Consider the following 144,179-nt stretch of genomic DNA (forward strand, 5'->3'; position numbering starts at 1 on the left):
CTTCTCTTCTTCTAAGAACATGGCTATAAGGCCTGGAAATGAAATCAAGATAAAACAATTTACCAAAAATTGTGGAGCAGAACACCAGAATGAACTTGGATCCAGGATCATTTCGTGTCCTGACCTGCCAACCTCAGACTTCTTTTATGAGATAAAGTCGTAGTTGTTAAGCTAATGTTAGATTTTCAGTTTTATAATTTGATACCATGTCTTTTTATTAAGAGAAGTCATATCATAAAATATACCTGTCCTTCAGATTTTAATTTTATTCATAGGATCCAAAATAAAGGCAGTAGGGCGCCTGGGTGCTTCAGTTGGTTAAGCGACTGCCTTCGGCTCAGGTCATGATCCTGGAGTCCCAGGATCGAGTCCCGCATCGGGCTCCCTGCTCGCCAGGGAATCTGCTTCTCCCTCTGACCCTCCCCCTCTCATGTGCTCTCTCTCTCTCTCAAATAAATAAATAAAATCTTTAAAAAAAAAAAAACAAAGACAATAAATGCTCGTGAGTGAGCAAAACTGCTCTATTTGTTAAATTTCTCTTCCAGGGAATGTATAGCATTGCATACACTTGGTTTTTACGAGGTATCACTGCTAATAGTGCTGTGGTGAGTTGTGTCGAAGCTTCTGACATAATATTAGGTTTATTTATTTATTAAATCTGTTTATTTGTTTTTTTAAACGATTTATTTATTTATTTTAGAGAAAGACTGCGCAAGCAGGGGGAGGGGCAGAGACGGAGAAAGAGGGAGAGAAGCAGACTCCCCGCTGAGCACAGAGCCTTACACAGGACCAGGGCTCGATCTCCCTACCAGAGATCAAGAGTCCCATGCTTTTCCAACCGAGCCAGCCAAGCACCCCATAATTTTAGATTTAAAAAACTGAGAGTAGGCTAATTAGAGCCCCAAAGGCCCACATGATGAGGCAAGATTCCTCCAGGAAAAGCTCTGTAGCTAGTCATATGCAAACTACTTATATCAAACTATAGACTCTGTCTTAATTTTCACATTAATTGAGCTATTATGCACTGTTGAGATCTTAAATTGAGCTTTAATATCATTTTCTTGTTTTAAGACCTAAAAGATGATGAAAAAGAATCCTTCTAAATTTTCTACACTTTGGGCTTCTGTTACTTATTGCATGAGAATCACCAGCTAAATGCTTGTTTATTTAGCAACAAGGACCTTGGCTTATTCATTCCAGTGTCACCTGCAGGAAGTGGCACAATAGCCTCACTGAGGCAGGAATGAATAAGTATTCACTGAGTCACAATAGCAGCAATAAACAATAACAATAATAATAGCTAATATTTCCCTCAGCTAACTATGTACCAAAACCAGCGTGGGTGCCTTCAATGCCTGGTTTTATTTCACCCCCACCAAATCCCTGTGAAATAAATCATTTCCCTCTTTCAAATGTGGAAGGTGGGCCATAGAGAGGTTAAGTCACTTGCTCAAACTTATTCAGCTATGAAAGCACAGTCTCAATTCCAGAGCCTTGGATTCCTTATGAAATATCTACGTTTTACAGCTGAGGAAACAGAGGCTCAGGGAAGTTAAGTAACTTGCTCAGGGCCACACAGCTAATAAGTGGTAGTACCTGGATTTGAACCCAGGCAGTCTGTTCTCTTAACTATGCACTACACTGATTCACAAAAGGATAAACTTTGGGCATACCTCAGATTTGTGATACAATTACATAAAGTTGACTATATGAAATTGAAGGCTAGTTGACCACTAAATGTAATGAAGAAGTTTAAATGTCAGCTCTCAAGCCTTTTTTAAATTATGATTTTAGTAGTAAGATATCTTTCCAAGATAGAACTTACTTCAAATCCATAGTGATAACTCGTTCACCACTCTGGAAAATCATAATACAGAAACTGCACATTCATTTCTAACTTATAAAGAATTTACATTTAGGCCTTAGGTTTCCTAACTCCTCTCCTCTTTCCCACACTCTCCCTGTGCCCCCCCTGGGCACCGAATCTCCCTCTATTGTTTCTAAGGTAGTTTCCAAAACAGTGGTTCTCAGCCTTGCCTGTGCACTGGAATAACTTGAGGAGTTTAAAAAACAAAAACAAACAAAACAAAACAAAACCCCTCTCATTTGGGGCAAGAATATGCAATTGGAAAAAGACAAGTCTCTTCAACAAATGGTGTTGGGAAAAATGGACAGCTACACGCAGAGAATGAAACTGTACCACTTTCTTACACCATACACAAAAATAAATTCAGAAGGGATGAAGGACCTAAATGTGAGACAGGAAACATCAAAATCCTAAGGGAGAACACAGGCAGAAACCTCTTTGACCTCAACCGTAGCAACTTCTTGCTAGACACGTCTCCAGAGGCAACGGAAACAAAAGCTACAATGAACTATTGGGACTTCATCAAGATAAAAAGTTTCTGCACAACAAAGGAAACAATCAACAAAATTAAAAGCAAGCTACAGAATGGGAGAAGATATCTGCAAATACCATATCAGATAAAGGGTTAGTATCCAAAGTATATAAAGAACTTACCAAACTCAACACCGAAAAAATTAATCTAGTTAAGAAATGGGCAGAAGACATGAAACAGACATTTTTCACAGAAGATGTCCAGACGGCTAACAGACACATGAAAAGATGCTCAGCATCACTCATCAGCAGGGAAACTACAATGAGGTATTACCTCACACCTGTCAGAATGGAGAAAATCAAAAACACAAGAAACAACAGGTGTTGGTGAGTATGTGGAGAAAAAGGAACCCTTATGCACAGCTGGTGGGAATGTAAGCTGGTGAAACAACTGTGGAAAGCAGTACGGAGGTTCCTCAAAAAGTTAAAAATAGAACTACCCTATGAGGTGCCTGGGTGGCTCAGTTGTTAAGCGTCTGCCTTTGGCTCAGGTCAAGATCCCAGGGTCCTGGGATCAAGCCCTGAATCGGGCTTCCTGCTCAGCGGGAAGCCTGCTTCTCCCTCTCTCATTCCCCCTGCTTGTGTCCCCTCTCTTGATGTCTCTCTCTCTCTCTGTCAAATAAATAAATAAAATCTTAAAAAAAATAGAACAACACTATGATCTAGTAATTGCACTACTGGGTATTTACCCAAAGAATATGAAAACACTAATTTGAAAGGATACATGCACCCCTATGTTTACAGCAGCATTATTTACAACAGCCAAGATATGGGAGCAACCCAAGTGTCCATTCATAGATGAATGGATAAAGAAGAGGGAAATTAGCCTTAAGAAAGAACAAAGTCTGGCCATTTGTGACGATGTGGCGGGAGCTAGAGCGTATAATGCTAAGTGAAATAAATCAGTCAGAGAAAGACAAATGCCATGTGATTTCACACCTTTATGGAATTCAAGAAACATAACAAGTGAACAAATGGGGGGAAAAAAAGCACAAACCAAAAAACAGACTCTTAACTACAGAGAACATCAGAGGGTTACCTGAGGGAAGGTGGATGGGGGATGGGTGAAACAGGTGAAGGGGATTAAAGAGTACACTTATCATGATGAGCCCTGGAGTAATGCACAGAATTGCTGAATCACTTTATTGTGCACCTGAAACTAAGACAACACTGTATGTTAACTATATCGGAATTAAAATAAAAAACTTTAAAAAAAAAGAACTTAAAATTCATTTGGGCTCTATTCCCAGCATTTCTAATTCAGTTGATCTGAGGCATACCCCAGACACTTGGAGTTTTGGAAGCCAGGAGATGGAAGGTACGGCTGAAGTTGAGAACCACTGTGGTTGCAGCAGCATTTCTCAACCTTGGCTCTATTGACATCCAGTGTTGGCTAATTCTTTGCTGTGGGAGACTGCCCTGTGTGCTATAGAATGCTTAAGAGGGTCCCTGACCTTTATCTGCTAGATGCCAGTAGCAACTTTCCCAGCTGTGACAACCAAAAATGTCTCTAGACTTGATCAGATGTCTCGGGGGAGGCACAAAATCGCCCCTATTGAGAACCATTGCTCTAGAGCCATTGCTACTGTCCAAGCTGTGAGAGAAGTCTCTCAAAGAGAAAAAGGAGAAGGGTGGCTTCTATTGCACCCTCTCAGACAGGAAAATATGTAATGATGCCAAGGGGATCTGCTAGAAAACCCTCTTGTCATTGGAGGAAACCTAATCAGGGTGCCTTTCTTTCTTTCTTTCTTTTTTTTTTTTTAAGAATTTTTATTTCTCAGGAAAGAGATGGTATATCTCTTCAGGAGCATGGTAGAGGAAGGTATCTTCGAGAATAGGGAATTAAGGAAAGGGTACAGATCTTTCTTGCTGATCTGAAGCACAATGGAAGGAAACTAAATCTTTTTTTTAATTAGCGTGAACAGCCTGGCTGGATGAAATATTGTCTCTTGCTGAGGAGCTGCTGCCAACAAGATAAAGTGGAGGAAATAAAGCAAGGACTGGGAGTGAATGGATGTAAATGCTGAATGTTTCCTCAGCTCCGGGAAGGCTTGGTCACCAAACTGATGATGGAGTGAACAGAAATGGATGAGAATCTAGGTACGTGGGTAAGAGCAGAGTTAGAGGAGGTTGTTCTGGAAAGGTTGGAGTTTGGCAATAAACTATTTGAGTGGTCGTCTTAGTTTGGGTCATCTGAGAGAAGAGCCCAGAAAGCACTACAGGAGAGTGGGGAAGGGAGGGAAGTTAATCATAAGTGCATTATTGGACATCGCCACCAGGGGCTGTGGAGCTTCATCCTTCTGGAAGTTGCAGGGGGCCAGGGCCAAACACAAGCCCCAGAGGTGTGGGGCCAGAGGGCTGGCGTGTTTATCCAGGAATTCCTGTGAGTCACTGGCTGAGGGCTATGTCCAGGGCTATTCAATCCCAGCACTTTCGCTGGCTTCTGGTTTGGGCCTTGGGCAGGCTTGCGGGTGTGGTGCAGGCAACTGGATTTGGCTGGTCAGCATCGGATGGTGCTTGCTGGTGGGAGATGGGCGGGCCACTAGCAATTTCCTGTTATACTGGCCAGTTTCAACATTTGTTTAAAGGTGTTGACTGCTTTGCTAGTTAACAATGTTCCATTTTTAATAAAGATTTCTTTATATTAAGGAACATTAGGAAGGCACACCAGCCTCTGTCACCACCTGTTCGAGACCATGAAATACCACCACCAGAAGCCTACCAGTCATCTTGGCCCTGTCCTCAACTCCTCCTCCCCTCACCCCTTGCATACAGATCACTAACAAGGGCTTTCAGGTCTACTCCAAAACTGTCAGGAATTTACCCACTTCTGTCTCTGCTGCCACCTCATTAGTCCAGGGCAATGCAGGCTTTTGCCAGGACTATGGCAATGGCCTGTTCCTGGCTCCTGGGCTCCACACACTCGGTTTTCTTCCAGTTCCTTGAACCTACAAAGCTGTTTTGTTTTGTTGTAATACTCCTCCTTTGCACTATATCCCAGCCCAACCCTACCCTTCCGATGACGTGCTTCTTCTTGTCTTTTAGGTCTGGCCATCACTTCTTCATTGAAGATCTTCTTCTCTAAAGAATGATCTCCCCTTCTCATATGCTATTCCCCTCTCAGTCCCTGTTTGTTTTGTGTTGGCATGTTTCACAATTTGTGATTATTTTGTTTGTTTATTTCATCAGTCTCCCTCTTCAGAATGTAACCTCCATAAGGGTGAGAACTGTATCTATCTCCTGGACCACCATACCCCACACAGGGTTGCCAGTTTTAGCGAATAAAACTACAGGCTTCTGTGTCCGTACTTGTACTAAATTATTCAGGGTTTATCTGAAATTCAAATTTACCTGGGCATCTTGTGTTTTATTTGGCGACCCTAGTTCCTAGGCCCTGATACATAGTTGACTCTCATTACATGTTGTTAAATAAAAACTTGATAGCGACATATCAAAATTGCTCCTAAGGCAACAAAGTGGGGGTGTGTGTGCTAAATCTACAGAACTAGAGTAGTGAAAAACACACTTACCATTCTTTTCTGTTCTGATTTGCCTGTCTACTCTCTCCAAGAGAACCTAATCAGCTGACCCCCGAAATCTTGGACAGCCCAGTCGGCTGGGAGGGATGCCGGCCACGGGAGGGGAGCTGTTAGGAACAGCGTTTATGCACCGTGTGCTGCCTCAGTTTTGCTTGGCTCTGTGCTGTGCTGGGACATTAATCTTCTTTGGCCCTGATCTCCCCAGACTGTGAGCTTGATAAGGGAGGGGAGAGATGACTTCTTCCTTCTCAATCATTCACCCCCAGCGTCTCACTCTGTAGACAGCACATAGCAAGGACTCACTGAATGTTTGCCGAATGGACTGATAAATGAGTGAAGAGTAGGGGGGCTAACTACTCTGGTTTGACCAGGCCTGAGGGTTTCCTGAGATGTGGGGCTTTCAGTAGGGAAATCAGGGCAGTTGGTCCCCTCAGTGAATGATGCTCACTCTTAGTGGCTGGACTTCTTGTCCATAATCATCTATATTGGCTGCTACATGACTATCACGATCAGACGGCCTGCTGGCCTGGCTGCCCATCTATTTTAGGATGATGCTGGATGTTTGGAGCTCTGCTGAACCGTTGTGATTCCCTATGCCTAGGACCTTGGCCTTGGCTTCAACCTCAGTTCATGGTCCTTCCTTGTGGCTTGGTCTTGTGGTCTGTGGTAAACACCCTGGATTCGCACTCCTAGAATAAAAGCATGCAGGCTAAAGTCATGTGAAGGGCTCTTGATCTTGAGCTAATTTCATGGACCCCCAGTCCTGGCCACTATAGGTATTCTTCATCAAGACCTGATTATGACCAATTGCTACTTCCACAGAACACCAGTCAAGTGTTTATTGAGTAATTAAGCTGACATAGAACTTTTCAAATACATTTCTACAAATGTCTGAGTTACTTGCCTGTGAAAAAAATGAGTTCTCACTTTAACCAACCCCTCCGTCACACTGCCAGAGGGCAGGATTCTAAACAAAACCACACAAATCCATTTTCAATTATGGCAGCAATGCTCCAGTCTCAGTTAGGTCCTGCTGGTTTTCTGGAATTGGGGGTGAAGTGGCTCTTGAGAGGTTCCCAGCACTTATAGTAGTTCTCATCCAAACAATTAGAGGTCTTGAGCCCCCACTTGGTGACGGCCATACTTAGAGAGGACTCAAACATAAATGCCTGTAGGAGATGAGGAGGGGGACAAGAAAGAATAAGTGAAGTGGATAATAAAACATATCTAATTCGATGTCAAGAGAAAAGATGTAGGTAGGCAGAATCTTTGAATAAGAAGTTATGTGTGCTAACACGGTGAGGACAGCAGGCTCACACCTCAGGTTCTGGCTCTGGCCCCACCACGTAGAAGCAAGTGAGACTCGGTGCAAGGCTCTTAACTTCTCTGAGCTCCACGTTTCATTCTATAAAATGGAATTGGGCACGTAAGCCTCACATTGCCCTTATCGTTATGGAGCTAAATTTGCTACATCCAAAGGCAGAAGCAGGAGAGTTCTAGGAATATTCATCTTCTTAGGGACCATCACTCACTGTGGCTATGTCCTCATGGGGAGGCCATACTCCCCATTTTTGTAGTGGAGGAAACTATGGCTCAAAGCTGAGAAATGGCTTGTCTTAGGTGATGGTAGCAAGAAGTGGAAGAGCTGGGATTTGAATTTTCTTTTTCGGGACTTTGATCAAGAGATGGGCTGGAAAAAGGTGAAGGAGCAAAAGAAAGAGTAAGGAGGAGGAGGAAGAGGAGGGAAGGAGGAAGCAGAAAAGGCCATAGCACTTTTAAAAACCCTATCCCAGAAGACTCTGAATGGTGGCTGTCCCACTGTGCTCAGGAGGTTTCTGTCTCCAACAGAAAGAATATGCAAGTGCTTGGTGCAGCTTAAACATTCCAGCTTCACCAATTGCTGTGGCTTTTAAAAATAAAATAAAATAAAATAAAATAAAATAAAATAAAATAAAATAAAATATAAAATAAAATAAAAGGAATAAAACCCTACAATCCGTATGTGTTCACATTACTGGAAATTTTAAACATATAGATTGGCAAAAGGAAGTTAAAGTTCTCCTGTGTCACAGCCCTGAGAACCCATGTTAATATTTGGTGTCTAATATACGTTAGCTTCTTTATGCCTAGAACAATGGAGATGATTGTCTTTGCCTGACTTCCCATAACAGGTTTGATGTGAGGACCAGAGGAGATCCTGTGGAAGTGCTGTGCACATTATAAAGCACTATTCAGATATAAGGGTTATTACTATGGCTGTTCTTGTTGTTGTGGCTTGGAGGACTCCTTCTTCAGAGCCTTGCTGTCTGACTGGAGTGACAAAACCCCATTCCAGCTAAGCCGTGAAGATAGTATTGTACAAAGTTTGTTTATTCCAAACTGGAATAAGGATAAGGTGTATAGCTGGGTCTGGGTCCAAATTATATAATGGGAAATGGTGATGGAGACCCAGAGTTAGGTCTAGGTAAAGTGCCAGACACTGCCCTGCCAGGTAGTCTGGGCTCTCTGGCTACCCAGGGCATCCCCTGCCCTTAATCCCTTACATAGGGGAGCTCTTTCTGCCCTAGTGCTCTAGGCCCTAGGCATTTCCCAAAGTCTTGCTCCTCATATAAACAGCCCATGTACCTCAGAGAGCCTTTGGAGGCAATAGCCTAATTGAGACTGTCAAGCCACATCTCACAGAGATGTAGGTCTCCACAGAAATTCTGCAAAGGCCCTTGGAAAGGGAAAGAGAGTCAAGGTCAAGCAGATGGGACTCTGTACCCTCCCCCTGCAGATCAGCTCCATCAACTCTGGTCCTGGAGTTGGGACTGAAAACAAACTGCATTGGATGGAGAGACAGGTAATGCTGTCTGTTTGCAAGCTGGGCATGGAGTCAGGCAGTTCTGTGCTATTGATTTTAAAGTCAAGTAGCATTGAAGGCATTTGTTGAAAAATGTAAAGCAAATTTGCATATGATTTAGCACAAAATTACTCCTTGTGGTCCATAAACTCCACCTCCAAGAATGCAAAAATAAAATAAAAATCAAGTACCGCAGCCAACTGCAATTGTGTTCAGCCTCAATGTGTATAGCCTGATACAGGAAGAATACAAAACAGGTTTTCAATCCCATCAATTTCATCCCATGCCAAAAGAGAGCAAAAGAAAATGAGAAAACAGCTGAGAACTGCTGCTCACAAGCCCTGACTATAGTGAGGCAAAGGCTTCCTGATCCTCCTTGGCTTGAGAACTCCACTGAAGGTGACATCCTGCATCTCTGGGTGCTGTGGCCCTGGAGGATTACCTCAAAAAGCAGATGATTCTGAGACATAGCATATATACTCTGGGCTGCATACAGATAGTATTAACAATATTCCCTTGTATTTGAACAGTGCTGGACAGTCTATAAGGTTGAATATAGCCACCTACTAGGGTGGCTACCACACCCATTCTACAGATGGGGACAGCGAAGCTCAGAGAAGTTAAGTGACTTGTTCAAGGTCATGCAGGAACTAAGAGCTAGGATTTGATCTCAGGTCTGACTCAAGTCCAAAGCTCTTTCTAGGGCACCTGGGTGGCTCAGTCGTTAAGCGTCTGCCTTTGGCTCAGGTCGTGATCCCAGGGTCCTGGGATGGAGTCCCATATTGGGCTCCCTGCTCAGCGGGAAGCCTTCTTCTCCCTCTCCGACTCCCCCTGCTTGTGTTCCTGCTCTCACTGTCTCTCTCTGTCAAATAAATAAATAAAATCTTTAAAAAAAAAAAAAAAAAAAGCTCTTTCTACCCCACCACATCAGGAGTCTGGTATACACATAGGGGTGTGTCCCTACACACATGGAAATAAATACACACACAGACACACACTCTCCTCTCCTGACACATCTGTGTCTTTGAAGAAATAAAAAAAATAGCCATTCCTCTCGAGAAGGTTGGGAAGCCCAGAGGCTGCCAGAGCCTGGCATTTGATTTACTTACCATAGTGCCATCAGCAATCCTCTCAGGTGCCAGCTTGGCTTTGCTGGCCTTCTCAAAGCAGTCGGCATCAGGCCCATGAGGGGTCATTGAGCTGTGCAGGCTGCCTCCCCCTGGCAGGAAGCCACCTTGCTTTGCCTCATAATGACCTTTGATAAGTCCCATGAATTCACTCATGCAGTTCCCTGGGAAGGTTGAAAGAGTATTAGTTTTATTATCCAAGGCAAGACCTGTAAAGTACCAAGACCTCTCAAGCATTATTTCTGTGGAATGCGAAGAAGATAGGAGAATCTGATAAATTTTTTAGGATTACTAATGAATACAGATAGATAGGGGGGAAAAAAACCCCACAAAATATTCATTAGTGTGAAACTCTTGGTAGGCAAAGCTCTACTTGATGGACATGTGGATTATTAGAGGTCTTAAACTCCACTGTCTGAAAGAAATAATGTTGGGGCCCAAAACAAAATCATGGCCCAGACAAGAATTTTAATAATAATTAAAATGAAAGTTATAATAAAGAGTAGATGTGCTCTATCATCCAGGCTTATAAGTCCTCTATTAAAATCATCTTCTTTCCCAGATCTGATCTGCTCCTCCCCCAAATAGCCCCACAGTAGTACATGGTATCACCATATTTCTGGTTCCCAATCCAGAAAACTGAGATGGGGTGTGTGTGTGTGTGTGAGTGTGTGTGTGTGTGTGTGTGTGTGTGTGTGTGTGTGAATGTGTTGATGGAAGAGTCATGTAATGGAAAGAACCCTGGACTTGGAGTCTATTATCAAATGATAATCTGTGTGAAAAGATCTTAGTAGCTATAAAAACCAGTCCATAAATGCTATATAGCTTAACAAACATTATCTTCTGTATCTGAATCTATCATCTTATTTTCTACCCTCCAAAATGCTTCTTAGATTCATTCTTTTCTTTCTATTCCCACTGATATTCTCTTCATAGAATCCTAAAATTTTAAAATTGGAAAGGATCACTGCTTCTACTCAATACAGAAGAATTTCTATATCATTCCTGACAGATTAATTCCTGGGATCCGCCTGCATGCCTCCTGTGAATGGAAGCTCTCTACTCAACAAAGCAACCTACCATACTATTGAAAAGCTCTGGGTGTTAGAAAGTTCTCTCTATTAAATGGAAATTTGCTTTAATCTAAGTTAAGTACATTGGTCTTAGTTGTGCTTTCTGGAGTCAGCAAAATTTGACAAAAATCACCACGTTCCTACTCTTTCAATCATATGTTTCTATTGAAATAAAGCTCTTTACTAGAACAGCAACACACTTAGGGCAAGAATTAAAGAACTACAATACCTGAGAAAATTTAAGTGCCTTTCCATTCATTCACCCATCTACCCATCTGTCCACTTGCCACCCCATCTGTCTGCCTATCCATCCATCCATCCACATACGTAATTGGATACTGTGCTAAATGCTATGATAGAGATGAGTAAGAAATAGCCCATCTAAACTTACTCTCATAGTCTGTCCCATGAGAGGGCTAAGAGTGCAGACCATGAACAGAGCAGAGAGCTACGGCATTGGCAACCCTTGCGAATCTGGACATTTGGCATGATAGATGCCCCAGCCTTCTTCCTTACATGTGAAGTATAATCAAGTGCCAAAATATTTCTGTCATTGACTAGGCAGCCGTATTCATCCTGCCTAGGAAACAAAATGCTGCTGCAGGCCCCTGTAGAAAAAGTAAGACCCAGATCATAGCTCTACTCGTTTCTCCATGAAGCAGAAATAGAGGAAAAGAAGCAACTGTAAGCATAAGGTTTCTATATTTTAAAAGCAGTTCTGCTCATGACTGAAATATGTTGTCACACTCCTCAATCTAGGATGTGTCCTCAGGGTCACCTTCATGGCTTAATTTTAAGAAGAGAGCAATACAGAATTCAGCTTTGATCTGAATACGAATTTAGGTAGCAATGACTTTGGTGATGACATTTCTGTATCATTTTCTATATTTCAAAGGACATGTGGAGGGTAGACCTTGCCTCTCTGATTAATGCTGAATCCACTTGACTCAAGTACATTAAGATGACTGGAGACAGTGTTTCTACAGAGATAATTCTCCACTTCTCCTATAAAGTTACATCAAAGTAGCAAAGATTTTGATTATCGCTAATGCAATAGTTTTAATAACTCTGGAAAAAAATAATTTTAACTTGGGGTTCTGTGGTTTTTCCAACTAACTCAGGCAACCATACCTTTCTGATATCTATCTCTCCTGGGCCAAAGGTACTTGAGAGTCTTTTAAAAAAATTATAAGAGGCATTTCACAAGGTCATTTGTTTCAGGCGACTGAACTACAAACCAAAGTGGCTTGAGAGGTGTAGCACAGTAGCAGACTTGTCTGAGTTAGATGGCTCTGTTAGCCTTCTCCCTGAGCAGGGAGACGAGCTGCAGGCCAGCGCCTCTCAATATGTGGCCTGTAGACTCCAACTTGCTAACTCAAAATGCAGATTCTGAGGTTCCACCTCAGAACCAACTAATTATACTCTCTGAGAGTGGGCGCTGGGAAGACTTTTTTTTTAAGGAGGCATTCTAAGTGATTTTTAGATTCCTACTGTTCTCAAAGTGTGGTTCCTGGAACAGCAGCTTCAGCAGAGCGTGGGAGCTTGCTACAAAGGCCATTCTCAGGCCCCACCCTAGACCTACTGGAGCAGAAATTCTGAGGGTGGGGCCCAAGAATCTGTGTTTTAACAAGTCCTCCAGTGACATTGGCACATATGAAAATGTGAGAACCTCCACCTCAGGTTCATAAAGCAGCCTCAACACAAGAACTAGGTGAAATAATGAGTTACCAAGGACTAGCATGTGAGGTACAGGCTAAGCTAAAGCAATTCTCTCTCCTGGACAGCAGGTCCTCTTGGGGACAAACTTCCAGGAGAACACTCTTCAGAAAAGATGGTAGTTTGTTTTTATTCTATTTACAAAGTATCTGGTGTCTGAAATGCACCTCAGAGTCTTTCCAGAACTGTAGGTACAAAAATGCAATCTTCAGGAAGTGGAATTGCACATTGACCTTTAGGTTGGATTTATGGCCAGCTATTGGACTGTTAAAAATGCCAACTTCATTAAGTGCAGCCGTGAAATACCTTATTCATTCTTGGTGATGCATTTACTAATTAAATAAATGTTTATTAGATGCCTATTGTGTATCGGGCACTGTGCTAGGCACATCGCTTAGTGGCTGTGAGTGTGTGTGTGTTCTGGCATCAGATTGCCTTCAATTAAATCCTGACTCCACCACTTAACTAGTTGTGAGGCCTTGAGCAAGTTATTCGATCTTTCCAAATTACTTAATCCCTCATGCCTCAGTTTTACCTTCTGAAAAAAAGGGGATAATGATACTACCTCCCTCTTATAACTGTGTTGAAGATTAAGTGGTTTAATAGTTTTAAAGAACTTATAACAGAGCCAAAGAAAATGGTCAATAATTGTTAGCTGCTAGTAATAAGAAATAAAATAAAAATAATAGATTTAGTAAGTTCTGTTCTAGGCAACAAATGCTCCATAGAAACTGCATCCAGAATGGGGTCCATTCCCTAGTATGGGCTGCAGTCTGTTTTATCCCACCAAAATAATTGGAGTAGGCACATTTTACTGGCTCTTGAACCAGGCTTAGGTAAAGAGCTTTCCCAAAACAACAAACTAACCAACAACATCCCACCATTCCCTCTCCCCCAAAAGAAGCAACTGAAATGTAAAGAAACGTGCTTCACACTTTATCGGCCTTTCTGCCTCTCCTCAGGGCCAGAGGAACTGGGCTGTAGGCATTACTTCCTTCTCAGAGTCAACACATCACTGCCATCTCCAAGGAAGGCATGGTGTTTCAGCAACTACAAGTCTGGGGAGCAGCACTAGGGCCTCTGGAGGCAGGATCCTGAAAGCCAGCACAGTATGGTGTCCAGGGACACCTCAGTGGTATTCCCAATGGCAAATGTTCAACACTTTGTGGTCTCTCTGGCTTCCAATGTGGCTTGGTAAAATAGAGACTTACTGTGGTAATAAGGAGGCCTGAAGGTCTTGTCAGCAACCCCCCATCGAGGCGGGAAGATGACAAAATCAGCGATAGCCACTCCGGGGCGGACAGACTTGGCTGTCAATACAGTGAAGATGGATGGGTCCTGTGAAAGCACAAGGAGACACCGAGCCCACGATGGAAGGGAGGTGACTGGACAATGGTACACATATCACCCACACTGGAAGGGGTTTCCAAGTTGACTCTAGGTTTTTTTTTTTTTTTTTTTTAAGTAGGCTGCATACCTATCGCGGGGCCTATCGCGGAGCCCATCATGGAGCCCAACCTGGGGCCCAACCTGGGGCTTGACTTCACAACCCAAGATCAAGACCTGATCTGAGATCAAGAGTCCGAGGTTTAACGGACTGAGCCACCCAGGCGCCCCGACACTGTAATTTCTATTCAAGCCACACAGGCCAAAGCTAAGAAGTCTGGGCTTGTCGTTGAGGGGCAGAAATCACTCATCTGACTTTCCCCTCTTGCTTGAAGCAAAATGAATTAACACCAGCTAAGAGGATTTGGAGCTGCTCTCTCACCCTGCTGAGCCCCCATTTCATGCAAGTGTTACCCTGTGGGTCTGAGAACCAGTCATGCCTGCCTCCCAACCTCAGGTCAGGGTGACAAGAGCTGGGATGTGCTGCAGGGAGTTCTCAGCAGAAGGAATGCTCAGAGTGAGGTGGAAATAGAAATAAAATAGTATCCAACTCTTGGTATAGATGTAGGATATGCTTCTCTTTGAGGGCATCACAGAGATTCCAGATGGTATCCTCCTGGCTTTCCTTACCCTTGTTTCCTTACCCTTATATCATTAGTTTGGATGGTGGTAATGTAGAGGGCATAGGCTGGGGCACAATATTATGATTTTAAAAGAACTTTAGAATCCTTCAGTGGAAAGATTGAGATTCAATTTCATTGAAATCACTGATCATGTTTGCTTTCACATGCCATGCTAGGGTCTGGGATTCAAAGATGGTTGAGAACTATTCCTTGCCCCTTTAGCATTGTTAGTGACGGGAGTGTGGGGGTGCTGGAGGAGTCATAAAACAGGTGTGTGAACAACTGACGACAGCAAGGTGCCAAGGGCAATCTAGCTTTGTAAATAGAAATCCAAGGGAGTACAGAGGATGCCTACCTACCTGAGAGGATCAGGGAAGGCTTCAAAGAGGGGGTTGACACAGGTCTTGAAAAATGAAAGGAGAAAGAAAGAAAAAGGAGGGAGGGGGGAAGGAAAAAGAAGGAAGGAAGGAGAGAAAGGAAAAGGCATTTTAAGCACAGAAAACAGGAAGGACATCAAAATGCACAGAGATTTTGTTAAGAGGCAGGAAAGCTAAAGCCCAGAATGCACTGGCAGAAGGCAGAGGGGCTAAGACTTGGTACTGGTACTGGAAAAATGAGTCCAGGGCCAGATGGTGGAGAGCATCAGATACCACGCTTCAGAGCTCAGACTATCCTAAACCATGGGGAGGCTGCACAGATTTTCTAATGCAGCGGTAGAATGATCGGACCTGGATTTTGGAAGAATAACCGTAGCAGCAGTACAAAGATTGGCCCCGAGCAAAGGCAAGCCAGAACCCCAACCCTATCGCTGTGAGATTTTACACTTCTTCCTCTGTCTTGAGAAATGATCTGAAACTGTTAAAGAAAAGGTAGTGAGGCTCAAATAAAGCTCTATCCGTGTCTCTGGATCCTTTTTCATGCTGTTTTGGGCTTGATGCCTCATTTTCTTTTCCCTTTTGGTTTTGTTACGAGTTGTTGCTCTTCAGAAAGGTAGTTTTGTCCCCCTAGAGATAAGCTGAACTGACTCAGAGTAATCTTTCTGTCTCTGGTTCTCTGGCTTCTGCTCTAATTATCCCTTCAGCTTTTGGGTTAAGTTAATCTATTATGAACTAGGCTGCAAAATGAACTTTCCCCCAGGATCTCAGAATGGAGCACTTTATCACGAATGTGGGGCCTTGGGGGCTTGCCCTGTAGACCAGGGACCTATTTGTGGCCCTCTAATTGAGTGAAAAATATCACCGAATTCACACTTTAGAACTTCTTTGTTTTAAATTCAGGCCCTGAACATTCTGAGGAACTTTAGAAGAGGGCTGTCTGCTCCATCACGGCTAAAAATAGCTAGGAGTGGCAGCCGGACTGAGCAGACTCAGCATTCGTAAGCAGGACAGAGAACTTTCCAAATCCAGAGCTGTCTCTTTCTCATCACTTTATCACCAACATTAGCAGTTGGTTTCTTTGGGGGATACATTTGCTAAGAAGAAACTAAGTTTTTGGCCATCTATGGGAATTACTGAGATACTCGGTGTGAGAACTAATCTGTGTTCAAAGCTGAGTGTTGCATGTCAGGCTTGGCTCCCCCAGTAGCTTGTTATTTACTCTGTTCCCCAAAGCCTGGCTGCAGGGGATTCAAATTCCTGTCACCGCAATGATGAATGACTATATCTTGGGCTTCCAAGGGTGACACCGGAAATGTTAAATCTGTGAATATCGGGGACCTACTATGGACCCCTCCCACCTAAGGGCTGCCCTATCCCCAGGGCCCCTCCATGGTCCAGACTTACTGCATGGTCAAAGGCCACCGAGTTAATGACCATGAAGTTCTCCAAGTTGTACTTGTAGGGGGTGTAGTTCCCGTGCCAGGCCACAACATTGAATGGGGAGACGTCCTAATCGCAAAAACAAACAAACAAACAAACAGGAAAGGGTAATCTTAGCGCTTAATGCTTTTGTAGCTGTGTTTCCACAGTTTGTACTTGGTATCACTGTCTCTCTTTTTGATTTGATTTTGTTCTCATAATTTAGTAATGGTGTCCCTTGGGAGAAGTATGACCCTGAATCATTTTGTGGTTGCTTCCCGTGCCTTCAAACTGTCCCTTGCTAAGCCACCAACCCTATTTTTCCAGTTCACAAGTTGCAGCTGCCTCTGATCACAGTGCAGCAGAAGCACAACACATTCTCCAGGTAGTGCCTTTTCAACAATTTTCAACACAGTTGTGAGAATCTGTAGATGTCAGCAACTCTCAGACCATCTGGGCCGGGGTTCCTGGTGCAGAGGGCAGGCACTTGCTGGGACGGCTTTCCAGGTAACTGCTGCCTAGAGGAGCTTCTGGTACACTCAGTTCCTAGGTTGCTGAGTGCAGGAAGGTGAGATGGTACCTAAGAGTTCCAGGCCCAAGGACTTGAGTTTTCAGAGCAATCCCGAGGTGATGCTCTTTGGGCCTGCTCTGGGGTAGAAGAGGACCGGTGCTCTGTGACAGGAAGGTAGTCCCCACTGTAGCCATGCATCTGTTCTGGAAACAGCATCTAACTCAGAATATTCTAAAGACTTTACAGAAGGGAACACTCACAAAGGTGTGATTAGGGTTAGGTGAACTGACCAGAGATGCTGAGGTTTCTGAGCCTAGCAACAGTGGGAAGCCATTGCCATTCCTAAGCCTGTGGGATATGGGAAGACACTGTTGTTATAGGATTCCAGCAAGAGCTAGAACCATGAAGAAGGGGCTGCTCAATTGTATGTTGGTAAATATTTAACAACTAGCAACTATCTCTCTGGGGAAAAATGCTCTGTTTTATAGCATTTGTTAATTTTGTGGGTATAAATATTCCACCCTGATCACTTTTGAGCTACTAATGTAATGTTACTGAACACAAAGTTGGGAAGAATGTGTCTATCAGTTCTCGCATGCCAGTATGAACTGGCTCCAGGATGCCACTGGGGGTACCCAGCAGGAACTGAGCTCATGGAGGGATGCAGTCCCAAATAGGGAAGAAACAGGAGAAAAAAAACCTCAACTTGTCTTTCCTCCTGCCTTCCAACTTCCTGTGCGTACCTCCCATTGGTTGAACCCAACCCAAAACCAGCTGGCTAGGGAGCCCATACAGGTGATTTCCCAGGACACAGATCATGGCAGAGAAGGGATAATGGATCAGTGTGGGCACTCACACAGAGAATAACCAGCACAGAGTCCACTTAGAAAGTGGAAACCCACAGAGCTGCTGGCTACCTCTAGAATAGTGGTTCTCTATCAAATGTATGTCAAAAATAATATGGGGAGCATGCTTAAAATGAATGTAGGTTTCCACACCCCATGCCCAGAAGTTATCATCTTTGCCAGGCTGGAATAACATCGAAGGATCTGCATTTTAAACAAGCTTCCCTTAGGATTTCTGGTGCAAATGGTCTCTAAACCACATTTTGAGAAATCCTGAACCAGACAATATGAAGGTGACAATATGTCAGTGAGGCTGGCAATTAACTCTCAGGGGTTAATTTTAAGTGCCAAACTAGTTGGCCTCTGCTGGTTAGCATACCATCTACCTTGGATGCTGTCCAAGGAAAATAATATGGCTTGAAAAATATAAGCTATATGTCAAATGGGCAAAAATAATTGTAATAAATAAAGGTAAACAAAAGAAATCTTTGGATTACTTTGGTTATATAATTACATTCTGCTAATATATATTCAGTACATTGAGCAATAATATAATATATGCTAATATATTATAGATCACATATTACATTATTATTTATTATTATTATCTATGCCTTTGTTTATCTCCTGAGTTTACAAGGCTGGTGGTATAAACTAAGTCAAGCTAATTAACTGAGTTCTACTTTTTTTGTATCAGTCATAGCTTCTATTTGAAATATGGTGGCCATTGGTAATAAAAATCTTAGATGATCTGCTTGTTTACTCATTTCCCTTTTCATAACATATTACCTGCCTGTATAGTATATTTTACATACCATTTATAGAGACCTACATATTGCCAGGATTTTTATTGCTTGGTGAGTGGAAAGAGCATGACCTTTGGAGTCAAACAGATAAAGGGTCTAATGCTAGTTCTGCCATTTACTATGACATTTGGTAAATTACTTGTCACTACCTTTTTGTGACTACAAATGAGGCAAACAGTACTTTATTTGTAATATCTTAGTGGTATGGTAAAAATGAAAGGATATGTAAAGTACTTAACACTGGCCTTAGCAATCAGTAGGTGCTTAATAACTATTTATTCCATTCCTGTCCATCGACCCTCTTACTTTACCTGTTTGGCAGCAAATAGCTTGCCCTGGTATTTATTAATCACAGTGTAGCCACCTGGCACTTGGCGATCTTCATACCAGGCAACGGGTATCAAAAAGTCTCGAGGATTGGCCAAGCCATTGGCTCCTAGAACACAGCGACCCAAAAGTCTTTTAGATACTTCTGAAATCACACTGGAAAGATGCCCACAGTTGCACAAAGAGAAAGGGCCATGTCAAGAGCCATTCCACAATTTGTTTTCATTGTCCAGAGGCTCATTGGAATCCCAGTCTGGTACCCTTTTAGGAGGACCCAAGGAATTTGATTAGGAAAAAGAATCATGAAAATCATCATCATCATCACCAGCATCACCTCCTAAAGTTGTAGAGTAAATATGGTTTATTGACCATATTACATGCACTATTGCATCACTGCAGTTGAGGGGAGAGGATGAGACTAGAAAAGAGGCCAAGGGAAGGTCTGGTAGAATACTAGAACTTTTCCCCAAGAAAACCATGATGGTTCTAGAACTCATCTATAGTCCTTGATCTCAGAAAGGAAGGGTTACATACTGTTGCCCCCAGGCATGCCTCTGCTTCTCAGACAGAAGTCGGAATCCATCCAAGTCTGCAAAACTGCTCTCTAGCCCGACAGATCTGTCTGCCACTCAGGAAAAAATACTCAGGACTTGCCTGCTTACCTTTGCTTAGGAGTGAGTGTTCCCTCCAGAGAAAGAAAATAAATCAAAAGACCAAAAATAAAAAGTATAAGTGCAAAAACATAATTTAACTCTGAGAGGAGAGACCTGGGGAGTGTTTTATCATTTCTGGCTCCTGGGGTTAAAAAATATAAGCCCCCAGCAGCTGGTTAGTAAATTATATATATTTTCCAGAGGGTACGTGTTCCACGGAACCTGGAGGCTATGCTGACTGTAGAGCAGCAGGAAGCCAGACTGAAGTGGGAAGAACGGGTGGTGAGCAGGACGACAGACGGCCCGCCATGGCTCCAGCTGCCTCTCTGCTGCCTCCCACCTTCCTCTGACTATTTGGATCTCTCCAGGGGAGTGACCAGAAGGCACATGCTGGCCTGTCCTGTTTGGCTCTCAAAAAGCTGTTGACAAGGAAAAGAAGAACTGGGAGGTGTGGCCACCACCTTTAGCAAACATGTCAAAGATGACACCAAGGGCCAATTTTCCCAACCCCTCCTTTCACTCCAAGAGATGTTTTGAGAACAACTCCTCCTACCACCTTCACTTCTCTCCTGCATCTCCTGCCTCCAGTTTGCCAGAAGAATCGGGGGTGGGGGGGACCTTGATTCACTTTTGAAAGTTTTCGTCTTGCCTCATGGAGGAGGTTTCTAGCTCCTTCATGGCCCCAGTTAACTGTGTACATTTTGTGGAATGTGCTGAGTTGGAATGTGAGGTTTGTAGACCATGCATTTTTCAGTCCAAGTCCCCTTTCCATAGGAGTACAGCCCCTGCCGTTTTTATGGCTTTCCCCTGCTTTATTGTCTACACACAACTTATTGACTTGAGAAAATGATCTCCCTCCTATTCACAAAGTTCATTCCCACATGTATGGTTTTGCTTAAGCGGTTCCCTTTCCTTTTTATTTGTCCTCAGCTTTTCATCAAGAATTAGTCAAATCTCATCTGTTCTGTAAAGCTATTCCTGGTGACTTGGCCCCTAAGTAACCCAAACTTCTACATCCTTTAGGGTGTACACTGTATAACCAGAAATCTATTATATACTGTCTGCTCTCCAATCATCTATATACTATTCTAGAGAGAAATTTATAATGGGTTGGCTTCAGTTGTTTACTTTTATGTATGTATTTTATGGGAAGAGGCCTGTGTTACCCTTAATGAGATTCCATAATACCCTCAGCACAACACAGAGCCAAGACTAGCTGATGGATTGATACACTGATGAGCTAATTAATGATTTCATTTCATCAGTTGGGTCAGAACCTCTGAACCTAGAGGTCTGAAAAAAAAAATGTCTGGGGTTGTTTAGAGAGTTCTAATAGGCTTCTGAAATTCCCAACTACATTTGATCTAAAGAAGTTGTCTAGAGAGGAAAGTTGAAATGTGAGTGAGATCATGAGGGGAGAAGGATGTTTAACGCTCATGCAATTATCCGTCCTATATCTCAAGGGAAATTAAAAGCTTGTAGTGAAGATTTACCAATTGGTCCCAGGTCAGGCAACTCAAAGTGGACACCGTAGACCTCCAGGACGTAGCCCCTTGTCTCCTCGAAGACATCAATGCTGAACCGCATTCCTCTCTGGAACGGGAAGCAGACAGTGGTGTGCACTCCCAAATCATACCTGTAGCTATAAAGAAGCTGCCCTAGAGCCACAGCTAGCCCCAGATGCAAAAATAAAGCTATAGTCTGCTGAGTATGTTTGAGAGGTGACCAGCTCAAAGATGAGTTAAAATGAAAAATTTAACTCCTAATCACATCTGTGACCCAAACCAATTCTACTCTAATCTCTCATTGGGTTCAGAGATACAGCCGAATTTTCAAGAAATTAGTCTTCACTGCACCCCAGTCCCCACACCAATCCATGGAAACAGAGCCTTATCCAAAGTGTGTAGGAGTATTTAGGAAAGCAAATTGATAATGCTCTTTGCTTTGTGATTGCGTCATATTTTAAAACAAATCAGGCTCCCAAACCTGCTTCCCCTTCAGCACAGGGAGCCTCCTGCATGACTAAAACTCCCTCCCCTTCTCAGGCATGATCCACCAAGAAATTTTAAAGTTGGAAATGACAGCAGCTGCAACATCTGATTGCTCCCAAATTAGGGAGCGGCAGGGGAAGAAGGGGACACATCACCAACCTGAATGACGCAGATTTCATTGGGCTGCACAAGCATCCTGCCAAACTCAGTGTAAATGTGAAGTTTCCCTTTCTGGGGAACTAACAAAAAAGACAGGGCAGTAGTGAACAAACAACTCTTTTCACATGAGGACCACTTCATGAAGAGTAAAAGGCTCAAAGGCTGCATTTGATTTTTCATTCCAAAAGAAAGGGCTTTATTGAGTCTCATGGATGTAAATGAATATTCTGACAAGTTAGGTTAACAATTTTACTACCTGGAAGAAAGTGAATGAAAAAATCGATTCTGCTTTTTTTTGTTTGCGAGGTAGAGAGCTTGTATATGCCCAGTTCTGTGGATTGACCAAAAAGGGCAACAGAAATCAGATGGAAAACCACTCACTTCTGATAGTTCCAGCTAGTCTGGCATTTGCATATCTAATGTCTACACCAAAATGGTGGCTACAAAATATCAATATTGAAACCATCAAATAGAGTGGGTAGACCAGAGAAATCTCTAAGAGACATTCTGTTTTAGATACCATCATGAAAATTTCTATCTCAATGGCAGATATCAATGACAGGTAGTCTTTTCTTGGGCAGATTTGAAGGCAAATAGAATTATGTTAATAAGTTAATCACATGTTGGTATTACTCTTTATTTCTTTTCAGCTTTCCAGATCTCCCATATTAGAAAGGCCCAGCAGAGATGGGCAAAGACAGAGAGACCAGGAAATAGACCAGGGGCTTTGAGGTATACCAGGAATCTTTTTCAGACCACCAATGGCCTCTAGACCTCAGTCTGTAGATTGCTCTACATAAGACAGATTGAAGGATAAAGGAAAATAATACGTATAAAATTGAAAAGCAGCTTGTGACTGGGGATCAACTCACAGTGAAATCTTCAGAACTTACCAATCAAGAAGTCCCCATCTGAATTGTAAAAACATCTGAGACATAAAGAATAATTCCTGTGATTTTCAGTTTTAACATTGTCCAGACAAATTAATTCACTCCACATGTTGTTTACCACCCACCATGTGCCAGGTTCAGTGCTGGATATAAACTGGTGAGGAAAATGACCCAATCTCTGCCCTCATGCAGCTTAGAGCCTAGTAGGAAGTCAGATGGCAATCAAATAATTACGGAACTGTATCATTGTAGAAAGTCAAGTTCAGGGGAATGAAGGAATAATGAACCTGATCTAATGTGAGGAGTCAGCAAAGGCTTCCCTGAAGAAGGAACATTTGAGCTGAGATCTGAAGGAATTATCTAGGCAAGAGTTTGGGGAGTGGGAAGAACATTTCAGGCAGAAAGAACAGCACATGCAAATGCTCTGAGGCAGGCTGAAAGAACTGAGTGAAGGCTAGTGTGGCTCAGGGGAAAAGAGAGGAGGTGGTATGATATGACGTTGGACCCAAAGAGACATCTTCAGTGCCTTGTCATGGCTCAGAGAAGTTAAATGACTTGCTCAGATTACTCAGCCAGGAGGAATGGAATGGGGCTTTGGATGTAACAGTCTGGTTCCAGAGGTAGTGTGCAAAATGGGTCTGAGATTCTGCTTCTCCAAGAAGAGGCAGAATGCCATTTACATATTTTTTCTGATTAAAAAAAAATCCAATATGTAAGCTCCTCTACCGAGGAATGTTAAGCTTACACAGTTAATAGCTAAATCCAAAGTCTGTCAGCTCGACCTGCCACCAACTGGTGGCTTTTAATGGCTGCTCATGCAGTATGACTTTGGACTCAAGAACAACCCTGGGGAACTTTAAGAAATTAGAGATACTCTGACCCAAACCTGGTTAAAGTCAAAATACCTCTTGGACTATTCTAGCTTCCCAATGCCCATTGTCTCTTTTCTATTTGCATTGTTATGTGAAATTCTTATTTATGTTACAGGGATCAGTCAAGATTGAAATGCTCACTTATTAATAAATGTATATCAATGTTGCTCTGGGAGGAAAAAAACAATAAAAAAACAACAACCTGGCTTTCACTCTCTGGCCAACAGCTCTTGGGGAATAGGGATGTTCTGCCCAAGCACTGAGCCTCTTACCTGTTCCCCATGGAGGTGTTACAGAGAAAAATATGGATGGCAAGTCCATTGTTAGACTTTATGTCTCCAGCTCCACACAAGGTATGCAGGCCCTGGAAGGAACAGCAGGAGAAGGAAGGGTGTATGCAAGTCTTGTCTGAGAGGCCAGCCCTCCTCCTGGTCCCTGAGAGCCAGGAGGCAAGGTTCTATAGGGTCTGCTCCATGGGACGAGTGGGACATTCGGGGTCCAGCCTGCTTCTGGGGAACTCAAGATTTATGGGTTTTATGTTTGGTAGGTGGTGGCTCACCCTAGTTGCCAGCCACGGCCCTAGATCTGGATTGTCTCAATGGCTAAAATGACCTTACTCGGCATTTTATCAGTTTGGTGCTTAAGATCAGCCTGGGGGAGAATTTCTTTCAGAGGTGAAACCAGATACCTAGGAGGCCTAGGGAGGAAGCTTGCCACATTAGGGACCAATTAATGCCTCTCAAATGCACCTCACCAGGTAGGCAGCCTTGAGCTTATATGTCGGATCAGCCCTAAGTTTTCCACAACAGGGAAGTGGAAGCATTCTGACCAACTGTAATCCTCTCTGCTGATAATCCACAGTCCAAGAAGCCTTAACACATGGGTCTTCTCAAAATTCTTCAGCCCCAAACCTGCAGATGGAAAGGAGGGAGCTCTGCTCCTTCAGATATCCATAATTCACCCAGAGTGGGGGGATTTCTTTTTGTATTTTAATTCAGTTTGTCAGTTTGGAGTCTATTTAGATGAACTTACACAGAGTTTGGAGCACTTAATATAGCTAAGGAATTCTGCATGATCCAAACAAGTTGGCCCATGGCTGGGCACCTGGACTCTCCCTAAGTAAGCCATGGGCTGACGTTGGTCTGCAAAACCTTCCACTGCCTTCTTTGAGCCCCTCTGCCTTAAAGTTCCCTTCCCTTTCCCCTACATGTGGTTTGCTCTGAGCACAAGTGTTCTAATACTCCCAACACCTGTTAACTATACCAAGCAGAACTTCTGATCAGCATTGCATTAACTAGAGTTGTCACCCTGAGTTGATGCTATTCTAGGTCCATTTCAGAAAGTTCATGAACTTGGATGGGGATGAAATTATATATTTATTTTCAAATAATCTCTGAAATGTATCATTTCCTTCGATTAATGTGAATGTAAGCAACAAACTATAGAAGTATTAAAAGTACCTGTACCCTGGTCACTGATAGAAATCATGGATATTCTTAGATAGCATTACAGTCATTACAACTATTCCAGAACATCGTTTATGCTCATACTTCTAACAACTATAGCTGTTAGATCTTTCCATAGATCTTGTGATTTAGTGCATTTATAAGGAAGCATATATGTTACTTACTATAAAAGCAAATTTGTTATTTTAATATTTTTATCATTGTATTTCAATATGATCAACTTCTCTGTAATTTTATGTAATTTATTTTATGCATTTAAAAGCACAAGCTTTACCAGACTACTAAAGGAGTCCACGGAGAGGGAAACAAGCTATAAATGACTCTTAACTGTAGGGAACAAACTGAGGGTTGATGGAGGGAGGTGGGTGGGGAATGGGCTAGGTGGGTGATGGGGATTAAGGAGGGCACTTGTCATGAGCACTGGGTGTTGTATGTAATCGATGAATCACCGAACTCTACTCCAGAAACCAATATTGCACTGTATGGTAGCTAACAAAAAAAAAAAAAAAAGGAGTCCATGGGGGAAAAAAGCTAAGAACCCCTGTTGTAACCCAAAACAAAGAACCTGAGTCAGGTAAATGCTCAGTTTCCATTGGTCATTCAGAGATATTGTAAATAGCTCACCAGTGCCCTTTGGTGTCAGCGGCCATTTGGTGCCTGTAAGTAAGACATCCCTTGGCCAGCCCTGGAAGCAGGGGCCGGCAGTGCTGTCTCTGCTGCGTGCCTCTAAGTCTGCTGCCGCCTGGCATTCAGCCTGCAAATGGCTGGATCGCTCACCAGGGAGGAAAGCAGAGCAGAGAGAAGTATTGGTATTGACTTACGCTCACGAAGTCCACCTTCTTCTGAGATGCTTTTGGGATCTCAAATGGTTTCCATCGAAGCTGGGAAAAAAAATACATGTAATAGGAAAATTATTTTAGAAGGGGAAACCATAGGCTTTCTAAATAAATAGCATCGATCACACAGAAGAAGGATGGCTGTTCCTTCTGTGTGGCTCCGACTACTTGTAATTTGTTATTTTAAAATTAATAATTACCCATTACTTCCTCAAGGGTCTCAGTTGGGTTCTGTGTATGTATGTATGTATGTATGTATGTATGTATGTATGTATGTATGTAGTGTGGGTGTGGTTGTGTGTGTGTTTGATATAGATAGAGATATAGTTTTCATTCCTTAGCACTTTAAATTAAAAAAAAAAGATCATTGCTTCTTATTTCAGAAGCTGTTTGTTTCCTTTAACATTTTGTTCAGGCACATCAGTGAGTTTTGACTGATGCTGCTTTTTATGCTATTTATAATCGGCTCCCTTTCCTGGCATGCCAGCCTCTCTGTGTGGGCTCCTGACACTGCAGGAGAAGGTTCTACTTCTACTTCTAGCCTTGGGAGTTATGAATTATTTCTTTAAGAGAAAGAAAAGAACACCCAACTGAGGTTGGATTTAGTAAATGCTGTACTGGGTTCCATTTCTTCACCAAACCCCACGTTTGTCCCCAGGCTGCCTGACAGTTCAGTTTAAATCACAACAATCTTTAATTTAATAATGAAATGATCTAAGGAAGTGGGGAGAAAAATCAGCAGGTCTAGGACCTACTAGAAGTGTGTCAGTCCAGCACTTATTAATCAGCCTGGCAGGAGGTCTGCTCCAGCCAGCCTGGCAGCAGATAAACCTCGGGACATCTCACACAATGACCTGTGCCCCCATGGCCAGTTCCACCAGCTGTGGTGCCTGGTCAGTGAAGGCGAGGCAGGCCTCCCCTAGGTCATGGGGCTTGGCTCATTTCGTATTTCGGAGAGACAGCTGAGTGGGAGAGAAAGCAGCAAGTGGGAAAGGTGGCACTAGGATTATTCTGCCTCTCTGACATACACAGTCAGGTGGCGGTCTTTATTTTTTTTAAAGCAAAGCAGGATGATCTCATCTTGGGATGACTTAAAAAGGATAGAAAAATGTCGATTTGGAAAACGTTGTTGAAATCGTGCCTTAGAAAGAAGGAAAAGGTTTAGGGGCGCCTGGATGGCTCGGTTGGTTAAGCGTCTGAGTCTTGATCTCAGCTCAGGTCTTGATCTCAGGGTCATGAGTTCAAGCCCCAGGGGGGAAAAAAAAGGGAAAGGATTAGGACTAATTCCATTAAAGATGGTATTTCCTGGGAGGAAGGAGAACCTGAGAGCAAGGATCTGGGAAAGGTTTCTTAACTTCAGCACTATTGACATTTTGCTTTGGATAATTCCTTGTTGTGGGGCTATCCTGTGCATTGTAGGATGTTTAGCAGCATCCCCTGACCACTACTCACTAGATGCCGGTAGCACTCCCCCAAGTTGTAATAACCAAAAATGTCTCCAGACATCATCACGTGTCATCTGGGGGACAAATTTTCCCTGGTTGAAAACAACTGACCTAGGAGGATAGTCCCCTGACATCAGGAAGGGCCACAGCTAAGCACTTCTAGCTTTTTGAAAGGAAGTTCTAGTCTAGTGCTAATCACTACATGCTGCTTCCCTTTACATTACATTAGCAGTGTGCAGAGTTTGTATACTCAGGAAGATTGTCTGGAAGACTAGACTACCTAGCGTCTTGGTCCTAAGAAGAGTCATCCTTCTAGTTTCCCAATGGAAGGGATTTAAGCATCACATCAATAGTTGCCTGGGCAGGGCGCCTAGGTGGCTCACTTGGTTAAGCGACGGCCTTCGGCTCAGGTCATGATCCTGGAGTCCCGGGATCGAGTCCCACATCGGACTCCCTGCTCAGCAGGGAGTCTGCTTCTCCCTCTGACCCTCCTCCCTCTCATGCTCTCTCTATCTCATTCTGTCTCTCAAATAAATAAAATAAAATAAAAAATAGTTGCCTGGGCAAACTTTAGACCTATCCAGAGGTTCTGAACCTGGTTACCCATGAGAGTCACCCAGAAGGACTTTGAGACTCAAGACTCAATTAAATCAGAATATGTTCTGTATTTTATAAAATCTTTATTTTATAAAAGGTCTACTAATGGGGCAGCTACAGTTTAAGAATCAGCACATCCAGACAGAGATTCTGTGATTCTTATATTACTGAACCAAGCATCATACTCAGAAAAGTCCACCCTATCAACCAATCAATAAATTAATCAGTCAACTAAATTGTGGTGTCTTTGGCCAGATGTGGCAATGACATGCTAGCTACTAAATAGCAAGAATGTTTAAATAGCACAAGTGTAAATATTTACAAACCTAAGAAAAAAAAGGAGAGCAAGAAAAGAGAAGGGGTACCTGGATGGCGCAGTCAGTTGTGTCTGTCTCTTGGTTTCCCTCAGGTCATGATCTCAGGGTCATGAGATCCAGCCCCTGTAGGGCTTTGTGCTCAGCGGGGAGTCTGCTTCGCCTCTCCCTTTCCCTCTGTCCCTCCCCAGCTTGTGTGCGCGCGCACACACACACACACAGTCTCTCAAATAAATAAATCTCTAAAAAAGAAGATAAGAGAAAGAAATAAGAAAGAAAAAAGAGAAAGAAAGAAAGGAAAAAAGAGAAAGAAAGAATGGAAGGAAGGAAGGAAGAGAGAAAAGAAAGCAAAGAAAGAAAGAGAAGAAATTCCAGTAATAGGAGAAGCACTTCCTGATTTGTTGTAGTGAGACAACACCTTTATAAATCTTCCTGAAATTGAAATACCTGTTGGGGTTAGAAATAAAGTCCTAAACCCCAAAGAAGAGGTTTGTCTTCTGTGAGTGGGAAAAACTAAGCCAGAGGGGCTGAGAGGTTGGTTTGGTTGTTTTCTTCTGGTCAGTTTTTCAGTCTTCTGTAGCATATCAACCCTCAAGTCATGAGGAGAGAGCCAGGGGTGTCGAGAGGACAGGCACCTACATGATGATGTAGGGAGCATGCCTTCAACAGGGCCCACACACTAGATGAGGCAGTGGTCTTGAAGAATCTTCTCTAATGCAAAAATGATACCCTTCAAATGATGGAGATGGTATAGGGAAAGAAGTAATTTATCAGCTGGGTCTGATAGCAGCAGATTGTACAGGATCTATATTCAGTGTATTCTGAAGGGTAATAAAAAACCCAAGCTGGTTCTGATAAATCCAGTACTCACAAGAAGAAGCCAGCTTTTGATATTTGGGCAAGAGATTTGTGTCAGGAGCTTTGGTGTGATATGTTGTTGAATGTGAGGAGGGAGATTTGGGAGATGATAAACAGGAAGAACCCATGAGGTGGAGGGGAGAAATGGCTCCTGCTAAAGCCAGATGTTCAGCTTAATTGCATGCTGTGGAGCAGTAACCCTCTGATCCAAGGCCAGCCCAAGGGGGTTGTGCATTGGGCTGAGCCAGAAAGGAGATCTGGTTCCTGCTACTGCCTCTGTTTCCATTTATTCTGTGACCTCAGGCAAGTCAAGTCATTTTCTCTCTCTGGATTGTATTTTTTCTCACATGTAACAATGGACTGCTGGAGGAAACTACAATTCCAGAATTCTCTTCAGAGAAGAGCTTTTGAAAGTGATAAAGGATGCCTGTTAGTTGATTTAGTTCTATAACTTTTTAAAGAGTTTTTAAAGTTCATACTATATATTATTGCTAAATAACCCTTCACACAGAATTTAATAAACATTTCAAAAACAATGAAATCAACTGTAGTACTCAAAGCAATGTCTTGACTATAGAGGATATTAAAATTCTATTGAATGATTGAATGAATGAATAAATGTGAGGCACTAAGAACATTGCTAACATCTCAAAGAATAAGACTAAAGCAAATCTGTGAGATTATTTGTGGTCAAGTGACTTTCAGGCGATAGTAAATTGGCAAATGTTTCTAAAAATCCAAAGATTTTTTCTAGAATGTAAGTCTTTATGAATGTGAAAAACCCTCAGTTCTTCCATATCCTGATTTTCTGTCTGGTTCTATCAACTGTTGAGAGAGAGATGTTGAAGTTTCTAACTATAATTGTGGATTTATCTATTTCTCCTTTCAGTTCTAAGATTGCTTCACACATTTTGCTGCTGTAGCCTACAAATGCTATTGGAAAATAAACTTTTACTTACCAGAAATGGGGCGGTGAGAAATAATTTGAAAAGCATCTTCAAGGGAATCCAAAGTTAGAATTAAATTTTTTTAAGGTTACCAAAGGAGAAAAACAGAGATCAGTGGCAACATTTAAGGATCAAGATTTAAAATGCATGCTCAGGAATGAAAAAGAAATTAGAGATTTGGCCTCAGTATTTCCAGAGGCAGAAGATCAAGAGTTGGACTGGATGACCTGAAGATCCATTTCAACATGAAGATTCTTTGATTTACTGAAATTCCCTCCAGTAAGTAAGATGAGTAAGATACTCTCAACAATAACGGCTGACTAGAGGTAGACATATCATTAGAAGCCGATACCATCTAACTAAGAATTTGGAAGTAACTTGTAGATACAGAGTGACCACACTATGTTAGCAATTATTAGCAGTAGCTATGGCTAGGGGAGGCCCAGGGTAATCCCAAACTACCCTGAGTTTGTACTAAAACTCAGGAAGATGTGGGTATATGTGTGTGGCATGAATAAAATAAAACAGTGGCTCACTGAATTCTTCAGCAAATCTAGTAATTTAAAAGAAAAGCCAACATGATTTATGTGGAGAGAAATCAGGCTTTGAGTGACCCATTGGAGTTCTTTGAGGTAATAGGCGAGAACACAGGTAAGGAGGATGCAAGTGACTATACTTTATTCAGACTTTCAAAAGTCTTTCATGAAAAGAAAAGAGATGAACATATGGGAAGGAGGAAGAAAAAGAGAGAGGGAAACAAACCATAAAAGACTCTTAACCAATAGAGAAAAAAACTAAGGGTTGATGGAGGGAGGCTGGTGGGTGATGGGCTAGACGGGTGATGGGTATTCAAGAGGGTATGTGTTGTGATGAGCACTGGGTGTTGTATGTAAGTGATGAATCACTGAACTCTACTCCAGAAACCAATATTGCACTGTATGTTAACTAACTAAAATTTAAATTTAAAAAAGTCTTCCATGAAGCTACAAAAAAGATAACTCTTCATGGGATTTGAATGACATTTTTTCATAAATAGAAACCTGGATTCACATTTGGCCTTGCATTTGAATATAAAACACTGAGAGTATTACATCCATTAGTTAGCACATAGCATAGAGCATGAAACGTAGTAGTCACTCAGTATATATTTGTTGGATGACATTTAATACTCACGACAACCTTCTGAGATGCCTATGATTATCATCTCTATTTTAGAAGTGAAAGGACTGATGGTTTAGAGAAGTTTTCTCTACTAAGAACAGACACCAAGATTCTCCCAGTCTCTCTCAGTAACCTACAGCCTGAGCGCTTATATACAGCCTATCTTCATCTGCTTCCCAAACTATTCATGATCTGCATAGCTTCTAAACCCAGGCTTTGCCTCCCTTTAATGGTCTTGTACGTGGGCTTCCAATCTTATTTACTTATTTACTAAGTATTTACTACTTATTTACTACTTATTACTTATTTACTACTCCTCCAGTGCTAAGTTTCCCTGGCCCAGTCTGACTCCTGGGACCTGAACCTTGCTAAGGTCCTTTGGCGTCAGCATTCTTATTCAAGCCCCTTATATTAATTCATTCAAATGATTTATTGGACCTCTCTGTGTGCCAGGTTTAATGCCAGGTGCTGGCAGTAAACATGACAGTCTCTGCCCTCAGGGAAACTATTACAAGACCTTGGAAGTATGGGCATTTTCTGATAGGAAAACAAGGAAATAGGTAAGCAGAAATGATTTGGAAGAGAAATGTTACCTCAGGAATAAGTCCTGGCATAGAGCCTATTTAACATTCTTATACATGGAAAATAAGAGATATACACAGTGAAATAATCTGGTTTTCAGAAAGTGCCAACATCTTACCAAGGAGTGAAATGCAAGTTGATGGAGATTTATTGTAAAAAGAGCCAGCAAGCTATCCAAAAGGGCTGAAGAGAGAGCAACGTGCACTCTAATACTTTTGGCAAACACCAGTGAATGCATTTAGGAACATGCAATCTAGTCTGTTTATAGGATGATGGGATCTGAGCTATCGGGGAGTCAATTCAACAAACACTTGTGGCTCTACTCTTTGGAAGAAGACATGTGCTGAACACCGCAGGTCATATGAAGATGATGGAGACACAGATCCTATTCTCAAATACCCTGAGAATTATGGATAGGGCTCAAGGAAGAAAGTGGTATTTAAGATGAGTCTTAAATTATGAGTGGGATTTGGATGGGTGAATATTTGTGAGGGGAAAAAAAGAAAATTCCAGGTAGGTGAAAGAGCATAAAGCAATGATGCAGGAAAACTTAGGGTATTGCCCTGAAATGGTAAAATTTCCAGTATGGTTGGTGGGTAGGGCACATGGTAGAGAGTGGAGGGTTTGAAAGACATGATAGTAGATTAGGGCTCTTGACTGCCTATCTTGGGAGCCTGCATGGGAAGAAGAGAGGGAAATCAACTGATGTAGGCTTTGGGATGTTGAGGAGAAACATGTATGTATTTAGCCATAGATGATTTATGATAGTAAAAATGGAAACACTCTAAATATTTAACAATAGAGGACTTACCTTATAAACATATATTGGATTACAAAGCCACATTAAAAATCACCTATACTCCAGGAGTTTAAAAAGACATGAGAAAAGGCACAAAATATGATGTTTAAATAAAAAAAACCCACAATGTAAAACTGTATTACAGCACGACTTTCATTAGAGTAAATCTATATATAACTGATTTTTTTTAAAATTGAACTATAGTTGACACACAATGTGACATTAGTTTCAGGTGTACAACTTGGTGATTTGACAAGTCTATACATGATGCTATGCCCACCACAAGTGTAGCTACCATCTGTCACCATACAATGCTATTATAATAGTATGGACTGTATTCCCCAGGCTGTGCCTTTTATCCCTGTGACGTATTCATTCCATAACTGGGAGCCTGTACCTCCCCCTCCCGTTCCCATTTTGCCCATCTCCACACCGCCCCCCATCCCCTCTGGCAACCATCAGTTTGTTCTCTGTATCTATGGGTCTGTTTCTACTTTTTGTTTGTTTGTATAACTGATTTCTAAAACAGCATTAATATATGATTATTCACAGCCTTTCCTCTGCCCTTCTCTGCTTCTTTGGAAAATTGTGATTTGCCCATCCTCACTCCTCTCAATCTTGTGAACTCCAGCCTCACCACGCAGATCCATGTTTCATGTGTGAGTCTCTTAAGAAAGGGGATGGGGATCTACACTGTAAGTTCATTCTCCAGGGGCAGAAAGAGGAGGGGGAGGAGGAGGAGGCAGCGGCATGCTCTGAACCAGAGGCGGGGCTGAGGAGCTTGGGGAAGTGAGCGGTGAAAGGAGAGAGGACTTAGGGTGTGAGAGGGCTACCGTCTGGAAGAACTAGAGAAAGGGGAGTTTACCAAGTGTTCTTGTAGGTTATATATTGGGTATTCTTTAATGTTCTCAGGAGAAACAAATGAAGACTGGTTTCTGGCTGCATGGGACCCCAGATCTTATTTACATATATGTACCAAAAAAAAAAAAAAGACTGGAAAGAAAGAAACTAAAAAATTAGAAGTAGTTAGCTCTGCATTGATGGGATTATTGGGCATTGACACTCTTATGTAAGTTTTGAATAAAAACATGTATTAATAGTGGGGAGTGCATTATTGTTTAAAGAAGATATAGTTTCAACAGGGTAGTCTGGGCAGGCTGAACTGTAAAGGGTTCAGAGATGAGTGGGGGTGATAAAATGGGTTTAGATATCTTTCTCAAGAAGTCTGTGTGAATAGGAGAGACTTGGTCAAAAGCTTAAAGAAGTGGGAAATCCAGGATATTTTTTGAGAGAGGGGGCTTTTAGGGATGGCAGAGCTAAAGAGTTTGACAAATTAGACAGCAAATACCCAGGGAGGGTGTATTTTCTGGAAACACTTTTGGTAATTTGCATGTCCTAGAGGCAAAGGGAATTTTATGGCTTGGTCTTTAATTACCTGTGAGGTGTTTATCACTTGATCCAAATTATACTGGTTGAGAACTAAGAGGTAATTTCTCAGCTGAGGCTTAACTGGCTCCAGTCTGACTTTCCAAAGGTCAAAAGGTTAGGGATGTAGTAATAAGAAAGATAAACTTTAAAGCACTCTGATCTTTAAAGAGGAATGCTGATTCAGGAATGTTAATTGAAATCTGCAAAATCACAGTTAAACTAGATGCAGATTTGTTTGTTAAATACTGAGATTCCAGAAGTTAGAGGAAGGTATATGATGAACTAAATTCAGTATATTTCTTATGTGAGATTTTAATGGATTGAACTTGTTATGTCCACAGGCTGAATCTAAATATACTCAAAAAGAGTTTGCATTAATTCTTAGACAATTGTTTTGGGAACATTGTCCTCAATCTTCCTGGGAAGGTATCAAAGATGACAGTGATGATAGCATATCCCATGATGCTTTCTTGGAGGAAATACTAAGTAATTTTCAAGTCTTCAAATTCCCAGAGATGACTAATGTGGGGAGTTGGTGAAACTGATGAATTATTTATTTTGGTCTGTGACAGGTGAAGACACACCTACAACACAGGCTTCAACAGAGAAGGACTGTCAGACGGGTACCTAAATATAATTTTCTGAGACTTTCTCGATGAGAGTCTGGTGTCCATATTTGGAAGAGGTTATGAGAAGGGAGAAGTGATGAATGCAGATTGTGTGGTTATTAATGAAGCATAAAAATGGAAAGAGATATTAACTTGTCAAGAAGGTGTAAATGAAAAGACAAGAGGATCGACATAGCACGAACAGCCAGGATTTGTGTAGCAGGGCAAAGGATGCAGGATGGCAGGGAGGTAAGCCACAGAGCAAGATGATAAACTGCTACCTTGGTGGAGCTTTTGCCCACAGAGGCACTATTGAGTTCTGGGGCACAGCTGTCTCAAAGCATGTGAGCACAAGGTCATAAATGGAAACAAGGGAAATAATGGAGAAGAAATTCATTTGGTGGCCATCATACAGACTGTGTTTGAAGGAATTCAAAACAGGAGAAATGTAACAAGTTCAAGGAGAAGTGCAAAGGGAGGCTAGAATGGGTAACACAGGGAAGGAGAGGAAACAAACATATAATTAGTATCTACTAGAAAGCAAGCAGAAACTGTTGGTCCAGCTCTTTTGATGCCTCTACATTAACTCAGGCTTTTTAATGCAGTTGCCTCAAACTTCCTTCTCAAAATGTATGTTAACTAGTTATGAAACAATAAAATAATGTGCAAAAATGGCGTACTTGACTCTCGCCTATGATGAGAGACTTCCATTTTCTCCTTTGTTAATTTCTACATCATTTGAGTTTTTATTAAGTATGTATTACTTTTATAACAAGACAAACCAGAAAAATTCTATCAGAGGGAGGTTAGCTTCCCTGGATAAGCCACCTGTACTACAAAATAATCACTATAAAGGGGTGTATTCATGTTAAATAAAATGTATCAATAATAGTCATAAAAGTAATAATGTGTAATAAAAACATGAGCATGTTACTTATTACACTCACAGTAGACTCATATCACACTCATATTTTCCTTAAAGTTTAGGCTTAAAACCTGACCCCTATCCCAAATAAATTATATAAAAATAAGTGTGGCTCCACTGTTGGCCACACAACCATAAACAAATCTATGAAAATGTATTAAGTTTATAGAGGCTTTGATGATTGGTGTGGGTGATATGAGTAGGCAGGGGCACTGAAATTTCCCACTCTGCCTTATTGACCACTAGTTACTTAATAGCTATCCTAAAGGCCCCATGAGGAGTACCTGGGTGGGTCAGTTGGTTAAGCATCTGCCTTTGGCTCAGGTCATGATCCCAGGGTCGTGGGATCAAGTCTCTCATTGAGCCCCTCATCAAGCCCCGCATCTGGCTCCTTGCTCAGCAGGGAGCCTGCTTCTCCCTTTCCCTCTGTTTGCTGTTCACTCTGCTTGTGCTCTCTCTCTGTCAAATGAATGAATAAAATCTTTAAAAAGAAAAATAAAGGCCCCATGATTTGAATTCCCAAACATTTGCGTATGGCCTTTCCCTGTAATCTTTCTTTTAGTCTAGCTCAATTCAGTGTAGTTGTTCTCAAAATCAGTGTACATAAGAATTACCATACAGGGTGGCATACACAAAACCATGTATCCTATAATTTGTGGGTGATTCAAGGGATTTTTCAGAGATAATTTTGTTTGTACTTAATTTTTGTCTTACTTGATGATTCTACAACCACCCTGTTCCTTTGTATAATATGAGATTTGGCTCCACTTGAGAGAACTATCAGAAATTTAATTGGGTATTACCTTATGCTGCCTGAAGAAAAGAATAGGGAAAATTCTTGTGGCTCAAATACCCTCTCAACCTTCCAAAATTAGTATTTATTAAATGCTTAATTTATTTAGCCTGACCAGGAATTCTGTCAAAGTAAAGGCATCCATCCTTTATATTTTCTAATAGAAGATAGAGTCTCATTATTAAGCCGTCAGGTCTCTTTATTGGTCAAAAACAAACAAGCACGACCATTGTAACTCTAAGAGAGAAATTAGCAAATTTGAGATATAACCCATTGAGGAATCCAGCAGATTCCCAGAGAATGAGCAATGACTTTGGCTAGAATGATTTATGGCCCTTTAGGAGCTGAGTGGGGAACTAGGTGGTTAAATGAGGATGGTCTGCCAGATGCATTCTTAACCTAAGGGTGGGGGAGAAAGTGGTCAGATGGGCCTGGTTTAGGGAACCAGGTGAGACTCAAGGATGAGGTGAAGACAGGGTCCCCAGGTTGGTTGTGCAAATTGTGATCTGCACAAGAGCTCTGACTGGAGGAAGTGGAAAGGGGCAGGACCTGGTTTTGGGTCTTGGTAGGGCATGGTGCCTGCAGGTTTGGGGGCTGGAGCAGGAATTGACCTGTGCTGAGAGGCAAAAATAGGCCAGTGGTGAATGGGGAGGATGTTTGCTTCATGCATTAAACTTCACATAAGTTTAAGGGGCAGTCATTTAGATGATATATCCTGTTTTCAAAATGGCTGTGAGATGGCTAACATTTTAAGTTGTTAACTCAAATTTTGTTTTTCACTCTGAAGCCCTCCCTTCTGTCCCTGCTGGAGTGGGGTTAAGTAGCATTTAAGCAGGTAATCCGTTCTCTGAGATTTCTGTAATTAGAAGAGATGGAGCAGAGCAGGAAACCAAAAGTGACTATGATTATTCTGGCTTTTGTTCTGCAAAAAATCTAAGCATTTAGGGGAAGGGGAGTTGTAGGTATAGACATAATGTCTTGGTAAACGAAGGAGAGACATCAGATTTCCTTGGGCTGTGGGAAGGAGAGAATGAGAGAGAGAGAGAGAGATGAATTGGCTGATGGATCTGTGTGGACTTTAAATACAAAGAAGACTCTTGAACTTACACCCAGCAACTCCGAGAAGGAGGGAAGAGTTGTGTGGCATACCCAGGACAACGAAACCAGAAGTGGACTGACAGATGATTCCCTGCCCAAGCCTCTGCACGATGGTAGCAGAACAGTGGGCATCTCAACATTACCCAGTGAGGGAGGACCAAGCAGCATGGCCCAACCCCTACTCCTACTTTGGCATTGTTTAAAGCCAGCGATTCCCAGGGAAGACTGAAATGAAGTTGTTTTCTGTCAATTTGGCAGATAGGGACCTCAGAATAAAAAAAAATAATATAAAACAAAAAAACACATTGATCTGAATATAAAATTCAAGATTTTATACTTGATATTAGACTGTTGCCTTAAGTGAGTATATCAACATGGCTGTATCAGGGTCCTGGGTCTTGCCTCCCATGTGCCAGACACTGTGAAGCATGTTCACACCTGTTCTTCCGTGTACTCTTCACAACAGCACTGCATGGCAGATGTTGTGATTACCCCAGGGTACAGGTGAAACACCATGGCTCAAAGACCCAGTGGGTAAGTGGAGGAGCAGGGATGCAGACCCAGGTCTGTTTTACTTCCTGCATTATATCTGTTATCCGTGGCATGTACCTAAGCTAAGAGACAAAGGGAATACACTGGAGTTCTCAAAGGTAAGGAACAAAAACAGAGCTCTGTCCACTATAGTATTGGATCTGTCTCATTACTGAAAGCAGAGTATATGAATACACACACACTCACTCGTGTGCGTGAACAGTCAATTCCAAAACTCCCACCCCAGGATGAGCAAAATAACAGACATACTTTAGCATTTATTTTTTAAAAAATGTCTAATTTCCCAAAGACTCAGGTTTGACTTAAATATTTAGAGTCAAGGCTTTGGATACATGGTGTGCTCCAATGCACAAGACCAGTTTACCTGGTTAGGGTCGGGGTCAACTTCATCCCAGCTGTGAGTGACATGGCCTTGGTCGATGGATTCAAAGGGCTTATGAGAAACTGAAGGTAGAATCCTATAAAGCCAACTGGGGGAAAACAAGGACACATAAGCCTTAGGGTGGTGTTATGAGGGATATGCAGACTGCTCAGGAAGTACCATCAGGAAGATGCTCAAGTCAACAACGATCTGTGAGCTTTAATGTGAGAAACAATGACACAGCATCACTTCTTAATAGCCACCGCTACCCATGGCCCTGGCCTTTTCCCACCTTTCCACTCTATCCATCACTCTTCAAATTGAGGCTCTGGCTCTTGGTGGTTCCCATACTGACAAAAAATGAAGACTTTTCATTCCCAGTGACAACTATAAAGGAAGGGGAAAAGTACCTTGAGGGATAGCTGTACAGGAAAATCCATAGAAAAACATTAATGTGTATATGTCATCGGATACTAATTCTTACTCTGGAAGGTGAGGACAATGAATCTTACATAGATTGAGAGAACATGGGTAGTTACTTTGTTATTTTTGAAATACATTTTTTAAAAAAATTATAAAAGTAATATATGCTATTGGTAGCAATAATTTAAGTAATTCAAAAGTCCCTAAGGGTAAATGGGTCCTCCAATTTGTCTTCCAATTTCTTCAGGGCCAAGTACCAGAAGCATCAGAGCTTAACAATGTTCTTGTGTATTCTCTCAGATATCACCAGTGCCTATATAAACAAAATTGCCAAATCATTGTACCACTTTATTCTCACAACAATAAGGAGTGAGCGTGACTGATGGCTCATGTCTTCACAAATATGGGGTATTATTAAAAATAATTTTGACCTTATAGGTAAAAAATAGTATCTCATTTTTATTTTGTATTTCCTTTATTATGAGTAAGGTCGAGGATCTGTATGGTTGTTGGTCCTTTGTAATTTTGCTATGAATTACTTGTATAAATCCTTTACCATTTTTCTACTGGGTTATTTATTTTTTTGAGATTAATTTGTAAGAGGTTTAGGAAATTAACACTCTGTACTCCAACATTGTAAAATCGGTCCATATATTCTTATAGTAAGTACATTTGTAACTTTGTTTTCTTTTTTTCCCCTCCCATCCTTCCTTTCTCCCTCCTTCCCTCCCTCCCTCCCTCCCTCCCTCCTTCCCTCCCTCCCTCTCTCCCCCCTCCCTTCCTTCCTTCCTTCCTTCCTTCCTTCCTTCCTTTCTTCCTTTTCAAGTTTTATTATCTGCATATGTCAAGGCCTGAGACAAAGATCTGCCTGCCAGAACCCAGACCTCAGGCTTCAGGAAGAGAAGAAGACTCTGATGCAGAAGTCCTGAAGGACACCAGGAGAACTGTCTGGAAGTTGAGAGGGACTCTGAAACTCGCTAAGTGGGACCCATGTCCTTTTAGAGGTCATCACTCTGGGAGGGTACAGAATGACAAGGAGTACTACCTCTGACAATAGAAGACCAGACCTGCTTGAACAGGCTATGGCCCCTTAAGCCCTAGGTCAGTCTACTTTAAGGGGTGGAGTGTGCCTGGCCCCACACTGAACCATTTGGGAGATAAGAGGGCTAGATTTATCCAGTGTCCATTTGATTCCTCTACTTCTAAATGATATGACCTCAGACCCTGGGCTCCAGGCTATGAATAAACTAAGCCTCTGCAGCTTCCAGTAGTGTCTGGCGTTAAGGGCACCTATGGGTATCTTAGAAGAAACTGTGTGATCCTGGGCAAGTTACAAAAATTACCTGATCCTGTTTCTCATCCTTATCTCCTAGGATTGTTGCAAAGATTCAGCTTATGTATCTAGAATGTCTCACACACAGTAGGTGCTCACTTCCTAGATATGAGTTGGATTGTCTGTCTATCCCTAATCGTCTGGGTTTTCATGATGGTCCAAATTTTCCACATTCTCTGTCTTGCTTTTCCCCCTCTCAGTACCAAAGGGATCAGCTAACTAATCTGATAAAAATTAACACTTAGCAGGTATAATCTCTGATAGTTTTGTGAGAGCCCTCCACTCTGTGGTTTAAAGGAGCAGTGACTCACTCTAAGAATCCCAGGCTTGCTCACCTATGGATGGAGCTGGTTCTTTCTTTCCACTTGGGATTTGGAACATTTTCACAAAATTATTGTGGATACCTTTGGAGAGTTCTAAACAGATGGGTGAGCCATGCCTAGTGTCCCTTATTTTTTAGCTGTTTATAAAACTCCCCAGGCAGCACTACATTGCCCTGGTCAGAGATTTAATTCTGATTCAAGGAATCATGCCAACTTCTTAATGAAATGCCAACAGCTCCTTTTCAGCCTCCTGGAACAGAGCTAAGCTCCTGCTGGCTGAAGATATCACTGAATAATGGGGGTAGGCAGCAGAATCTGGAGTCAAGGTGTCCCATTAGCGAATGGGCCATAAAGTCAAGAACATAGTCATGGAGGCTAGGTTGTCATAAATTAGAATGGACAGGAATTGTCAGTGTGCTTACCTTACCTTGACTGTTTGGGATAGCAAAGAGAGGTGATTAAATAGCAATAGAATTAACCCCTGATTTTGGCAAGTATGAGAAACTATCTCTTCTCTCCATGCACAGAGCTATCAAGAGAGAAGCACTATTGATATGGACATGGTTGCATAGCAGTTGCCATAGCTCACACTCAGCTCTCTGACAGCCTCCTAGGCATACCTGGTACTGGAAGGAGAAACTCTGCTATGGTGACAGGAATGATGGTTGGAAAAATTAATGTTCATTGAGCACTCACCGTGTGCCAGGCAATGTGCTAAGTACTTTATAGGCATTCTTTCCTTTAATCCTCACCACAACTATGAAATAGGTACTATCATTATCTCTTTTACAAATGAGGAACCAGAGGCTCTGAGAGGGTAGAGACTTGCCCGAGGTCACACAGCTAAAAAGAGAAAGAGGCAGGATTTAAACTCAGGGGACCTCACTCCAGAGTGGGCCTAATTAACCACCAAAGAGAACAACCTGTCATTTGTGTGGTCCATTGTGCTGTTGTACTTGCTATTTCATTTGCTTCTCAGGAGGAGTCTGTGGAGGTAAACCCAGTCCCTCCCACTACGCAGTACCAAACCAACTGCCCTCCTCCCAGATTTCCAATATCAGAAGCAGCCCTCCTCACAGAGGCCCTAGCCTGATATTGCTATAATTTGACACTACTCGATTAAGCCACAGCACTTACTGTCTCCCCAAACCACACATCTATTGCGTTCAACTTGCCCCATGGGAGTCAATCAAGGGAGTGAGTTCATTGACCTGGCTTGTGGGATTAGAGCAAACATGGAACATGACCCATTGTGCTAATGAATGTGCTTGGTTTCCAGCAAAGGCAAATTCCAAAGAGTAAAACCTTATTAATTCAAACCACGAGGGGCCATGATACATGACCTTTCAACTGCCCAAGCTTAGTTATCCAATATCCAAGAACATAATACTTCATGATACTTCTATCTTCTAAATAAGAGATACTGAATCATCTGTAATTCTGAGTTAATCATTATTTAGAAAAAAAAACAAGTAAACCAAAATTGAAAACTCAACTGGACAACCCTTAGGGGAAGGCCAGTTTATTGGGAACATTTCCTTCTGAATACAAGTAAGAATTTTTAAATGGAGCTGGACATGTGTGTTTTCTGGACGTTGTGCAGCCGCTCTCTCACTTTCTTCTATCAGTCACTTGATCTTAGGTGGAGATGAAGCCCATCCCCTGATATCACCCAGAGCACAGCCTGTGAAAAGCAGAATCTTGGGCAGCTGTGGAAGGCTATGGCCCAGTGTATGAGCCAGCACTAAGTACTAGTCATAAATCCTACAGTCTGCAGGTCAGAATTAATCTAATCCAGTACCTTCTTTTATTTGTGCTCCGTGGACAAGTGAATGCTGATCCTGAGAGCTGCTCAGCATACAGGTTGTAAGGGCAGACTTGAGGATTGTTCTAAAACAAAGGAGGCAATAAACAACATCACTTCAATCCAAAAACCATCCCAACCTTCCCAACAAGCAATTCAGTGGAGGAATTCTGTCCTGGTTGGGGATGCTCTGGGACAGTGCACATGACCATCCCCTACCCATACATACTTTTTGCAGCAACTGTTTAGGTGACTTTCCCCCTGATTAGAAAAGCAATACATGCATAATGTAGAACATTTATAAAATATAACCCATTATCTCACCATCCAGAAATAATCCAGTGTTGACATACTGGTGTATTTCCTTCCATTCTTATCCTTCAAAATGGGGATACAGTGATGGATGATATGTGTAGTCCTATAATGGTCACGATTTTTTTTTTTTTAGAGGAAACACTATATCCTGAGCATTTTTTCATGCCATAAAATATTCTTCAAAATTTTTGAAAAAAATTTTTGTTTGCCATATTTTTGCTGTTGTAACCAACACTAGTATAAATATCTTTGTGGATACATTTTTAGGACTGGTTATTTTCTTTTCACTGTCATATCTTAGGCTGTTCAAGGGGACTACAAGGAAGTCCTCTTAACCTTGAGCCTAGGGGATCCTCCTGAAAGTCCTATAGTTAGTCTTACTATTTCAGATTGGGTGCTTTCCCATAGGTAAATACCATCCCACTTTAATCTTTGTATTGTCATTTTTCTGTAACCTAATTGTCTTAAAGATTTGTGAAACTCCTAGACAATTCCCAGGAACAATGTTGGATAGGGGCATTTTGGCCTGAGGGCTGCTTATTCATTCCTACAATTCAGAGCTCTCTGAGCTAATATTCTATTCATTCATACCTGTCCTTCTGGCAGGGCACCCGGGCAGCGAGGGTCTTCTGAGGCACATTCGTTCCCAAATCCAGGAATGTACTGCCAGTGACAAAGACACAAAGACTATCATTAACAAGGTTAAAAGAACATTTCACAACATTGATAGTCTAATGAAAGTAAGAATTTCTATATGGACATGTGTTTGTGTATGATGTTCCATATATAATATGTTTGCTTTGTCTCAGCATATGGGCCATTCAGGAAAGGAAATATGCTCTGTGTGAATTTTAAAGACTACCAATTAATTGCAAGAAGACTGATGGATATTGCATAGACTCTCCACCCTTAGCTGTGCTTAGTTGATTTATGGGCTTGTTCTTAATGATCCCACTCCAAGAACAGGTTCTTTAATTCTTTTTTCCACCAGGGAGTTCTGGAGAAGGGAGATAACTCAGGTATCCCCTCCACTCCAGATTGTGGGATCTTGCTGGGCCTGGATGGCAACCTCCCTGAGTATGGAGCTCCATTCCCCTTCATACTCTGATACAAGCAGCCATAAAGAGGCATGTGGATCCAATCTACAGCAAACCTTTATTATCTGGTTCACCTATGGAAGACTTGTGTATATGTTTCTATTTTGTGGATACATGAAAATGAAGTTTGAAGATATGAGAGGCTTTCAGCAGAAGTGCCAGACCAGAGTCTGTCCACAATGGTACAATGGCGTCTACTTGATGGTCAGCTTTTTTACTCTATACCCGGTGGGAAAAAAGTTAGGGACTTTCTCAACAAAGCAAAGTATGGGAGCCCCTGAATTTACTCTTACGACACTTAACACATCTATGAGTTCTTGTTCACTGTCTGGCTTCTCTGCTGGTTGATAAGCCCCATGGAACCTGTGACTAGAGCAGTCTTGTTTACCTGAATGTGCCCTGTGCCTGGTTTACCAGAAGGTACTCAAGAGATAGCTGTTGTTTGACTTAGCCTTTCACCTAGAGCCTATTCTGAGTGTATGTATGCTGCTAAAAGTGGGGTTAGAATCCACTTTTCTTTAACTTAAATATAAAAAAATGGCCATTTTCTTCCCAGAGTTGTTCCTAATAAACCTACTTAATTTTAGCCTAGGATAATGAAAGTATAGCCTTGTTCAGTGAGTGAAATGCCACCATCTGAGCACATGTCTTTAAGAGATATAAGAAGGATGTAAGTGGGTGGAGGGTAAGCCCTCCACAGTTCTCAGGAGCATGGAGAAGGATGAGCTAAATGCAATATGCCCGGATGTGTAAGCAATGATCAGGCTGTTAACTGCTATATTTGGAAGGAATATCAAATGTGAAAAGTTATGACCTAGAAAACCATGGAAGTGAAATTATTCCTTTTGCCTCCAGACACAATTTTTTTTTTGTATATTTGAAAACCTGTCAGCCCGAAAAACAATAAGTTATATTATACACGGATAGGTTAACAGCAGTAACATAAGGTTTGGGCTGATTTCTTTGGGAAATGGCAGAGCGTGCTGCATTCAGGCTCTCCAACTGAATACAGTTTTCTTCTTTCAGAATGGACCTCACGCTCACCGTCAGCGGGATTGAATTTGAACTGCTGAGAAATGGTAATGACCCCAAATTTTCTTCAATTCTGTGGAATGGAATTTTAGACCAATCTGTGACTGAAGCCACTGAGCATTACAGCGCCTTTGCTCTGTTCAACTGCCGCATTGTTTCTCTCCGCAAGAGAGGCAGGGAGGTTTGAGTGCTGAGGAATCCCGCCGAATCCTCTCCAGGCTTGGGTGGGTTTACTTATTAACCTTCCCCATTCTTCGTAACTGCTAGTCTCAGAACAGAGTCCAGGGTTATATATATTTTTGGAACAAGGGAAAAGACACTTAGTATATGTAGTTCTGAAGCATTTGCTTCTGACTGCTTTAAAAAATAGAAAAGAAAGGAGAAAGAACAGCTGGTAGTTTGGAAGGGAGCCACCCAGCTCCGAGAGAGGTGTGAGTTCTGAGTCGGTTTCTGCAGCTTAGCTTTGGTGCATTGGCTGAAGAGGAGGTGGAAAATGCTGACTCACTCTCCAGTCAGTCAGTTTTCCTAATCCTCGGAGAGAATTACAGATGAGTTTATTAGAGCTTTCAAATGCCATGTCCCTTACTGCTGAAGGCATCTGCTTTGAGGAAGCAGTATTCTGCAGCTGCTTTCCCAAGGTGCTAAGACCAAGGGCAGAATCTGGACTCTGCTTGTATCAGCTGTGAAAACCCAAGCGTTCAACTCCAGCTGGTTCAGTGACTATGTACAAATACACCTTATGCAAGAAGAAAAGAAAATCTAACATTAAGCAAGTGAGTTTGTATGTTTCCTTCAGTCCAGGTTTCTGAATAACTGGATCCAACATAAAAATATGATTTCACTTTTTTTTAAAATATTTTATTTATTTATTTGACAGAGAGATAGAGAGAGCACAAGTATGCAGAGTGGCAGGCAGAGGGAGAGGGAGAAGCAGGCTCCCTGCTGAGCAAGGAGCCCATCGTGGGGCTCGATCCCAGGACTCTGGGATCGTGACCTGAGCCGAAAGCAGATGCTTAACCGACTGAGCCGCCCAGTTGCCCCTGATTTCACTTTTTTCCCAAGAGAATGATCTGAATCTTTTCTAAATGAAAGGACAAATCACAGGGCTCCATGTAACTTCAGTGCCATCGGTGTTCTGACAGCCGCCTAGTATACCGCTTTTTAAATCCTCATCTGGTCCCCAGGATGTTCTCTGTGTGCCAGAGTAGGCTTATGAGGTTCTCTCTCCCGACTCTGATTCTGGGTAACACCCTGATGGGATGAGCAGATGGTGCACCTCACTGCCTTGCACTGGGCGTAAAGGAAAAGAGAGAGAAGTCAGGGTGGAGATGCAGTTAGAGCTACCTTCTTCCTGTAGAAAGAGTCCAATATTTCTAATGAACGGTGTTGGGAACAGAGAACAGAGGTTGTTGGCAACTTGCAGGTTATTGTGGTAGGCTGAATCAGGACCCTCAAAGATATTTATGTCGGAATCCCTGGGACATGTGCGTTACTTTATATACTCAAAGAGACTTTGCAGATGTGGGTGAAGTAAGAATCTTGAGACGAGTTACCCTGGATTATTTGGGTGCACCCTAGACATAATCACAAGTGTCCTTAGTAGAGGGAGGGAGAGGGAGATGGAGATCTGACTACAGGAGAGGAAAAGGCAGTGCCATGAGGGCAGCGGAGGCTGGAGCGGTGCATTTCCAACATGGAGAAGGGGCCTCCGTCAGGGACTGAGAACTATAAGAGAGTAAGTATGTGTTGTTTTAAGCCACTAAATTTGTGGTCATTTGTTACAGCAGAAACAGGAAACGAATAAAATGACAGTATTAATGGGTCCTATCTCTGGCTAATAGAATCACCCCCAGAAATTTGATAAACACAGACCCAGACCTAGTGAATCAAAATATTTGGCAGGGTGGGGGTGGGCAAAGTCTGGATATTAAATACCTCTTCATTTTAGAAATGAGGAAATCAAGATTTGTGGAAGTGAAGCAACATAAGAACATGGGGTGATCTATTTGAAATTTAATTTTATTATTTTATCTTTTGAATTTTCTTCCCTCCGTTGTGCTGCTTTTATGTAAATGTGATTTCATTTGAGGCTTTGTGTTGATATAGCCATTAAAATGAAGAAATAAAAGCTGAGAAGTATATTTTTTGACTTATATAATGTTTATTGATTAGAATGATGCAATCTGGCTCTCCGTATTTGGATTCCTGATCTCTAGAGCTAACCTTTGCTTGTGGAGATTAGACAGCAGGCAGGGAAGAAAGCCTTTGAAATTGAGAACAAAGACCAGCATGCAATTTACATTGGTCTGCTGGTGCTGTGCATAATAAGTTGCTAAAAATTTCAGCAGGATAGGATTTTAGATATAATTTATTTATAAATGGTAAGGATGTTTCCAACCCCTGCTGAACTCCCCCATAGGGTTTTCATCAGGGAACAGTTTTTATGCACTCTCCTTCTTCCAAGACTTCGGCTACCACCATTGATATGATGAGCTGCCATATCTATTCTCTCCACCCTACCCACTCCCCTGAGATCCAGATCCATACATCCCACCATGTCCTGGGTATCTCAACTTGGCTGTCCCCATAGCAGCTCAGATTTAGCTGCAACTCTCTTGGCTCCCAGAACATTCTGGGCTGTCTGCATGTGCCGTGCCTTTGCACTCACTGTTTCCTCTGGCCCCCACCTCTTTTCACTTGGCCAATTTCTACTTTTCCCTTAAGACTCAGCTCAGGAACAGCCTCCTTCAAGAAGCTTCTCTTGACCCTAACTAGTCTAGACTCAGTTCCTTTCTGATATTAATCTGTGGCATCAGTATTAACACATAATATTTGCTGAATGAAAGAATGAGAATTCCTTTGCAGCCTTTCCAACTCTTGGTCAGGCATGAAGATAAGCTCATTTACCTCAGTGTGGAGTGTTTTCAGGATCCCTATCAACTAGGGAAATGTTTGGTTCTTCAAACTCAGCATCAGTTGAAGGCCATTAGGGAAGCGCTTAAACTCTGTCTCTTAAAAGAAATCTGCAGTATGGCCCACCTGGCTTGAGTCAAAGTTCTGGGCAGGTCTATTCAGTTCCACATGCATGTGTTGAGCCCTGATGCTAGGTATGGTTTTAGACACTGGGAAAAAAAAATCCCTTTACCTGGACTTAAGGCCTTCAGTTCATTAGATGCCTCTAAGGCTCCTTTTGGAGCCTGGGATCTGGATTCAGACAAACCAGGTTCTAATCCAGGTCTCCATCACCTATAAGCAGAGACCTTGGGCAAGCCACTTAATCTCTCCTAACTTTCCTTCCCTTATTGGTTAAAGAGAAACAAGAGTGCCTATATCCCAGATTTATTTTGAGGATTACAATATGAGTTAATTCATTAATAGCACATAACCCACACATACTTTTCAATTGCACATTAAATAATAAAAAGGAATTATTTCCTAGACGAAGTGCTACGGCTTCTATTGGCCAAGGGCCGATTGTGGATCCTCAAAATAACTGAATAGATGAAGCAAATATAATTGGTTGGCTGGAGGCAGTCCAGGAAGCTGCAGCAATGGGAAGATGTCAGGGCGTTGGGCTGGGAAGCAGACAGTGAGAAATGTGTCTGGCCATGGTGGAGGGGAGCCCTTATGATGTCTACAGGTTCCCAAGACAATATTTCAAACGAACAAAGGCAAGAGATAGACAATGAAGGCTTCATCTCTTTTCTTTATCGCCTCTCCCTCAATCCCCCAGCCCAAGCCTCAGCCATGCCTGCGGACACCATGGCAAAGTCTCTGAACACAGGGATTTGGAACGGGACCTCGGTAAGTCCTTTCTGACTCTGACACTCTGGAATTCTCAGAAGCTTCCATAGGTTCTGGCTGAAGAAGCCACAGCAAACTTGGCAGAGAGTCTCTTACCTTCAACTCGGCCATTTTCCCTCTGCTGCAGGTGTGATGACTTCAGGAAATGCAGGCTCAGAGAGGGTATGAAGCCAAAATGCTTCTGCTGCTCCTTCAACCCACTCTCTGGATGTTATTCCCACCACTTCACTGTGCTCACTGGTCAGCAGGCAGCTCAAACTAGTGACAAGAATTGGCCAACTGATAACTAGGGAGAAAGTCCAGCGTGCTTATTTTCAAACTGCTTACACAATTGCCTTTGGTTTTTGTTAAACCTGGCTGGTTTTGGAAGAGTTTGCAGAGGCCTATCTTCTCTTCATCTGAGGTAAAGATTAGCCAGTTATGTGTTCCAGTGAAAAGAAGGAGACTTCTTACTAAAGACAGAGAATGTAAAGCTCTCCAGGAAAGGAACTGTGGTAGTTAGTACCTGCTGTGTGTGGCAGAGGCTTCCCCACTCAGTCCGGACTCAGGCCTGGAAGGAAGAGGGCAAGGGTGTTCACTCTCTGCAGAGCGTGACAGAATGAACTGTGCTTGGACACAGGTGTTTACACACAACTGCTTGAAACAGGAACAGGGGTGAGATGGCATCCGGAGGTGCCTCTAAGGGATGGGCTGGGAGAGCTCTCTGAGCCTGAAACACTTCACTTAAAGCAAACTGAGATGTTTACTACTGTTCTTCTTCATTTCTTAAATACATGTAGTGTTTTTATAAATTCTTTAAGAATCTTGTTTTCTAATACCTTTACCCTTCTAAAAACAGACTGAGAGATTACTTTCCAGCCACCGTTTCTCTGACTCCCTTGCCCTTCATCGTGACTCTTCTCCTTTGCCATGGTCAGACATCCACTTCTTGGCTAATTGTATTCAGGAAGAAACCATATATCGAGTGCCTGTTTGTGCCAGATTTTCCCACAGACATTATCTCATTTAATTTCACAAAAACAATCTTGTAAACTAGGCTTTATTATCACAAACTTAAATGCAACAGACCAGGCAGGAAACGTAGGCTAGGTGGTTTTTCAAGATAAGACTTCTATATGAAGCTCCAATTTTTAAACATTGGCAACTAGAACAAAGGAATGAAGGAATGGATAAAACCGTTGTGGTAGATTGCAACGATGTCCACAATTTTCTCCCATCTTGTATGCTTTTGCTCTTTTGTAATGTTGATGTTGCTGCTCTTCCCAGTAAAAGATGTAGTCTTTTTCTTGCTTCCTTGAATCTTAACATTGGTTAAGAGCAAACACAACACAAGCAGGGGCTTGAAAAGTGCTTGTGCCTTGGGATTTGTCCATTTCTTACTACTTGAGATTACCATGCCTAGAAGCTGGGTTAGTCTCTATGAGAAACCACACAAAGAGAGAGGTTAGGGCATTAGTCCAGCACTAACTGCCAGACGTGTGAATGAGGCAACGCGTCTGCTGGATAATGACAGACACATGAATGATCCCAGGTGAGAGCAGCAGGAGAGGCACCAGCAAAGCCCAGTCCAAATTGCTCACTCATAGAATTATAAGCAAACAGAATGCGGTGTTTTATGCTACTAAGTTTTGGGGTGGTTTGTTAGGCAGTGGGAGATAACGGGTACAATAATGTCAACAACATGCATGCAGGTTTGAAAAAGTTATGGGCCACCAGTTTAGATCCTCTGCTCCATATAAATGGGTCTAAGTTACCTCCAGAGGTCCCCAGGCTCCAGCATATTACGGTAGCAGCAGAATGATTTGCCTGTGTATGAGGCGTTAGCAAGGAGGCGGCCAGATTAAGGCAACAAATGACAGGTTGGTAGCAAACAGGGTGGCTTGATGCCCGAGTTCCAGGCAGTTATAGGACATCTCAGCAGATGTCAGCATAGACAGATGACTTTGTGGTACTATGCAAGTTTCCCCGGAATTTATATTCACACCTGGGATGAAATGGTATGTGTTGGGGGAGGCCCCAGTTTCCCTGAGGCTGTTTTTGTTATTCCTGCAGTATGCAGACTCAAAATCAAAAATGAATTCAAGAAAAAATATTTCTTCCATCTGAGTTTATGAGTTCTTTGGGTCTTAAATCTATCGATCCTGCAAGTTCGTCTTTGGTGGTTAAGGGAAAAAAAAAATGAATCGGAGTCAATAAAAGACAAGGGAGAAGCTTTACTGCTTTATTTTTCCATAAACTTCCTAAGTTCTTTCCACTGAATCAGTTGTGAAGGCAGATTTAAGGAGTGTTTAAGCTCTTTCCTAAGGTGTGGGAGATTTCTGAAAGAGTAAGAATGTGGTCACAGATCCCTGACTGCATGAAAATTACTTTGAGGGGCTTGAAAATTGAATAACCTAGCACCAAACTTTATGGATTTCTCCTAACTGGCTTAACTGTATTTCCTTTTTCTGTTTTTATAATTGTGATGCAATAAAACAAGTATTTGCTTTGTGTAACTACTATGTGCCACACACTGTGCTATATACATACAGGAGATATGAGAATAAATAAAACTCAGGAACTATCTGATTCTATGTCTGATGGTTTTCCATTTTAGTTACTGTAATCACACATTCATTGCTTTATTTTACGATTTTTGAGGACCTGCTATGTGCCAGATCCTGTGAGATGTAGGGGATACAAAAATGACTAACTCAGTCCTGTTCTCTGCTAGAGCAGCATACTGGAGAAGACTGAAATGAACAGGCCATCACAGCAGAGAACCATACCTGCTGTGACAGGGAAGGGCACCGGTGCTACTGGAGGGATTGAGGGGCACCTAGTCCTGAATAGGAGGGCAGGGAAGGCTTCCCAAAGGAGATGATACCTGAGCCAAGTCTCACGGAATGAGTTGCATAGGGCATGAGCAGAGGAAAGAGCGTGTGCAAACAGAGAGAAGAGGAAGGGCAGTGCATTTAAGAACTGTGTTTAGGGCAGAATGGAGGCGTCTAGTGAGGGAAGACTGGGAAGGGGAGAGTTTTGGCAGACATCTGGAGCAGGGGAGGAGGGGTGCCTTCTGGGCAGGGTGTGGTTTTTAGCATTCAAAAGGACACCCAGCAGAGAGAGCAGGTTGTGTAGGGACAAGGCAAACATATCCTGAGCCAGAACAGAGTCACAGTATCAAAGTCATGAGCAACAAGAACAAAGATGCTAAAAACCAGGCAGAGGAGGATAGATTCAGTGAACCGATAAAGGGAACATATGAGGTGGAGAATTTGAAAAGGACCAGGAATTGGAGACAACAGGTATCTGCTTCTCCCAGATTCTAGTAAAATTAGATTTACACTCTACAGAAGCTCCAGAAGAAAAATCAGAGACGTTCCAGACTCACAAGCAGCAGGGAGTGGAGAGTAGGTCCAAAACCAAGTGTAAGAAGTGATGGTGAAAGCTCCAGACTCCTTCTTTCACTGCACTTCCAGAGAATGCTATCAGGAAGTGTTTTACCCTCCAGCCAGGAGCCTGGAAGATTCTTCTCTAGGACGGTAACCCATACATATTACATATTTTGATAAATAATAAATATAAAAGGTAAATTTTTTCTGGAAATGCTTCTTTTAATAAGGTGATGTCTCTCCCCTTAGTTCATGTACCCATGAATTACTAATTCTTATTTGTAATTCTTATTTCTGGAATAAACAGGTTTCAGCATCATTTAATCTTATTTTTTGGTTTTACAGATGTGTTAAGAAAATTTGTCATACGTAAGTAGATATGAATGGGAGGAATTTTGTTACAATATCACTTCTTCTAAATTAAATATCAAAAATCAGATAGTGATCTATTATTAAACATCATTTTTAATGACCTGTCAACAACTGAGTTGGGTTCTTCTTTAATTTTGTTGCAAGGAAGTAATTGGAAACCTGATTGGAAGAGGCTTGGTTACCCAGCTATTGGAATCATTGACTTTAATTAAATGTTACCCTTTCATTTAGATGTACCTTTTCTAACTCACTCAGAAAGGGTTGGGAAAATAAATATTAGTTTTATACTCCTTTGCCTGTATAATTATTTGTCACAAAAATGTTATTTCGATAGTTTGATAAACCAAGCAAGAAGCCCTGCCATGAAAGAATGTGCCACAGCCTTGGATATTTCTTACCAAAACTCTCTTTGGTTTGTTCTCAGGAACTCTTCCTTGAGAGGTCTGCACTTTTTTTTTTTTTTAAATAATTGTGTGAGTGGAACAAAATCCTTAAATAAAACTAATATTTAGAATTGTCCTTTTGTTGGCATCCTAAGACATTTACATCCTGGGGCAATATACCATATTCTTCCATAAGTAAGAGGTTTCTTTTCTGTTGTGGGAAAAGGCCGATTGTGAAAGCACACACAGGTGGGAAGTAACTGGTATCCGGCTGCGTTCACAAGCTGATCAACGTTAACGTACATATGCAGATTGATGACCTGGAAAATGATGCCCCTAAAACTATCTGTGCCCATGTACCTCTTGGAGGGGATATTTGTACCCATCCCAGTTGGATGACCACTGATCCACACCAAGAAAGTGGAAAACATTACATCCTGGGAGCTGGGGATTGTTACAGGGCAATGCGAAGGAGTGTGACAGGCCTGCAGAGCAATCACTCCAGGATGGACTTAGAGGAGTTATAGGTAGAGGGTCTCCAAGAAACAGATGGAACTGATAGATATACCCGATGGGACTGAGCAAGGTTTTACATCTTTGTTGGGAGTTCAGGGGTTTTGTCTTTGCCTGGTACTTACTGGTGGCCTTGGTAAGGCTTAGTGATTGGCCAGCTGAGAAAACAAATGTGGTACAAGACAGGACCGTGGATAAGATGGCAAGGCATCTTATTAGAAATAGATACACTTGGAATGTAGAACATGGTAGTAATAAAAATGGTAGCAGTACATCAAAAACAAACATTTCCTGTCTTGCCCATAGAGGATGTGACAATCATTTCATGATTGCTGTGGCATGTATAACCTTGAAAGAGATGAGTGGTTCAGTTCATTAAGGTGAGATCACGGAAAGGAGGCCCAAGGTGAATTCTGATGAGCTGTAAAGGTGCCATTAAGTAGAGAGTCTACATTCCATATATTCTCTGCTTTGCGATATGAGTTTATTATCTGTCCCGAGTGTGGATCCTGGACTATTTGCATCAGAATCACCTGTTTTGCCTGTTAAAAATACAAAATCCTGGCCCTATCCTATGTACACAGAATTGGGCAAGTGGGGGGCAGATGAAATCCCAAGATTTGCATTTTAAAAACTTCTGCGGATTTTTATGCACATTTGAGTTTAAAAGCCATTGCTCTGAGTCTTTACATGGAGGTGCTAATAGTAACTGAAAATCAGACCCCTTTCGGTAGGCTCCTGCTCTGGTTTTGCCTCAGGCAAACATACCAGTGAATATTTGAGAGGCTCAGGGTTCTCTCAGGGCTAGATCACCTGGAACATTTCCTCTCCTACCACAGTGATTTAACTCAGTTTGGGGACTACAGAGGAATGAATTTTTTATTTCCTTCTCCTCCTTCTCCCCAAACAGTATCCTCCTTTGAATTTTAACAGATATTAAATCAATGCAGACATCCTGTTAGACCTTCAAACTTCTTAAAATAGATGCTACCCCGTGCTTTAAAAATTTCAATTAAACCAACATTTATTAAAAACCCATAGAAGGTCCTCCCTAGGCTGGCTGCTCCGGCATACACTGTTGAAATGGCCACTCAAAAGCTCTGGTCATGGCAGCAATTAGGAGCTCTTCATCTCAGTCTGATGGCCCAGCACATCAGTTCCACATAGTCCATTTTCAGAATGGACAGATAAACGGCAGTGTCAAGGCACTTGGAGTCCACCATAGATGCCTCAAGTTTAGGGACTTCTGAGAACCCAAGATAAAGCTGATATGGATCGACCCCTTTGGGAGCAGCAATTCTTTTCAGAGCACAGACGTGGAGAGGCCAATCCAAATCTTTAGTTGGATTCCAACGAAGGGCCCTACCACCCTCTGAGGGACAGACGAGTGACCGTATGCCTTCACGTCTGGATGCCTCCACCATAAATAACAACATTGGTTAGACATGTGAATCACAACAGGAAAAAAATCTTTCTCTATTGCCAGTCACTTGTTCCATCAAGAAAATTAAAGATTTAATTAACACTTTTCAGGAAGTATTTCAGTATTTACATTTGTTCATTATCCAAAAGCAATTTTGATGAGCAGGTCTCAGGAAATCTTAGCAAAAATTATGCTTCTTTTTGAAGAACTTTGGCTAATAACATAACAACATTCATTTTGGCAAACAGCCTTGTTTTGCTGCTACTAATACTTGCAGCAAATTTACCTTAGATTAAAAATCATTTTTTTCTCAGAAAACTATAATTCAGGGAGTCAAGCCTGACAGCAAGAAGAAATGGAGTTGAGGAGTACTGTTAAGTTTTCAAGGCTGACCCTGAAGCCATCATGATGGGTTACTTTTATTTTTTAATGAGGGAGAAAATAAAGAAACTGAGATAGATTTTTTTTAATTAAGGGCAAGAAAAAGGAAGAAAGCGGGAGAGAAGGAAAGGGTTATATATTAATTTTTGCTTTTGTATTGTTGTATTTTATTTTTTCATAATGTAAGTATAATTTTTTTGAACTTATTTTTTAAAAGAGGAATACAAAGAGCTTTAGTTGGTTCAGGTCTTTGTGTATGCATTTGCTTTCTGCTTCCTACCTGCACAGCCTCTGTCACAACAGGCTTGTGCCAAACCCCCACATACAGAGCCTGATTTGCATAGCTCTCCTTTGTGTGAAAAAAGGAATCAGGGCTAAGTCTTGTGGCTGAGGATGGGAAGAAAGACTGGAGAATATTCTAGCTGATGAAAAGTGCTTTAAAAATCCTTTTCCAATTTTCTCCAACTGCCTTTCTAAAAGCACTGGCTAACATTCTTATTCTAAGATCCTCTTTTAGCATACCTTGATTTCCAAAGTACTTCTGAAATGTAATTAAGATGGAAGAGAAAGCGAATTTAATGTTTTTTTTTGCCTAGTTTTAAAATGAGAAGCTGAAATTGTGTGCTTATTAGTTTTTTTTAATATGGAACAAAATCAGCAGTGCAAAGACCTGCCGCAGAGTCAGAGCAGGAAAATGGGTGTTGACTAAGGCAGCAAATTGCAGTTTTTGGAAACGAGGTCTCTATATTAAAGAAGAACCAGGGCAGAGAGAATTAAACAAGCAGAAAAGATGGGTAAAAAAAGTAACGATGAACAATTATGCATACGCACACATACACCACCACCCTCAAAAATGTTGGATTATGAAATCTAAGAATCCTAGTCCATAATTCATGTAAATGTGTTGCTGTGGAACTTATTTTTACTCCTCTCCATAAATACATTGTTGACACAGAGAATAATATTCTTAGTTTACTGACTACAGTTAGGAGACATTTCAGGAGCTGACTTTTCCTTAAAAAACACAGAAACCCAAGAGGCTATAAATCTCTCTTGCTGCCCTTGTGAAGGTCTGAGATCTCACCCTACCTATTTCCAAATAAAAAACAGTAAGACAGTGCAGACATCTGGAACTTGGAGTGAAGGATTTAGTGAGTTCTCCATTTCTCGGAGAAGTCTTCTTTTCTGGTACCACTGTTCTCTATGTATTATTAATCTATTTATATTTAACTCCAGCTAGGAGTCCGCCTCTTCTAGCCACTGAACCTCTTGCAAAGGAGAGGAGAGGGAGACGAGGGCTGCTATTCTTAGGCATCCTTGTGTGTGATGAGAGGGGACACAATGAAATAATACCCTTTTGCTTCTTTGAAAATGACAGAGACTGTTCGGGGCGCACGACCCAGGGCTGGCTAACATAACCTTTCCCCTCAAGAAGGTAATACAACACAGATACATTTTGAAGTACTTAATTAAGCCTCCAGCAAGGAGTGTGGGACAATTACAGACCCATAAAAACCTTCCAGTTCTGGGAAGAGTAAATTTTCTCCGCAGCACTCTGTCTCATTTACTGCATCCTTTTGACAACGTCTCATATTTCCACAAGGCTTTTACATAATCTATAAACGGACAGAAAGGTGAGGAACAGAGAGGACTTGGGACAAAGTTTGGCTCTCCCACACAGTCACTTCCTTTCAGCTTTCCATTAAAGGGTGAGGCTGGAGGCTGGCATTTTAAGATGATTCTGCGAAAAGGCTGAAACATTAATAGTCAACACGGCAAGAAGGAAGCTGTGCACAATGCCACCACTAGCTCACTCTTCCAGACGATGAGTGTAATTCAGTCATAATGAAGGCTCTTTAATGTTCCTCCCCCAAACCTCTTCCGATCAGGAAAGCCTGGAATCTGTAGGCAACAAAGAGAATCACGTTAAGTCTCAGCACGCAGAGTTCAAATGCTAATAGCCTTTACCATTTCTCCCTTATTTTCTGTGTCTCTATGTCGGCCTGTGGTTCCTTAAAGAACCATCTCTCTGAGGTTTTACTCAGATCAAATAATAAAATACATTCTACCAAAATGGAAAACTGTTTGCCAACAAATTGGTGATAGTGTCATCTACATCAGGGAAGATGAAGGTGACTCTCAGAACATCCACCAATTGCACTTTTATCTGAATTGCCTGCATCATGATGGGTTCTGCATATATACTTCTGGAGTCTTAAGCAAATGATTTCCATCTATTCTTTTATAATATAACCTTATTCCAGCACTCTTTTTGTTTCTTAGAACCTTATTTTCCTTTGATCTGATTTTTTTCCTTTTGTGTCAAGCAGGACAGAAGAAAATGCTTGTGCCTACAAAAGATTTCCCCCTACCTTTTTTTTTTTAACCACTTCTGAAAGTAAACTTGGAAACCACCTCTCTCCAAATTTAAAAACCCACTTTATCAAGAATAGATACAGACCTGATTACCTTCTCTTAGAAAGTATCTCTTCTCTATGACCTGTGAGAAACAAATAAAGATTTTAAGGGCTTAGCAAACATCCCTGGAAAAGTGGTTCACTGCAGTTGCCACTAATGGGACTAAAAGGCATCTATCCAAATTAAGAGTCTTTTCAATAGTTATGGACATTTAGTACAATGAGTTACATCTAGTGCTAATAAGATCAGGATTGTGGGTGTATTTCCATAAAAGCTTGCCTCATTCCCCAAAGCACTAATAATAGATCAAAAAATAAGTGAACACACAAAAATGACTAAATAATCAGAGAACGACATAGTAACTCATGCAGTTCCCAGTGTTCGGAAGCAAATCTGGCTCAAAGTTTCCTAGCAGTCAGCCCAAACATACAAAATAGAATCCATAAAAGCAGATCCCTTTTACTACTACAATGGTACAGCTATTCCTTACAAAGGAGTCTCTGTAATGTAGTGAACTGCCACATCCCTGGGGTAAACACAGTGATAAATTCAGTAGGTCCTCAATGAAGACTAAAAGCATTCAGTGAGCTTCTTTCCATGGACTGACTCTGCACCCTTAATTCAGTAGTTTCAGAACTGTCTGTATTTGGTCAGCAGGAGAAACGAGGTAAAGCAGTGGATGTATATGCACAAATCCATCACTACTATTGCAAAATCTTTCAAAATATATGCCCTAATATAATGAGTTTAAATGGGTTTAGAGTTTAAAATTCAGATGATAGAAAATAATTTTAAAAAACAATGAGGGGTACCTGGGTGACTCAGGTGGTTAAGCGTCTGAGTCTTGGTTTTGGCTCAGGTCATGATCATAGGGTGGTGAGATCGAGTCTGCTCAATGGGGAGTCTGCTTCTCTCCCTCCGCCCCTCCCCTCCTGCTCACATGCGTGTGTGCGCGCACTCTCTCTCTCTCTCAAATAAATAAATCTTTTAAAAAAATAATGAATTCTGTTCTAACACTTGAGAAACTGTAATGTTTGCAGAGGCAGTATGATTTTCTTTCCACAGAGCTCCTGTGATTAAGAAAAGCCAATCAGTAAGAATATAGATTAGCTGCAGATTAAGACACTGGAATCCAGAATTATGAAGCTAAGAGTTCCCTTGAGTAAGAGCATGGCATCTTCTTCCAGGGCTATGCCACCCTGCCTTCACTGCCTTGATGACCAAATCATCTGGATTCTTTCTATCTTTGAGACTATGGCTGGGTTCCTTTTAGCTACAGGAGACCCAGGGTAAGGTTGCATTAACTGGCCCCAGAGGTAGAAAAGCTGGTTTGTGATTAGCATAGATCTCAAAATGTCCAATCCTACAAAAACCAAGAAGAGGCTGCCTTTCTTTCCCTCCACAGCAAGTCAGGAAAATCCTATCATTCTAGAGTGGGGTTGGAATTACTACTAAAGGGAGTCTGGAGGAAGAGCTAGATTCCCTCTTGGAAAATATATCTTTATACTAAATTCTGGAAGATATGACTGAAAACTGGGCAAAATTTAGTTGCCGGGTCCTGTGGTTTCAGGCAACCACCCTAGTCTGGAGGTCAGGCCAACTTCCTAATCCATATACCTTTCATGGCGATGTAGGTAATGAAAGAGAAGCTACCTTTTTGCTATTGCTCGTAATTCCCTACTCTCAACTTGCAGTGTCTTCTCTTACCAAATCTTGCCCTCTTCTTAAAACTCACCAAGCTCCCTCTGATTTTTTTTTTTTAAATCAAGTCTTGGCTGACAACTTGGGTCACACTAGTCTATCACCCATTGTTTCTCTAGGATGTAACTTACTACATATTTAAAAAATTTTTATTTTTTAATTGAAGTATAGTTGGCATACAATATTATGTTAGTTTCCGGTTATTACAACATAGTACTTTGACAATTATATACATTGCAAAATGCTCACTACAATAAGTGTAGTCACCATCTGTCACCACACAACATTATTAAAATATTATTGAGTATACTCTCTGTTCTGTACTTTTCAACCCTGGGATTTATACATTTTATAACTGAAAGTTTGTATCATTTTATTCCCTTCACGAACTTCCAAATTAACAAATTCAAGCACCATATTGTGGAATCTTTCTGTGTCAGACAAAGATTTATATAAGCTGTTGCTCTCAGGGGACAGAAGAATGTATCAGATGGGGACATGGGTCTACACTAAACGGCAGCTCTTAAGTTTGAAGTCTGAAAATAACGTGGAGAGAAAATACGGTCTCTTGCAGTGCTTCCCAACATTTTGTATGTCACGGCACATTTAGAAAATACGAATATTCGTACAGCACACTGGGTTAAATGAAGGGGGTTGCCGATCACTCAGCCTGGGGGACTCTGGCTGCTTGAACTGAGGGACTCACTATGTCAGCACACCTGTACTGTATCGGCCACACTCCAGTTGGGAAGTTGTGCGATGAAGCAAAAATTTCCCAGTGGTCTAATATTAAACAGGGAGGGGTGTGGGGCTTATCTTAACATGACATAATGGACAAAAGGGCCAACTATTAGGTCCCTAGATGGTAAAAGAAAAACGATTCATAAAGAAGAGCTATGAGAAGGGCTGTGTCTTTCTTGTTCCCTTAAAAGGAAATGTAATACAGAAATTAATCTTTTTCCATAATGCATACAGAAATACATTCTCTTTTCCTTCACTCTGTCATGTCGTACATTAGGCAAACACCTTAAACTTGGTCAACACTATGTGTGAGGCAGCCATATGGCCTTGTGAAGGAAAGACAAACAGTGCTCTAAATTCCCAGTATGCTGAGTCATTCTACATTTTCATTCCAGTTCAGGACATAAGATGATGCTAGCAAGAGTCAATATTTGGAACACAAGCTTTCTGATAGGGAAAATCAGGGAATCTAGGAGATGACATAACCTTAAAAGTAAAGGTAACATTGATGGGGAGAATAGTAACAGCTGAGAGAGAGAGCAAAAAGAACTCAGGGCTTCAACTGAGCACAATCTCCTGGGTTCGTGGGGGTTGAGGGGATGTGAATAAGGACAAAAAGAGCTGGAAAACAGGAAAACATCATTTGTTTTAAGGAGGGAAATCACAGCTCATTTAAATCCAGTAGCTCATCCTTTGCTTAGAGAACACTGGTGATAAAATAAATACGTCAGCAGGCCTTGAGCAATTATACCAACAGATAAGAGAGATCAAAACAAGTATTCAGGCTATGAAGTTCAAGACAAAGGAATAAAAAGGACAAAGCATTCTACAAAGAATTTAAACCCTCATAATATATAAATTAAGTTTAAAAAAACTTAATTGAAACGATTACCTTATCAAAAAACCTACTGAGCTTGACAGCATTGGAAGAACCTGCAGCTAAGCACCGTGGATTTGTGCAATCCTAGAAGATAAAACACAAGATGCACCATTAAAAGTTAAGAAACATAAGCTCTTTGTTAGCCATTACTGTTCCTGTTGCACATTTCTATAATAAAATGTTAGGCATTATACTCTCATAAAATATTCAAGTAATTTTCAAGTTATGACACACAAAACAAAGAGGAAAGTGCTAAAGGAAGGTTAAGGCCATGTTTTGCTATTTACTGAATTTTAAAGGACATTGAACCAATGTATTCATCATCAAATAATTCATAAAGGAAGACAGGATTGCTAATCTTACTAATAATAAAACCAAGACATTAATCATGTGACCTACCTACATTTACCCTAAAAGCAGAAACAGAGCCATTAAAAACTGTTTACACTTCCATTTTTTAGTACTAGTTACCCACCGGCATCATCTAATTAAGTACTACGCAGTTCATACGAAGAGCAGGAATCATGAAAATACGGAGTTAGGGGAGCAAAGAACACACAGAACAGCTGCCAGGGATTTCTCACTCATTGAATGCAAAGTACTACACCATTTGGTAGGCCATAAAGATAATACATGACATAGATACATTTTTTGATAATAATAAACAATAAAGAGTAAGTTTATTATTAAATATTAAGTATTATTATTTAATGGCAATTAAATAATAATAAGTAATAGATATATTACTATTAAATAGGATTTTGAAAAACAGGAAAAAATGGGGCCCAGAAGAGACCAAACAATCTGGAACATTACAATGAGATAACTAGTAAATTACAATGATCAGTAAAGACCTCAAAAGGTTTATTATCCTTTTCCGGGAAATTCAATGTTAAGTTGCTTTTGCTTGTAATAATTAACTTACCACCTCAAGAGAGAGCATTTTGAATTTTACTTCAAATGCCATCTAAGACCAAACTCTGAAGATAGCATGTAGGCTCCTTTACAAAGATGGTATTTGTCTTTCAGTTGCAGATGGTCTGTGTCCCTTGGGCAATTACTGAAATCACTGTTGTTGCATTTATTCTGTTTTGTAATCTCTAAGCCCACATGATTCTTTTCTGGTAAATTTTGTAATAATCACCTATTTTATCCACATACAACATTTCGAGGCTCACATTTTTAATTTTGGCTGGAAGCTAGAATACATTTCCAAAACCACACACAAAAAAGAGCCTACAACAAACTTTTCAAAAATCACAGAGTACTAGAAAAATTAGGTCTTTGAAGCCAGCAAGCTTTGAATCTGAGTATCTGTTCCAACATCTCTAGATTATGTGACATTGGTTAGGTTACTATGCCTTTAAATTTGGGCTTACTCATTTGTGATATGAGGATAACATAATACTTATCCCACAGGATTTTTGTGAAAATTAGATAAGTCAAAATGCATGTCTGGCACATACACAGCAGGTACTGAAATATTAGTTCCCTTCTCTTTTCATTCTAAGAAAATGCTATCAGATCGAATTTTCAGGCACCAAAGCACCTAACATAGTAAAAGTTAATTCCACGTATGGATCAAATAGACTGAAACATCATCATGGAAACTGTTTATACTTGAAATAATGTCTGAACACATTTATACAGCAGTTGGGGCACATAAGAGACAAACCTGAGGTAGACTCGTGTTAGGCATGTTTTACAAAATGGATATTGATTACATAGTCATCACAATGTCAAGACTTCAGAGATGATTACAAATAGGGCTATAGTGCTAAATATAAAAACTAAATCAAACGGCAAACAAGCAGACCCTCCCCAAACTTAATTCTAGGGCTCAAAGTTACAGGTTGACCAGGCCAGAGAAACCCTATGATTTTAGGATGAGAATTTTAGAGTTTAAAGAGCCATCCAGTGATCATGGCTGAGGGCAAAGATTGAAGATTAATAGTTTTAAATAGCTGGTCTAAGCTTGAGAAAGGAATATTAACTAGGGAAGATGCTTTGATATAATCACTTTGAAGTAAACAGAGAAAAATCTATCCTAGACACAATAATCCTAACAGGATTTTAAAAAATAAGTAACCATCCCTATTTATAATTTAAACCAACCTGTTTTTCAGGCACAAGATGGTAACTTTGATTCTATCTTTGATATATACATTTATGATGATTCTTACTTTTTTTTTATAGTTTTAAGTAACTTCATACAGTAACCAAAGATGCTAGCACTAATACTGTCACATTACATTTTTACTTGAGGCTTTATACTTACTTGCTGAGTCTTTCTGACTGCTATCTTTCTGAAACTTGTATCAAATTTTCCTCCTCATTTTTTCTTCCCCTGCATCCTCAAAACCCTCTTGTTGTTTCTGCTGTGTTCTTGAAGCTGTACACTGATAACAGGCCAAAAGTATGTTGTATATGAACTCTGTGGAAACCATGTGTGCCAAAGTACCACCACCTGAGTACCTTTATACCTTGTTAACAATTAAAAGATGGCCCTACCTTGAAAGGAAAACAGGAAAAATACATATCTAGGTGATTGTTACAGAAACCCACAGGCATTACAAATAGATACATTCCAAAATACATTGAAAGTAATTACAAGTGTATTCAATGGTAATTTCCCATTGGAGACAATGTTCAAACAAAGTAACTTCAGCACTGCTTCTGATATGATAAACTCTATGTAACAGGAGTTCTCTGGAATATCACAGTCCAGTGCAACTAGCTGGGGCATTTCCACTGAATATTCCATGGTGGCAGGTGAGAAAAATAAGGTACCCCTCACTGCAAAGCAGAATGTACAAAACAATGGAATGGCAAGCAGAAGTTGATTCAGTTATGGGGTAGAGGTTGGTTTGAACCAACCAGTGTTCACAAATGTTGATTTACAGGGTAAGGGCATCAGAATTATCTGAGCCATTAGTTAAAATTATAGAGTCTTGGTCCTCCTGTCAGACCTTATGAATAAAAAGCTCCAGCTGTGGGGCACTTATTCAAATTGTTTCACAGCTACATTGATAACATGAATATGCAGTCAGGTTTGGGTAATTAGTGATCTAGATGATTTCTAAGAGTTCTTTCAACTCTAAGATTCTAAATGTTAGCTGGAGAATAATTAAGTGGAAAAGAGGCTTAATTGTAGAGCACTAGCTCGGGAGTCAGAATGCCTGGCTTGACCTGTGTTAGCCATGGCCTAATTACCTCTCTCTGGTTCTAATCTTCATCTTTAAAATGGAAATACTTACAGTACCTACCTTATAGTGTTGATGCGAAGACAAATCTGAGATAATGTACATAAAGCTCTAGAACAGTGCGCGGCACATAATAAGTGTTCAGTAAACTATAGTCATTAGTATTATTAAACCACCACTACCACCGTATGTCTGGAATTGCCAGGGCACTGAATGTGTTGCAGAAATCCTACTTGTGAACAATGACGTATAAACTGGGACTAAAGCTGCTGGCCAGGATCCTTCTCTGGGCAACACGATCTGGCTTACGTGAGAACTTTTCTTAGCCTTTGTAGCGTCCGGTTCAAACTGAGCTACATATGTCAGGAAGAAACTCAATGCTCTATACACATAAGTTTGTCTAAACTACTGCTCATGAAGCACTCCTAGTTGACACTTCGTAGTTTTCTCACTTATTTGTTTGCCCTTTAAGTTAAATTCTGTAGTTTAATAAGCTGAGAGGCTTTTCTAAAGCAAGAATACTCAAGGTGTCAGTGACCCTTCTTTGTTACCTTAATTTATTCTGATTTTGGTATGATCTTAAAAAATCTTTTCAAGAGCCCATGATTTATGTTATTCATAGAACAAAGTTTGAACATTCCAACAGACCAGCATACAAGGAAGTCGAACTGACTGTCCCCATCTGACAGTGTACGTTGATTCTAATATTCACTACATTTTGGACCAGCACCCAAATGCCTGATTTTTGTATAAAGCGTCTTTCATGAGAATTTATGACTTGTTAAGTCTTTGGTTTTGCCTTTACCTAATGATAACACAAATATACATTAGTGAAAACACATACCAAATTAATTTCTTCTGCATTGAAATCCTCAGCCAGGAAAGCAGTTCTAGTTAAAACTTCATGGCGCTTGGTTTCATGAATCTGATCCAGTTTAGTCCCTATTACCAACAGTGGGATCTGGTTATCAGCAAACTGTTCCCGGTCATAATCCCTGTGATAGATAATAATGAAGAGGTGAATAAGGGGCGCCTGAGTGGCTCAGTCAGTTAAACGTCTGCCTTCAGCTCAGGTCATAATCCCAGAGTCCCGGATCAAGTTCCGCATCAGGCTCCTTGCTCGGCAACAATGAAGCGTGGATCACTACATCAAAAACGAATGATGTACTGTATGGTGACTAACATAACATAATAAAATTAAATTAAAAAAATAAATGCAAGTAGCTTATACTATTTTACTGATACTTTACTGACTCTTGCTCATCCACCACCTATAAACCTACTTTTGTCCCAATTTCTTCCGTCTACTTGTTCATTTATCAACCCATCCTCGCCATCTATAGAGTTCCAACTATTCATCTAAGTACTCAAATTTTATTTTCATGAGTCTCTATAGACTACTTGAATAACTGAATGCCCACCAGGTATCTGAAAGTGGGTTGACTCGACTTCTCCCAAAGCTCTGTCTCCTGAGGCTAACAGCTCAGGAATTTTTCTAGGTAGATGCAGAGAGTGGATTCAAACCTCAGTGGAGCGAAAACACAAGAACCTAGCATGGCACTCAAACCTTTTGCCAGAGGAAAAAAATGGCAAGCTTCTGGGGTATGCATAAGTTCTATACCTACCATACACATTTCTGTCTATGAATGGTAAAGAAAAATAGATCATTTCAGGAAATTAAGAACAAGGAGGCTGAAGGCCAGAAAAATCAACCGTAGATGATACTACAGTCTGGGGAAAGGTGGATTCAACAAATGGAAAGGAAAAGAAGCAGCTGAAATGCAAACAGAATAGTAAAAGGAAAGAATTAAGTGCCAAATAATTGTCTGTCCTGACACAAGAGACATGGGAGACAGAGGGCAGGCAATATGAATCACTTAGGGTTCAGGGCCTTGGGCCACTGGCTATTACAATCCTTCTTCCCCACCCCCTATTTTTACCCAAAGGATAGAGTGGTGTTCCTTCTATTACTGAAAGGAATATATAGCTCAATGTTGATCAATTAGTTTAAATTCTATTCAGATATGAGAAATAAAACATTTGGATTTCTGACATATTATAAGCGCAATTTACAATAGTCAGCAAAATCCCGCTGCAAACACCTTATGACAGTAAATCAATATTGCACAATATAATCAATACAACCCAGTTGAGCATAGCTTTTCTTCCTCCTTTGACATTCTTCTTTCTCTTTGAATAATCTAAACTGGGGGGGGGTGTAAGTGGGTGTGTGCAAAATCACCAAATCTTTTTGCCCTTCACAATAATCTTACAGAGCCTCAGTTATTGTTTGGCGTTGGAACACAGGTGTTTTGAACTATGTAACACCCCATTTCTTTTTTTTTAAACCCCCATTTCTTAAAAATATTATCATTCTATTTAGTGCATCAAAGCCAATGATAGCTTGAGTTCAAGGCCTTTGATTCTGTTTACCAATATCAACACTAATTTAGGAGACGTCTAAAATTGAAATTTGCCTTATTAGAGAATATTTAGGAATATTTCCTTTTCCTATACTCACTAACTCTGGCTCACATGCAAATTTTTGTATATATTTTATCAACCATCATCTTCGATAGACATATATCTCTGTCACTTGTAGTCTTGTATAATCTCTCATACATTAATAAATATAGGTAGTATATGTATAACATAACATACAGACATGGCACATGATATATATGTTGCACATTAACATATATATGTATTACATATGTAACATAGATATGTGGCCATATTGTTGTTCTCTTATCTTTTTAGCTTTTCTTTTTATTCACTTTTTCATTACTCTTACATCCAACTAGAAATTTGATCTCAAAGTCCTTTTTTTTAAAAAACCAATAGATGAAAAACTGATGGTGAATTTCATCATGGACGGATAAGGCTGGTAACAAGACAATACCACAAAAGGACAACCAGCTATTGTAATTATATGTACAATACCACTTTGGCAAGAACAAAACACCAAAACCCGTGCATCTTTTAGACATTCTTTTCATATTTTAACTATCATTTTAGGGAAAATTTAGGATTCAGAGAAACAAGTTAAGCAGACACTCATTACAGGGATACAGTCAGCAAAATCCAGAACACAAGAAACTGGACGGAACAAGCAAGCCATCTTTCACAAATAAACTGCCAGAGAGTAAAAGAAAAAAAAAAAAAGGAAGAGGAACATAAGATTAAAAGAAACTTAACAAACTAAATATAATGAGTAGACCTTATCTATATACTATTTTGAACAAACCAACATTTATGAGACATTTGGGGAATTAAAATAATATTTAATACTGAAGAATTATTGCTAAATTTTAAGTGTGACAATTATATTTTGATTATATTAAAAAGTCCTTATCATTTAAAGTCAAACACAGAAGTATATATATATAGATGAAATGATACAATGTCTAGGATTTGCTTTAAAAAATAAATGGAGAGACAAACTGTGTTCATGGATTGGAAGATGCAACAAAAATTCTCCCCAATTTGATCTACAGACTTAATGCAATTCAATCAAAATCCAAGCTGAATTTTTGTCAATATAGACAAGTTGATTTCAAATTTACTTGGAAAAGCAAATGAACCAGAATAGCTAAACAATTTTAAAAAGGAAGGAACCACACTGCCTAATTTTAAGCTTACTATAATGCTACAATAATGAAGACAGTGTCATATTGGTCAAGGTACAGACACACAGTTCAACTGTACAGAATTATAGTCTCAAAACAGAAACATATAAATATGGTCAACTGATTTTTGGCAAAGGAGTAAAAACAACTCAGTGGAGAAAGGAGCATCTTTTTAACAAATGGTATTGGGACAACTGGACATTCATATATGAAAGTCAACCTCAATCAAAGCCTTACACATTAACTCGAAACAGGTCACAGATCTTAAAGTAAACCTTCAACAATAACATTTCTAAAAGAAACACAGGAGAAAATCTTTATGATCTGAGATTAGGCAGAGTTGTCAGACAGGATACCAAAAGCACAATAATACATAAAGGAAAAAATTAAGAAATCAGACTGCATGATGACGAAAAACTAATGCTTGAGAGACAACTGTTAAGAGAATGAAAGACGATCTACAGACTGGGAGAAAAAATTTGCAAATCAAACATCTTACAAAGTGTTATTCTGGAGGGTATAATCTTTTTTTTTTTTTAAGATTTTATTTATTCATTTGAGACACAGAGATACAGAGAGAGAGAGAGCACGAGCAGGGGGAGAGGCAGAGGGAGAGGGAGAAGCAGGCTCCCTGCTGAGCCAGGAGCCTGATGTGGGGCTTGATCCCAGGACCCCGGGATCATGACCCGAGCCGAAGGCAGACACTTAACCATCTGAGCCACCCAGGCACCCCTGGAGGGTATAATCTTATGATTGATGTACCATGTCACACTGCAAGTGAAGAAATCTGGGCTTACCCATTTGTTACCAATACTCCAGTTGGCACCAAATCCCTGTTGAGAGCTTCCAATGACCAACGATACAAGTTTTGGGATGACTTCTTATTTGTTAAGTCATGTACTAAAATAATACCTAAAACAATCAAAGAAAATAATGTCAGTACTGCAACAATTCCTCTTTACTTCACACTGGCCAAGGGAAGCTTAGTGAATACAAGCGTTAGGTTGCTGAATAAACCTAGCATTTCAGTATGAGTAACAAACTCACACAATTAATTTAAAATTTCCTCTACAAATTCCTACAAATAATGAATTACAAAATTTTCTTTGTCAGTTATATAACTCTTTTTAATTCTACAAGGGCTGACAAAATGTCATTAGCTTTTAGACTTTTTTTCCTTCGTTCAACACTTACTGAGTACCTGCTCTGCCTGGTCCTAACTAAACTACCTCATCAATAAAAGGAATCAAAAGTACTTCAAGTATATAAGAAATTATATTCCTACATTCCTAATTGTTTCTCCACTGTGCATAGTACTGTCATAGATATCACACATACACTATTACTTATACTCAATAAAATATTAAATCATAAAAGTTTACTAAAAAGATATTGATTTAATTTGATATAATTGCTACTTTTCAGCTGACAAAATGTTTTCCTATAAATCACCTGAGCCTAATCAACTCAAAAGTCTAATTTTTTAGTTATTTGAATTAATGGCTAGCTATAAAAAGCTCAATACCTTAGTTAATAAAGCAAAAGTAATATGTCACTAGAAGAGGGTAGGAAAAGATAGTCAAAAAGTATGAATAGTAGAAAACAGATGGACTTTTGAGAGATTGAGAAAAATAACAAAATGTAATGAAGCTCAGAAATACAATTAAATAGAATCAAATAAGATAGCAGGCAGGCAAAGCAGATAACTATTACAATATTATAGACAAAAGAGGAAAAGCTTTAATGCCTAGTAGAATTTAGAGTATTATATTGTGGTCAAAAGACTACAGATTTTCAAACCCCCAACCCTTTCCTATGTTACCTAGATTCTACTGTGAAGAGAGGATGTGAAACTGATGATTCTTCTATCTTCAAGATGTGAGATATGTTAATTTGAAAAAGAAGGGCAGAAGAGTTAGAATTACTTGGCTCCTCTGGTTTTTACACACATTTGTGCAAGTAAGGTGCTTGTGCAGGTTATAGTTGTCTTGTTCCAGTTAGCTCAGATCTGTATCTGCCCTGGCATCTGGAACAGAGAAACAGAGATCTGACACTGGCCCCATATTCAATTGTACTCCCTCTACCTTCCTCAATAAGGGCTTCTATTAGGCATTAAGGACACAAGATACAGGACAGATTTAAAAAAGGAATAAAGAGTTACCATTAAAGAATATAGCTAACATCTATTCAGCACTTACGTGCTATACATTGTGCCTTATATGTGTTATCTAATTTGCTTTTCAGAACAGTCTTATGAGAAAGAATTAACATCTTCCTTTTACATATGTGGAAACTAAGGCTCACAGAGGTTGAGTTACTTGCCCAAAGTCACATGGTAAGTGAGGTAGTCAGAATTTGAACTCAGGTAATCTGACAGTAAAAGACTGGGGGAAAGCAGTAATTAAGTCACTTTAAGGCCAAAGAGTGGTAGATATTTTCTCCTCTCCCTTACTTCCCAGAAATATCAAAAAACTATGGGTGAGATTTTTGGTTGGGAGATTAAAGGATTACAAAGGCCTAGATGAACTATTAGTTGGTCAGGGAGGAGTTTATTTTTTGAGGATCTCTATTTAAGGCTTTTGAGCTTTTAAGGGCATCTGAGCACCCTTTTCCCTTATTTTCCCACTTTCATTTGGGCTGAGAGTTTTTGCTTTGTAGACTATGGGCCAGAAGGGCCATAGTGGGGCCCAAAGGAAAGAAGTCAGTGTGACAGTTGATCAGAATATGTTCTGACCTTAGAAAGAGGTAGTTCACTTCACAGGTTTCCTTTAGGGATTGCCAGCCTCGCTCATCACAGTGGGAAGGAAGGTAGGGTATTGAGGGAAGAAAGTTACTGCTAAGAACAAAGGCTGCACGTTGGAGTGGAGTGATCCTTATGCTCCATTTCTTAGGAAACTAAGGATGGTAGATGGAGTAAAGAACCTTCAGTGCTAAGTTTATTATTTATTTATAATTTTTATCTGAACCCTTTCTCAAAAAGATCTAAAAGGCAAAAGTGTTATATATCCAAACTTCTCTGTCAGATCAGATTGATATCAACTTTGACAAGTCATTTGACTGATATAATCAAAGCTTATCACTTGATTCTAGATCTAAGCCAGGCTTCATTTCTTTCTTTCCTATTCTCTAAGAAGTCACCTAACACTATATCAGTCTTTCTATTTTTCGCATTTATATACATTCTATTAATATATGCCATTTATCATGTACTTTCTTGCATGACAATGTCATATATTAGCGTCACCATCTTATAACTATGTTTTGTTTCACTTATGAATGTTTTGTTTCTTCAAATAGACTGTGACACTTTCAGATAGAATTCTGAGCTAAATGGGACACAGGTCTGAACTAATATAACTCATCCTGTATTTTATAGTATGTATCCAATGGCAAGTACCTTCTCTACTTCATTTTGTAGTATCCACAACACCTTATGATATGGAAAGATACGATATTGAAAGAGTAATATAAGGAATGAAGAAGGTACTGAATAACTGCAATGTTTACCTGATATTGAGTGTGATCTAAGCATAGTATAAACGAGGTACAATTAAGAGTTAAGCACCTACCAGAAGGAAAAGGGTGAGGTGCCACTCTTGGACATCAATCAGAGACAAGTTGAAATTATATTACACAGTAAAAAAAAAGCATTTAAAAAATGAACTAAAAAACAGGCAGAAGACAAAAAAAACCTCTAGAGGCAAATTACAGGTGTCAGTGGTTTAGTCCCTTGACACAGTAGGCACCCTATGAATTCCAATTATGTCCTCTATTACACACCTCCATCTAGAAGTCTGCTCCAAGTATTTGACTATCTGCACCCCTAATAACACTCTTAGGCAGCTCTTTATAATTATATAGGGTTCTCTCTAAGGGGCAGATAAAAGAAATCCCTGTATCTCTGTGACATCTGGTTCAGACTATGGCACTCCTAATGGTTCTTTCTATTGGATGTACTCAACTGACTGGAGAAATGGCACTCCCAGCGGACAGTGTTTTGAAAGTTCCAGGTTTTATATCAAGTACCCAAAATAAAATTTTATTCATTTAGTTTACGACAAAAATATCAATAAAAACACTTAAACACAGAAAATATTTAATGATCTGAATAACATGGTTAGAATCTAGAAACACATAATTCAAATGTGATATGCAGATTTAAATTAAGAGTTGTGAGTATATTAGATCTTTCCTAAAATAAGATGTATCTAGCATTCCACAGCATTCTATATTAGATTATCTATACTCCTAGGCCATTAATATATGGTAGAAATAAAAAATGCTTTACCATTTACAGAGTTGTAGAACACTGCTCTTGTGCTTTTCACACTGCTGGCACTGCCCACAGAGCCTCCAACATCCCATAATTCTATATAGTAGGTCTTCTCTTCTGGGGTTCCTTCTTTGTAGTCATGAACCTAACAAATCAATCCATCAAAATAATTATTACAGCCACTAAGAACACTGGTAGCACCCTCATTCTAGTTCAGAGCACTGGACATTCCATATTCGCATGACTCATATCATTCCCATACCACCTCTGACTCTGATCGCCTTCTGTCTTTCAAGCTTCTTCCCTCCAATTCTCCAACTCTCATAATAATCCTCCTATATATACATATATATTCCATAACAATAATAATCTCCAGAAAATCATAATTTACAGATCTCCTTCCACTTCTAAATCCTCACTTCCTTCCTAAGTATAAATTCCATGATTCATCATTTTAGTCCCTCCTTTGCCCCTCTCACACTGTATTTAACAGACAAAATTCCAACCTTGACTATATCTACCTTTCCCCCAATTCCATGTCTGTAACCCAGCTAGCTGGATGAGAAGCTCAGAAAAATATACTTTCAAGCTGACTAGATTCATTTTAAATTCAAGTCTACCTTTGGAGCTGTCCTTTAATCAGTTTCATAGTCCTTTTCCTCTTGTAGATAACAATTTCATATTTTCTCTTCTTTTTCAAATTTCCAGTATCTCTTCCCTATCCTTAAGAACAGCTAGGACCCTTTCTTCCTGAGACAAAAGCAATCAGAAGAGAATTTCTACAACCTGCTCTTCATATATCTATCCACCTCCCTGCATCCATGCCCATATAATCTGCTTTCCCTTCAGCCATTACAGATAAACTGTGTCCCCATGGCTAAACTCCCTTCTTATACATGAATCCCATCTCCTTTTTCTTATCAAAGGTGTAGTTCTATCAATTCTCCCTTTTATCATCAAATTTTCCAACGCTGTTGAATTACTTCCACCAGCATACAAACATGCTATAACTTTTCCCATTTTAAAATAACCTTTTCTTGACCTCATGTCTTCTTCCAGCTCTCATACCACTTCTCTACTCCTTTTTATAGCAAAAGCCGTCTAGAGAGTTGTCTATTCTCAATAGTTTCTAATTCTTTTCCTTACATTCTCTTTTGAACTCATTCGAATCTATCACATTTGTGCCCCAATCATCTACTGAAATATTCCTTATCAAGGTCACCAATGGCTTCCACATTGCTAAATCCAGTGATCAATGAGCAGTTTCCATCTTACTCTCCCATCTGATACAACTAACTACCCCTCTGCATTGCAATACTTTTTTCATTTAGCTTCCAGGTTATCACACTCTCCTGGTTTTCTTCCCATTTCACTGGCTAATCCTTTTCAGTCTCCATTTGGGTTGTCTTTACTTCTCTGACCTCTAATTGTTAGCGTGTCCCAAGCTTTAGTTCTTGGATCTCTTTTCTTCTCTAGTAATACTGGCTCTCTTGACAACTTCATCTAATCTTACGATTTTAAGTGTCATCATTATGTTGATGAATTCCAAATTTATATCCAAACTGGACTAGTCCCTTGAACTTCAGGCTACCATATCCACCAGACTACAATTTGGATGTCTAATAGGCATCTAAAAGTTAACATACCTGAAAATAATTTCCTAATCTTCCTCTTAAGCCTGTTTTTCTCCTAGTAAAAGGCAATTCCATCTTTCTAGTTACTTAAAGGGCCAAAAACTTAAGAGTGATCCTTAACACTTTTCATACTACATGCCACTGCTGGGGCTGGTGTTGCCCTCTGTGACCACTTCGGCAAGCTCATTTCCTGGTATGACAATGAATTTGGCTATGGCAATGGAGTGGTGGACCTTATGGTCCACATGGCCTCCAAGGAACAAGAGCTCCCTGGACCACCAGTGCCAGTGACAGCAATAGGAAGAGAGAGGGCCTCAGCTGATGAGGAGTCCCTGCCCCACTTCATCCCCCCAAACCCTGAGAATCTCCTGACCTCTACAGTTTCCATCCCAGACCCCCTAAAGAAGGGTCATGTACCATCAATAAAATATACTGTACCCCTCCCCAAAATAAGTAAATAAAAAGCAGAAAGAAACTTAGTAAAGAAAATGATACACATCAAGAAAGAACACTGGATGCTCTAGGTGCTCTCTAATAGTGTGGTTTAGTATGTGTGCCTGCAGAGTTACTCAAGAGAGGCAGGAAGGCAGGAGGTCTTAGGAGAAAGTTGGGAGAAAAGAGACCAGTATAGCAAAGAGCAACTAGGAGAGTGTACTAGGGGAGGAGGAATTGAACTTGTCTAATTTGCTGCTATACTTCCAATTCCTGATATCTAGTGGGTAGGCAATATATGTACTAAACGAACAAATGAATGAATGAATAATATAAAGGTTACTGCTAATTGCCTCTTCCTTTCCAATAAGCTGATTTTGCCTTTAGCCAAACTCATGTCCCCTCTTTTTTTTTAAAGTCACTTTTCTCTTGTATTCTGTACCCATTCACTCCTTTAACTTTTAAACTTTGTGCAAGATTGATTTAAACCTGTCTCTATTTCCTCTCCGCCTACTCACAGCATTTGGTTTCTGCCACTAACATTCCATCGCACTTTCAAAGGCCAGCAATGACTTCATTACCACCAATTTTTTTTCTCTCTCAGTCCTTTTACGTCTACAGCATTTCATTGTCAAAACTCAATCCCTCCTTCATGACATTCTCATCTCCCTTTACTCTTCTGGTATTTCATCATCTTGGCTATCCTCTTAGCTCTTTGATCAATGTTTCTCGGACCTCTCGTCTCATTTGCAACTCTCCAAATATAACCCAAGGTTTCCCCTCGGCTCTTCTCTTTCTAAATTTGCTTTTTGAAAAAACTCATCAACTCTCATGGTCTGGGATTATTTCCACGCAGATGATTTCAACTCAGAATTCTCTCTTGAGCTTCCTCACCTCATCTCTGAATGCCTTCTGACAGTTTCAGTTGGATAGCTCACAGATCTCTCCCTTCATCATGTCCAGAACTGAATTTATTATCATTTACTTCTCCTTTACCTATTATATATATATATATTATATATATATTATACATATACATACATTATAATATATATATTATATATTATTTACCTATTATATATATATATATATATCCCCATTCTTGAGAAATAGTCCAGTCATTAACACCCAATATAATTTTCCATTCTTTATAAGCACCTCACTTTTTCTCTTGACCTGCTGTTAACACTTATATTCTCTATCAGTGCTGTGTCTCAAGACCTTCTGTAATGATAGAAATGTCCAGTATAGCAACCACTGGCAACATGTGACTGTTGGGCATTCAAATGTGGTTAGTTCCACTGAGGAACTAAATTTTTCATTTCAGTTAACTTAAATTTAAATTGCCACATCAGTCTAGTGGTTACTGTATGTAACAGCAGTGGAATACTTTTTTCTTAATACCATTCTGGAACAAGAGGCAGTACAGAGCAGTGCTGTTCTAGAGGGGAGGGGGGTGGGGGGAGGGGTTGGCCTGGTGACGGGTATTAAGGAGGGCACGTTCTGCATGGAGCACAGGGTGTTATACGCAAACAATGAATCATGGAACACTACATCAAAAACTAATGATGTAATGTATGGTGATTAACATAACATAATAAAAAAAAATTAAAAAAAAAAAAGAGCACAGGCTCTTGAACCAGATTGCTTGGGTTTGAATCCCAACCCTATCACTTACTTGCAATGTGACCTTGAACAAGACATTTAACACCTCTGTACCTCCACTCCTTTGTGTATCAAATAGGGGAAATAATAGTATCTCCCTTGAAGGGTTGTTGTGGGACTTACATGAATTAGTATGTAAAATGGGTGCCTAGCCAAAGTAAGCACTAAGAAATATCAGCCATCATTCGTATTATTATTTCTAAAATCATTCATATCTTATCCCACCTACTAGATCTTACTTCACATTCTTAGCGAGGATAGAGATTGTCTTTTCTTTTTCAGTTTCTCCCCAGTGCTTGCACATTATTATGCTGCTCAAAGAGGAAGTCAATAAATATTGATTGTATGCAATGTGTAAATTAAAAAGTTAAAATCCCATTAAAGTGAACTAGAAATGACAAGTCAATTTCCTTATTTATAATCTGTGAAAAGATCAGATTCTGTAAGTCTTGTTTTCATGATTAAGAGTACCATGCATTTATATTAGTCCCATTAGACTTGGGGCAACAAAATTAGAAGACAGTAATGAATGAAGAATACTGCAAAATAAAACTTTTCTCTCTTTTCCCTTCAATTCAGTACAAACACCTCTCCACTGCATACTAAATCCAAAATGTTAGTAATTACTGAGTACATACATTAAGCTCATTAGTTTCACCCAGTACTTGAAATTAAACAATTACATTATCACCTTTATCATCTCTATTTTTAGTTGGCTCTTAGATGTGAAATGAGCTAAATGGGGCTATTGTTTCTAAGAGTTTTGAAGAGGGTGTATTCATGGATCTACAAGGATTCTGGAGATACCCTCTCTCAGGTTTCAATAACACAGAAGCTGTAACTGCAATTTAAAGCTGCTACAGAAGTGTTCCTCCAAGCTATTTAGGTAATGGTTTTATCAGATTTAGTCATTCTTGCTAGAGCAAAGAACTATTCCCTTTATTATAACAATAGTCAAAACAATTTACATGTCTATGGCAACTTTCCTTAAGATTATCATTTAAAAATGCCTTTTACTTATACTGTCATTCAAGAAATTCATTCTTGCCAAAGATGGAAGACAGAGGCCAACCAGCCCAAGATACACTGAAGAGTAATAAAAGCAAGGTAACTTTCACCTCCACATGCCCATTCTTTAGCAATAACGCAATTCAGGCCATCTGGCTTTATAGGAGTCAATTACTGCCACACTCATTCTGGTAAAATCAGTCACAGTATAACATCACCTACAAACCTGCAGGCTAGCTAAAGCAGATACTATTTACGTCTATTCTACAGAAGATATACTAAGGCTCAGAGAAGTAAACTGATTAGTCTAAGGTCACTCTTGAGGAAGCAAAAGGCAATATGGGAACTGACCCAGGCAGTGGGAGTTTAAGTTTTTTTTTTTAATTCCTTATTTAAATTCAATTTCATTACCATATACTGTATTATTAGTTACTGGGGTAGAATTCAGTGATTCATCCATTGCGTATAACACCTAGTACTCATTACATCAAGTGCCCTCCCTAATGCCCATCACACAATTTCCCCCTTCTCCCCACCCACCTACCTTCAGCAACCCTCAGTTCGTTTCCTAGTGTTAAGACTCTCTTATGGTTTGCCTCCCTATTTTCATCTTATTTTATTTTTCCTTCCCTTCCTCTATGTTCATTTGTTTTGTTTCTTAAATTCCACATATTAGTGAAATTATATGGTTCTTGTCTTTTTGACTGACTTATTTCACCTAGCATGATACTCTCTAGTTCCTTTCATGTCATTGCAAATGGCAAGATTTCATTCTTTTTGATGACTGAGTAGTATTCCAGTGTGTGTGTGTGTGTGTGTGTGTGTGTGTGTGTGTGTGTGTGTGTGTATGTACACACAACATCTTCTTTATCCATTCATGTGTCGATGGACATCTGGGCTCTTTCCATATTTTGGGTATTGTGGACACTGCTGCCATAAACATTGGGGTGCACATGCCCTTTCAAATCACTATGTTTGTATCCTTTGGATAAATACCTAGATAGATAGATAGATAAATAAATAAATAAATACCTAGATAAATTTGATAAATACCTAAATTTTTAACTCTTTGAGGAGCCTCCATACTGTTTTCCAGAGTGGCTGCACCAGCTTGCATTTCCACCAACAGAGTAGGAGGGTTCCCCTTTCTCCGCATCCTCGCCAACATCTGTCATTTCCTGACTTGTTAATTTTAGCCGTTCTGACTGGTGTGAGGTGGTATCTCATTGTGGTTTTGATTTGGATTTCCCCGATGCCAAGTGATGTTGAGCATTTTTCAAGTGTCTGTTGGCCATTTGTATGTCTTCTTTGGAGAAACGTCTTTTCATATCACTCTTCTTTTCAATATGTTATGTTCTTTCACAGAAAGGGATTTAGAAAAGTCCATAAGGAAATTTTGTCCAGAACTTGCTACTGATAAGTTGCCAACTGAACTTATTATCTAGTATTTGTTTTCTTCTACAGCTAAGAATTTGGGAACATGGCAGGCTGAAATGACACAGACATTCCCAGACATTCTGACTTCAAGTTCACAGAAATGCCATAAAAATGTTTGTAAAAAATAAAGAGGAAAAGCTCAAGAAAAAGAAAGGGAAATCCTCAGATGCCAGAAATGAACTTAAAATCAGAGTGAGAAGTGGGAACTGACCCAGATTCAGAGATAGCTTCAGGGGCCAGTCCCTGGAGTTTTAGTGCCCATCCACGAATAGAGATCTGTTTTCTGGCTTTTAAGGCAAGAATATACATAGGTGAGTGACAAAGACCAGACGATAGTTCCCTTCATGAAATCTAACCCAGTCAGTGAAAGAGAGTAAGAAAAACTATCCACTGGCTCAGGAAAGCTGGAAAAACTTTCTGTCAGGGACCCTAGGTAGGGTTGGTACAGGATAGATAAAGGGTCCACAAAAAAATGGAAACCACAGGCCTGTACTGTAATCAAATATTTAGAGAATATACATTATCTGGATGGCACAGAAACTCCTAGCTTTGAAATTTCAAGTACCATTGAAATCCCTAGAGCTCTGGAAGCAACAGAAATGAAAAGTTACTGTACTTTCATGACACAGCATACAGAACTTCCACAGAGAAGAGAGAAAAAAATCCTGCTGAAAATGTGATCATCTTCAAAGAATTATAAACCATACAAAGAGATACATTTCCATGAAGCATAGTCAGATACACAGCAAGTTAGACTATCTACCACCCACTCAGAAAGAAAAAAAAAACAATCCAAAAGAAACCATAAAATAGTATGTTGAAAATAATTAAAACAAAAAGTAAAGCCATAATGAAAGATTAGGATATCGTGAAAAATCCTGACATTTGAAAAAGAACCAAAAGGAGTATCTAGAAATAAAAAATTACAGTTACAAAGATGAAAAGCTTAGTGGATATATTAAAAAGCAGATTAGACATAGTTGAAGAGATTCTTAATTAACTGGAAGGCAGATATGAATATGTGATCCAGAATACACAAAGGAGAAATAAGGAACAGAACACATGGAATTACAATTAAAAGATACAGAGAACAAAAATCTAACAGAAGTGCAAAAGGAGGAGATAGAGGGAATGAAGGAAGACAATAGATAATGGCTAAAAATTCTCAAAAATGAAGACAGTTGTGAGAGGCACAACCTTCTGATAGGATGACTAAAAACAAACCCATATCTAGACATGTTTTGGTAAAACTACAGAACATCAAAAAAAAAATCTTTTAAAAGCAACTAGAGAGAAGAAATTACCTTCAAAGGAATAATAATTAGGCTGACAAAAGATTTCCAATGAGCAGCAATGTAAGTTACAGTCTGTGGAACAATAGCTTCAAAGAACTAAAAGAAAATAATTGTCAATTGAGCTAATTGCCATTCCTTCCCTATTTATTTCTTAACTCAATGGAGAGATGTATGCTAGCAGAAGAGACATTCGGATAGGACTAGCTGGGATTAGCAAAGACCAACAGTATCTGGGAAGACAGTTAATTTGGTGGAAACTGCACCTGAGTTTCCTAAATGTGAGGTGGAAGAGATGACCCACCTACACCCAAGGCTCCAGAAGCTTTTGCCTTTACATATATTTCTAGCCAAAAGTTGTCTCTTTTAGTGCAAAAGGATTAGATAGAATTATTTATGGAGCGTGTTAAGTGAACTCTAGATATATAGCACAGTAATTAAAACTGAACTTCCTGGATTAAGACTATTTAGACAAGATTGGGTCCATTCAGGGTGGTATGGTGGTAGACTGGATTAAGACTATTTAGGAGCAAATCTTGACTTTTTTTTAAAGATTTTATTTATTTGTCAGAGCACAAGCAGGGAGAGCGGCAGGCAGAGGGAGAAGCAGGCTCCCCACTGATCGAGGAGCCTGATATGGGACTCGATCCCAGGACCCCGGGATCATGACCTGAGCTGAAGGCAGATGCTTAACCAACTGAGCCATCCAGGCGTCCCAGGAGCAAATCTTGACTTTGCTTTTATTGCACTGAGTCAATTTGATCAAGGTACTTTATTTCTCTATGCCTTAGTTCCTGCAGTTATACCTCACAGTTTAAAAAGTTAGGCAAGACATGTAAGGTAATTAATTGGCATAGTATCTAGCACAGAGCAGGTGGTTAATAAAGCCCAGCTACTATTATTAGTTTTGACTACAGTACTGTAATTTGAACATGTAGTTGAAAGGACTTATCTTTAATATGACTACAGAAAAACTAAAATATCAGAAACACATACTCTGACATCTACTGAGCAGCCCACAGTCCATGATGGATTTCCCAGGACTTGATTTTGACACAGAAGATGAACCAGCGAAGATTTCCCAACACCTGTAAAAGATATAAGAACTCTAGTCAAATAAGAGATATGCTGAAATATTTATCATGACAAAAGTTAAGTCTGAGCATATGCCAGTAATAATGGTATGTAAAGTATGGTTGTTTAAAGGGTGGTCACACCATACCCTTTGGAAAAAGATAAATACTCTATTCCCTCTTCTAAGGCGGCACTTTATTTTCTTATAGATCTCTTGGGTTCAAGGTAATGTAGTTATTAATGCCAGAACTAGCATTAGGACATCTGTATGAAGAGGAAAGAGGATGAGTTCTTCTGTATACCTGTATGTAGAGTCACTCACTCAATTGACAGCATTTTGGGATGTCATTATAACAAGCATAGTTGGTGAATCTTTATGCAACACTAGTTGTATCAAAAATTTAGACCATCTCTTTGTATTACTGTGTATGAATCTATCAGTTATGTTTATTTATTATAAAAAGTTGTATTTAGAGACAATCTGGAAAGAATTTAAAAAAAAAGGAAAAATTCCCTGAAGAGCCCTTTGAGCAACTTGTAAGTTCATTTAGTATCACAAGCAGGGTTCCTCTAAAAGCAAGTTGTTATTGTGAATATGTACATGGTGTACTTAAAAACAATACAATATAGGCCGTTGCTTATACAGCTGGTTCTGTCTGGAATATCCTCCCCATTCTCCCTGGTCATTTCCCCTTCCCCACTGGCCTGGTGAATTAATCTTTCAAGACTCAGGATCTTTCTAGTTATAAAGTCCTTTTGAATTCCACAGAGATAGAACTAAGGACACTATCCACCATCCTCTCGGTCTCCACTGTACTCTGCACATTTTTCTACAAAGCACTGAAAACACATTATTACACTTCTTTATAGATTTTACTCACCCTGTTTAAGTTCTTTGAGGATTGGAACTGGGTTTTACTCATCGTTTGTATCTCCAGTATTCAGAACAGGGCCTTAATTAGTATTTATTTAGTGGCTAAAATTTTCCATGTTATTACAGAATCTTCATAAACATTTTTAATGTCTCCACAGTAGTTCAGAGAGTAGACAATAATTTACTTAACCATTCCCTCTCATAATTAGGTATGTAGGGTGTTTTGAATTTTTCACTATGCTAAGAGAGGACTGTTCAAATTTTTGTTTCAAATTAAAATTATTTCCTTAGTATATTTTCCCAGAAGCGAAATTAGTATATAAAAGGAAATGAACATTTCAAGTTCTTGATGTATGTTGACAACTTTCATCTGGTTACTCTGTTACCAGTCATACACATAAGCCTGCAGGTCCTGTTGCACCTCAACAGTACGTATGTTGTTTCTTTTTCATCTATATTATTTTGATAAAAGAAAAAACGTGACACCTTGCTTTAGTCTACATTTCTTTACCTTCTGGTAAAGATCTACATTACAATTATCTTTGTTAATCAGTTGTCTTTCCTTTCTTATGAATTATCTGTTGATGTTCTCTGCCCATTTATCTAATGGCTTTTAGTGTTATCAATTTACATAATCTCTCTTTACATTAGCTGTCTGATGCAACTGAATCCAGTATTTTCCCAGGTTTCCCTTTAATTCTTTTTATTTTTTTCAATACAGGCAATTAAGATTTTTGAGTATTCAAATTTGGCTCTTTGTATCTACGGCACTGCATCTAATATCTGTGACCTTTAGGACACACTGTTGATTTCTGTGTTTGCATGTAGGCTTTTTAGGTTGGAGGCATGTATCTAAGAACTTAGTTATCAGCCTGATGCAAGGCTTGAACTTCCAGTTAAGCATAACTGTGTCAGTAAACATATCTATGAAGTAATACTGTACAGCTCTCCATGAATTAACTGCTTTGGGTGATAAAAATTGACTAACATTGGGGGTACCTGGGTGACTCAGTTGTTAAGCGTCTGCCTTCAGCTCAGGTCATGATCCCAGGGTCCTGGGATCGAGCCCCGCATGGAGCCCCGCATGGAGCCCCGCATCGGGCTCCCTGCTCAGTGGGAAGCCTGCTTCTCCCACTCCCCCTGCTTGTGTTCGCTCTGTCAAATAAATAAATAAAATCTTAAAAAAAAAAAAAGAATTGGGGGCGCCTGGGTGGCTCAGTTGGTTAAGCGACTGCCTTCAGCTCAGGTCATGATCCCAGGGTCCTGGGATCGAGTCCCACATCGGGCTCCCGGCTCAGCGGGGCGCCTGCTTCTCCCTCTGACCCTCTCCCCTCTCATGCTGTTTCTCTCTCTCTCTCTCAAATAAATAAATAAAATCTTAAAAAAAAAAAAAGAATTGGCTAACACTGGATAGACTGTCAACAGTAAGAACAGGAAGTGCCAGGAAAATTGGCAAACTATTCATTTCTTTAAGAATTTTGGGAGGTACTAATTCTGTTTTCACCATTACAATCAAATTAGATCAAAAGAATGCACTTGATTTGCTTGAGGGAAAGAGGTCCAATATAATTAAATAAATACCAGCTCCAAATATAATTGTTGGAAATGTGTTAAGCTCATCCCTTATCTCTGAAAGAACAAAGAGGGAAAAAGTATGTGAGTAAGACTTTCAGGATTCCTTACTGAAAGGAATCTTGTATCTCAAGTATCAAGTATCTCTCGGGGATACAAAACACATCTCTAAATTTCAAGTCATTCTTTTCTATACTTGTGAAATCCTCAAAATTTCACAGGGGAAATAAGCCTTTATTCAAAGGTAAACTTGGAAGTTTGAATACAAAGGCTGATGAAGTGTAAAAAGTATATCCTTACCTGTCAGTAAATCAATGTTAAAAAGGAACTGATAAAAAGGCAGTAACAGACTGCACACATAGCCTAACATCCGTGAATGTATGACAAGATCAACCAAGTGGGCATGGAAAGGAAAAAGAAAAGGTTACTAATTGCCTGATCACTTTTCCACATTTAATGCAGCAGCTAATTCAACCCTGTTATGTAACGCATCGATTACACAGTTATAGCTTCAGCACTTAACTACAGTGCCTGCTGTGTAGCAGATACTTAAGTAATTTTTGTGAAAAAGAAAAAATCGACTAGTTCCAACAATATGTAACATCAAGGGCTTGTTAGATGCAATAGAAAAGTGAATTAAAAATGAGAGAGAACACCTACTTCAGGTATCATGAACCATGTTAGCTCTGAATTCCAGTCTCAAATTCTACTTGGTGATACTCTTGCCAAGTCCATTTAGACCATCATTACTTTATTCATTTATATAAAACTGAGTGACTTCATTAAATTAATTTCAGCACCACTTCAAGCTAAAGAACTGGAGTTGACAAACTGGATTATAGTCACAGAATTTCATAATGCAATTCTCTTAAGGGAATATTAAATAATGCTATCTATAAAATATTTTGCAATGCAAATAATCTTCAGGCAATGTGGAAACGTTCTTAACCTCCTCCTCTCCACCACAATTGTACACAGTCTGAAAGGCTAGTTTTCAAGCTGTTTGGGGTATATTCTCTCCACCTCCAAGCATCTGGTACAATGTCTTTGGTCACAACACACATTCATAGGTCAACTCCAGAAAAGCACATCTACGAAATGCAAGGTTAGCATTTATTCCAAGTTCTTAAAGAGCACAGAAGTGGAAGTTATGATAAAAAAGAGGAGGGTAGAGAGGTGGGAGGGGGAAATGCAGACTTCAAATTTAGTTCTCAAAAGTTCAAGGCGTCAAAAGAATTTTAACGCTAGGATTAAATTGGACTCAGCATTAAGTCCCAGCTGTTTCATAATACGGCTTTATCTTAATTGCTCTATTTCTTACAAACTAGCACATAATAGGTTTTTAATTAGGATTACAGAGAACGAAGAAATCAAGAAACCCAGCTGAGAGTAAAACAGGGCTACCACCCAATATTTCATTTCATAATATGCCTTAGTGTCTAAGTGCGTGGGCAGGTTCTGTCATTCACCTCTCTCCTCTTCACTTTTCTCAACTGTAAAATGGGGTTAATAGGGCTGCTATCAAGTTAAATGACTTGATATATGTAAAGCATTTGGAACAGTGTCATTCTTATTAGTGCATGTTTGAATTCCGTAATGAACACAATCTCTTGAAGGCACGATCCCAACTTCACAGCGCCCAATCCAACAATGTCTGCATATCTTTTATAAAACAAAGGAACTGACAATACAGGCCTAGGCTGCGGTCGCCAAGGAGACCAACTGGGAAAGCTGTGAAGGCGGAGAAAGGCCGGGGCTCGGCGCCCCCCACCCGCGCAACGCCACCTTCGTCAAATAGAGCAAAGTCCTCTGGGAAGTGTAGTTTTTAGATCTTGAGAGGGCTTTCAGCCACGGCAGGAGCCGGATCGTTGCAGGAGCGGAGGAATAGTGAAGGGAGAGGGTTAACGGATAACTCAAAAGTGTCGGGAGCCCCAGAGGTGGATTAAACCACTCACCTGAGTCTCCCAATACCAGTACCTTCACTCGATCCAGGGACGCCATCTTGCTACAGCCTGGCGTTAACGCCTGTTCCGGGATGGTAGGCCAACCAGAGCTGGGTATGGAAGGGAGAACGTTCAAATTTCATTGGCTAGTTGGGGTGTGACTGTCTTGACTGAAGGCCTCACTGTGCTGATTGGCCGGCATGGTTAAAAGTGGTGGGTGGGTTCCAAAGCTGGTCGCAGGATTAAGGCGTTTTCTTTGTCGCACAAGTGGCGTGGCTCGTTTAAGCCGGTAGTTGAGGCGCTGTGGGAAGCTGTAGTGGGAGTGTTCGAGGATTCGTTTTGGTAAACCTTGTTCCCTGTTCCTTGTTCTCGATTCCCTGGTCCGGCGTCGCATTTCAGGGTTTCTCCCTCTTCTCCCTCCTTTCTCCTTAGCTACCCGCCTCCCCTTAGCTACTCTCTTGATTTGGTCCTCCAAAGAACCATTGACCCCGGAGCGGCCAGTGTGCAACCTCGGGTAGGACGGGCTTGGATGCGCCGAGTGTGGCCCCAGGACTCACCTGGCACAGTCTGAGGGAATTTAGGGGCTCGGGGACTGTCACTGGGGAGTAGAGAACATTACTGAACCGAGTTCTTGGAGGGCAGCTGGTCCACAGCTTTGGCGGTGATATGCCGCTTTATGTATGAAGGTGTGGAAAGTACCATGAAACATGGTAACTGAAAAAAAAACACAGTTAGTCGTATAGGATCCAAGTTCTTCCAGAACTGGAATAGTGGTATACTGAAATAATCTAACTGGACTCCCGCCATCCACTCCTTTTCTCTTTTATTTCACATCCTGTAGTCAGCATAATCTTTTAAAATAGCGAATTTGAGCCTGTCACCTGCTGCCTAAAACCATTTGAAGTTTAAGGAGGTTTTCAGTAGCCTCTCTTTTTCTACTTTGGAAGCAGCAGTGGAGGAAGTGAGCTGGGGGCAGGGGGGAGCTGGTAGGGTGGGCATATTGGGTGAACACGTGCTTAGGAGACTTACGGAAAGTTTTAATCAAAGTGCTTGATTAGCTTGGCTAGATGCTGGAAAGTGGTGAACAAGAGATAGACATGAAGAAAGTACAAATCTATTCACTGCAAGGAAGAAAGGGAAAGAGCTCTGTGTGAAAAAGAAACATTTTAAGCTACTAAGGGGAATCTGGGAAGGTCTCTCTGAGAAATGTCATTTTATATGTGAAGGATGATTAGAAGGGAGTTTGAGCTTAGCTTTGTGGGCAGAAAGAACAGCATGTGGTGTTTCTTCCAGGCCTGGTGATGGAGAAAGCATGTGTGGCTCATGGAATTGAGAGAATGCCAGTGTGACTGGAGATGAGGCTGACAAGGATAAAGAGAGTGCAGAGAAAGCATTCATTTCAACTTTGTTTCTCCAACTCTGTGCCTGGTGCCTGGTGCCTGGCTAAATTTTTGTATGATGAGAAAACATGGTTCAAAAACAAAACCAACTTGCCTTTGGGGGTCTGGAAGGGTAGGTAGGCTAGGAGGTGGCTGATGGACTCTGAGTCTAAAAAGAAGCAGCAGAAGTTGGTGCTGTAAGTTCATACTTCCAAAAGTCTGCAGAGACCAGCCAGGCTCTGTCCCTGTTTAAAACTGTCAACTGCTCCTTTAGCTTCAGCTTATTGTTTCTATGTGGGAATGTGGTCTCACTTTTTTCCTTAGATATTTCCAATTTTCAAGCTTAAAGTTGAAATTTATGTGAAATTTCACGATTTTTCAATGTTGACAACTAATTCAGAAAATTTTCAAAATGTTCTTTGGGTCAAACAATGTGACAGAGGCTGCCAGTTTGAGACCTCTGACTTAAGTAATGGAACAAATCCAAAGACTGAGTAGGAGATTCATCGTAAATGGGGATGTAGAAGTGGTAGAGGAGAGAACAAAAGGGTCAGGAAGGATGATTTTAGAATGTAGAGAGTTTGCATAAGCTGGAACAGCATACCTTCTTTCCTGAGCTCCACTTTCATTTGTTCAGCTACCTGCTGGACATCTTCATGGAATATTCTCTGGTATTTCCTCAGAAGCAAGCGTCTAAAAGTGAATGCCTCATTTCTTACAAACCTGTTCCTCTTTCAGGTGTTAATGCAGTTTTCATAGTGGTAGTATTCTCTTCCTAGCCACACTGGCTCAACGCAATTATTTAATAACATTAAATACGTCATTGTTTAATGGGTGTAGCGGATCAGTTTTACAAGATGAAAAGAGTTATGGAGATGGGTGGTGGTGGTGATTGTACAACATTATGATTGTAGTTAATATCACTGAACTGTATACTTAAAAATGGTTAATTGATAAATTTTGTGTTATGTGTATTTTACCAATAAAAAAATATTGTAAAAAAGGAAAAACCCAAATAACTACTTAAAATTTTCCTACTCTGTTACTCCACTTCCAATATATTATCAGATTCTTTTAATTTTGTTTCTATAATAAATTTCATTCATCCTGCCCTCTTTTCCTTAGTTTAGGTTTGGTTACTATGGCTCCTAATACTTCTGCAGTACCTCCATCTTCAGTACTTCAGTTCATTCCTCTTGTTATTCTAAGAGTCACTTTTCTATATAGAGGGTCTTGTTATCAATGCCAGTATTTAATGGTACTCTTAATGATTCCGGCCCTGAAAACAGAACACTTTATATGAATTATCTCATTTAATCCATACTTCAAATCTATGAGGAAGGTGCTGTCAATTACTTCTATATATGAGGAAACTGAGAATTTTGTAGGGTCACAGGCTAGGAAATGGGGGAACTAGGATTCAAAACCCAAAAGTATTGTCCTGCAGAGTCCCTCATAACTCTCCCTTACTCAAATCTTTAGTGCCCCCTCAGGTATTTCAGGCAAATGAAACAGGCAAAATGATAATGTGCATTGGCAGGACATGTGATAGCCACCCACCAAATTTGTCTGGAACAGTGGTCAGAGACTTTTCTGTGTACTGGAGTCACCTAAAGAGCTTTTAAAATAACATGATGCCTAGTCTGGCTCTCCCAGACCAGCTGAAACAGAATCTCTGGGAATGGGGCCCAGAATGGGTATTTTTAAATGCTCCCCAGATGATTCTGCTTTACAGCCAGAGTTAAGAACCACTGGTCCAGAAAATGGAGTGTATGGGGTAGGAGGTCAGAGAGGGCAATATAATTGTAGAAAATAATACTGAAAAAGTAATTTATTTTGACATTTGTCTGCCATTTTGGTCTTTTGGATGTTTCAGAGGTTATATGTTGTGTTCTGCCAACTGTGGAGCATGTAAAACAAAGCAAACAAAAAAACTGGGATCAAGTACAATGTATAGACCAAATTGGAAAGGAGAACAAAATGTACCCAGTAGTATGCTATGATACTACTCTGGTGTTGAACCCAGGTACTTGCTCAGCATCCTTAAGCATTGGGATGACAGGAAGGTTCTAGGACCACAGGTTTGGATCTAGGTGCTGCTTTATCTCTTGTATATAGTCATGCGTGATTATTTACAATCTGAAATACTATAACTGACTTTCCTTTTCCTTTATTACACATAGGGCATTGTATTTCTCCCCAGAAATATGTGTTTAGATTGGTTGTTTAGGAATACCTTGATAGTATAGTACTGTGGATATAAAAATTATTCTAAAAAAGGTATTAAATCTGATTGCATTGATAACCACTGATTATAAATAAAAGGTTCAATAGAAACTAGTAGTAATAACAGAATATGATTCTCTGTTGAAATAGTTCAGTGGGATATCTCTGTTAAGAAATTCCCTATAGTATAGGGAAATTTCACTAGTCATAGCCTGTGTAGGTAGCCTGGCCATTTTTAGTATGGGACATAGGAAATCAATATGGAAGCTATCCTTATCAACAAGTACTTCCTAATAAGCATATTGCTTAACATTCTCATTTATTCACCACAACAACCTCATTTAGGTAATTGATATTATCCTTATTTCTCAGAGTAAAATGTGACGTTGTTTAAGGAATTTGCTCAGGATCACACAGCTACTAAAAAAAAGCAGGCTAGCTGAATTCCAGAACGTAGGCTTTTTAACGGCCACATCAGAGTCTAGCCCATGCCAGTTTGGGCTTGTGGAAGACAGTCTTCTAGGTCATGACATGAGAATTGGGTACAGTTAGCCTCTGCTTTGTCCTGCAAGAAGGGATCCAGTATTTAAGGATATCTTGGGCCTTTTTTTTTTTTTTTTTTAAATTTAAGGACTATTTACTTAATTGGTCATCAGATTTAACTTTGCAAGGTTCATAAAGCTATCTGGATTAAGTGTTAATTTCTTTCAGATTTATAACTAATTTTGCCAAACACCCATCCGGGGATTACTTATTTATCGGTTTTTTATGATTTTATTGTGAGAGCATGACTAAGTAAGACATCCTAGAATAGATTTTCGTAGAAAAATTTTACTCAAGAAAAGAAATAAAGACACTTTAAGGATATGCTAACTGCTAGGTTTCTCAGGGGTTTCCCAGCATTCCCAAAGATCTGTAGCATTAACAGTGGTGAGGCTTCATTTATCTTTTTTGTTTCTCTTTCCGAAATAAAGTGGGCTTGATATAATATATCATTGCTATAAGTAGTAAGTTACTTTTTAGAATCAAGCCCTGTAGATCATGAAAATTAACATTTAAGAAATATGTCAAGCTTTTTAAGTGTAATCTTTGTATTCTAGAGGAAAATTTTATTCTCTGTTTAAATGCTTAGGCATTGTAAGTCTTTTAAAACAATGGCTTGAGTACCTTTGTGGCACTTCAAGGGTGGTAGCTGCCAGCTACATAATGGGTTGATTATTCTAGATTTAAAATGATTACTGTGTCCTTATGCCTAGCTAATCTCTTTTTTTCTGAATTTGGTTTATTTAAAGTTGAAGTTTGCTGCTAAAGATGGCAGATCCGGACGTCCTCACCGAGGTTCCCGCAGCATTGAAGAGGTTAGCCAAGTATGTGATCCGGGGGTTTTATGGCATTGAGCATGCTTTGGCCTTGGACATCTTGATCCGGAACCCCTGTGTGAAAGAGGAGGATATGCTGGAGCTGCTCAAGTTTGATCGGAAGCAACTTCGATCAGTTTTGAATAATTTAAAGGGAGACAAGTTCATCAAATGCAGAATGAGGGTAGAGACTGCTGCAGATGGGAAAACCACGCGCCATAACTACTACTTTATTAATTATCGTACTCTTGTTAATGTGGTAAAATATAAATTGGATCACATGAGAAGGAGGATTGAAACTGATGAGAGAGATTCCACCAACCGGGCTTCCTTCAAATGTCCTGTCTGTAGTAGTACTTTTACAGACTTAGAAGCTAATCAGCTCTTTGATCCCATGACAGGTGAGATTTTTTTCCAATTTATGAATCTTTCAAGTAACTTAAAAAATAAAATATGTATTGTTTTTCTTAAATCGATTCATCTAATTTTTAAACCAATCATGTATATCATTATAAAAGTGAATGGATTAGTGTAAGTCCACACATGGTCATTCTTAGTCTTACTGTCATGTTTGACCATCATATTACTTTTAGAAGCTTTTCTCATTCACAAGGGAGTGTACCCTCCCACCCATGGCCCTCCTACCTCTGCTCCCATCCCCACCCCTTATTTGCAGCCCCAGCCTGATCTGAAGGGTTGACTTCTCTACCACTTTGAAGCCATTCTGACATGTTTACTTTTAACCTTTTCATTCAACAGTTATTTGAATGCCTACTTGTGCCAGGCACTGCCAGAAAGTTATAATACAGTATATTTAAACACTAGTGGAAGTACTTTGTTATTGGTAGTATGTAACTAGCGCATCTAATCTGCCTTTGGAGAAGGCCTCTGAAAGGTTAAGTGACAGCTGAGGACTAAAAGATAAGGGTTAGCCATGTGAAATAAAAGGGACACCTTTCCAGGTTAACAAGTAGATAGATACTTAGTCTCTTAGCCATTCATTAGTGGAAGATAATTGTCAATATCATTTGTAATTTGCTTCATTTAATTAAATGCTTCAGTTTCAAGGATTTTTTTATTATCAACACAGAATTGTAAAACATACATTTTCTGAAAGTGCAATATGTCTAATATTAACATGAGAAACTTTAAAGTGCCAGGTTGTATAGTTGTTTTGTCTTGTCATTTGTAAACTGGAAAAGAGACTACAATTTTGCTAATTACTCAGTGGATCAATTTTGTATTATTTTCTAGAGGCAAAAATCTATAGAGAGAGCCAGTGTTGTAAAGTTAGATTGTCCCCTTGTTTAGCAGAATTCGCGTAGGTTTCTTCGTAGTCATATATCTGCCTTTTAAAAAACTATCTGAAAAATGTAATTTAAACGTTCACACATGAAATGTTTTATTGCAAAAAAGGAAAGATTTATGTACGTGTAATTTTCTAATTTTTGTATATGTTATGTATTGTATATTTTACAATTTACAAATATATTTTACAATTATTTTTTAATGGGAAATAATCCCAATCCCAATTAAAATTATTGCCCTAAAGAGCGAGAAACAGCCTATGACATTTCTTATTTATTGTGAAGCGGTCATTTTGGATGAAAGGTAATTTAAAGAATTCACATTTGTATTAAATGTTTAATTTGTCAGAACCTCACTATTTACCTTAAAAGGGCTTAACTAGGAAGAGATCTTGGTTGTAAGAAAATTTTAACCATTCTGAGTAGAAGAATTGCTTGAGTGTGCTATAGAGGAGTGTTGTAGAATATATCTGGAACTCTTTCAGAATAGACTAGAAAAGTCTTGTCATTTTTGCCATTCACTCTAACAGATTTCTTAAAGGAGCTCTGGGTTTTGGTTTTGTGATTCTCCGCAGATGTTGGTGTTACAGTGGTTGTCTTCGTCACTCTTGACTACGTGGAAGGTGTAATCCAGTCCCTCAGAGAGGGTAATCTAAAGTAATGTGCTTCTATTACATTTATTCATTTGATTCTTATTTCATGAGACTTTCTAAAGGGAAATATTTCCACTACTTATATATCAGTATTTAGGAGATTGATCCAAGATACTCTTGTATTTTACCCAGGGTTAGTATCTGAATGAAACTAGTTGTCATCAACAGTTGGCCTGTGTAGGAGGTGGCCTAATGCAAAATAAAGTCAAGATTATTTGAATCGAGGTTTTTGAATCACTGATCAGCCAACACTAATAGTCAACTTAATTGTCATTTCTGTCCATACAGTGAAGCCTATGGTATCATGATTGAAAATTCTTAGTCATTGGGAAATCTTGTTCTAAGAATATACCTGCCTTTTGATTATAATTTGGCTTTTCATTTGGACTTTTCCTTTAAGGAGAGAATGTGCTGATTGGGTGATATTAAGCCTCAGTCTGTGTGTCAGTTCTGGTGTTTTGTGTTTTCACTATTAGTACCTTGACACCATCCCTTGGTTATACATTCCCTTTAGAAATCTTGGTCTTTTTCTCTCTGCTTCCTTACTCTGTTTTATTCATGCCTTCCCTTGCCATTTTAAAGAAGATGGGAAATAAACATTTGGTATGTGTATCAGAAGAGAAGGAGGGAACTTTTTCTGCTGTAATATTTATGCTCTCTTTAAATTGATAGAATTATAGTTTTCATTCTAAGCCTAGTCTTGTACAAAGCTATTCTACTTCCTGCTTGTTATTGGAGATTGATGATATTTCTGACGAATGATGGGGGCATCTGATGGGCATCTATCTCCATTTCCATCTCAACAATTATTAGGTTGTACAGCGGTTTATATTAGTAATTACAGACCATTCAGGAATTAGATTTGAAGCTTTACTGTTTACCTCATAAAAAGTTTTTAATTCAAGTGTATGGGCAGCTTTCTGCCACTTGACAAAGGGTAATGACTTTTAGATGAGTGTCCAGAAATTCTGGGCTCAGGAAATCCTGAGTTCAGGAAGCATTGTTTTATTAGTGTTAATTGACAGAAGCCAATGATCTTTCTACTTCAGTTTGTAGCTTTTCCCTACCCCATCTCTTTTTTTCCCTAAAGAGTGTGGGTTCTTTCTATACTTTCCATTTAGATTTTGCCATTGCTGTTCTTGGGTTGAACTCTCTCCAAATGTTTGATGCTTGGTATGTGTGAGATAATATAAAATAAATACTGGTCTCTGCCCCTAGTTCCTTGCACAGAGCTCCTAAAACTCTTGTAGTTTCCTAAATGATAAGAGCACTCATAACCTCTTTTTTTCTGATATTTGATCTTTGACCCCTGGCTTCTGAAACCCTTATAATTTTCTGGGTAATAAGAGTGTCTTCTGTTTTAATAAGGTCACTCTTGTTGGTTTCCTGGATGGCTCCAGAAGGACTAAGCCAAGACCAAGCTTAGAATTTTCAACCCCACCTCCTATTCTCTTGAGAAGGGAGAAGGGCTGAAGGTGGAGTTAATGAGTGATCATGCCTATTTGAGGAAGCTTCCATAAAAATCCCAATGGTCTGGGATTTGGGGAGCTTCCGGGTTGGTGAACATGTGGAGGTGCAGGGAGAGCCGTACACTTGGAGAGGACATGGAAGCCCTGGCTCCTTCCTATATAGTTGGCCCTACACATCTCTTCCACTTGGATATTCGTCTGTATCCTTTATCATATCCTTTAATAAACTGGTAAACATAAGTATATTCCTGAGGTCTGTGAGCTGCTCTAGCAAATTAGCTGAATCCAAGGAGGAGGTCGTTGGAACCTCCCATCTATAGCTTGTTGGTCAGAACCATCCATGCTTGTGACTGGCATCTGAATTTGCAGGAGGAGGGGCAGTCTTGTGGGACTAAGCCCTCAACCTGTGGGGTCTGATGCTATCTCCAGGTAGTCATAATTGAGTTGAACGTTAGGACACCCAGCTGGTGTCACAGGCAGTTGCCGGGGGTAAAATCTCCACACATTTGGTGGTCAGAAGTATCAGAAGTGAAGTGCTATGTGTGACTAGTAAGGGGGACACACTGGGAAGAAACACACACTAGGGAAAAACTGGGCTTTTCCCTACATAGAAAAAAGACTGAGGTTTTTCTCTTATAGTATGTGTAGATACTTTAGTTAATTAGAGTGGAATGGCCGAGTCCTGGCTCACTAGTCCCTGGTTTCAGAAACTTAATCAGGCAAAACCTATTTTAGTGAAATATGGGAGTTTTATGTAAACAAAACAGACCACATGGCATGCAATTTCTCAAGTCAGCAAAATACCATCTTGTGGTCCATAAATGCATGATTTAGCAAGCTTTGTGACCATGTAGGTAGACTTAGTATTTCTGTTTCTACTTTGGTAGTCTTAACTATGGGTGATTCAGTTAATGGCACTTCTAAGTTAAATTCAGCAGCATGCTTCCCCAAAAGGAAGGGGAAGATCGTACTCTCTTTTTAGATGTCAAGATTAGATGATATGGAAATAGCTTTATATTTTTCATTTTTAATTTAAAGATTATGCAGCCATAATGCCAGAGAAAATTTTGAAGAGAAAAAAAATTACCCACAGAACCACTGTCCTTTTGCATATTACCTGTAATTGCAGTCATAGCCAAAAATAGTTTGTGATCTCTTGGTTCCTTAATGTACCAAACTCTCCTGCTTTTATCTAGTGTTCAAAGTATGTTTTAATAGGTGTGATTTTTTTTCTCCCCTAGTTTTCCTTTCTACCCCTTTTGGGCACTTTGATTTTATCTATATTTTGTCGGTATCGATATGATGCTTTGAACACTTCTGTGTGTATAGCATTTTATTCCTGCTTAAGTTTTTCCTTAAGAAGAATTCTCAGCAGTGGGAATAGTGGGTGAAAGAACATAGTTTTATACTTCTTTAAAGGCATATATGACACTATAGTTTTATCCAGGGCTGTGGGGGAGATAAATTGTTAGGTGTTTGAATTAGAAATAGTTTGGGAGCCCCTCTTACTGAATTTACCTAGAGACCCAAGAATCCCATTTTATTTTATTTTATCTTATTTTAATTTTAGTATTTTATTTTAGATTTTATTTATTTATTAGAGAGAGTGAGCTCACAAGCAGGGGGAGCAGCAGGCAGAGGGAGAGGGAAAAGCAGCCTCCCCACAGAGTGGGGGGAGCCTGATGGGGGCCTCCATCCCTAGGACCCTGGCAGGGATCATGACCTAAGCTGAAGGCAGACGCTTAACCAACTGAGCCACCCAGGCATCCCTGAGAATCCCATTTTATTTTATTTATTTTTTTAAATTTTATTTTACTATGTTATGTGAGTCACCATACATTACATCATTAGTTTTTGATGTAGTGTTCCATGATTCATTGTTTGCGTATACGTGCCCTCCTTAATACCCATCACCGGGCTAACCCATGCCCCCACCCTCAGTTTGTTTCTTAGAGTCCATAGTCTCTCATGGTTGTCTCCCCCTTCGATTTCCACCCCCTTCATTTTTCCCTTCCCTTTTCCCTATTTTTTTTTAACATATAATGTATTATTTGTTTCAGAGGTACAGGTCTGTGATTCATCAGTCTTACACAATTCACAGTGCTCACCATAGCACATACCCTCCCCAGTGTTCATCACCCAGCCACCCCATCCCTCCCACCCCCCACCACTCCAACAACCCTCAGTTTGTTTCCTGAGATTAAGGATTCCTCATATCAGTGAGATCATATGATACTTGTCTTTCTCTGATTGACTTATTTCGCTTAGCATAATACCCTCTAGTTCCATCCATGTCGTTGCAAATGTCAAGATTTCATTTTTTTGATGGCTGCACATCCACTCATCTGTTAATGGACATCTTGGCTCTTTCCATAGTTCGGCTGCTATAAACATTGGGGTGCACATACCCCTTTGGATTGCTGCATTTGTATCTTTGGGGTAAATATCCAGTAGTGCAATTGCTGGGTCGTAGGGTAGCTCTATTTTCAACTTTTTGAGGAACCTCCACACTGTTTTCCAGAGTGGCTGCACCAACTTGCATTCCCACCAACAGTATAGGACCGTTCCCCTTTCTCCGCATCCCCGCCAACATCTGTTGTTTCCTGACTTGTTAATTAAAGCCATTCTGACTGGTGTGAGGTGGTATCTCATTGAGGTTTTGATTTGGATTTCCCTGATGCCGAGTGATACTGAGCACTTTTTCATGTGTCTGTTGGCCATTTGGATGTCTTCTTTGGAAAAATGTCTGTTTCATGTCTTCTGCCCATTTCTTGATTGGATTATTTGTTCTTTGGGTGTTGTTTGATAAGTTCCTTATAGATTTTGGATACTAGCCCTTTATCTGATATGTCATTTGCAAATATCTTCTCCCATTCTGTCAGTTGTCTTTTGGTTTTGTTGACTGTTTCCTTTGCTATGCAAAAGCTTATTATCTTGATGAAGTCTCAATAGTTCATTTTTGCCCTTGCTTCCCTTGCCTTTGGCGATGTTTCTAGGAAGAAATTGCTGCAGCTGAGGCCTGTGTTCTCCTCTAGGATTTTGGTGGATTCCTGTCTCACATTTAGGTCTTTCATCCATTTCGAGTCTATTTTTGTGTGTGGTATAAGGAAATGGTCCAGTTTCATTCTTCTGCATGTGGCTTTCCAGTTTTCTCAACACCATTTGTTGAAGAGACTGTCTTTTTTCCATTGGACATTCTTTCCTGCTTTATCGAAGATTAGTTGACCATAGAGTTGAGGGTCCATTTCTGGGCTCTCCATTCTGTTCCCTTGATCTGTGTGTCTGTTTTTGTGCCAGTACCATACTGTCTTGATGATGACAGCTTTATAATAGAGCTTGAAGTCTGGAATTGTGATGCCGCTAGCTTTGCTTTTCTTTTTCAACATTCCTCTGGCTAATCGGGGTCTTTTTTGGTTCCATACAAATTTTAGGATTATTTGTTCCATTTCTTTGAAAAAAGTGGTTGGTATTTTGATAGGGATTGCATTAAATGTGTAGATTGGTCTAGGTAGCATTGACATTTTCACAATATTTGTTCTTCCAATCTATGAGCATGGAATGTTTTTCCATTTCTTTGTGTCTTCCTCAATTTCTTTCATGAGTATTTTATAGTTTTCTGAGTACAGATTCTTTGCCTTTTTGGTTAGATTTATTTCTAGTTATTGTATGGTTTTGGGTGCAATTGTAAATGGGATAGACTCCTTAATTTCTCTGTCTTCTGTCATGTTGTTGGTGTATAGAAATGCGGCTGATTTCTGTGCATTGATTTTATATCCTGCCACTTTACTGAATTCCTGTATGAGTTCTAGCAGTTTTGGGGTGGAGTCTTTTGGGTTTTCCACATAAAGTATCATATCATCTGCAAAGAGTGAGAATTTGACTTGTTTGTTGATTCAGATGCCTTTTATTTCTTTTTGTTGTCTGATTGCTGTGGACATAGTGCTAGGACTTCTAGTACTATGTTGAATAGCAGTGGTGATAGTGAGAATCCTATTTTAAATAAACTTTTAAATAAGTTAAATTAAAAAAATTTTATAGCTATGTATTTAATAAGATCTTAGGAATAGGAATTTAGAGATTATTTTATCTAATTCAACTCATCAAATGATGTCTGGGTTGGTACACTTAACACATGCCTGTGTTTTGCTCTAGGGCTTGGGGGATCCTACAAAGTAATAAATCTAGGGCTATATAGATTTCTAGGGTGTTTATGACTGAACTTAAGGAAAGAATATTCAGCTTGTTTTCTTTGGCTCCATGGAAAAGACTTAGAGAGAGATTTTAGGATTAGTATAAAAGAAGTCTTTAATAACTAACTGCAAAAGAAAATAAGTGCCTAATAAATAACTCTTAAAAATAGCCACAGTGTTGTAACTCTTCCACTGGTTAGTTCTGAGTCACTTGGAATATTCAAGTAAACTCCATATCTACTTGGGATATTTATATATAAATTTGGGGTTAAATCATGAGTCCTTTCTTGCCTTGTGACTGCAGGTGAAGCTTTTTGGTTTATAAGCAGATCAGTTTCTTGATCCGCATATCATGAAAATTCCTCAGTTTCCTTAACCTGATATTTTTAAACTGTTAGGGTCCTGTGTTTGTGAGACTTTTAAAGACTTGTTAATAATATTTACATTCATACATCAGGCTACTTTTTCCTGTCTTCATCTCTTTCTGCTTAAGACAGGAGATGTCTCATAAGCAGTATTTTGAATTCCTGAAATGCTAACAACACAACCACACACACACAAATCTTTCTAGGATTATTTTGCTCATTTGCTGATTTGGAATCTTGCCCACGATGGCTTCATTAGAAAATCATACTGGAAAGCTCAGAGGTGTGGTTATGTTTTGGGGGGGAGGTGATTATTAGAATAAATTAAAAAGTTATGGAAAGATAGTAAGGGACGAGTGCCTTCCCGATTTTACCCTTTTCACCTCTCTAAAACCTTTAGGTCTGATTTTTTTAAAAATTTTGTTGCTTTGATCTTGAGGATGAGGGCCTTTTTTTAAATAAAATTTTTTTTGTGTTTAATCCTTTTTGTATTTTGATGCTGATTACATAGAGGCTAATTTGTGAAGAGTTGCTTTTTAGTTTGATTCTGGCATACAATATTCTGTTGATTATTGTCTTTCAAATAGTCATATCAAAGACACAGGTTTTTTGCTTGCTCACTGCATGTTGAAATGGATTCAATTTAGGCCTAATTTAGAGAATTTATTGTAAGCTTTAGTATTTACGTAAGTACCATACTTCAATTTGTTGTTTTCCCTCCCAGGCATAGTACATTTCCCCCCCCCTTTATAGTGAGTTCCAGAATCTGGGAATGTTGTATGATTATACCAAATCCAGATGTGTCCAATTAAGGGAGGACAGAAGCCAATTTCATTGATAAGTTGAGTTTTAGAGTGTGAGGTTTTACTATGTACATCACAAATACATTTGAGATCTTCTGAATTGAAAAAATTCATTAAAGCTGCTTTTTTTCTTTGCATGCAATCAGATGAGTATTTTACAGTGTTACGTGTTCTACAGTGAATTGTTAAAGGATAGTTTTTCAAGTACCTTTTTATTATAGTGAAATAATTATAGGAAATACATAACTATGTTCTTGTCATGTCTGTTGATATTTTATAGTAACAATTCCTTTTTCCATACATTTCCTCTTGCCCACTTAAACTGAAGAAATTTGCTTTATGAAATATAGTTTGGAAATTAGAATAAAAGGTGACTTTTGAGACTAGCATTTTAATATATATGCCCCTGAATATTTTGAGTTATAAAAGTTATAACAAAGGACATGAGGATGCTTTCAAAGAATAGCATAAGAATGACTGTGTGACTTCTGCATATTAGTTAAGAGGGAGTTGAGTGCTTTTGGAGGATTCACAATAACATTTTTCTTTCTGCTAAAAATACATAACTGATATACTAATGTAAATGTATTAAGGACTCAAATAGTAGAAAAATATGTAAAATAAAATGGCAAACCTAGTTTTTCTACTCTATGCTCTCCCACTCAACCTAGTCTCCATTCTCACTGCCTTTCATTGTGTTAACAACTGTTGTTTTGTGCTTATCCTTCCAGTTCTTCTACCTTACATCCCCAACCCCACCTCACTACCCCCAAGCCCTTTTGAAGTCTGAGAAAGCAAAGTGATTCATAATTAAATATGTTGTTGCTCTATCAGCTTTATATATTAAATCTTGGTCAATTCTGTTAGTATTGTCAGGGTTTTTTAGGGTACTTATTACAATTGAGCCCTTTTGCATAATCAGTGTGTTCAGTGGACATGTCATTTTTAGAAGTTTTGTTTTGTTTTGTTTCTTTAAGCAATAGTTACAAGACAGTAAAGTGACGGTGTATTAGGATTCCAGAGTCTTAACTTCTAGTCTTGGGTTATGTCAGTAGTTATCACCTTGGGTGAATCCTGTAATCATTCTAGGCCTTTTTTTTAGCATGTGTAAAACGATAAGTTCAGTCTGTTCTATACCATATATGGTTTCTCTCAACTCTAATTTCAGAGCACCCTTTGTTTTGGGGAATAGTTGGTATTTTAGGCTAGGGTTTTTATCACTGCTTTTAGAGGATGATGTTAGTCATTTTGGGTTAATTTGAAAGCCTTGGTTAGGAATTGTAACTCTTGGTTATAGTAGTGCTAATGTAGAGAATATGCTCTATTTAATTAGGCCATCTTCAGAAACACTTTGTGGCACAATGGAGAATAATATTTACAATTTTTTGTCAGTTTTATTTTCCCAAGCTTCCAGTTCACTCTCTTTCCCCATGTATACCTAATGCATAAAATATTCAGTGGGAAGGGAAGCAATGTCCAAATACGCTTCCTAAGGTATTATATATGGTGGTTGGATTTATACAGTGTGGTAAAATTAATCCCATATGTTAGTGATATGTCTTGAAGTTTTATAGTTTCCTTTTTATCTCTCTAAAATCCTAGGAGTTCTAGTCCTAGTTACTTGGTTTTAACATGGAACTGTTAATCGTCTTTTGTTTTATTTTGTTTTTCCTGGAAGTTTTTGAGTGAGGGGAGTTTATTCAGTTTTTTCACAGGATTGTCCGGAAAAGTTATCTTAGCCATTATCTCTTGCTTAGATTTTGCACTATTCTCTTAGCGTGTGTCTCCTTGCTTTCACTCTTGCTGCCCATATGGACTATTTGTCACAGTAGCCAGTGACCCTTCTGAAAAGCACATCAGGCTCTATCACTCTTTTGTTCAAAACCCTCCAAAGGCCTCTCCCATCATTCAGAAAAGTCAAAGTCCTTAACAGAACCTAGAAGCTCTTTTATCTGCCCCTCAACTCACCCCCCAATTTTGGAGACTTTATTTCTATCTCTCTCTCTCATGTTCACTCCACAACTTTTGTACTGGCCATCTTAGTTGTGCCTTGCCCGCACCAGGCATACCTTCACTTTACTTGCCTTTTTACATGCCGTGTCCTCTTGCCAAATATCTGCTTGACTGGCTGACTCCATTACATCTTTCAGGTCTCTTCTCACTTGCTTTATCAGAGGGGCCTTCCTTAAGTTTCCTGGGCAATAGAGCATACCCCTTTCCATTGAGCCCCTTTTTCTTTACTCTCTTTTCCTGCTTTTTCTTTATTATACTTATCAACACCTGAGGTTATTTTTTGTCTTGACTAATTCCCACTAGAATGTGAGCTCTACAAAAACAGCTCAGAAGATCATGGGCTAGACTTAGAAGGTGGGAAATCTTAGGACATCAATCCCACTGTGCTAGGGTGGGGGCTCTGTGGCAGCAGACCATTGCTTTTCCGTTTCCTAAGCTAGCCTTGAGGATTTGGGCTGCAGCATGACTCCGGCTTCAGTACTGCAGCACCATATCAAAGCAATTGGGTGTATTTTGATTTTTTATTTCTCTTGGTGGGAAAATGGCTGAATAATATTCCCGTTGCAATTAATACTCTTGGCAAATCTTTGACAGTGAATTCTGGGCATTAGCTGGTGACCTATTCATTGCATGTACTGGAGTGAAGAGGGAAAAAATAAAATTTTAAATAATGTCTAATTGTTTAGGGAGTTGACTCATATCTTCTGCCCTTTTCCTCAATTATGATAAATTTCCAAAACATTTTCCTTTTTTCAAACTAAGGAAGATAAACATTTTTTTTTCACTTTGGTTTTATTTATATTGACTGTTCCTTGACTGAATACTCAGATAATTAAAACAAGTGTGATGTTTGCTAAAATGAATAATATGTTGGAAACAGTGAAGTGGAAGACTTTGGACAGCATAATAAATTTTCTCCTTCTGTGTTGAGCAAAAGAAAAACGTTTGAATTTTGTTGAACTTTGCTGTTTTTTTCTTTTGTTCCCAGCCCTTGTCTCCCCTTCCAACCCCATTCCCCTGCCCTCAATTCATTTTTGTTTTTGTTTTTACATTTTTTTATTTTGGGAGAAAGTTAACATTGTATGAACCACCTCTCTCCCCTCTTCCTTCCTCCTCCCCACTCTCATGCCCACAATTATGTCTCTATTTCTTTTCTCATTTTGGAGTGATAACTTACCTTTATTAGAAGAGTCCTGAGTCATAGAATTGGGGCATTTCATATACTACTGAAAAGACAACCCTAAAATATAGTTTGAAATCTCTATTTGTAAAAGATCTTTTTTCTTCCTACTTTCAATAACTATTAGTTGTCTACAACTAATACAACATGTATTTTGATCCTCCGGTGAACCTGATGCATTAAGACTCAGCTGAGCAAATGCTGGGCCTGTGATAGGCACTTAATGCTTGTTAAATAAATTCTTTGTTACAAATCCTCTCTCTTTCTGTTTTATATTTTAAGAAATTAGAACCTATGTATATACATGGGGGAAGTTTGCTAAATTGTAGCTGGCAGGGACAACAGGTTGGGAAAGGAATGTGTAACTCAGGATGGTGAGGTGCATTTAGTCTTTTGAGTCAGAAAGATTTATATTTGCATCCAAGCTTAGTGATTCTTGTTTTTATGTTATGACCTGGTAAACCTAAAACTCTGAGTCTTTATTCCCTTATATGTTAGCTTTGGATAATACTGTTGGTACAGACTTGGCTGTGATGAACACATGGGAATATTTGTGAATAGCTTTCTTAGTTCTTTTGTAGTTTCTGAGTGTAGATGATCAGTGTTATCATTGGACTCTTTTTCTCCCAATCCCATCATTTGTCCTGCTTTGCCTAAGAGTCTTTGTAGATTCATTTTTCTCCCTGCTGCCACATTCTTAGATCTAGTTTGCATGTTCTCCTTTTTGTGGCTTGCTCACTGTTTTGGTCGCTGTTGCCGGTTTTTGCCTTCCTGATCTTGAAAGATGGTACAGAGCTCTGAGTTTCAGCTTGTTTCTTCTCTCATACTTAAGTAGTACATTCTATGCACACTACATAGTACAGAGTGGTCCAGTTACAAGAAGAGTTGGGATGTTTATCATTGATTATTTAACAGCGGCTCTCCACCAGGAGTTTGTGTTAAAATTCCTTGTGGAGCTTTCAAAATTTACATTCCTGAGCCCCACTCCAGACCTATTGAATCAGCATCTCTGGGGTGGAGCCTAGGTATTATTTAAAAATTCCACTAGTGATTTTTATGTTAACACTCAGTGAAGAAAAACTGGCTTGTTGGAAGACTATCTCAAGCCACAAAGGCAGATCAATATTTACAAATGTTAGTTTTGATGGCCTCATGTTCTTTCCCAAAATCTTTCAATCACTTTCCTTTTACTCAAGAATAAAGTCAAAATAAAGCTTGGTGTTCAAGACTCACCATGACTACACTAGTTTATCCTGTTAATTACCATTCTTTTTGAAAATTCTATTCCTACTACACCAAAACTGCAGTTAAGCATTATTTTCAACTACCTATTTCTCTTATGATGGTCTAGAATGTCGTATTCTCTTCCCCCTCTCCTTGATATTTGTAACAATTGCTTTTCTTCTGAATTCTACTTCAAAAGGCACACCTTCCATTGTGCTCTCAGCTAGAAGTCATATTCCTTCTTGGAACTCCCGAACACTTATGTACTTTATTTTTGCACTGATCTCAGATGTTTATCTTTTGATACCTTTCATCTCTACTAAACTTTAAGCTTCTTGATGATAGATTTTGTGTCTATGCGTGTTCTACCACCACCTACTCAGTAGAAGGGTACTTAGTACATAGTATGTGCTAAGTCACCCCCCACCCCCTCCACTGCCACCTCTTATTTTGAGAAAACTGATTTGCATTTTTTAACTTCCTTTTTTTTTTTTTTTTCCCCAGAGAGGGTGGGAGAATCCTAAGCAGGCTCCACACCCAGCACAGAGCCCAATGCTGGGCTCGATTTCACAACCCTGAGATCATGACCTGAGCCAAAATCAAGAGTCAGATGCTTAACTGAGCCACCCAGGCACCCTAAGCTAATTTTCATTTTTTAATGTTCACTGAAACTTATAGAAAATGCTCTGGTTTATTAAGGTAGTCTTAAGTCTTTTTCCATAAAATGTAGGATTTCTTATTTTTCTTCTTGGTTGCCAGACCTGGCTTTTGACAGGATGGTTCTTGTTTACAATTTGTGTTTTTGTGATAAACATAGGACTTAAGATGTCAGGCTATCTTTTCCTCTTATAATGTTACCCAGGCATGATAATTGTTGGGAGACAGTACTTCATGATTTTGTCACATGCTATGAATGTCTTGCAAGCAGAGGTAGTGACTGCCTTTTCTCTGGACTATTCTTTTTCATGGATGTTCCTTTAGTGAGCAAGCAGCAGAAGATATATTGTTTTTCTCCAGAGCACAGGGCAAGTTTGCTTACTGTTCAGTATAATAAAACTAGTCTCCAGAGCATGTTTTCTTAGTGTCCAGTATAGTAAAGACAACGTCACCTTCTAGAGCAAAGGACAGGCATGTTTATGCCCATTATAAAAGAGTTGGGTTCCTTAACTTCAGGGTCCCCTGTAACATAACCCACTGCGTGTACAGTTGTCACCCAGCCCTCTTTGCGTCACCCAGTGGGAATTGGGGCTCAGAGAACTGGCACAAAAGCTGACACTGGCTACTGCTATTGCCATGAGTAATAAAGTTCTGCATTTCTGACCTAGGAGTCTTATGTCTTCTCCAGCATCCATGAAACTGCCAGGATTACTTGTTAACTTACAAGCAGGATAAAAATCTCAGATCTCCCACAGTTCTTGACAGTAATATAAAAGCCACTCTTCTCAGAACTGCAAAATAGGCCCTGCTGTAAATAACTTGTTAAATCTTAATCTAAATTAAGCTGGGTCTCTGGAAACTTACCTGGACGAGGCTAGAATTCCTTACGACTACATACTATCTTCTCTTTTTTCCCTATTTTGCTTTCCACAAAACCAGATCAATTCAAGTGAAAGGACTGTTATTCTGAGGTTTCCTTCTGTCAAATGATGATGTTAACAGTAATCTCTTTCCCCCGCCTCTCTTTAGCAAAATAAAAGCATTGCTATTTTATATGGAGGAGCTACACTGACAAGCATGTTGATTTGTTTACTTAAAGCTGAAGTTTGGAATGTATGCCGTCTTTAAAAGAGAAATGGGATATTTGAGGGGATTTCTTTTTTCTTTTTTTTTTTAAGTGTTCCGTGATTCATTGTTTGCATATAACACCCAGTGCTCCATTCAGTACGTGCCCTCTTTAATACCCATCACCAGGCTAACCCATCCTCCCACCCCCCTCCCCTCTAGAACCCTCAGTTTGTTTCTCAGAGTCCATCGTCTCTCATGGTTTGTCTCCCCCTCTGATTTCACCCCCGTCATTTTTCCCTTCCTGCTTTCTTCTTCTTCTTTTTTTAACATATAATGTATTATTTCAGAAGTACAGGTCTGTGAGGATTTCTTTTTTAATTTGGTTTTAAGATGACAATTTAATGATAAATAACCTAATAAACTAGATAAATAAAATAATGTGTGGATGGTGACAAATGTTAAGGGGGGAAAGGGAAGACAGAACAATGCTGAAATTTTAGATATTGTTGGCTAAGGAAGCCTCACCGAGGTGACGTTTGAGTAAAGAACTGAAGTAAGTTAGGAGATGAGCCGTTTGACTATCTGAAGGGAAAACATTCTGAGCAGAGAGAATAGTGAAGTAGAGAGGCTGTGCAGGACATGGAGGAGGCTGGGCTGGAATGCTCTGAAGACGGATGTTGAGGGGATTGTAGTGTTACCGTTTGTCCGAGCTGTCTTTCTGTGCCTCACCAGAGCACTTGCTTTTATACTTATCTGCTAGGTACTTCTTCACTTGAGGAAGGGGATTTTTTTCCTTTAAAAATAATTTTGAAAACTACTGAATTAGATAACTGTTCTGCATTATTCTCTAGTTTTCACTGATGGTCTCTATAAGTGCCCATCCGTCTTTCAACAGTGAACCTAAGTCCCACATCAGCGTGGTTTTTTTAATTCAGCAGGTATTTGAACACTGATTTAGACCTTACTTTATATGATATATTTTTTCACTTTCATGTGGATTATATTCTTTATGTTTCTGTTGAAGAGAAGAGGCCGAGGCAGCCTGGAATAGAGAATAAGAGAGCATACCAACTAAAAACCTCTCTAGCCAAGGTTTCTAATTATCCTTTGTTACTAAATGTAAAAGCTGGTTTTCAATTCTTGCTGACTTTGAAAATTAACACCATACCATTTCCTCCTTGAAACAGCATCCTGTCCTTCTGGTTGTACCATTTATCTCAAGGCTTCCTCTTTCCTTGGGTTTATATCTTGACCACCTGTGCTACTCTTCTTACCTCTTTGGATACTCTGACCTACTTTATAGCCGTAGTTACCGCTATGTTGTTGATTCTGCGGTCAGATTTTCTATCTAAACCCCATTCTTGAGCTCTAAGCGTTTATAATAAATTGGTTTCTAACATAATCCATTTTGATGGCCAGGGATTCAGATATCTAAAGCAACTTTTCATCTTTTCTCTACAAAGCAAAAAGAACTTGTTCTTTATTTTGGTAAATAGTATCCTTGTCTAGTTGGTTAAGCTAGACTATGCTGATGTCCATTAGTTAAAGAACATCAGGTACACACCCATAGGTAAACAAAGTTGGGTTTATTGATGCTTTCTGTAGCAAGGGAAGCCACATGGGGAAACATGGAGTGTCTTGGGAAGACCATGCTTTACAGACTTAGAGAATTTGGGCTTTTGTTAGGTAATTTGGGGAGAATTCAGAGAAGTGGTGGTGGTTTGCTTTGCATTGGGTACTGTCAGGAATGGGGATAATTCTATGATTGGGTGTCTTAATAAATCTTATCTAGGAGATGCGAAGGGCAGGGTGAGACTAGGACTGTAATTGGTAAAGAAGCAACAGTCACTCATGGCACCTGGGATTTTTTTGTGATTGCACAGAGACCTTGCTTTTATTGTACTGAGTCAGACTCAGACTCAGGCTTGGTTTTGCCTCACTTCCATCATGGACACAGAAGACTCATCTGATGTTGGTGACCTGTGAGATTCTGTCTGATAGAAAACCTCACAGCCTAGCTATGAGTGTTGGGCCACCTCCTCGCTGTAAGGGGCTGCTTTTCTCTCTTTCTAGCTTATTTGGAATAGATGTAAAAGATCAGGTACCATTTTGGCAGCAGGAAGATGGATGAAGAGTATTTTAGACAGGGTATATGAGCAAAAAATTTACATGATATTGGCTGTTTATGTGTGAGAAGCAGCAGTGAAACTTATTCTACTTGAAATATATCAGGAAGATCTAGTGTTAGGTTGAGGCAGAGATGCCTAGTCTGTTTACTCCTTACCAGGAAAAGAGGGGTTAGAAGGTGTATCAATCTATATGTATCAATCACAATCACATATAGAGGTGTTTTTTTTTTTTTTTTAAGATTTTATTTGAGAGAGAGAGTGTGCGTGAGAGAGCAACGAACAGGGTGAGGGACAGAGGGAGAAGCAGGCTCTCCACTGAGTGGGAAGCCAGATGCGGGGCTTGATCGCAGGACTGCAGGATCATGACCTGAATCGAAGGCAGACGCTTAATTGACTGAGCCACCCAGGCGCCCCACGTATAGAGCTTTTTAAAGCTAAATGTTTGCATGCTTACTGTGTGCCAGGCACTAAGTACGTAGACGATCTCTTTTAATCCCTCAGGTAAATTGGGTTAGAAATGAAGGATGCATATCTCTGGCATTGGGAATAAGAACCAAACTGGAGATCCAAGTGGGGCTACTAGTGTAGACTGTTGAGTAATGTTTAAGAGTATGAGTTTCAACATAATAGTTTGGGTTTGAATCCTGCTCCCTACCCACAATTAGTAGTTGTATGATCTTAAGCAGTTTACTGGTTTAACCCCTTAGAACCTCTGTATTTATACCAACCTCAGAGGGTTGGCAATAACTTAGTAAGTACAAGGTATACAATAGCTGCTATAACTGCTTTTATTGGCTCTGTGACTTTGGAACAGTCACAAAACTCTTCAGAGCCTCAGTTCTGATGTCACTTTACAGGTTTGGTATAAGGATCAAAAAGTGTACATGGAAGTATTTTATAAATGGAAAGCACTATACAAATTAAATATTTATGTCTAGGATATTATCTTTCAAGTGTTCGAATTTACTTGACAGGTAAAGGACTGTGATTGGGTTATGATGTTTTGGGGCCAAATTATACAGGGTCTTGAGTATTAGGATGAGAACTTTAGATTTGATGTTGACTTAAGAAATTCAGCTGCCAGGGGGCGCCTGGGTGGCTCTGTCGGTTAAGCGGCTGCCTTCGGCTCAGGTCAGGATCCCGGGGTCCTGGGATGGAGCCCCGCATCCAGCTCCCTGCTCAGCACGGAGCCTGCTTCTCCCTCCCCCTCTGCCTGCCGCTCTCCCTACTGTGTGCTTTCTCTCTCTCTCTCTCTCTCTCTCAAATGAATAAATACAATCTTTAAAAAAAAAAGAAAAATAGAAATTCATCTATCAGACAGACTTAGGAGCAGGGGGATGAGAGGACAAAAGTGGTGGCATAGGAAGCGGGTTAGAGAGGGAGAACCTAGGGGTTCAAAGATCGGATTGAGGCAGCTGTTTCAGGCTAAGTAATGGTGGCCTAGATTAGTGAAATGACAGTAGAAGTGAAAAATCTGAGATGTTTCTAAGGAATTACTACAATTCAGGGGCGCCTCTGTGGCTCAGTCCTTAAGCGTCTGCCTTTGGCTCAGGTCATGATCCCAGGGTCCTGGGATCGAGCCCCGCATCGGGCTCCCTGCTCCACGGGAAGCCTGCTTCTCCCTCTCCCGCTCCCCCTGCTTGTGTTCCCTCTCTCTCGCTGTGTCTCTCTCTGTCAAAAAAAAAAAAAAAAAAAAAAAAAATCTTTAAAAAAAATTAAAAAAAGGAATTACTACAATTTAGTTATGAGTTGAGTGTGAGGGATATAGAAGTAAGAACAATAAAGATTTCTTGAACTTTAACTTTGGAAATGAATTGGTTAAATTTGTTTAGATACAAATGGTTAATAAGTTTGGAAAAAATAGCCTTGTGACAATGTACAGGTTGCCTAGAGACTTGGCTTTAGGTATTTGTTTGGCTTTCCTCATAATGCAGGCCCTAATTTGTAATATGCAAAAAGCAAGGCAGTTGGAGAAGGGTACAAGTTTCAGTGGTAAGTTGTACAGATTTTGGTTTTAGGTTAAAGTAAGTATAAATATGTTAGAAATATGATGAAAAACTTTGCTGTGCTGCAGGTAGAAGTGAAATTACTTTGAAATGCATAAAAAATGATAGATGGACAGATACATGATAAATATTGTAGAATTTCATTGGTGGGCATGTTGATGTTCACTATAAAATTCTTTCAACTTTTCTGCATTTGAAAGTTATAATAATAACATGTTAGAGGACAATAGAGATATGAACTCTGCTAAAAGCTGATCTTGAGAATTTCTCTTGCCTGACCTGAGACTTTTGTTTTCTCTGTAGGAACTTTCCGCTGTACTTTTTGCCATACAGAGGTAGAAGAAGATGAATCAGCAATGCCCAAAAAAGATGCACGCACACTTTTGGCGAGATTTAATGAACAAATTGAGCCCATTTATGCTTTGCTTCGGGAAACAGAGGATGTGAACTTGGCCTATGAAATACTTGAGCCAGAACCCACAGAAATACCAGCCTTGAAACAAAGGTGAGTGTAGACCCTCTGCTCTTACCAAGAACACTTTTAAGCTGGCCCTTGTTTCAACTACCTGTACTTTGGAGAGCAGGAGTTAGTAAGTAATATACCCAGGAAACTAAAGATGGATGTTACATAGATTCTCAATTTTACCACATTTGTCATATTAACTTGTGCCTGTGATGAAATTTGTTTGTACTGAATGCAGAACAGTGTGGGCCTTGGGCAAAAATCTTTAGTCAAGTTTGACTTCAAGTACTCACTCTGCTTGGACCCACAGCAGATCAGCCAATTGTTAACTAATCCTAAATTGGAAGTGCCTCTTGGGGATATTTGAATTTTCCTAGCCGAGTTCTAAAGGATGAAGTTCTTTAAGGAATATAGCATTTGTTCTTTTTTTTTTTTTTTAACTTTGAAGCACTTAACTGTACATTTCTTGTCTTCCTTTAGGTTTATTTTTTTTTAAGATTTATTTATTTATTTGAGAGAGAGAAAGAGAGAGAGAGCACATGGGAGGGGGGAGGGTCAGAAGGAGAAGCAGACTCCCTGCTGAGCAGGGTGCCCGATGCGGGACTCGATCCTGGGACTCCAGGATCATGACCTGAGCCGAAGGCAGTCGCTTAACCAACTGAAGCACCCAGGCGCCCAGTTTTTTTTAAAGATTTTATTTGACAGAGAGAGACACAGCGAAGAGAGGGAACACAAGCAGGGGGAGTGGGAGAGGGAGAGGCAGGCTTCCTGCTGAGCAGGGAGCCTGATGTGGGGCTCGATCCCAGGACCCTGGGATCATGACCTGAGCCGAAGGCAGACACTTAACGACTGAGTCACCCAGGTGCCCCCCTATGGTTTTCAGTGCAACTTCTTTGAAAGTATAGTAGGTATTATATATGGGTTAATACTTTTTACTGTGGCTCCCTATTTTTATTAGTGTGCCCTAATGTTTAAATTACGAAGGCAACCTTGGTTTTGGCGTGCCATAGAAAGTGGTTTATATTCTTTTTTGAAAAACATGCATGTGAATTGGGTCAGAGAATGTTCTACTCTGCCTCTTTTCTAGTGCCATGTTAAGGGCTTACAGTTTATACCCTTCCATAGAACCTGGTTTTCAGGAGCACTCTCAGTATTGTATATGCTGTGGTACTAATGTTATAGAAAAGCCAGTTCTGGGCAGTCCTGAGCAGCTTGAGTTTCTTTTGGATGGTTAAAAACAATCCAGTTGTAGAGAAAGCTTTATATCTGTATAAGTTGTTATGAATTTTCTAGCCTAGTGTCATGGATCAGTTAGGATGCCTTTATCTATGATAACAGAAAACCAAACCAGAAGTGGCTTAAATAGTAAGAAAAACCTGTCTAGCATGAGCAGAAGGGCTGAGGTAGTACAGTTCCGAATTAATTTCACAGCTCAGTTACATACTGAAGGATCTAGGTTTGTTCCATGTTTATACTCTGATGAACTCGGCCTGTCGGTTTTCCTCTTGGGACCACAAGAGGAGCTAGCCTAAGATGGCTGTGTCTTTCTAAGTATCACATGTAGAAGCAAATGTCCAAATGTTGAAAAGGGGACTGTTTCTTCCTGGTGTCCTATTTTAAGATTGAATTGGGCTTTCCCAGAGGACAACCTTCATCCTACTCTATCCCCCAATGTCTCACTAGCCAGAATTGCTGTATATGTTTATTTCTAAACCAGCATCTGGCAAAGGAAGTGAGATCACATGATTGCTGCTTAGACTAGTAAAGGTTTACCTCTTAGGGCTGGGGAAGGTCCCTTAGTCCTTTGGAGCAAACAGCCATTGGTATTTGAATGAGACCGATAAGCAAAGAAAGAAAGAAACCACAATTGGTAGGCAACTAATATCATCCACATCACAGATACCCTTAAATTTTCATTACTGGTCATTCAGTCTCTTACCAAGAAGTTATTTTTTATATCTTTTTCTGTTGACTTAAGTAATACCATAGTTCTGACATAGAAGCCTATGAGGGAAATTGATTTTACAAAAACATACAATTTTCTAAGCCTGTGGGTTATTTTCATGTTGAAATATTCTTCAACATTCTCTGATTGTTTTCTGCTCGATGTAATACTGTCTGTGAATTATTCTTGTGTTTCCTCCTCTATAGTTATTTTTCTGTTTATGCAGATGCTTTTCCATTACAATAGCATTCATTCAGCACCACCACTGACATCCCATCTCTAATATTCTCCTCCTACTACAGTTCACCTCCCATTCGAGGATCTTTATTTATGAAGATATCCCTCCCTCCACGCCAGAGACAAGTCTTAGTGGTACAGCAATGCTAGAAGCACGACAGGAGCTCTGTGTCTAGTCACCTGGTTTCTCACTAGGAATGATGGTTACTCCAGGGATGAACAAGAATCAGGAAATAGAGGAAGTAGACAGGTTGTTCACTAGGGAAGAAAGGCAGAAATGGAGGCAGTCAAGAGAGCTAGAATGGAGTACCTGGAGCTGCAGAACTAAGTCCAGAACTAAGTCCATGCTTCCACATGGTCAGGAGAAGGACCATTCAAACTAGGTTAGAAGGTGTTACCCTGGCTGAGATGGCCTCACCAAGCATTTGACAAGCTCCACTGCCTGGATATGACAGCCTGGAAGTGGTATTGATTTAGCCTTTCTGCACTGTAGGATCTGCTTCAGAGCATAACGGTTCTGTAATAGCTGTCTTGCCCCCGGTATATGAAGAGAAACATCAGTAGAGTGGTGTGAGAGCTCAGAGATGATAGTCATTCATTGATTTAAAAATAAAAAAATAAGTGGCTTCATTGTTACTTTGATTACTGATCTGTAACCAATTAAATTCTAGCTTATTCCTAGATTAGAAACCAGAGGCTGCCTCTGCAGAACTCTCAGTAGACTTAACCTAAGAGCTGATAGACAGTTCCAGCCTTTCAGCAAGTCAACCCTTTGGTGATATTTAAAGTCTTTCTGTCTCTTAAATGGAATTTTTTTTGACAGTAATCTCTCCTTTTTTGTCATCTTTTACCTAACATTCACCTTAAAGATCTTTAAAATTTTAGTTTTGAAATATTCCTCCCTCACCCCTGAGTGAGTTATATGTCTTGAAAGTTCTAAAATTTCTTAAATAATGTAAAAAAATTCAAAACTGAATTGTCACTTTTGTCATCTTTAAGTAGAATGTGTACATTCTTTCCAAAGAAGAAATTTAAATATGCAGAAGGAGTGAACCTACCTGTCTCATCTTGATTTTCTTCAGTGTCACATTTGCTGATAATTTAGATTTGTCTGTATCTGTGGTAAAGGTAGAAATAAAATCTGTGCACTCAACTCTCCATGGTTAAAGTTTTTTTTTTTTTAAAGTTCACCCAAATTTAAAAATTTGTTTGTGGGCACCTGGGTGGCTCGGTTGGTTAAGCATCTGCCTTCAGCTCACGTCATGATCCCAGGGTCCTGGGATCGAACCGCACACTGGGCTCCCTGCTCTGTGGGGAGCCTGCTTGTCCCTCCCCCTCTGCCCCCTACTTGTGCTTGCTCTCTCTCTCTAGTGCTCTCTCTCTCAAATAAATAAATAAAATCTTAAAAAAAAAAAAAGAATGGGGAACGGATTGAAAGTGAAACAAGCAGATAAAAGAGGGAGCAGCCGAAAGACTGAAAACTTGACTTAACTAATAGAGATGAGGAAACGTAAGTGACTAGAGAAAGATAAGGAATGATCAGACCTGGAACAGGCTAAGAAGATCATGGGTGGTAGAGGTAAAAAGCAAAACAAAATAAACTGAGAAATAGATCATGCTTACTTCAGGGTGGAAATAATGGTTGGGGCTAGATGCCAGGGTCAGCATAGCTACAGAAATGGAAAGATACAACTCAGTAAAAAAGAGGTTAAATTGTGCATAATGATATACTTTATTTGGTGAATAGCAGGAGGGGAACATTAATTCTAAGTTGAGGCCTGGTTTTGTAGAATACCTTTTTGGCTTCTCAGCACACAAAGAGAAAAGCACGCAGAACCACTCTGAATCCTTGGTTGAGATGGTAGAGGTTTTAAAAATGTAATGTGTTTTGTTTGGGTTTTTTGTTTTGTTTTGATTTTAAACAGAATACTCATGAAAGCTGTGACTGAGAGAGATTTTTGCCAGCTAGTATCTTTAAGTGGATTATTATGTCACCTTTATTATTCTCCCCTCTCCTTAAGTAGATTAAACTTTTTAAATTATGAAACTTCATTCATTTATATATATGCCAGTGGACCCAGTGTTTGAGGAACTTAAATACAAGTATGATATCCTGAGTTATAAGAGAGGTTTCTCAGAATTGCTAAAGCATGTGTATATGATTACTAGATAGCATTTATTTGTGATTCTTCAGTAACCACCTCCTCAGTTGTGCTTCTTTTCCAACACCCAAGACTTTAATTTTTCTTTTTCCTGCCATCTTCTCATCTTTTTTATAGCAAGGACCGTGCAGCAACTACTGCTGGAGCTGCTGGCCTGGCAGGTGGGCACCACCGGGAAGCATGGGCCACCAAAGGTCCCTCCTATGAGGACTTATACACTCAGAATGTTGTCATTAACATGGATGACCAAGAAGATCATCGAGCCTCACTGGAGGGGAAGTCTGCCAAAGAGAGACCCATTTGGTTGAGAGAGAGCACTGTCCAAGGAGCATATAGTTCTGAAGAGATGAAGGAAGGTAAGAGTAGAAGTCGGTAAAATGAATATGGCTTGGGTTCAGTGGAAAATGAACTTGACTTAGTGGGCAATTCTTAGTTTTATTGGTAATTATATCTGTTTTACAAAACAATTGCATTATACCAGGAAGTAAGAAATTAAGCAATAAGCATTAAAACCAACCAATATATGTATTATCCTTCAACTTAGTTGAAATAACAAGTAGATTTTAAAACTCCCTTTTTAGAATCAAGAAATTACCACTTCTTTGTCTTACTTTCATGGAAAAATGCTGTTACATTCAAAGTGGCCAAATTCATCTGTTGTTTATTCTTCTGTTGCCCTAACTTATATTCCTTTTTATTTCTCTGAATCGGGAACCAAAACTATTTACCAGTCCAAACTTGTTTATATTGTCTCCTCATAAATACCAGTGTGTTTGTGCCAACCTGAAATATATAAAAAGAAGCCACCTGAGTAAAGGATTAAGGATTCTTACTATCCAAGATTGACAGAACTCCATACTAGAAGATTTTGGAACTCTCAGTGATCCCTAAAGACTTAAGAATTACATAGTAACCAGCAATTTGAGAACTGCAGCATTTTACTTTTTAAAACTTTAAAGTTAGTGGATTCAAAGACTATGTTTGGGCTAAATGTAGAAAATGTGAGGCTCAAACTGGACAGAGATTACTCAGAAACTGGGAAGCAGAGATGAAAGGGAGTTTGTACATCTGGTTAGGTTTTGTCAGCATTAGAATCTACGTGGCCCTGTTCCCAAGTTATGTATCATTCCTAACACATCACCTGAGTATGGTTCTTTAATCCCTGAAACTGAAAACCACTTGTTTTTTGGTATTTCTCCTAACCTCTTTTCCCTTTATATTAGCATTTAACTCTGTATGCTAAGAATTAAAAGGTAGTATGGAGTTGGGTAGTGATAATAAAATCAGATAATATCTCTAGTGTGATTCTTCTTGGTGTTTTGATTCCAATCAGAAAAAAAATTTTCTTTGGCAACCATACTTTTCTCTCCCTCCTTCCCACTGATTAGCTTGGCTATGATGTTTTGTTATTTTGATTCAAATTGTTTTAGATTATATAGGAGTGACCCTGTCAACTATTTAGTAGGCTTGTTTTCCCCAACTTGGCTTCTTGCCTGTTCTTAAAGCTACCAAACCTTCTTTTCTTTGAACTTAGAAACAAAATTGAATAAAATAAAACTATTGTTAGCCCATATTATATACAATTAGGTTCATAAGCTTAACATTTATTGTTTATGATTCCTTGAATGCTAGAATTTTAATCACAAGGGCCTTTAAAAAGTTATCTAGGCTACCCAATTCTGAGTATTTTCTTTCTGTATAAAATAGGAGAGTATACTCTCACGTCTAAATTTATCTTCTTGGGATGCCTGGGTGGCTCAGTCAGTTAAGCATCTGCCTTCGGCTCAGGTCATGATCCCAGGGTCCTGGGATCAAGTCCCGCATCGGGTTCTTTGCTCAGCGAAGAGCCTGCTTCTCCCTCTGCCTGCCTCTCCCCCTGCTTGTGCGCGCTCTCTCTCTCTGATAAATAAGTAAATAAATAAAATCTTTAAAAATCAATAAATAAATTTATCTTAATTTTTATGGTAGAATAGGCTCTAGTGAATGTGTTGGTCCTATACTTAATTTTCCTCAGACTTCAAGTTATTTTAATATCTTTTAGAGTTTTCTAGACTTTAATCATGTGCTCATTACTATACTGAAAGCATAGTAATCTATTCTAATCCTGTTTGCTTCTACTTTCCTTACAAATAGTCCTCTTCCCCCAAGCCATCTCCATCTACATTTTTTATTTTATTTTAATTGTCTTTTTCTGGACCTTCTCCAACCATAATATACTTTACTTTAGATCTAGTAACCGGAACAATACATGTTTATGCATGGATTCATCATTAATGATTTGAGTTTTACTTACAGTGTCCTTCTGGTTTTTACCTGATGCTTTGTTGCTTTGGGTCTGGAAGCATATTAAGACCAACAACTTTAGAAACATGTGCAGAGAATTTTAAAGACCCTCCCCTGCCCTGTATCAGATAGCTTGGACCAGGTCTTTCAGTATGTTTTAGATTGTTTTTCTATAGGCAGATTTTCTTACACTTGCCAGTATAGAAATAAATCTGCCAGTTTTCTGCCCACTTCAGCTCTTCCTATTTTTTTTTTTTTTTTTGCCATCAGCTTGGCCTTTAAGCATCCAGAATTGCTTAGCATCATCAGTGAACTTGACAGTTTTCCATTATATATGTCTTTTTTATAACTTATTACTGTTAAATAAGACTGTTGCTAAAACTAGTGTTTCTACTTTACCATCCAGATTTTTGCTCATTTATCCTTATTTATTGTTGTATGTCTTCATCTGTAACAGAGAAGTTCCTTTTTTCCCCAGACCTCTCAGGACCCTTGTCATAAATCTTTTAGATATGATGATTTAGTTTACAAAACTAAATTGCTTTTCCCCTAATTTTATATTTGCTTTAAACATTAATCAAAATATTATGTTGGTAATATTAAGCTTATTGGAAAAATCTTAAAGAAGCGATGATTGCCTTAGAGACAATTCCTTGTCTTTTTTTTTTTCCTATTGAAATACTGCATTGGCAGTAAGGACTCTAGGAATGAGCCTCAGCCCTTAGCAGTGTTTTAAAGTAGTGAAGTTTGATTTTCTCATTTTCACATCCATGTTATCAAAAGCCTATTGTCTCTGACTTGAACTTTTAACTTCTCAATTCCTCTTTCCCTTTCTGTCTCTTAAGCTGCCCAATCTCGTATCTCAGGAGTTCTACACTTTCTAAATCGTCTAAGGTTATGCTAATCCATTCTAATGTGCTAATGAGAAGATACTTCATTCATGGCCAGAATTGGTCATTTCTGTGCCTTTTCTTGGTGATGATGTTGATGATAGATAACACTAAACTAAATGCCAGGCTCATTCTAAACACTTCACAGATATTCACTTAATCCCCACATTTATCCAGTGAGGTATTTACTCATTTTTCCCCCCTTTGTACTTGAGAAAAATTGAAGCAGAGAGAGATGAAGTAACCTGGCCAAAATCATAGTTAATAGGTGTTAGAGTCAGGATTTGAATCAGGGAGTTAGGTTCTAAACAACATTTTTAATCCTTTTATATGTTTTAAATAGCAGTATACTTGGTACTTAGAATACAGAATACAAATGTTTTTCTTAAATTTTTCATCTGTAATTTTTCAGGCCTCATACATACACAAAATGATAGGAGGTGTGTGGTGAGAGAAGCTTCATTCCTTTTTATAAAGAGTTCAAAGTACACTTAGTTTGTTTCAGGAAAATAAAACTGCATTTATTCACTCATGTATTTATTTGGTGCCTAATAAGTGGTAGGCTCTATTTTGTGTACATGGGATATATCATTGAATAAAAAAGATAAATATCTGTTTGTGCAGAACCTATATCCTGGGAAAGGAGGTAACAAAGACAATAGACAAGAATTATTATGTTAGAAAGTAAGTGCTATGGGGAAAAAAAATAGAGCATTGGGAGTTTAGGGTGGGGTGAATTATAAGAAGGTGGCATTTGAATAAAAACATAAAGGATGTGATGGTGTTAGCTATATAACATGGAGGAAAAATATCCCAGGTAGAGGAAACAGGGAATACAAAGGGGCCTTAAGGTTGGAGTGAAGTGATATGTACAGGGAATACCGTGGGGCTACTGTGGCTAGAGAAGAATGAGCAAAGGGAAAGAGAAGAGGTGAGGTAGGTAGGTGAGCAAGTGAGCGGGAGGGGTTCCAAATAATGTAGGACTCTCTAGGCCATTGTAAAGCTTTTGGCTTTTACTCGAAGCAAGGTGAAGAGCCATGTTTTGATTTCCTATTTTGCCAGCTACGGTACTTGGTCCTTCATAGACATAATTACATATGTTCTTATCCAGAGCTCTGTAAGGTAGTTGTTTTTATCACTCCCTTTTATAGGAAGAGGTACCGAAGTTCACAGACTAAAAACTCACCCAAAGTAGTACAGCTTACATCTAAAAGGACCTGGATTCAAATCCAGGCTATGTTATTCTTAAAACGCATGTGCTTAAACCATGCTACTTAAGTTCCAGTTTGTGAGAAATACTTTGAATATCTTACGGACAGTTGCTCAAAAACTGGAATCAGTGAAGTCTGTTAGTTTTAAAGAAATGCCTTTTATACTTAAGGACATTGACTTTCTGGATTTTTCTTTCCAGGTGGCATAGATATAGACGCATTTCAGGAGCGTGAGGAGGGCCGTGCAGGGCCAGATGATAATGAGGAGGTCATGCGAGCACTACTCATTCATGAGAAGAAGACCCCCTCGGCCACGGCAGGCTCGGTGGGGGCAGCTGCTCCCGTGACCCCTGCCAATGGCAGTGACTCAGAGAGTGAGACCAGTGAGTCAGACGATGACTCCCCACCTCGACCAGCAGCTGTGGCAGTGCATCATCGGGACGAGGATGAGGAGGAGGAGGATGAGTTTGAGGAAGTAGCAGATGACCCCATTGTTATGGTGGCTGGCCGTCCGTTCTCCTACAGTGAAGTGAGCCAGCGGCCAGAGCTGGTGGCCCAGATGACACCAGAGGAGAAGGAAGCATACATAGCAATGGGACAACGCATGTTTGAGGACCTTTTTGAGTGAGCTTTCCCTACCTTTTATTCCTTTCTCTAATGCTCATTTCAAAAAGAAATTCCCTACCCTTGACGAAGTGTTTAAGTGGCATTCTGCCCTTCTCGAAGTAAAGCAGCTAAACAATAATGGGAGAGAAAGTTTGACTTTTATGCCAGAATCTTCCCCACAGGGAGGTTGGCTGTATAAGCATTTCCTTCCCTGCTATTATTACAGTATATCTTACTGTATTTCATATTTACCTAATCTTTTTCCTTTATAAGACCCATTTTTCTCCTTTCTGAAATGAGCGCAGGAGATCTGTGAGGTAAATTCTTCCTGTCTGCCTGTAGAAGCCCACTATGATAGGTTACACTAATTCACTAATCACATCCTTTTAAAAATCTGTTCTGACCAAGCATTCCAAACAATTCCCAGTATTGCTGCCAAGCAGCTTGGCAACAGGCAAATCACTGGTGAGAGATGAAATAAGTCTTAAAAGTGCATATTGCCACATAGTTGAGGATTGTAGTCAATATGTAAGGGGAGGGGAGGGATGGATATGCCTAAATCTCATGATTAATATCTAAACCAAGATTTGTGTCTTTCGAACTGACTTGACTGATAAAGTCTGTTGTTTTGCTTAATGCCTTTTGGTTTGGATGTTGGATGATAGAAAACAAAGTACACTTGGTAAACCCTTATGAGGAAATTAGGAAAAAACATGGATATAGGACGAGGAGTGGCTCTACAGGGTTGAATTGTGGAGAGCATTGGGAACAGTGCCTTTTAGAATTGCCTGAGTTTTTGCTGATTTGGAAATCCTTTATGGAAAGCTAAGACTGGTCCCTTTCCTTTTCCTGTCTTTTACAGTGCTATAAATTGTTTAATGAGACCATTTCGGCAGAAATCAGCATATAACAAATGATTACTTCTCTCTTTTCTCTCAACATCATTGAAGTCCTTCTTTGTCTCTCTTTTGATTCTTGTTGGACATGGTGTTTTAGAGTGCATCCAGTACATTATTGAACATTGTAACCTCAAGGAACATAGTTTATTTTTGGTTCTGATATGTAGCATGGTATTATTCCCTAAAGCAGAACTTTAAAAATAAAGAACTTTCATGCAAGGGTCTATAGCAATTGTATTTTTTGTAATATTTTTCCTTGCATTGTAATTTTTAAGTATTTATCATTTTATAGTATATGCGTGAAGATAGATTTTAGAGTATCTGAGCCTTGTATGAAGTGATGTTTCATTTACCTGGGTTGTATTAATGACTGAATATTGACAATAAATCTATTTTATACTGACTGAAATTTGTTAATTTCTAGCCCTGTAACATCTTGGAGCATAATTAAAGTGAATACTTTTCCCATTAAAGCAATGTTTCAGAATTCTTTCTCTTAATAGTCATATTTCAAATAACAGATGCAGTTGTTATGTGGTCTAATTTTTTCTGGCAATAAGCTGCCTTAAGAATGACTTTTGTGGGGCGCCTGGGTGGCTCAGTTGGTTAAGCAACTGCCTTTGGCTCAGGTCATGGTCCTGGAGTCCCAGAATCGAGTCCCACATCAGGCTCCCTGCTCGGCGGGGAGTCTGCTTCTCCCTCTGACCCTCCTCCCTCTCATGCTCTCTGTCTCTCATTCTCTTTCTCGCAAATAAAAAAAAAAAAATCTTAAAAAAAAAAAGAATGACTTTTGTGTAGGTATCTTGCACGTATGGGCCTATTCAACTTTTAAACATTGTTTTTAAATTTTCATAGTTATAGAAAGAAGTTCATTTAAATAAAATATGAATCAGGTGTTTTAAAACATATTTTTAAGGGCACCTGGGTGGCTAGATTGGTTAAGCTTCTGACTCTTGATTTCAGCTTGGGTCATGATCTCAGGGTCATGGGACTGAGCTTTGTGTTGGGCTTTGCACTCAGCGGGGAGTCTGCTCAGGATTCCCTCTCTCCCTCTGCCCCTCCCCCGTGCTTGCTCCCTCACTCTCTCTCAAATAAATAACAAATCTTTAAAAAAATAATAAAATGTAGTTGTAGGTGAACTGTCAGCTCTTTATATCAGTGAATAGATGTTTCTTGGTATTTTTTCTTGAGTCTAACAACTTGCATGCTCTGCTTCCTAGAGCTACCGTTCTAGTTTTTCTTTTTCTGGTATCTACCAGCTTCTTAGATATCATATAAACTAGTTGCATATTTCTTTCCTCTCCGTTTTGCGGTTTGTGTCTTGTCCTATTACTACACTGAAATGGCTTTCTCCAGTTGTAATTGTCCAACATAACAAACCTTTATTCCTCAGTCTTTTTGGCTGCTTTTCAGTCTTTGATGCTATCCAACCTTTCTCCTTAAAACATTTTCATTTGGTAACCTAGCCATTATGCTGTCTTGGTTCTCCTTACTTCATTGGCTATTCCTTCTCAGTCTTCAGACTTTATTTCTTCCTCTGCTATATATATGAGCATACCTCAAGGCCTAGTTCATCTGTGTGTGTGTGTGTATGTGTATGGAATTTGTGTTACAGAAGAATGTCATGAGTGAAGACACAAATATGAAAGTGTTTATTGCATTCAAACACTGTTGCAATAAATAAATGAATATAGATATACTAAATATGCATTGATCAGGAATTGAACTATGTTCCCATGAAGTCCTGTAGCTGTTAAAAAGAATGTATTGATGGGAAAAGATATCCATTATGTGTTAAGTATAGAAGGATTCTGTTTTTCTACATGTGTATGTGTAAAGAAGAAAGTTTCTAATAGTACTTACTATGTGTCTTTACATATGTTGACTCATTTAATCCTGTATAACAAATCTGTTAGGTAGATATTTGTATTTAAAGATATATATAATTAGGGATGACAATTACAGTGGTCCTAATGTGTTATAATGGGAAAGAGACCCCCATTTTAGAAAAAGGATCAAATAGATATTTAAAGAAGTTCATGTAGAAAATGTGCAGTAGAATTAAAGAAATAGGGTAACAAAAGCAAACTTTTTATATTAATACTAGGACTTTTAGGTGTGACTTTTTAAAAATCCTGGCTTCCTCATTTCCTTAGAGAAATATTTCTGATTTTATGCTGAAAATTAATAGAAAAATATAATTCAGTATGTAAAATTTTGGACTTACCCCCATATTTCAACAGCATACCTAAGGACTCAATAGAGTTTGACATTACTTCATCAGACAGATTTATGTCTATTGAATGGCACAATAATCTGGTGAGAAAAGCCAGTCAGTGACAAAAATGACTGAAAATGGGAACCCTGACAGTTATCAGCCTCTGAAGCTCTAGTAAGGGCAAGCTCACACACGAGGTTCATCAATAGATGTAGTCACAGTGTCTGTTGATCTCAGGATGGCTGGAATTGTTAATACCTACAGCCTATAATAAGGGATGGCCAGGAACTCATCTCTGAGTGAAGTTGGCTATATTATTATAACTCAAGTATCAGCTGCCAAGGTGTCCCAACCTTTCACTCTCCTGTAAGATTTAAATAGAACACTTTTAATATCACGGGATACTTCTCCCAATTTCATTTCTCTTTTCTTTGGTGGGAAGAGTTGTGGAAGGGGGTCCTCCTGCTCTGCCTTCTTGCTTCCTTGGCTTCTCCGCCTCTCCTCCACACCACCTATTCCAACTCCCATGGTGCCATCAGCACAAGTCCATGTAGAAGATATTCACTGAAGTTTTTACAGTAGTGGGCAGGAGGTAGGCAATGAGGGGATGTCCTGTCTCAGCATTGCAGGTCAAGGAATATAGGAGTAGATCATATATATCCTTGTTCTTAAAGAGTTTCCACCAACCTCACATGTTTCATCCCAAGTAGAGTCCTGCCTTCAAATCTTGCTAAATTTCAGCTTTGTTTCCTTCTCTTCACCCTTTCTTTCCCCCAAAGACCTTGGAAAGTTATAAATATATTAGAGAAAATAACATTATTTTATGTCTTTTTTCAAGTTGTACCTTGAAAGCTCTTATATCCAAAGCGGCCTATCCAAGATGTTTCCCTAACCAAGGAGCCATTTTCCCACTCTTAAGAGTCAGCATGAGAGGTTAACTGGCTTTAAAAGGAACTTTTTTCTCTTCCCACTCCACTAAATAATATTATTCATTATACTTTGCCAAAAGTCAGGTGATGAATAAATAGTCTAGGTCTTTAGGTGATCCATAACCTTATATTCGGTGGAAACTGCTTTCATTCTATCTGCCCTTGAAGTGGAAGACTTTTTCTCATTTAGTTGCCCCCCTTTTCCCAAAATAATACTTAGGGAGTATTTCCACTACTTAAGGAGAATTAAGTTCAGATTATTTAAAAAAAATTATCCAATTTGGCATGCCTGGAGCTCAGAAGACTAGGTTCTGGTCCCAGCTCAAGTTAAATAGACACTTGCTGGGTGACACTGATGCAGTCTTTCTGGGCCAGTTTCTCAAAGCTGTCAATAAGGAGAGGATTATGCTAGAATCACAGTGATTCCTTTCTGCTCTGATATCTTATGGAAGTAAATGCGGCCTAATAACAACACAATCTGAGAAGTTTTCTGATGTACAATAGCAATTCAAACGAGGTGAAGGATATTTCAATTGAGGGACTACTGTAGGTGGTAGGTTTAGGATTTAAAAAGTAGCAAACTTCATCCTAAACATTTGCTAATTAGGTTTCTCTTTTCCTATCTTGCCAAAGTACTTCATTTCTAATAATTTGAATGACTGAGGAAGAAATAATTGACAGACTTAAATATATATATTTTCTTGTTCTCTTTATTCCTAAGTTTAAAAAAGTAATTAAGAAGTGGGAATCCAAAAACAAATATGAAAATCTTTAGAATTTAGAAACTGGTCTAATTCCACCTTCTATTTGTTTAGCATTTTGTTTCCACCAAAGCTATTTCATCTGTGTTATCTCTAGCAGATCTCTAGCTGGGCTGCAATTAGTTTGTTTTTCTTTACATACCTAAAAGTCTCTTGGGGAAATGAGAAAGATTTTCAGAAAGGAATTGGTGTTATGGCAAATTTACTGTCTGTTCTGTTGGCCTTTTATATTATGAAAGAAGCAAACTGAACAAGATAAGTACAGGTACTCTTAAACCATGTAAAGGCAAATGGGTTGAGAAAAGAGTCATGAAATTTTATTTCTTCCTTTTAAGAACTAAAGGAATGAACTGTTTCTGCTGTGCCCTCAAGGAAAGATGAGTACCTTGAACCTATCTTTAGAAAGAGCTTCGCATCCTTCTGAGTACTAGAGGATCCCTTTCTTCTTCCAGTTGCAAAGCAGATAGGCCTGGTACGCGACCCAGTTTCAACAATCAACCCACATTTCTCATCACACAAAAGTACACTATTGCCCACCTAATGTAAATAAGTCTGAGAAACTACTCTGAAGAGAAGGCTGGTGCCAGGTCCCCAAGTGCCTTGAATCATGTTAAGGCACACAGGATGATTGTACAGTTTTTTTGCTGTTATATAAATGTATTAATTATTTAAAAATTCATCCAATAATAAATATATATAGTTTAACAAAAAGAACCCCCACCCCAACCCATCCCCATCTCACTACCCTGAGGTAAACCATTTATTGATAATTTAATGTGTGCCATCCCAGACCTTCTCTAGGCCTTTAGAAACAACACACACACCATACTCCCAGATACACTGTGGTGCTTTTTCAGTAAATCCAACCACGTACACATTGCCATTTGCTTTTGAAGTGTCTTGGGTATCTTTTCATACCAATTTAGATCTGCTTCATTTTAAAAAATAAGGACTAGGGGCATCTGGGTGGTTCAGTCAGTCAGGCATGTGACTCTTGATCTCAGCTCAAGTCTTGATCTCAGGGTCGGTCGTGAGTTCAAGCTCCACCTAGTGTGGAGCCCACTTAAATAAATAAATAAATAACTGACTAGATAGAATTTTATAATATAGTTGTATGATGGTTTATGTAACAGTTTCCTTGTTGAATGGCATTTAGGTAGTATCTAGTTTTTCACTATTAAAGTGCCCTCATATTTTCATTCTTTTGAGTATTTCTATAGGATGGAATCATAAAGGAGAGCCAATCAAGGGCATGTCCATTTTAAACTTTGATAGGTAATGCCAAATTACTCTTCAAAAAGATTGTTGGAGAATTGTAAGCAGGGGAATAATTTGTAGCATTGACATTAAGTTGGAGTTTAAAACTGGAGATTGTTAAGGCAATTTCAATAATCTTGGTAAGTAATTTGGTCTAATGAACTGTCCAAGTCAGTGGGGATGGAAAGGAGCGGACAGATTTGAGAAACTGGGGAGATAGAATTCATTGACAATGGTGACTGGCGGCTAGGGCAGTACCTTGGATGAAGCTCAGGTTTCCGACTGGATGGTGATTCCATTTACCGAGATTGGAAATACAGAAGGAGGGGCAGGTTTTGCTCCTCTTTCAGCTCCCCATCTCCATAAGTGGCACCATCATTTAAACTATATACTTCAGGCGAAATTCTAATAGTCAGCCATCCCTTCCTTTTTTCTCCTCACATGCAATTCATCAGCATGTCCTGTAGATTCAAAATATAATCTATATAATCTAATTTTGAAGGTAGAGCTAACAGGAACTGCTGGTAAATTGAAAGGAGACTCTTGACTTTTCACTACCTCTGCCACTACCAGCCTACTCCGTGCCGCGTCAACTCTCCTTGGCTCCTGCAAGCAGCCCGCCAACTGCTCTCCCCACTTGTACTCTCAAACCACCCCCAAACATGCAGGGATTTGGTCATTCCCTACACTCAGACTTGTTTTAAATGTAAATCAGATGACACCCCCCCACCCTGCCCTTAGAACCCTTCATTGATTTTTTTTTCTTAGAATAACATCCAAACCCCTTACCCTTTTCTTTAGGCCTTAAGTGGTCTTGGCCCCCTGGCTACTTTTATGACATCTCCTACTATTCTCCTTGTTAACTACTCTCTAACCACATTGACATTCTCTTTTGCAAATATGCCAAGCTTCTTTCTGCCTTAGGTCTTTGCCCTGTTTTCTTGGCACGAAACACTCTTCTTCCCTCATGTCCCTGTTAATTTATTTTCAGGTTAAATACCACCTTCTCGGAGAAGCCTCTGCCCTATTAGCTAAAGTAATCTCTTCCATTCGTGATGGTATTTTCCTGTTTTATTTTCTTCCTAGCAAAACTGCTATTTGAAATGAACTTTGTCATTTAATTATTTATGTCTCTCAACTTTTCCCCTAAAAGACTAAACTCCCTGCAGACAGGATACCAGCATATAGAATTAATTCTGGCACATTGTAGGCCCAATAAATGTTGAATAGATGGATGGACAGATGAATGGGCAAGGTGAACATAGCCTTTTCCCCACTAAGGCTGATCATTTTGTTCTCTGCTTGAATTGTAAATATATGAATAGTCTCTTAATCAGTTAATTTTGTTCACTTGTGGTTCACAGTGAACCTAGGGCTGTGTCCCGAGGACTAACAGTAGAGTGTGCCAGTATATAGCTTCTTGGGCACACCCAATAAGACATCTAGAAGTTTCAATTCTGGGGAACCATGAGCTTTAATGTTCATGTAAAGGTAATTTAAGTGAGTATTTTATCTAGGGCTGCACTGTCCAATAAGGTAGCCCCTAGCCACATGTGGCTACTGAGTACTTGAAATGTATCTAGTCCAAATTGAGATGTACTATAAATTTAAAGTACATACCAAATTTTGGGGCACCTGGGTGGCTCAGTCGTTAAGCATCTGCCTTCAGCTCAGGTCATGATCCCAGGTCCTGGGATTGAGCCCTGCATCGGGCTCCCTGCTCCGTGGGAAGCCTGCTTCTCCCTCTCACACTCCCTCTGCTGTGTTCCCTCTCTCGCTGTGTCTCTCTCTGTCAAATAAATAAATAAAGTCTTAAAAAAAAATAAAATACATACCAAATTTTGAAGGCTTGGTATGGGAATGAATACAGAATGTAAAATACCTTATTAATAATGTTTATTTTGATTTATATGTTGAAAAGATAATACTGTAGGTATTTTGGGGTAGAGGAAATGTACTATTAAAACTAATTTACTTGTTTTTACTTTTTATGTGGCTGTTAGAAGATTTAAAATTGTAAAAATGACTTACATTTGTACCTTGCCTTATATTTCAATTGGACAGCACTGGTCATGGGCATTTTCTTCACGTGCTAGAGTTACATCTATTGTACTTAGTTCTTATTTGCATTTTTCCTCATATACAAGTTTTTGACCTGAATGCTGTGCCCACCTTCCTTTCCTCCCTGGCCCTCTACCAGAAAGGTAGGCTTTGTTTTGTTTGTAGGCTCTTTGTCCTTGGGAACAGTAATGGATTTTGCTTCTGGTTTAATTTTCATCTTTTAGGGGTGGGATTGGTTGGGGTGAGGCAGGGTTTTTTATTTGTTTTTTTCCTGAAGTTGGATAAAATGTGGGGATGATGTCAGCAATGGTGGTGAGGAACTGAGACGTTTTTAGTCCCGAGACCAAGGCTGCCGTGTTGAAAGTGCTGCTGACTCCTGGGGGACTGAGGGATTTGAGGACCCTGCAGAGCCATGCCAGAGATGGAGGAACTAAGAGCCAGTCCTAAATCAGGAGGTTTGGAAGCCCACTGTGTTTCTCCGTATGCATTGTATTAATATATAGTGTATGCGAAATTTCTGATGTGTTTATTGTTTGCATCTCCTTCTTGCTAGAATGTAAGCTCCATGAGGGCAGAGACTTTCTTGCTCACTGTAGTATTCTGGCTCATATCTCTGGCTCGGTGCCTGGCACATAGTAAGTAGTCATCAATACATATTGAATGACTACACAATTATGTTTATTCAGGCCAGGAGTAAACCATGGCCTTTATATAAAAGACAGTTATTTTCAGTGTCTGTTGTTACTTGTATACCTAATATTTGTGATGCTGTTTTGTATTTATTGTCTTCCCTTTTGGAATGCTTACAGATGGTGAGTGCTGATCTGCATAGCAAAGGGCATTTTCCCAGCAACTGGTGAAACCATCCAACCGAAAGTACATATAACAAATAAATCTAACCCAAGGCTTACCACATGTGAATTTGTTCGCTTAGTCTGTGTTACGGTCATTTCTTAAAGAGGAAGTTTGTAAGAACAAAGAATGTGCTATTTCTTCAACTGGGGGTTTTATTTGTCTCATAATAAAATTGATGTTACCATGGTTTCCTTCGTGGTATCGAAGACCAATTCTTGGCAAATGTTGGTTGCTTCATGGCCACATAATGGCTGGTCCACCTCCACCTTCCGGTAGAACGAAGGGAGGGAGTAAGGGGATAAAGGTATATGCCAACTGAATCAGTATCCCTCCCCCTTTTTTATGTGATGTCTTTATTGTGGTAAAATACACATGACATAAAATTTACCATTTTAAAGTGTACAATTCATTGGCATTTAGTACCTTCACAATATAGCCCAACCACCATCTCGACCTAGTTCCCAAACATTTTCATCATCCCAAAAGAAAACCCAGTACCCATTAAGCAGCTGGTCCCCATTCTCCCCTCCTCACAGCCCTTGGCAACAACCAGTCTTCTGTCTGTGGATTTACCTATTCTGCATACTCTGTATAAATGGAATTGTACCCTATGTGACCTTTTGTGTCTGGCTTCTTTCTCTTCTCTAGCATAATGTTTTCAAGGTGTATCCATGTGGCATGTATCAGTACTACACTCTTTTCTATGGCTGAATGTATTCCATTGTGTATATATATCACAATGTGTTTATCCATTCAGCTGTTGATGGACATTTAGATTGTTCCCACTTTTTGGGCTATTGTGAATAATACTGCTGTGAACATTTGTGTACAAGCATTTGAGTACCTATTTTCAGTTTGGGGTTTATATACCTAGGGTGAAATTGCTGGGTCATATAATAGTTCTGTGTTTCTGGGCCATTTGTTTTTAAAGTAATACATCTGCCAGAACTGTGTGCAATAATTACTGTCATTCATTGGGGAATAGAGGGGGGCTTATAACCCCGATGTCTGTTTTGGATGTGAGGGTCAGCAGAGAATACCAGAACTCTAGGGTTTCTGACCAGAGAGCCTTTCCTGGCAATAGCTACAGAGGACAGAGTAACAGGAGGCCTGCATATGAGGTAAGAATTCAAGAGTCCTGGATTTTCTTCCCTTGAGAAATTAGCTTCTGAATTCCTCTTTACATCCATTTCTGGGATTCAGGCTGTAAGTCATAACAGGGACGTATCCTGGCCTCCCAGTGCCCTCACTTGGAACTGTGATCTCGTTGCTCCTATTCTCTGTCACATAGTCAAGCCTTTAAGGCCAGGGTCAGAAGTGGGCTAATGTCTTCATTTGGTTAAGCATGAGGTGAGGTCCTTCTGTCGGACATGCTTGGAAGTGTACCAGTCATGGGTGGTGGTGAGGGCGGTTGTTAAGATCCAGAGGAGGGATCCAGAACTAAATTGCCTTTCACAAGTATTTGCTCAGTGTGAAGTCATCTTTAATCAGCCCTATTCCACTGGCTTCAACAATGGGAGGCTGGCAGCTTTTCATTTCAGGTTAGTGATCCACCTGGGAGATCTAAAGAGTGATTCTGATAGTGTTCCAAGAGAATCCTTGCCTGCTGTTATGGGCCTTGTGTGCAGGTGTAATGTGTATGTAGGAGGGTGGAAAAAAGACAAAACAGGGTGGGCCTTTATGTTTTGTGGGTGGGTGGAGAGGACCTACCATGCTGTGTATGTCAGTCACATTTCACATCTCTGACAGGCTGTAACTTCTAGTAAATTCAGTGATAACTTCTTTGCTGCTTTTCCTGCTGAGCTATAAAATTATGGCAGTGTTATGGGCATCTATGTTTATGCCTCCTGCATTAGTCTACCTCCTTCAAGACGGACACTGTCTTTTCCCTCCCTCCCTCACCCCTAACAGGGACAAAAGCACCTACTAAAAAAAGAACTAACTGTAAGTCTGTTAACGGTGCCTACTTTTGTCTCCTAAAGTACTTTTTCTCAAAGAGTGCATTGGGCCACTTTGGGAATTCTTACACGTGTCCTTTTGATGGACAGCTGTTTCAGCAGCTGTCTCAGACACCACGTACCCATCCCCCAAGTGCCCTTGTTGAGTCCATTAGTAAACTTGCCTTTCTCCAGTAAGTGTTAACTCTCCCTCTGCCTTGAATTCTCCCTTGCTTTTCTTCCTTCCTCTGTCCTGTGTCTCCATAATCATCACTTCTGGAACAATGCTTTTATCCTATTTCCTATGATAGGAGTGGGTGGTTTTCATTTACTCCCCCATGCTCCATCCATGTGATTCAGCTGGGATTGATGCCAGTCATAGTGATTGATTCAGAGAGGAGCATATGATCGGGCCAGAGTTACCTCAGGATTTTTGTTGAAATGAGGAAAAGGCACTCTCTTTTTCTGCTGGAGTTACTTAACCGGTAGCTGCTGGTGACAATCTTTGTCACCAGTTGAGGACAACCTGTCTGAAAATGAAGCCAGCATAGAGGAAGGCAGACACTAGAAATGGAGAAAGATTTCTAATCGTAACACTTGAGTCCTGCCACACTCGAAGCCATTTTACCCTTATAATTACTTGTTATGTGAGTTGATACATTTTATTCTTAGGCCAATTTGAGTTGGGTTTCTATGTCTTATCTTATTCAACATTACTTTGGCTATTCGGGTTTTTTTCTGGTTCCATACAAATTTTAAAATTGTTTGCTCCAACTCTGTGAAAAAGGCTAGTGTTACTTTGATAGGGATTGCATTGAATGTGTAGATTGCTTTGGGAAGTATGGACATGTTAACAATATTTTTCTTCCAATCCATGAGCATGGAATGTTTTTCCATTTCTTTGTGTCTTCCTTAGTTTCTTTCATAAGCGTTCTATAGTTTTCAGAGTACAGATCTTTTACCTCTTTGATTAGGCTTATTCCTAGGTACCTTATGGTTTTTGGTGCAGTTGTAAATGGGATCAATTCCTTTATTTCTCTTTCTGCTGCTTCATTATTGGTGTATAGAAATCCTGTGACTTTGCTGAATTCATCTATCAGTTCTGGCAATTTTTGAGTGGGGTCTTTTGGGTTTTCTACATAAAGTATCATGTTGTCTGTGAAGAGTGAAAGTTGGCCTTCTTCCTTGCCTATTCGGATGCCTTTTATTTCTTTTTGTTGTCTGGCTGCTGAGGCGAGGACTTCCAGGACTATGTTGAACAGCAGTGGTGAGAGTGGCCATCCCTGTCTTGTTCCTGACCTTAGGGGAATAGCTCTCAGTTTTTCCCCAATGAGGATGATATTAGTGGTGGGTCTTTTACATATGGCCTTTATCATGTTGATGTGTATGTTCCCTCTGTCCCTACTTCCTTGAGGTTTTTTGTCAAGAATGGATGCTGTATTTTATCAAATGCTTTTTCTGCATCTATTGAGAGTCTCATACGGTTCTTATCCTTTCTTGTATTAATGTAGTGTATCATGATGATTGATCTGCAGACATTGAACCACCCCCACAGCCCAGGAATAAATTCCACTTGGTTGTGGTGAATAATGCTTTTTAATATACTGTTGGATCTGAGTAGTGAGTATCTTGTTGAGAATTTTTGCATTTGTCTTCATCAGGGATACTGGTTTGTGGTTTTGGAATCAAGGTAATGCTAGCCTCATAGAATGAGTTTAGAAATTTTCCTTCCATTTCTACTTTTTGGAAGAGTTTCAGAAGAATAGGTATTAACTCTCTAAATGTTTGGTAGAATTCCCCTGGAAAGCTAGCTGGCCTTGGACTTGTTTGTTGGGAGATTTTTGATTACTGATTCAATTTCTTTGCTGACTATAGGTCTGTTCAGATTTTCTATTTCTTCCTGCTTCAGTTTCGGTAGTTTATATGTTTCTAGGAATTTATCCATTTCTTCCAGATTTCCTAATTTGTTGGCTCATTTACTCATTATCAGGGAAATACAAATCAAAACCACAATGAGATGCCACCTCACACCAGTCAGAATGGCTAAAATTAACAAGTCAGGAAATGACAGATGTTAGTGAGGATGCAGAGAAAGGATAACCCTCTTACACTGTTGGTGGGAATGCAAACTGGTGCAGCCACTCTGGAAAAGAGTATGAAGGTTCCTCAAAAAGTTAAAAGTAGAACTACCCTACCACCCAGCAATTGCACTACTGGGTATTTATCCAAAGGATTCAAAAATACTGATTCAAAGGGGCACAGGCACCCCAATGTTTATAGCAGCACTATCCACAAGCCAAAACATGGAAAGAGCCCAAATGTCCAACTGATGAATGGAAAAAGATGTCATGGGTGCCTGGGTGGCTCAGTTGGTTAAGTGACTGCCTTTGGCTCAGGTCAGGATCCCAGGGTCCTGGGATTGAGCCCCGAGTCAGGCTCCCTGCTGAGCTTCTCCCTCTCCTGCTCTCCCTGCTTGTTCTCTCTCTCTCTCTCTCTCTCTCTCTCTCTCTCTGTCTAATATATATATTAGAAAGAATGAAATCTTGCCATTTATAATGATGTGGATGGAACTAAAGTGTATTATGCTAAGTGAAATAAGTCAGAGAAAGACAAATATCATATGATTTCACTCGTGGAATTTAAGAAACAAAACATGAACATCGGGTAAGGGAAGGGAAAATAAAATAAGATAAAGACAGAGGGAGGCAAACCATAAGAGACTCAAATACAGGGAACAAACTGAGAGTTGCTGGAAGGGAGTTGGGTGGGGGGATGGGGTAATTGGGTGATGGGCGTTAAAGAGGGCACTTGATATAATGAGCACTGGGTGTTATATGCAACTGCTGAATCACTAAATTCCACCCCCGAAACTAATACTACACTATATGTAAACTAACTTGAATTTAAATAAAACCTGAAAAAGAAAAGTCTTATCTTAGACAATGCCTATCCCCCACTGATAATCTCCACCTTCACTCTGTGTTTCCCTTTAGGTCCTATTCACTTGGAGATAGCCTTTCATCTAAATCCTAAACCTCCTCAACTCTTCCCACTGATCCACATCAGTGTTATAGCCCCACACATACAATTATCCAGGGCTTTATAGTCTACCAAGGCACTTTCCTATCTCATTTGATCTTCACATAAAGCTCTGAGGAAGGTAGAAGAGGGATTATTACCTTCTTCAGCTGAGGAAACAAGTTGAAAAAATTTATAGTGATTTGCCTATATTGAATTTATAGTCACTATTGGGCCTCAAACTTAACTTTCCCGACTATAGATCTAGAAGAATTCTCTCTTTTCTATTGTGTTGCCTCCCCTGGGTAGAAACATGGCTCTAATGTAAACTCACACTCTCCTCTCCCATGGAGGCCTTCTTTTTTCTAATATGCGTAGGCCCAATGGGACAGAAGGCCTCATCTTTATTTCAGTATCTCTTTCAGATTGGCTGTCCTCTATTTTCTATGATTTGGATTCCATTTCATCTGTCTGTACCACCTGCCACAAGTCTTTGTTACTGTTAAAGGTTACTTCTCAAAGACAAACTAGTTTAAGAATGTGACTGCTTCTGGGTTATAACTTTGAGCCCATTGGCCATTTGAGAATCCCTTGACTTCTTCAATTCTCCCACTTCTTTAACAACTGAAGATCTCCCACAAAGCCCCTCAAATCATCCATCATCCCTACATATTTTCCTGATCTGATTTTTATGCTCCTATGCCTAGGCTGGGAGTGAAGCAGCAAAGATACTAACTCAGGCACTACTGGCTATGCTGCTTATTTTCATTTGGGCCCTTCCTGCTGTGCAGATCTCTAGATGGCTACATTCCTACAGTGGTTGCTTCTCTCCTTCTTGACTTTTGCCAAACTGTTCGTGATCTTGCTTTCTCCATTTTTTTTTTTTTTTTTTTGGATGTCTGAGATCAGTTCGCCTTCATATAACCTCTATAAGAAACATTATTGGTTACCTATTCAACATCCATTGCTCCCTTCCTAGTAGTACCTAATTTTTGCTAAGGGATCCCCTTTGCAAAGAAGTACATGTGCTTAAGGAGAAGCTAACTCTATAGTCATCCATACAATTGGTCCTAATTGAGCCAAGAGTAATTGTGGTCATGATTGGGGCTATTTGTAAATATCCTAGTTCTCCTAGACACATAGTAAGGTTGCATTTCCTAGCTTCTTTAAGTTAGGTGTGGCCATGTGACTTGCTTTGGCCAATAAAATGCGAATAGAAGCGATCTATATCATTTCCAGGCAGAAGACTTTAAGAGCCAGTGTAGGATTCACCAGATTCCCCCCCGCCGCCGCTACAGTGACTGCTAAATCATTTGTCAAGATGAAGCCTCCATCAGCCTGGGTCCCAGAGTGACCATAATGGTAGAGCTCCTCCTGCCGACCTACACTGGCATGTAGGGAGCAAGAAATAAATAAATTTTTGCTGTATTAAACCGCTGAGATTTGGGAGCTGGCGGTTACTGCAGTCTAAGCAGGCCATCCTAACTGACGGTAATCTCATCCTGTCTGCACTAGCAACCCAGCCTAAGCCAAGCAGTCCATGACACTGCTTGGTCAAGGAATTGGTTAAGAAAAGGGCTTGTGACTCACTTGGTACACTGAGATAAGAAAGGAGATTTGCTGGGGTCTTGAGGAAAGAAGTTTCCTCACTTTTAAGAGAGCCACCAGAAGAGATGAATACTCTCTTCCTCTGGATGTTATCTGTAAATATGAAGCCTGGAATTACTACATAATCTTGCAACCAGCCTGAGTATAAAGCCAACACATGAAGACATAGTACCAAAAAGAGTCATAAAGAAATGAAGCCAAAGCCCTGATTGAATCATAACCAATCATTATCACAACTCTGGTCTTTCTCAGTTAGAAAAGCCAATAAATTCCCTTTGCTGCTCAAGCCATTTAATTTGGGTTTTCTGTTACACACCTCCAAACCTAACAGTTGTAGCTTCCTTTTGGCATTCTTATCTCTACTTTCTGCTCTTTCATCCAGTCTCAGCGAAATAATAATGTTGGTGTCCATTTTTAGAAGACTTACTATGTATCTGACACAATGCTAAGTACTTTCCAGAAGGAGATTCTGATTCCATTTCAGAGTAGCAAACATATATGAGCTCCTCGAGAGCAGGAATCTTTTCTTATATTTGTTTCTCCTACAGTGGTGATTTGGAGCAAAGTAGTTGCTCAACAAATATTGATTAAATAAATACAAATTGAGTTTTACCCTCAAAGAGCTTGCAGTATTGATTATCTAAGTCTCACAAACTTGAAAGATTAGAGACCAATATAAGACAGTATAAGCTATTAGGTACTAAATTGGAATTCTAAAACGCATGTTACTAACAATAACTGCTGTGAAGAAGAGATACCATTATTGCCTGAAAGGAGTAAAAGTTATTTGAAAAGGTCAGATTTGCTCTAAAGAAAAAAAAAAGATGACATTTGGATAAGCATAGCAGAATGGAAGAGTGGATATCATTTAAAGTTAGGGCAGTAAAGGCAACAGCAGAGTGTCAAGAAGGAACATGATGCACTGAAGAACATTCAATACATTCAATTTAGATGCTCAATAAATGTGGGTTTTTTTTTTCATTTTTCTCATCATGACACAAAAGAGCCATTTCCCGTTGAAGTAGTTGATGTAGGCTTGATATAAATGAGGTGTGGCCACTACCCTATTTAGCTGCTTACTTGTGCAAACCTCTTGCACATAGTAGACAGTCCAAGATGTTTGTAAAATTACAAAGACATCCATGCATGCACTATTTCTCCCCAGAGAAAGAAGTTTCCAAGGGCCTGTTTGCCGAGCATTCTATTTCTTTTCTGGCTCTATTAACACAACCCTGGGCACACACTGGCACACAGTAAGCCCTTAGTGAAGTACTTGATTGAATTGATTTAAATTATCTGGTTTGAGAAGAAGTTATTTGCCTAGTAAGCCTAGCACATCAACACTTCATCAAACCTCTGTCAGATCAGATTCTCAATAGGGTATCTTAAATACATGCTATTAAAATACCTAAATAGAAGTCCCATCTGTTTGAATAGACTGAGCCTGATGAATCAGCCAGAGAGGTGGGAGGCTGATCCAGCCAGACATGAACCGATCGGGTGGGGAACAGGCAGCTCTCTCTCCCTTTGCCACCACAGAGTGCTCACACCAGAATGTACAGATTTATACAGAGAAAAATGGATCAACCAGTTAGCAAAATATGAGGACTGAAGCAAGCCACAGGGCAGGGTTTGTGGGCTTATTAAAAGAGGTCTGGCTGCAGCCCCTTGTCCCAACTGTGGGTCATGTGGAAACATGTGTCAGTGCAGGAGAAAGAGGAGCCCAGGGACTTGCCCCTTGCATAATTCCTGTGCCTCCGAAATCTAGATTTTGTTTTCATGCGATTATAAAAAGCATTTTAAAAAACAGGACTTATTTTGGGAACTGTCACTGGTGAAGTTACCAAGGACTTAAAGACCTAAGATAAAATACAGTGATGGAAAAGTGTCGAGGAAGCTGCATTTTTTTTTTTTTTTTTTTTAATTTCCCCAAGGATTTTACACAAGCATCCATCCCTGAGGAGATGTTATCAAGCCCGGGTTTCCAAATGATCTTGGCTGCCAGCGTCCTAATCATAGTCAGCCTCTCAACTACCACAGTCTCCCCTCTCTCACCTCCCTTTAAACACCCTCAGTTTGGATTGCACTCTTTGATGCTACCATAAAAGAAGAAAAAAGATTCGGGGGGTCACTCTTCATCACACCAAAATAAATGTTAAAAAATGTTCTTTCATAAGTTCTCTTCCTCTTCCTCTTGGTAGCACCTAGCATAAAAGGCCTTGCACACAATAGGTGCTCAATAAATAATGCGTCCAGATAAATTGAATCCTTTCTCAGTTCTTTTGGCTAAGAAAAAATTTTGATGTGCTTTCCTATCACCACTGATCTGATTTCTCTTCTACTCTTCTGTCAACTTGCCCCTCCATATCTGTGTCAATTACCCAGCCCCCTTACACACATGTAAACATAGTCCCACTCTTATTCAGGTGTTCCTAGTGTTCCTTTAGGGTTCTTTTTAGGGTATTCTCTTTATTAAACGAGAGGGGAAGTGAGAAAAACATAAGGGTCAAAAGGTCCAGATTCTGGTCCTAGCTGTGTCATTTACTTCGGGTCTGAGGTAAGTGACTATGCTCAGATTCCTCATCCCCGAAATCAGAGTAATAATAATATACGCCTGACTTATCTTCTAGGTTAGTGCCAGTGTCAAATGAGCAATATATTTGAAAGCATTTTGACAACAGAAAAAGCATACAAATGACTTTTCTTTTTATAAGAACCTAACCCCTCCTTTCAAATTCATGTACCCAGTAAAGCATATGCAGTATCAAGAAAGTGTTCCATAGTGAGTTTCCCTGGGAAACGGGGTCCTTTTCACCTCCCTTCCCCAAGAGAGGCTAACTGGCTGGCTTCCTGGGGCTTGAATGGGATACTTTTACTTTTGTGAATTCACTGGGGTCCCAGGCCAGGCCCTCAGCTTTGCAGCATCAGAAACTCGATCTTGGCAAGAACCTGAGTTGCTCAGACTCAGGGATGCTGACTCATTCTAACCCAAAAGAGACTGATATATAACCAGAATGCCAGTTTATTAATTTACAGTTGGAAACATTTGACCTGATCTGTTCCTTTTCTCCCTATAGGCCAGTTGCAAGGGAAGAGAGATCATCAGAAGGTTGCTCAGTGAGCAAGGAACTTTGACAAGGGGAGTTAGATGATTCAAATGTTCAATAATGTCAGGCTCTGCTCACCTGGCTCTGTATCTCCTCAACAGGAATCTATACTCCAGATGGTCTAGATGTTTCTGGCAGGGGACATCTTGCTTGCCTTAGCTAGAGTGTGCCAAGTGTGCCCTTTCCCCTCATTTCCTTTGGTGAACGACCCTCTTCTTACCTACACATTGCTCTTTATATGTGTTAATTGTTTCCATACTTCCTACAGTGGAACTATGGTTCCCAAAGCCAGTCGGCTGGCCAGGGTGTGGGGCTGATTGCCCCCAAGCACTGGAAGACTTATAAAGAAATAAAGACCTTTTTAGATCTGCTAGAAATTAAGTTTATTGGGTCTGTGGAAGGGTTTAGGAATCCGTATATGCACAGGGATCATTAGGCAGGTTGGGGAACAACTGATGTAAGTTTTATTTGCCGGGGGCAGAGCAAGATGGCAGAGGAGGAGACCTGGATTTTTTTCTGGTCTCAGGAATTCAGCTGGCTAGGGATCAAACCATTCTGAACACCTACGAACTCAACAGGAGACTGAAGAAAAGAACAGTAGCAACTCTCTGAATAGAAAAGCGACCACTTACTGGAAGTTAGGACGTGCAGAGAAGTGAATCCGAGGCGATATTTGGGAGGATAGACGGCGGGGGAGGGGGGCCTCCGTCCGCCGCTTCTGGCAAGTGATAGAGCCGCGGAGCACAAAATCGGAACTTTTAGAAGTCGGCTCCGCTGAGGGAGGTTGCTCCAGTGGCTAAGCGGGGGGTGGAACCCTTGTGGGACAGTGTGGTCTCAGGACCCTCGGGGTCACAGAAAGACCAGTGGTGCCTGAGAGCAGCAGAGCTCCCAGGTATCAGAGCAGGGAAGCCAGCTGCAGAGACGGAGCCGAGGCGCGGGCTCTCAGCTCAGAGTTGCCATAAACCATGATCTGCAGGACAGTCGGGCCACTGCTCCTGCAGCAGGGACCCAACAAGCGGCAGGTCCAGGGAGACTCCCCTTCCTCCCCCGGGAGGAGCAGTGCAAGAGCTCACCGCAGGAATCTGCTGGGTTTGGAGACTCCACACGGGGTCGGGTGCCAGAGATAGAAACGCTCGGTCACAGGCCAGGTGAGCACGGAGTGCGGCCGGAGACCGGGGAGACGGGAGTGACTGACTGCTTCCCTCTGGGGGCGCACTGCGGAGCGGGACCCCGAGTTCTCAGCTCCTCCTGGGCAGAGATTGGGAGGCCGCCATTTTCACTCTCGTCCTCCAAAGCGATACTGAAAGCTTTCAGGGAACAAAAGCTCCCGAGAGCAAACCCGAGCACATTACTTAGCCCTACCCGGCAAGGGCGGGGCAATTCCGCCTCCGGCAAAGACATTTGGGAACCATGGCAACAGGTCCCTCCCCCAGAAGATCAGCAAGAACAGCAAGCCAAGACCAAGTTTACTGATCAATGAGAACGGCAGAACTCCAGCGCTAGGGAAATACTGCACATAGAATTCATGGCTTTTTTACCATGATTCTTTTGTCTTTCAAAGTTAATTTTTTTTAACGGTCTTTTTTTTTTTGGAATTTTTCTTTTTCCCTTTTTCAGCCAACATCATATCAATCCCTTTTTTAAAAAACATTTTATTTTTCATTTTTAGAGTCATATTCTATCCCTTCATAGTAGTTACCCTTATTTTTGGCATATATATATATATATATATATATATACATATGTATATATATAAGTTGTTCTCTCTTTAAAATTTTGAGATACAGTTTCTTCTAACAGATCAAAATATACCCTAAATCTCTAGTGTATGGCTTTGTTCTAGTCTCCTGCCTGATCACATTCTCTCCTTTTTTTTTCTTTTTTTTTAAATCCTCTTCTTTCTTTTTTCAAACAACTTCTTATCTTATCAATTCGTTTTATAAAATTTTTTATAATTTTCATCTTTACAGTTGTATTCCATCCCTTCATCATATCAACCCTTATTTTTGTACATATATAAGTTTTTCTTTCTTTAAAATTTTGGGAGGGACTTTCTTCTAACAGACCAAAATACACCCAAAATCTAGTGTGTGGCACTGATCTATGCACCAGCCTGATCATATTTGATCATATTCTGTTTTTTTTTTGTTTTGTTCTGTTTTTGTTTGTTTTTATCTTTTTTTTTTTCCTTTCTTTCCCTTTCTTTTCCCCCAGTTTCAGGTCTTTTCTGATTTGTTTAGAGTATATTTTCTGCGGACGTTGTTACCCTGTTAGCATTTTGTTCTCTCATTCATCTATTCTCCTCTGGACAAAATGACAAGACGGAAAAAAAATCACCTCAACAAAAAGAACAAGAGGCAGTACCGACTGCCAGGGACCTACTCAATACGGACATTAGTACGATGTTGGAACTAGAGTTCAGAATGATGATTTTAAAGATACTGGCTGGGCTTGAAAAAAGCATGGAAGTTATTAGAGAAATGCTTTCTGGAGAAATAAAAGAACTAAAATCTAACCAAGTCGAAATCAAAAAGGCTATTAATGAGGTGCAATCAAAAATGGGGGTGCTAACTGCTAGGATAAATGAGGCAGAAGAGAGAATCAGTGATATAGAAGACCAAATGATGGAAAGTAAAGAAGCAGAGAAAAAGAGAGATAAACAACTACTGGATCAGGAGGGCAGAATTCGAGAGAGAAGCAATACCATAAGACAAAACAACATTAGAATAATTGGGATCCCAGAAGAAGAAGAAAGAGAGAGAGGGACAGAAGGTATATTGGAGCAAATTACAGCAGAGAACTTCCCTAATTTGGGGAAGGAAACAGGCATCAAAATCCAGGAGGCACAGAGAACCCTTCTCAAAATCAATAAAAATAGCTCAACACCCTGACATCTAATAGTAAAACTTACAAGCCTCAGAGACAAAGAGAAAATCCTGAAAGCAGTTCGGGAGAAGAGATATGTAAACTACAATGGTAGAAACATGAGATTGGCAACAGACCTATCCACAGAGACCTGGCAGGCCAGAAAGGACTGGCATGATATCTTCAGAGCACTAAACGAGAAAAATATGCAGCCAAGAATACTATATCCAGCTAGGCTGTCATTGAAAATAGGAGAGATAAAAAGCTTCCAGGACAAACAAAAAGTAAAGGAATTTGCAAACACAAAACCAGCCCTACAAAAAATATTGAAAGGAGTCCTCTAAGCAGAGAGAGCCTAAAAGCAACATAGACCGGAAAGGAACACAGACAATATACAGTAACAGTCACCTTACAGGCAATACGATGGCACTAAATTCATATCTTTCAATAGGTACCCTGAATGTAAATGGGCTAAATGCCCCAATCAAAAGACACAGGCTATCAGATTGGATAAAAAAAAAAAAAAAACAGACCCAATGTCTGCAAGAGACTCACTGTAGACCCAAAGACACCCCAGATTGAAAGTGAGGGGGTGGAAAACCATTTACCATGCTAATGGACACCAAAAGAAAGCTAGGGTGGCAATCCCTATATCAGACAAATTAGATTTTAAACCAAAGACTGTAATAAGAGATGAGGAAGGACACTATATCCTACTTAAAGGGTCTATCCAACAATATTTAACAATTGTAAATATCTATGCCCCTAACATGGGAGCAGCCAATTATATAAGCCAATTAGTAACAAAATCAAAGAAACACATCGACAACATTACAATAATAGTGGGGGACTTTAACACCCCCCTCACTGAAATGGACAGATCACCAAACAAAAGATCGACAAGTAAATAAAGACTTTAAATGACACACTGGACCAAATGGACTTCACAGATATATTCAGAACATTCCACCCCAAAGCAACAGAATACACATTCTTCTCTAGTGCCCATGGAACATTCTCCAGATTAGATCACATCCTAGGTCACAAATCAGGTCTCAACTGGTACCAAAAGATTGGGATCATTCCCTGCATATTTTCAGACCACAATGCTTTGAAACTAGAACTCAATCATAAGAGGAAAGTTGGAAAGAACTCAAATACATGGAGGCTAAAGAGCATCCTACTAAAGAATGAATGGGTCAACCAGGAAATTAAAGAAGAATTAAAAAAATTCATGGCAACAAATGAAAATGAAAACACAACTGTTCAAAATCTTTGGGATACAGCAAAGGCAGTCCTAAGAGGAAAGTATATAGCAATACGAGCCTTTCTCAAGAAACAGGAAAGGTCTCAAATACACAACCTAACCCTACACCTAAAGGAGCTGGAGAAAGAACAGCAAAGAAAGCCTAAACCCAGCAGGAGAAGAGAAATAATAAAGATCAGAGCAGAAATCAATGAAATAGAAACCAAAAGAACAGTAGAACAGATCGACGAAACTAGGAGCTGGTTCTCTGAAAGAATTAACAAGATTGATAAACCCCTGGCCAGACTTATCAAAAAGAAAAGAGAAATGACCCAAATCAACAAAATCATGAGTAAAAGAGGAGAGATCACAACCAATACCAAAGAAATACAAACAATTATAAGAACATATTACGAGCAACTATATGCCTGCAAATTAGATAACCTGGAAGAAATGGATGCATTCCTAGAGATGTATCAACTACCAAAACTGAACCAGGAAGAAACAGAAAACCTGAACAGACCAGAACCACTAAGGAAATTGAAGCGGTAATCAACAATCTCCCAACAAACAAAAGCCCAGGGCCAGATGGCTTCCCAGGGGAATTCTACCAAACATTTCAAGAAGAATTAATACCTATTCTTCTGAAACTGTTCCAAAAGATAGAAATGGAAGGAAAACTTCCAAACTCGTTTTATGAGGCCACCATTACCTTGATCCCAACACTAGACAAAGACCCCATCAAAAAGGAGAATTACAGACCAATATCCTTGATGAACATGGATGCAAAAATTCTCACCAAAATACTAGCCAATAGGATCCAACAGTACATTAAAAGGATTATTCACCACAACCAAGTGGGATTTATCCCTGGGCTGCAAGATTGGTTCAACATCTGCAAATCAATCAACATGATACAATACATTAACAAAAGAAAGAACAAGAATCATATGATCCTCTCAATAGATGCAGAAAAAGCATTTGACAAAGTACAGCATCCTTTCTTGATCAAAACTCTTCAGAGTATAGGGATAGAGGGTACATACCTCAATATCATAAAAGCCATCTATGAATAACCCACAGTGGATATCATACTCAATGGGGAAAAACTGAGAGCTTTCCGCCTAAGGTCAGGAACGTGGCAGGGATGTCCACTATCACCACTGCTATTCAACATAGTATTAGATGTCCTAGCCACAGCAATCAGACAACAAAAAGAAATAAAAAGCATCCAAGTCGGCAAAGAAGAAGTAAACTCTCACTCTCTGCAGATGAGATGATACTTTATGTGGAAAACCCAAAAGACTCCACCCCAAATCTGCTAGAACTCATACAGGAATTCAGTAAAGTGGCAGGATATAAAATCAATGCACAGAAATCAGTTGCATTCCTATACACCAACAACAAGACAGAAGAGAGCGAAATTAAGGAGTCAATCCCATTTACAATTGCACCCAAAACCATAAGATACCTGGGAATAAATCTAACCAAAGAGGCAAAGAATCTGTACTCAGAAAACTATAAAATACTCATGAAAGAAATTGAGGAAGACACAAAGAAATGGAAAAACGTTCCATGCTCATGGATTGGAAGAACAAATATTGTGACGATGTCAATGCTACCTAGAGCAATCTACACATTCAATGCAATCTCCATCAAAATACCATCCACTTTTTTCAAAGAAATGGAACAAATAATCCTAAAATTTATATGGAACCAGAAAAGACCCCAAATAGCCAGAGGAATGTTGAAAAAGAAAAGCAAAGCTGGCGGCATCACAATTCCAGACTTCCAGCTCCATTACAAAGCTGTCATCATCAAGACAGTATGGTACTGGCACAAAAACAGACACATAGATCAATGGAACAGAATAGAGAGCCCAGAAATGGACCCTCAACTCTATGGTCAACTAATCTTCGACAAAGCAGGAAAGAATGTCCAATGGAAAAAAGACAAGTCTCTTCAACAAATGGTGTTGGGAAAATTGGACAGCCACATGCAGAAGAATGAAACTGGACCATTTCCTTACACCACACACAAAAATAGACTCCAAATGGTTGAAAGACCTAAACGTGAGACAGGAGTCCATCAAAATCCTAAAGGAGAACACAGGCAGCAACCCCTTCAACCTCAGCTGCAGCAACTTCTTCCTAGAAACATCGCCAAAGGCAAGGGAAGCAAAGGCAAAAATGAGCTATTAGGACTTCATCAAGATAAAAAGTTTTGCACAGCAAAAGAAACAGTCAACAAAACCAAGACAACCGACAGAATGGGAGAAGATATTTGCAAATGACATATCAGATAAAGGGCTAGTATCCAAAATCTATAAAGAATTTCTTAAACTCAACAACCAAAGAACAAATGATCCAATGAAGAAATGGGCAGAAGACATGAAACAGACATTTTTCCAAAGAAGACATCCAAATGGCCAACAGAGACATCAAAAAGTGCTCAACATCGCTCAGCATCAGGGAAATCCAAATCAAAGCCTCAATGAGATATCACCTCACACCAGTCAGAATGACTAAAATTAACAAGTGAGGAAACGACAGATGTTGGTGGGGATGCAGAGAAAGGGGAACCATCCTACACTGTTGGTGGGAATGCAAGTTGGTGCAGCCACTCTGGAAGACAGTATGGAGGTTCCTCAAAGAGTTGAAAATAGAGCTACCCTACGACCCAGCAATTGCACTACTGGGTATTTACCCCAAAGATTCAAATGTAGGGATCCGAAGGGGTATGTGCACCCCAATGTTTATTCCAGCAATGTCCACAATAGCCAAACTGTGGAAAGAGCCAAGATGTCCATCAATGGATGAATGGATAAAGAAGAAGTGGTATATATATACAATGGAATATTATGCAGCCATCAAAAGGAATGAGATCTTGCCATTTGCAATCACGTGGATAGAACTGGAGG

At 39.8% G+C, this 144,179-nt stretch overlaps 3 protein-coding genes across 5 annotated transcripts; 1 reads left to right on the plus strand and 2 right to left on the minus strand.

The window, feature by feature from the left end:
* Window positions 1-6,956: 6,956 nt before the first annotated feature.
* HGD (homogentisate 1,2-dioxygenase) lies at window positions 6,957-48,566 on the minus strand. Its single transcript, XM_028110671.2, has 14 exons — window positions 48,552-48,566; window positions 43,114-43,185; window positions 42,205-42,293; window positions 38,328-38,433; window positions 25,842-25,901; window positions 23,827-23,918; window positions 22,686-22,720; window positions 21,793-21,872; window positions 21,136-21,235; window positions 18,974-19,098; window positions 16,486-16,590; window positions 13,907-14,033; window positions 9,889-10,070; window positions 6,957-7,106 (listed from the first exon to the last, which is right to left on the minus strand). The coding sequence occupies exons 1-14, from the start codon at window positions 48,564-48,566 to the stop codon at window positions 6,957-6,959; spliced, it is 1,338 nt and encodes a 445-aa protein (XP_027966472.1).
* A 5,534-nt stretch (window positions 48,567-54,100) lies between these two features.
* Window positions 54,101-84,774, minus strand: RABL3 (RAB, member of RAS oncogene family like 3). The gene is made up of 8 exons (XM_028110681.2): window positions 84,687-84,774; window positions 80,208-80,299; window positions 71,759-71,888; window positions 68,268-68,382; window positions 64,686-64,836; window positions 60,651-60,722; window positions 57,360-57,398; window positions 54,101-56,800 (listed from the first exon to the last, which is right to left on the minus strand). The coding sequence occupies exons 1-8, from the start codon at window positions 84,730-84,732 to the stop codon at window positions 56,735-56,737; spliced, it is 711 nt and encodes a 236-aa protein (XP_027966482.1). The 5' UTR covers window positions 84,733-84,774; the 3' UTR covers window positions 54,101-56,734.
* A 160-nt stretch (window positions 84,775-84,934) lies between these two features.
* Window positions 84,935-119,801, plus strand: GTF2E1 (general transcription factor IIE subunit 1). Of its 3 annotated transcripts, none has more exons than XM_088024668.1 (6): window positions 84,935-85,016; window positions 89,572-90,038; window positions 91,520-91,591; window positions 109,005-109,206; window positions 113,626-113,864; window positions 118,093-119,801. In XM_088024668.1, exons 2-6 carry the CDS (start codon window positions 89,591-89,593, stop codon window positions 118,518-118,520), a joined length of 1,389 nt encoding a protein of 462 aa, XP_087880794.1. In that variant the 5' UTR covers window positions 84,935-85,016; window positions 89,572-89,590; the 3' UTR covers window positions 118,521-119,801. The 3 variants fall into 3 exon arrangements, with proteins under 3 accessions (XP_087880794.1, XP_027966519.1, XP_087880796.1); XM_088024670.1 differs by lacking the exon at window positions 84,935-85,016 and adding an exon at window positions 85,065-85,188; XM_028110718.1 differs by lacking the exon at window positions 91,520-91,591.
* Window positions 119,802-144,179: the final 24,378 nt, after the last annotated feature.

The sequence above is a fragment of the Eumetopias jubatus genome, unplaced genomic scaffold (assembly GCF_037043125.1).
Source record: "Eumetopias jubatus isolate StellerSeaLion01/CBP00866 unplaced genomic scaffold, mEumJub1_p1.0 scaffold_1, whole genome shotgun sequence".
NCBI lineage: Eukaryota > Metazoa > Chordata > Mammalia > Carnivora > Otariidae > Eumetopias > Eumetopias jubatus.

What these genes read in the sequence shown, in the direction of transcription:
- GTF2E1 (XM_088024668.1), top strand. Translation starts at nt 89,591, where the DNA reads ATGGCAGATCCGGACGTCCTCACCGAGGTTCCCGCAGCATTGAAGAGG. An exon ending in ATACCAGCCTTGAAACAAAG is followed by an intron (nt 109,207 to 113,625) that starts GTGAGTGTAGAC and finishes TCTTTTTTATAG; the next exon opens with CAAGGACCGTGCAGCAACTA. An exon ending in TTCTGAAGAGATGAAGGAAG is followed by an intron (nt 113,865 to 118,092) that starts GTAAGAGTAGAA and finishes TTTTCTTTCCAG; the next exon opens with GTGGCATAGATATAGACGCA.
- RABL3 (XM_028110681.2), bottom strand. Translation starts at nt 84,732, where the DNA reads ATGGCGTCCCTGGATCGAGTGAAGGTACTGGTATTGGGAGACTCAG. An exon ending in GTTCTACAACTCTGTAAATG is followed by an intron (nt 68,383 to 71,758) that starts GTAAAGCATTTT and finishes TGATTGTTTTAG; the next exon opens with GTATTATTTTAGTACATGAC. An exon ending in ATGCAGAAGAAATTAATTTG is followed by an intron (nt 60,723 to 64,685) that starts GTATGTGTTTTC and finishes TTTATCTTCTAG; the next exon opens with GATTGCACAAATCCACGGTG.
- HGD (XM_028110671.2), bottom strand. An exon ending in TTGACCCCGACCCTAACCAG is followed by an intron (nt 25,902 to 38,327) that starts GTAAACTGGTCT and finishes TTTTTTTCCCAG; the next exon opens with CTTCGATGGAAACCATTTGA. An exon ending in GCCTGACCTGGGACCAATTG is followed by an intron (nt 19,099 to 21,135) that starts GTAAATCTTCAC and finishes GCTGTGTTCTAG; the next exon opens with GAGCCAATGGCTTGGCCAAT.